Here is a 144179-nt window from a genome sequence, read left to right as displayed (position 1 = left end):
AGACGACGTGTACGACATCAAAGGCATTGTCAAACGCAGAATGCCTCAATGCTAACTGGCTAGGTCTGCATTTTTTGTTCCCGCTGCTGTTGCGTATATTTCTTCCCTCCACACCGAGTTCTGGGCCTAATTATTTTAATTTCGTTGTACCCGAACTTACATTATCCATATTATCACCAACAAAAAAAAAACAAAAAAAAACAAAACGCACAGACCTAAAAGAAACATTCACTCACTTTTTTACAGAATATTACTATTTTTAAAATTTTGATAATCGACGGAAACGAACAACTTAGAGTCACACTTTCTAACCAAGATAAAGAAATCATGTGCTGATAGACTCACTTCTGTATTTTTTCTTCTAACTGACTAACATATCATAGGCAATGGAATGTTATTTCTTTTCGAGAGTATGGGGTAGCCCTGAAATTTTTTGGGAATTTGAAGCTATGGCGATCGCTTAGGTTATAAGATGGCGGCCTCCTCTGACGACAGGCTTTCTCACAGGATAAGGTCTGCTTCTTCGGAAAAGAGAAGAAGAACTCTTTGGTGTCGATACGACAATCGACAAAGCCTCTGTCAGGTTCATGCTGCTGCTGTTGCTGCTCTCTCTGCCGTTTAGGAAGTCTGTACTTCTCCATCCATTCTTCTTTCTCCTTCTTGAATTCCTCCTTGAAGAGCTCTTCTTTCAGGTCTTCAGTGACTTTCAACATTATGATATTGTCTATCTCTTCAGGTCTCGGTATCAGACTTGTCATGACCCTATGCAAATTCACATAGGCTTCGTTCAACTTGGCTAATCTTGAGCACATCTTCGTAGGAAGATAAGTTAACAATGGATGGGCAGACTGGAGACTTCCCGTTTGTATTGTCAAAGTGCGGACGTGAAGGAAAACATTGCTACACGGTTTTCGAGCCGGAACGTTCAAATAGTGTTATGGGAGGGATAGAAAGAAGTCAAACAGCATCAATTCAACATTCCTATAGCCAAACAAACCACAAAGGCATTTTTTTTCTTCAAAACACAACATTTTTTTATTCATACTAACAAACAACTCTAACATTTTTTTAACAATAATCTAACACTATAACATCAAACATTTTTTTCAAATACCAAACGTTTTTTTTAATTCACACTCTACTTTAAACAGGGCTGACAACGTTGTGAATGAAATTGTGATTTCCACTGTTGGAAATCATTAGGCCATTGATGGACACTACGTTTCCTAGCTTGAGACAAAAGATAAGCATAATGGTCACAAAACCATCGATCTACTTTCACATCGTTTCTAGCAGAAGAACGAGGATCAAAATGAGTCACTAAATGTTCTAAGGAATAGCCCAGGCTGCGATGATGCAGAAAATACACACAGTACTGTCCACACACCAAGGAATCTGTGCCTTGTAATTTCACGTTATTGAATCGGGTGGTTTGAGCATTTCTTCTCATAAAGTCGATGATATCGTCTTCCAAAGGGGGCAATCCGTACGAATCGAAATATTCCACACATCCTTCTTGAGGAAAGTAGACGGCTACCCAGTGGGTTCCTGGGAGATGACTGTCGTCCGTGTTGATCACGTAAGCTTGATGGTCTTTAGGTTTGCGATGAGGGAGTTCATCTTTAGCACAGACGACAGGATTCCAAGAAGCCGTATACGAACTGTGGTTCAAAAGGTAATAAAGTTCTCAGGTATCCATTTTTTGTTTTTTTTCTTAAGTCATCAATTCGATCCTGACTTTCTGCTTGAAAATGTCTGACAAGTAATCGTTTTCTTCGCCTTGTCTCCCAACTCTGATCCAACAGAGCTTCGATGCGATGGATCTCTTGAGTTGTTAATGGAGGACAATAATGTTCACGCAAGCCTTTATACCACTGTTGTAACACGTCTTCTTCCGAGATGAGACTCCAAGCTTCGTCCAGATATTCGTCCAATTTTTCTTCTTGACTCAGCATTAGCATTTATCGTGTTGAATTTGACTGGGATGATCGTTATGACATCCATAGCAATCTTTCTTGATCAATTCCTTAATTTTTTTCTGTCAAGACTATAACATAACAGGAAACTATATGTGATTCCTGTTCTGGCCATCTAGACTTCATCATGTTGACTTCTTCGTCTTTGTCTTGGGGTTCTCCTTCCTCAGGATCTTCACATTCCATGTCCAAAGAATCCCTACTATACAAACATTGATAAAAGTCTTCCATGACTTCTAATAGTGTAGAATGACTTCTCTCAAACTGTTGGCTTATATCGTATTGTCCAATTCAGCATACAGGAGGACGTTCACCGTATTATCTGCGCGTAGATTTTCTGCAAACTGAAATTCCACACGCATCTGGCCGGATTTTATAGGGTGAAAATGTCACTCGTCGCTGTCTTGACTTACAATTCGTTAGAGAACCGTTTTCGAAAATGGAGTTTCACTGTAACTTTCCCTTTGGAGAAGGGAATATTTTGTCCCAGATCTCCTTTTATAGCAATGTTGACAGTGTCTAAATACGACTTATTGACGGGTAAATAGTGAGGATGTACAAATTCACGGTGTACGTGATAGGTGTTTGCACCTTCCTGGTCATTGTTTGTGGTACTATCCACTTTGAAAGGAATGACACGCAGTAACGGCACAGAGGTGTGTCCCACCACGTTGTACTCCACCACATCGGAATACACAAAGATCAAATTAAGTCCTTGGTTCAGTTCTACCGGGTTTCCAAAAGCTCTGTAAAAATCCATATTACTTTTGATCTTGGGGCTCATATTGTTTGCGACCATTTCTGCATGTCCACCCAAAATTTCAAACAAACTACCATTGAACCTGAGGGACAATGTGTCCGTATCTTGAAATTTGATCACGAGACGATGAGCCACTTTATGGTACTCAATCTTCACACTTTTTTTGGCTCTGTTCAGTGCTTTGCCAAAGGCTAAGTTGAACCTGTCCGCAATAGTGTCCACCAAATGTTCACCACTAAAATAATAACCTGAAGGAATTTTCAAGGTGTAGATAATGAAGGCTGGATTGCTGGCTGCTCTTGTGTCCCCTAAAAACCCGATTTTGTTGATTTCTTCCTCCAATTGGGCATTCAGGATTTCCACCTCGAAAGTGTTTTGCTTTTCGGTGATGTTTTTGATTTGTGTTGGGTGAATGATTTCCACTAAAGCCACTTCCCAATGGGCTTCGTGATCTAACTGGATGGTCTGAGGTAATTTGACCGTGTAACAGCACAACGTGTTCTTGGGAAACACCTCCATGGAACTGTCACTGGGTAAGGTTAAGTAAAATTGGCTGTTATTGCTCATAATTCCAGAGTTTTGTGGCTCTCCGAGGCGATACTGGAAGTCAGAGGAGTGTCTCCGCCCAAAATGGAGTTGTTGGAGTGGTGGCTGGCACTGACACTGGACACAAGGTTCCCGTTGTTCCCGTTTGAGGAGAATTTCAGGGAGGGATTGGGAAGCAGGTAATCGATGTAACTGCTCAATACAATGGTCCACAATTGTTTGTCTCCTTGTTGCAAACTCAAATTGGCGATGGCTGCCCCGATGACACAATACACCACGAAGATAAGGCAGAAAAAGACGATTTGCGTTTTAGGCACACGTTCTCCACACTACACCCACAAGGGTTGTTTTTGTAAATCTTGCAGAGAAGAATTGGGTGAAGGAGTGATCGCAGTAGCTGAATCTGTGTGAAAGGGAATGATGGTCACTTCTTTTTATAGTCGATGACGTGCGAAGCGTCGATCCAAGAATGATAACTGGTCGGATATCCTTTCCAACGTACTTTGACTTCTTTGACGTCGTTTGCCCACTTTACGGTTTCTGCCAGTTAGCACTCCACCCACCTCGAGAACACAAATAACATCTAGTCAACAGCCGACTATACCTAACAAACAACCCGTCCCGGAAAGAGTGGTGGCAAAACAAAGGTCCAATTATCTTAGACAAACGGTATGGCAAACTCAAATGTAATTATCGGAGGCACTACGTTCTTTTCTCACTCCGATACTATAGGCAATCTCAGCTTAAATAACAACCACAACAACAATAACGGCGACAGACACCATAGCGGCGGATTTGAAACTATCTGAAGAATTAGTATCAGAACAAGAAAAAGAAATTGAGGCGGTTGAGGAGGAGGAGGGGGACGCTGACCCTCGTTGAAAAGTACACCGAAATGGGGCTAGATCAAGCATTGTATGACGTCAACATAGCAGGGCAGTTTATTAGAGCCATACAATACGTTGCCTACAGATCTCTAGACACCTTTAAACCAAGACCTTCTCAATGGGGATTAGGGGTCAGAGTTCTTCCCCAATTCTACAGACAAACCTACACTGGATACCCCCTCAGTCAACTGGTAGAAGCCGCTGCTTACATTACCGCCCATCATGGCTACGCATTTCCTGATATCAAGAATCATGTGACTAGGAGTGCGGGAAAGAACGTGAGAGCAAAAGAGAGACGTGTTACCTTCTAACCGAAAAAAACAGACTTTTTTTAGGGCTCCAAAAGATTGCTTTTTATTAAATAGGGAACCATATTTGGCTTGGTATCCCTCCTTGACTAAACTATTCTCGAAACAAACTTGACCCATTGGAACACTGCAACAAACTTAACTTTTTAAACCTAACAGTGACCAAACTGGTATATGTCGCTTAGACATAATAATTTAAATAAGATCTGTATGGCTATTTTTATGTACACTAAGTACTAATATTAGACAGATATGTTAGGAAATTTAACAGACTCGTTAGATTTGAACTAATTGCACAGGTGGTTAACACATTATTGGTACTTATTATTGTCGATTAGCAAAAAAACAGGACTTGATTTGAAATAAGTACGGGCTAGCGTTTTGGTGAGTACTTAACATCCATGGCTGTCTTGCTGAGCACCTTTTTTCCTCCTTTACCACGCTCGAACAGAAAAATGAGTGTGGTGAGACAATTCCCACTCATGTGTAAAGCCTTTCAGTCAGGTTGTTAAGGACTAGTTAGTCCTACACCTGAGTGGCTAAATTTAAAAATAGTCTGTGAGTACATAAAAGCCTGGGGGATGAGGCTCTCTTTCCTTCCCCAGGAGTAATTAAAAATCACGCGGTGCGTTATTAAACCAGTGATACATGCTCCATTAGAGCGAAATTCACTTTAATTCAAGTAAGCAAGCAAGCAAGTTCGGGTACCGTCTCTAGCACTCTTGATGACACCAACTGTCTGGGTTATTTTCTTTCTTGCAAGCCCCTATGTTCCACTTCTGTTTGTGATAATAACTTGTGATACTTCACATTTCCTAAAGTGGAAATCTTTACAAGCCGTACAAAATACAAAACTTATATGACTTTGGCTTTTGACACTTGCACAGACTCTTCACTTTATGAGTGTCACGAGAAAATTGTATATCCAAGTTTTTACCATTTTCAAAAACACGCACACACTTGCAGCTTGACCAGAAATATGTACATCTTGTTTTGTGGATAAGTCACAGACAAGTCCAAGCATATATAGGTGGTTATGAACGTTAGGAATATCCCCTCATTTTTTCAGAAATATCAAAGCTTGTATGTGCATTTTCCCTTTTCCACTCTATATTAGTGCTTAGATTTGTTCCAAAAAAAAAGAAAAAAGAAACGAAATAATTTTGAAGGAAAAAAAAAACAACTGAATTTTGAATTCAGGTTTCTCTCTGTTTATAATTTTTTTCAAGTTGATGGTGCATGACAGAGTACATTCGCCTACCTTTCCAAAGTGAGAGGCATTTCTTCACATGTCATTGCCTTTGTTAAATTTGGTTTCATTGGTTAGTTATCGTTAATCTTTAATTTTTTTCATGCATTTCTTTTTGATAGAAGATTTAAGGCTTTCTATTGTTGTAACGGTATTTATGTTGTTTAGTCTGTTGATGAAATTATCTATAGCAAAGTGCTTAAGATTTTTCAGCTTTTTTTTATTATTTCAAGCCCTACAAAAGGAGACCAAGTTTGTGTTCAAAGACGATTGAAACTCTAAATCACACAGGCGTGAAGGAAAAACATCGTTGTGTTTAATCTAATCATGCTTGCCGTATCTCTTTGTGTTTTAGAGGTCATATTTCTTCTTAAGTAAATACATGCATCAATAGACAGACAGATTGGGTCATCATCCTTGAGTTTCACTGTACTTTCGGTTCTTTACTTCATACAAACCCCAAATTTATTAGTTTGAAAAAAAAAGATAACATGCCCCTCAATACTGTAACACGTCTGTTCTGATTCTACCGATGTGAGTGTTTATGTCGAAATGTTTAAGTGAGATATAAAAAAATGGTCAGCTTGAAAACGCGAACCAATACTGTGACGCTCAGTATTTTGATGTGGTAAGAGGAAATGGTAGAAGACACACACACAAAGAGGGCTTGTAAGTTCACATTTCAGTGTCTGCACTGTAATGGTAACAACGCAAGAACATAGGGATTATTATGCCACACAGTCCTAGTACAAAACAATGCATCACCCGTTGTAAGCCATTTCATTGGCTATACTTATTTTCTTACCGCGTTCGCTTCGAATTGACTTGAGTAGCTATTCAGACAGTGACGAGAATGGCCATGCTTTACTGGGTCTATCCTATAGGCGATTTATACAAAAAAATATTTTTAAAAATTAAACTAATGCACGAACAATCGTACCATGGGCGATCCCATGGAAATTGTGTCCGTCTTATTGCAAAATACATCAACATTTAATTTAACCGTGCAGATCGCTAAATAAACCTCTGATCATACACATTTTGAAAAGTGTTGTGTGACACGGATCGCCATTGTCGTTTGGTGTCTGCTTTCTTCTTCGAAAAGAGATCGTTTCGTCTTGACTATAAAAATTTAATTTGACTAAGTTTTACGCACTACTTGAACTCATACATTTACGTTGTAGGTGTAAGCCGTCGTTCTCAGTTTTCTGGAAGTTCGTTTTTGCGTTTCTCAGATGTGATACTATTTTTTATGGACCGAACGAAATTTCTTTTGGCGTGAATCAGGACTCGTGGTTTTGTGGCAGAAATGGAGAGCATTGATTAAAGCCCAGTTATGTCGTCTTCGAAATCGCTGACACGGATTTGAACTAACACTTCAGGTTTTGTGTGAGGCGATACGGTACATCATTGCCTTTTACTTCCTCAATGAAATCGTTTCATCTTATTGCAAAATTACATTTGACTAGGTTTCATACGCAGCAGGTCTCTGTATATAAGGAGAGTGTCTTAGCGTCAGAGTATTCATTCCGCTTTCAAACGATCAAAGATGGAAGAGTCAGCACAGATCGACCTGCTGGTCAAATATTTGCTAAAAGTCATGCGAAAGTGGCAACAAAACTTACTCTTTTGGTCGTTGATTTGATAAGAGTCATACGAAAGTGTGTAAGTGCTAATGAAGTTTGCTATATCTGCAAAGGTAAATGGGTATTTGTCTCCAGAATACCTGCTTCGTCTAAGAAAGAGAGACAAAAGTCAAGATACCTAATATCGTTGTCAGGAGAAAGGACACTGGAATTCAGAGTGCCCTACGAGAAAAGAGAATAAACAAAAACAAGACGAAACAGAGAAGAGGGATTCAGAAGAAGAAGAAATTGAAGATGATGAAGAACTTGTGCCAGTAAAGACATGGAAATGGAAAAATTGACAATGTGAGCCGATGCGTTGGCCCTGATGTGAAATTTCATACTACCTTCTAAAAGAGAATAGACCAGAAAGAACACGTGTCTCTTGGTCTTGACATTGTATAATAAGGATGGCGTGTTTTGTTTTCTACTCACACTTTATGAAATTGTGCCCTTTCACCTATCTCTATCCCTCTGGATCATGTTTTAGTTAGAATTGAAATGGAAGGATGTTTTCCTTCACGCACGCTCTTTAGGCATGCAAGTCGGTAAACAATAGTCAGTCTATTCCTCCATTATTTTGTGTCTTGATGTTTCCTAAATCACACACTGATGCCATAAAATAACGGGTTAAATGGGTTTTGTAGTGTTGGGAGTGGGGGCTGGGGTGGGGTGGGGTGGGGTGTAGGTGTTTGGCAGAGTTGGTCATTGCAGGTGAGGGCTTAGGTGCTTTCAAAAATCTTTTACTTCTTCACTCTGTGTTGATAGTATATTTGGGGTTTGTATGCGTTCGCGTACGTTTGTGTGGATAGTTTATTTGGGGTTTGTATCATCTCCCTTCTGTGTTGATAGTATATTTGGGGTTTGTTTTTTCCTCTTCCCTCTGTATGTGTGTGTGTGTGTGTGTGTATGTGTGTATGTGTGTGTGTGTGTGTGTGTGTGTGTCTGCGCGCGTACGTTGTGTGGGTGTGTGTATTGGTCTCTGTTTGTCCGTATAAAACTCACTTTATCCCTATCAGATACACTCTACCTACCTACCTGCAGTAGCGCGTATTCAGGTCAGCCACTTGCAACACTGTTGATATTTATCCCTAGTGTTCAGTACAGTGACGTCACTGACGCTGGAAATTTCGAGACTATAAATATCGACTTGGGGATTTCCACATTTTGTAGCTATACATATATACTAGAATTCATAAACAGGAACGTCACTCAAGCTGAGGCTATAAAAAGATAGTGGGATTTTCCAAAGGAAAAACCCACAAGTTGGAGCTATAAATAGATAGTGGGATTTCATAGGAATTTCAGCTGATTATAGATACATAGGTATTTATCCACGATCGTCACAAAATGGAGCGAAAAAATTGAAAAAGAAGAAGAAAATGAGAAGAGGAAGAAAGAAGAAGAGGAGGAAGAGAAGAAAGAAGAGGAGGAGAAAAAAAAGAAGAAAAAGAGTGTAGGTGAGAAAATAAGAAGTTGGTGGAGGAAAAGAAGAAATTAGAAGCAGAAGAAGAAGAAGAAAACCCAAAGGCCCTTTTCAGGGCCCCCCCCCCCATATTTCTCGAAAAGAGATAGCCTTTCATTGCCTACCCTTTTTTATTTTGTTTTTTATTTTTTTTAAAAATAGAGACCCTCCCTGTTTCAATTTTACATAGACCCTATACAGTCCCAGGGGGATTTTGGCCATGTTAAATTTACATAGACCCTATATTGTCCCAGGGTTTTTGGCCATGTTAATTCCCATAGACCCTATATTGTCCCACGATTTTTGGCCATGTTAATTCCCATAGACCCTATATGTTCCCACGATTTTTCTCCATGTTAAATTTACATAGACCCTATATGTTCCCAAGGGTATCTTTAATGATAAGTCCCATAGACCCTATAGGATCCCCATTCACTACTATCGTCGTGGTAGTTCGAAATCACTTAACAAGTTAAAAAGGTCACACGGTTCACTAGCTAATCGATAATTAGGTCCTCCTGGTCTTTCAGAACTTCATAGTACTATTCAACCTTGAAACACACCAATTTATCAATTTAGACACTATCATGACTCGTCTTTAAATTGCAAACTACGATCATATGATATTAGTAATAAAATGTCATTAACTAATGATTTTTGCAAAATCTATTAATATAAAAATAATACACATGATATAGATCTACATAATAATTGTGCAATTGACAAAATTATATTTTAAATGAAATTACAGAAAATCAGGTACTTTAACATTAAACCAGTCGAGATGGATAAATGTCGAGCAATGGCTTTAATTCAAATGATAGCAGTCATAGCAGTATTATTTGGACTCCATCTATGACAGTTCCTCGTAAGAAGTTTCATGTGGCCTCGTTATTTGGTAACAAAGGATAAATAGCTAATGGATTGCTTGTCACTAAAACATTGATTGGAAGAAAAGTCTCGAACGTTTAAAACAATCCACAAGCTAAAACGAAAATCCTTCGAACCCTCAGAGCTGACAAGTGTTACGTACTGCCGAATATTTGAACGAGTCATTATTTTGTACAGAGTGGAGGAAAACGCATTTATCAGATGTTTATTGTATTCTTTACGTTAATATAAACCGCTCCGGTTGCTTAGTGGTTAGAGCGTCCGCCTCGGATGCGGCAGCTCGCGGGTTCAATTCCCGGCCGAGTCATACCAAAGACTTACAAAAATGGTACTAACAGCTGCCTCGCTTGGTGCTCAGCATTAAGAGGTTAGTGTTAGGACTGGTCGGCCTGGTGTCAGGATAATGTGACTGGGTGGGACATGATGCTACATGTCTGCGGCGAGATGCCCAAGTGCTAGACATCATTATTAACTGCCACACTGCCACTGCCACACTGCCACACTGCAGACATCATAGCGATATGACTGAAAGTTTTTTAAAGCTACGTTAAAAATCCAGGTCACACACGCACACGTTAATATATCCATCTCATAACTTTTATTCATGTAACCCGTGTTATAACACCTAATGACCTTTCCAATGACGTCATAAGGTCATGCAATGGAGAGTTACCATTAATATTAACATTCTATTTCATGTTTTTGATAAAGGCGATTGTAAAGTGTCGAATTTTGAATAGTATTGAACCTTAAAGTTGAATGCATTGAGCATTAAAATTTTATCATATTTAAGCCGGAAAAGTCTCTATGAAGGGTCACTTCGACCTTTAATCTCTCCACCCACCCCCATGTCAGTGTTAAACCTGAAAGACCAACATCTACGACTCATTGATATTTGACCAGGGCATCGCAACACTGTCCTGAGAAAGTAAACATTTGAGCTTCCAACGATTACCGTTTGATAGGAACCCATGTCAAATAGTCATTTTCAAAGGGAAGTTGATTGCAACGTAGTTCAGAGATTCTAGGCTGTCCAAAATCTGACGAAAGAAATGATTATCTTGAGAAAATATAAGAACCACTGCGTACGATTGGTTAGAGTAAATTAAGGCGTACACTTTGGGAGTAATATGAACTTGAAGTGACGACCTTGGTCGAAATTCTTTAGTCTAAACTTCCTGAGGTAGGAGAAGTTTTGATTCGAGAAAGCCTAAAACGAATAGTGCTTTCTTCGTTAAACACGAAAATGGGACCAGGTGGCTGTCTTGTAAGAAAGACAGATTTTAGTGCTAGGATGCACAATTTCTAAAATAGAACAGGATTAAGGTACGTAATTTTAATTTTTCACGTAATTTTCTATTTTTTATTGTTAGTTGTATGCAAATGTGTTTGATATTACTAGGATCTATATTATGTATCGTTTATTCAATTTCATGGAAATCTGTTGATGCTAGAGTTGTTGTGCAATTTATCTCTTTAATTTTACAGTGTCTAGTTCATTGATAGAATTGACGGATTGCGTGCGATCCAAATTTTCATATGTGTAGGATTTCATAGGGTTATGTGAAATAATTTCCTTTTTATGTTAGGAAGATATTGGTTATCGTGAATTAACGATAATCGCATATTTATATCTGATTTTGTACTGTTTAAATAATCTTGTAGGTTAGGGATTGCTGTAAGCTAGAATTTTGTGAATTTTATGCAGCAGTAATCGAGCATGTGGTAGCACAGGTAAAGAGATAAGTTAATGTTAGATACACTGCTCACGTGTTAATTTACGGTTGATCGCTTTAAAGCGAGAGTGATGATCTATCGAATTAGGTCAGAATTTATGTAGTATTCGGATAGCTAGTTATGTTTCTGAGTAACGCACGTGAGGGAATTTTATGTACGTACAGAAAGTGACCCGTATAGAGATTTAGGGGTAATTTTGTCCTTTAATGAAACCGCTTTCTGGGAGAGACAGGACAGTCGGAAGACGGAAGTCCGGAGAGAGATGACTTGTTCAGAATAAAAGACTAGGAAGTCCAAGAAGAGATGAAGCGTTCAGAATAGGAAGACTAAAGAATAGGAAGACGTGATACACGGATGCAATCAGTCGTGGACATGGCGCTCATTTCACCACTCGTTATAATGATGAAATATAAATAAAATTAAACACTGTTATTAAATTTTGTTGGCATATCTTAGATTAAATTGGAATTGCCGCTATTAATTATTATTGATCAAATTTCGCTATTTTTCTTGTCTAAGGGGGCTCGTATTGCATTTTTTTCCCCCAATGGTCTTGCTCAGTTCTCTGTTGATCTATCTCTCTATCCAGTCACAACGGGTTATAAAATCGAGGGAGGTCATCCCCTAGGTAACGCCAGCCAAATCCAATTAACCACCCGTTACAGCGATACAGAACTTAGGATATGTCCTAGTGGCTCCTTTGGATAACAATTTGGTCGAAATGTTAAATCTCCAAATTTTATAAAACGCTTTTTAAAATCTCTAAAAGTGTAAAATAATTTTTTCTTTTGTGCAGTTAGAAAACCAAGTTGCACAGCATGTAACATCACATTGTCCATCGTCGATTATCCACTCTTGAAACCGCCCTGCATCTCTGATGATGCTTTTAACTTCTTCTAGAAGCTAGTGTATTCTTTTTGTTGACAAGGATGTGAATTTTCTTCCAGAACAACGTAATAATGCGACAACTTCGGAGATCCAATTGCAATCCTTTGGATTTATGTTAAGGTTTATTACTCGTAATGACCACTGGTCAGGAAGCATTCATGTTTAAAGGATTATGTTGAAACGTTTTATATACATAAATTGGTAGTATAATTGTTTTAGTAACCATAACATATTCAATGCTCACTCAGTCGTACCCTGGTGCTTTACTATTTCTATCTCATTCATGGTTATCTCCTCTTTATTGAAGCATTTTAAAAACTGTTCCAGTAAAAAAAAAATCAAAGGAAGTATCAGAATCGTCAGCTTTTTCAGGTTCTCAAATGATTATACATTGTGTCTAAAGATATGGGAGTTTAATATGGGAGGGGGCATCAATTTGGTTTACGAGTCTCTTTAAGTTTTTGGTTTGTTGTACTGAGCAACGTGTGTTACTAATGGTTAGAGCGTCCGCCTCGGATGCGGGAGGTCGTGGGTTCGATCCCCAGCCGAGTCATACCAACGACTTACAAAAATGGTACAAACAGCTGCCTCGCTTGGCGCTCAGCATTAAGAGGTTAGTATTAGGACTGGTCGGCCTGGTGTCAGGAAAATGTGACTTGGCGGGACATCATGCTACATGTCTGCGGCATGATGCCCCAGTGCTAGACATCACTATAAACTGCCACATTGCAGACATCGTAGCGATATGACTGAAAAATTGTTAAAGCTACGTTAAAAATCCAAATCACATCACATCACGTCTACAATTTGCATTTCTTGATACCGAGTATACCTTTTTCGCTAAGTGGTATTTTTTTTTTCAGTTCTAAATTCTCTACCGATCTACGCCAGGTCTCTAGATTTTTCGTTGCGCGTAGCAGATTAACCTGACTTTCTAAGAAGTCCGTCTTCTGATTTCACCAACAATACTACTATACTATTTATATTTGCGCTTTGAAAGATACCGTACTTAAGCCTTATTGTATTATGTCTAAAGAAACGCAGTTAATATCATCTTTACAAATTTGGCTTTTGTCTAGGATCCACTTTCTATATATTTTATTTCACTCTACCCAGACACTAATAAGCGGTTGAAATTTTATTGAAAGTTGCAATGCATTATGTACATGTCGACAACAGGGAAATATTTAATTCATTAAAGTCATTTATAAAAGGAAAAATATTTATCGGTAATTAGAAATAATCCATTTTACATCTTGATGACACATTTACCACTGCAGCTGTCTTCACCAAGTCTTCCATTACATATATAAATATTGTTAATTTACACATTTTCAATAATTTGTTTCCAGACATTGGTTTTGAGTGGTCAAGACTGATTCGTTTAATTGGCATGTGTAAGCATTGTAGACTGTCAATATTACTTATACATGAATAAACAGTAATATGAAGTCCAAAAATATCTAACCATAAACAATGGACAATAGTACTTATACATGAATAAACAGTAATATGAAGTCCAAAAATATCTAACAAGAAACAGTGGACAATAGTACTTATACATGAATAAACAGTAATATGAAGTCCAAAAATATCTAACAAGAAACAGTGGACAATAGTACTTATACATGAATAAACAGTAATATGAAGTCCAAAAATATCTAACAAGAAACAATGGACAATAGTACTTATACATGAATAAACAGTAATATGAAGTCCAAAAATATCTAACAAGAAACAATGGACAATAGTACTTATACATGAATAAAGAGCAATCTCTAGCTCAACAATATCTATCAAGAACGAATCGACAATAAAAGCATACAAATATCATGTGCAAGCATTAACTGACCAACTAAATATACAAATCTTGTTTCATTGATCTTTACAGTCAGTTCTGATTACACATCGGATAAACTATTTGTCATCACTCTAATTTGAACACTCGGAGTAGGAATGGCTATATATACAGTACCAAACACAACATTGTCGTTTATCCAAAACATCACTTTTCTCGTCTGACACGAAGTATATGGTTTGGGTGAGTTTATAACGGTATAGTGCTTTTTGATAAGCTTTCCATTATTAGTACAGATATATCTCCAGATATTCTCCGAAACTTATTCATATTTTTGGTTATAATGTCCAGGTCAGTCAATTTCTTTACAACAGGACAAATTATATAATATTCACTAACAAAAGAAATTAATTCGGGACTACTCTAAAATAATATTCTAAGATAATACCACTTTTTTAGTCTTCTCTTCTGTACTGATATCAAACATTGGATACTATTTCAAATCTTCAAAACAATATTTGATCCCCTTTGTGGTTTTTGAGCTTGACACCAACTAGAATAGTGGACACTATCAAAATGATAGTCCATGCACTCTTGGGTATTAATTAAATAAGGTGGCAACTTTCTGTCTTCTGCGTTGCAGGAAGGACGCTTTTGGATTGGTTGTTTTGGATTGCTTATTTTGGATTGGTTATTTTGGATTGCTTATTTCGGGTTGGTTATTTTGGATTGGTTATTTCTAATTAGTTATTTTGGTGTGGTTATTTCGGACTCAATTAATATGATTACTAACTGACTTTTCTGTGACTTTAGCACCGTCTCACTAATTGACATCGAGCATAATATATATATATATATATATATATATATATATATATATATATATATATATATATATATATATATATATATATATATATATATATATATATATATATATATATAAACTGTTCTCCTTGTGGAACGACTTCAGGATGGTCGTCACTTTTCCTAATCTGGATTGTACAAAAATTAAACACTGAACATTTATTGTTTGTGCCTCCAGCATATGAGATTAGAAGCTACAAATTTCATCTTCCATATCTACGGCAATGTATGTATGTCTTTGGCTCTCTCTCCTTAGAGATGTGTGTGTGTGTGTGTGTGTGTGGGGGGGGGTGTGTGTGTGTGTACCCAATAGTGTAAGGTCGTCGCCTTTATCAATCACTGCCGTGGGGGTTCGAGCCTTTGACCCGACCAATGTGGGTATATGAGAAAGTATGTCAGTAGCTTCTCGAGGGTCAGTGGTTCTTCCCGGGCTCAGTCATATTTAGCCTATCGTGTACTGAAAAATGGCGTTAGATCCAACCCTTAGCACGCAACTGCTCTCTCTCTCTCTCTCTCTCTCTCTCTCTAATTGCATGTGCCTTCACTTTATGGCGATAATTTAGTTGTTTATAGTACTAGTATGATTATAATTGTATGAAGTTATAGTGGGCTTCATTTGTTTCTGATTTCTCTTTATTTTATGTTAACGACGTGATTGGCTGTTTAGTTTCATTTATAGATATTGCTGTTTTGTAATCAGTGCAGATTTAAGGTACACGGTGATTATATGTACGACTGACAATCGGTGTAAAAAATAATTCATGTTTTACCGTGTTTAATATCTACTAGTACAACCTCTTTATGAACTTGGGTACGAAGAATACACCCAATTCGCACTCAAGCATGTCGTGAGAGGCACCTAATGGAGGCAGAGGCATCGGCGGATCAATGGTTAGACTGTCAGGTTTGAATCCTACCATCGGATCAGCCAGGATCGTCTAACGTTGTCTATACTTGGGCAATGCGCTTTAATTCAGTTGTCTCTGTGGTAAATAAACCATAGCGTGTTGCTGTACAGTAAAACATTAATAAAAAAACAGACCAATCTTCTAGTATTTATCGATTTATCTATCTATCTAGCTATTTATATATCTCAATTCGGTCGCATTCCAAAAAAACTCATTTTTGTCATTTATCGTCTGCCTGCTTGCAAGTTTCTTGTATGGTTGAAAATTGTTCAAGCAGCCGAGATTGCTCATATGTCAAGGATGCCTTTGAAGGATTTTCGCGCGGTTCCGATAGCTCATTCATGCTATCCTTTATTAGATCTATACACATCGCCATAATTGAGAGGCCGAGAAGAACATAGAAGGGAGATGAGACTAGTAAAAACTTTGGATGAGCTGGAACAATGTCTCCAAAACCGATTGTAGTAAATGAAATAAATAGAAAATAAAATGTGTCGAAAAAGGTCCATGCTTCCCATCGTGTGTAAATGAGCGTTCCTATAAATAGATACAGGATCAGGATCAGGACAGCAACCAAGGTAATAACGACGGTGTTTGGTTTATGTTTAGTGTCTCCCATACACTTATTTCCATGTATTCTACAACACCAGCACTTCTGTAATTTCCGACATAATAAACTTTTTAGATATCCTCCAACATCCCCCATTACCAGTAGGAATAATGGGATGCCAAAAGCTGCATACAGCATGGTGATGCCACGCCCGAGTTTTGTTACTGGAACTTTATTTCCATATCCTGAAAAATATTATGATACAAATTAACTATTGTAAGGCACGGAAAAAGTATTTTTTTAGTGAATATTTAAGGTGAATATGAAGAACATTATGTATCGTTATTAATTTTCCACGTTTGTCCCCGTTGAAATCTTTTATAAGGCCATGTCATTTGGTATTTCCGTTTGTATTTCATGTCAATTTTCCACGTTTGTCACCGTTGAAATCTTTTATAAGGCCATGTCATTTGGTATTTCCGTTTGTATTTCATGTCAAGTGGCGGAAGGGAATCAAACAGAAAGTTGTAAATTCAAGTAGGACGGAAAGACAAACGTTAAATGATCAGGCATATAACCCATGTCTTATGCCCACTAGTATTACTGGGATGGCAAATAGAATCAAAACCATTTATGTGCCCTATCATGCCCACTAGTATTACTGGGATGGCAAATAGAATCAAAACTATTTATGTGCCCTATCTCATCAGTGCATGTCCAAAAACAAAAATACATGCACAAACGTCCAGTCAGCTGTCACTCGAGATTTGACCTTCGTTTTATTCTTGCGCACGTTATTGGGCGTTATACATACTTTTAGTAAACAGATACATGAACCTTGTTTTGGTGAACTCTCGAGGAAAGTTAGGACGATTTTGAAATTTTAGAACTACCCCCACGCTAACATTTAACCTGATCAGGCCCTGCAGTTGTATGAATATACACTATTACTTTTGTCTGTCTGTCGATAAGTATGTATGGACAGACGTCCGTTAATCTTGGCTAGCTATTGCATTAAGATCAGTCTTCAGACACTGTTGTATGGAATTAGTGTTCATCAACACATTTCTTGTTTATTTTTTTTTATTTTTGGGGGGTGGGTTGACAGCACTGAGGTACAGTTTCTATCACGTCAAATAACATAAAGGAACATCATACATAGAAATAAGTTCCTTCGTACAGGGCAGAGAGGCAACCAAATTTAAATAAACGCATAATGCGCATGTACATTATCTGCACATTCTAATATAGTTGATATTATGTTTGAATAAATGATTTGAATTCAAGTAAAAAAATTTAACTGGAATTGTGGAAATTTTTCAGTTAAACTTCAGTGGAGAAAAGAAAGGGTCGTAAATTCAAAATGGATAAACATATATTGTTTTGAATTACTTTTGCTATTTTTCGTAAAACAAGATCTCCTCGGTTTTGATTTGTAGCTTACATATGCAAAACGTTGACATAAAATTGCAAAGAAGCAATTATGACGTTTGCAATATTTCCAGATTCTTGAATCTTACCAATTGTTGTGAACACTGTCGTGGCGAAAAACAAACTCTTCCAGAAATCCCATCCATCGTTATTACCAACAATATGGTTCTCTATAACTGCTGAGTCATACTTCTGGAGAACTGCGTCAACAGTTGACATATTGGACGCACTTCCATTTGAGGAAATGGTTAATAACAGTTCAGCCCGTATTTCAGTCATGTTGGCCTTACTCTTGTTCTCGTGTCGGCCGCCTTCGATGGTCATGAAGATGCCAGCTCCCATAACAGAATAAACGATGAGCAGGGCACATCTAATAATACCAAAACATCTGCTTTTCGGACATGCGTTGCACTTGAATTTTATTTGAACCACAGAAGAGGATGAACGGCCACCTTTCTCAACATCTTGAATGATAATAATGATAAAATGATCAATCGATGCTTCATTTGCATAGATTAGTCTAGCTTACCAGTAAATAGTAAAAACTGAAAGGAGAAAACAAACAAGAAAAAGAATGTACGGTAAATCATCCTCTCCCTCTTCCCCACTCATCATCATTTAAATTGTAGACGTTTTCGCCCATACGGGCATATATGCCTGGTTAATGTCCATAAGAGGAATATTTAATTGATCCCGGGGGAAGGAATTAGAGCTTCATCCCCCAGGCATTACTGTGCATAAAAGGCACTATTTAAATGAGCCATCATGTCTTGGGTCAATATGACTGGCTTCATAGACCCTAGCGACCTGAATGTAAGGCTATACTAGAGTGTGGATAGACCCAGCACACACTCGAGTTAAAGGTAGCAATTCAGTCTGCATTAGCTGCGCTAGGTGTCAACCAAGCAGTATGTGACGCCAGTAGCAATTGGTCGCCACTATGACGTCACATCGGGACATCTGGGTTTTTATTCCCATGTGTAGGGTTAATTAATTGTTCATGCAGGGAGGAAAAAGTGCCTATCCCTTAATGTATTTAATATGTGCTATGCACGCTTGTTAATTTAATGTCCGGCGGTGGCGACGAAGAAGGTTCGGTCAGGGAGGAGCCTGCTCACCAGGAAGGCACCTTGGTTTATCCAGGGGATACATTTTTTGACTCCCTTGCCAAAAGGTTAATGAATTGTCGTCTTGACGGATTTTTGGAGATATATTCTGTGCCGTGTTTTTTTTTTTAAGAGATAGTACCGCACCAGTGACTGCTTAGTGATAGTCTGTAGGGTTATTTAAACTTTATCTACTGAGTCTGATTTGGGTGGGGTGGTTCTTTGTTTGGGTTCACCCTTTCGTGTATGGTTATTTAAACTTTCCTAGGCTTAAGGGTACGCCGCTTTGTGCAGCTGGGCCTGATGGTCCTTGGGGTTTGGATCACCTGATATATTCCGAAGTTTAGGGTCCTAACTAGCTTCGCTAGGTATTTGGTTGCCGCATTGTGCAACGGGCCTTTTTGGGTCTGGACCACCTTATAGGTATGAATATTGGGCTTATAGTAAGTTTTCCTATCTTGATAGACTTTGCCGCCTTGTGCAACGGGGCCTGATGGTCTTGGGCTTTTTAGACCACCTTATATATTCTAGTTTTTGGGGTCTTATCTAGGTGTTCTAATTGTTTTATTGCCTCGAGGAGAGGCTGTGCCTTATTATAGTTGCGTTTGTTGTACTACATATAATCTGCGGCGACCTTGCGGTAGGAAAAGGTGTTAGTGTCCTTAATTTCATGTAGGATTGTGGTGAGCTAGAAAAATAATCAATTAATTTTTTTTAAAGAAAGAAAAAAATACAAGAAAAGAATATTTTTAAAAAAAATTTAGATTAAGGGTTATTGCAGTTTATTTGTTTCTATATGTGTGGGTTTTGGGTTGGGCTAAGTACTTGTTAATCTATATTTATGTATGATTTATTTTCCAAGTATTTTGGATGAAGCTATTAGTATGTTGTTATTTTATTTTCAGGCTAAGTCTATTTAATTAAGACAGATATCTTTGCCGAATACTCGGGTTGCTAAGACATGTCAAAGACATCTGATCTTATTTATTCTCTAATTTGAAGTTTATTAGCCTACTAGTTATGATAATGGTTCCTATTTTGTTTTATTTATGTGATGTTATTTTACTTTCAGGCTAAATCTCTTTTGATAAGACATATATCTTTGCAGAATACTTGAGTCGCTGAGACTTGTCAAAGACATCTGTTCTTATATATTCCCTAATTTTAAGGTGTTACCCTGTCTACTAGTTTTTGGTAGGTTTGGACTTATTTTGTTTTGATTAGTATCCTAGCCTGTGGATAGAGTTATTTATGTGATGTTATTTTCAGGCTAAATCTATTTTGATAAGACATATATCTTTGCCGAATACTCGGGTGGCTAAGACATGTCAACATGTCAAAGACATCTGGTCTTCTTGTTCCTTACATTTAGTTTGTTAGCCTGTCCCCTAGTTATAATTAATTGAATGGTATTTATTTATTGTTTAGCGGGTCATACACTTTTGTTTAAACCCCCCTTTATTCCCGATGTCGGCGAGGATGTTTATAATATTTTTATAAGTAATGTCCTTATTTAAGTTTTGTTCTTTGAGGAAATCTGGATAGGTCGGTGTGGACCCTATTTTATGTTGTTTAGTCCTAAACCTAGTTCTTTGGGTTTCATACTTATGGCGGGTGTTTAAAACATGTTCTAAATCTTCTTGGAGTGGACAGTGTGGGCATTTTCCATTTGAGTTTATGTTGATTGTCAAATATTTCCAAAAGCTGCTGGTTAATTAAGTTTTGCCTATTAGTATCCTACTGATAAATTTTTCATCCTGACTTCTAACGAGTTGTGGTGGGTTGGTAAGTCTTGCGACCTTATTTAGTATGGAGTATAGCTTGCGTCCCTTTTTGCTGCTATACCATTGTTGTTGCCACTTATTGTCGATTTTAATTCTGATGATGCTATACAATTCTTGGACGCTGTATTATACTGCAATGGGTCAGGTTCATGGAGATATTGTTTAGCTACTTGGTCTGCTTTATCGTTACCTGCTAGTTCGATATGGGAGGGCACCCACATGAACTCTATTATATGTTTGTTATTTAGCAGTTGTTTAATTAAGTGGTTGGTTTCTTTCAGGAAGTTGCTTCTTGTGATAGAGTGGATTGATTTAATCGAGTTGATAACGCTAAGGGAGTCGCTAATGATAACTGCTTGTCTAGTGTTAGTTGGATCCATTCATTTTAGAGCTTCAATAATGGCCCAGAATTCGGCTGTGTAAATGGAGCAGGTGTCGGGTAATCTAGCTCCGAATTCTGTGCTGGTTTCAGGGATTACTATTGCCGCATGAGTTTGGACGGTTTTGTAATTGTTGAGCCATCGGTGTATATCTTGGTGTAACCTATGTATTTTTCTTCTAGCTCGGCTAATATTTGTGTCCTTATATCATGTACCTGATCTTGTTTTGTTGCCATAAGTAAGGGCTATTGTGTTACAATCAGGGTTACCTGCCGTCCATGTTGTTGGGCCGGGGTAACTGCATTGATCAGCTTGTAGAGTGGGTAGGATAAGATCTTTAGTTAGTTCATGAATTTTATTTTGCACCGGGTGGTTGTGGTTTCAGTTTTTTTAATGAAAGGGATATTACTTTGTTGGACAACTTTCCTTGTGGGGTGGCTTGTTTTGTGGATCGAAACTCGTACGGCATATCTTAATATGCTTTTGTTTCTTCTTAGCTGCAGTGGTAGTTCTCCTGTTAGTTTTTGGGGCTCTTTAAGGGAGGTTGAGTTTAGTGCTCCAGTGCAAATGATTAGTGCCTTATGTTGTATGGAATCTAGTTTACTAAGTGATGTTTGGTTAGCTGATGCATAGACTTGGCATCCATAATCTATTTTTGCTCTTATAAGTGCCTTTTATATTGTTAAAAGCGTTTCTCGGTTTGTCCCCATGTAGTTCCCTTGAGGTTTCTTACTAGACTTAGATCAGCTTTACATTTTTGGGTGAGCTCTTTAATGTGGTGTTTCCATGTTAGGTTTTCATCAAGGAACATTCGTAGGAATTTGGCTATTTTGACAAATTTTATTATTTTCCCTTGTATGTGTAGTTTAGGGTATTCTATCGTATTTCTATTGTGTGGCGAGAACATAATGGCTTCTGTTTTAGTGTTGGTATTTTAGTCTGTCATGAATCATTGTTTCCATTATTCTGCATATAACACTGGACAACAAATTTTTACAAAAGTCATGTTACTGAAATAAAATTAGTCAATTCTTATCAATTTTTATGTGCTGAACACGAATATGACAGTCAAATTGCAAAATTGGCTCTAGTTTTTTTGTAATCTGCAAGAAATTAATGTTTACATAACGAAATGCATTCCAATAGTAAAAGGTCAACTGTAATAGCCTACCTATAAAAACTCAAGTCATTGACTACATCTTAGATTTCTTCGCCTGTCTCTTGTACAGCTGTTCGGGAGCATCTCTGAGGAGTGTCCAGCAGTAGTCAGCCAGCATTGTAGTGGACCATTTTCCCTGGTATCTTTGTTCCATTGTTGCGATATCTTGATGAAAACGTTCGCCGTGTTCATCACTAACAATACCACAGTTGCTAGGAAAGAAATCCAAATGGGAATGAAGGAAGTGAATCTTTAGAGACATATTGCAGCCAAGTTTCTTATACTTCATCAACATGTCTTCTACTAGTTCCTTATAGTTTTCTGCCCTAACATTTCCGAGGAAGTTTGTAGAAACTAGGCGAAAAGCATTCCATGCTTGTTTCGCGTCACCTTCCAGCAAGTCGTTGAACCGGTCATCTTTGAAAAGCTCTCGAATCTGAGGACCCACAAAAACTCCCTCTTTAATCTTTGCTTCGCTGAGTCGAGGGAATTTTTCATGCAGGTATCGGAATGCTGGCAAAGTCCGGTCAATGGCTTTCACGAAGTTCTTCATCAAACCTAGTTTGATGTGAAGGGGTGGTAGCAAGATTTTCTGAGCCTCAACCAGAGCTGGGTGTTGGATATTCTTCTCTCCAATGGCTACATTCTGCCTGTGAGTCCATTCCTTCCTCATGTAGTGCATTTCCCTTGCTCGGCTATCCCACTCGCATAAGAAACACATGTATTTTGTATATCCTTGCTGCAGTCCCATTAAAAGGGCAACTACCTTCAAATCACCACAGAGGTGCCAGCTGTACTTGTTATACTCAATGGAATTCAGTAGCTGCCTTAAGTTATCGTATGTCTCTTTCATGTGGACAGCATACGCTACTGGAATAGATGGAAGAATGTTTCCATTGTGCAAAAGCACAGCCTTGAGACTCAGTTTCGAAGAGTCCACAAATAGTCTCCATTCTTGTGGGTCATGAGTGATTTTTAAAGCATTCATGAGGCCCTCAATATCGGAACAGAATATCAGATTACTTTCCTTTCTGAAGAAAGGCTCCAATTGCTGGTGGCGCTTTCGATATGCAGTAATTGTGACATCTTCTTCTAGAAGATTCCATTGTTGGAGTCTTGATCCTAGCAATTCTGCCTTGTTCTTTGATAAGTCCAAATCACGAATCAGGTCATTTAGTTCTTCCTGTGTTATTCTGTGTGGGGTTGATGATGCACCACAGTGAAAATCTGGATCACTGCATGCTGATGGACCAGGAGAAGAACAGGTCGACTCACCTTTGTCTTCGTCAGATGAATCAAGAGAATATTCTGCTGGAGGTTCTGGAATAGGAAGTCCCTCACCATGTGGAACTGGTCTCAATGCAGACGGAATGTTTGGGTAGACTATTCTCGACTTCTTTCGCTTCGTTATTCCGCCGGAAAGAGGAGGAACCAAGCAGAAGTAACAGTCATTTAGGTGGTTGCTTGGCTCTCTCCACACCATTGGGACTGCAAACGGCATTGATGACCTTTTGCAATTCAACCACTGTGAAAGCTGTGTTGTACATGTAGCACAGCATATATGCGGAGCCCAAGGCTTGTCTTGGTCACCAACCTTGCATCCGAAGTAAAGATGATATGCCTTCTTCACTTGAGAATTGATACTTTTCTTCTGGTTGGCAAATGTCACTTCCCCACAAATATAGCAAAAATTGTCCGCGGTATTAACACACTTTCGAGGCATTACTGTTCTTTATTGTACGTAAATGGATAAAATAATAAGTTTTATGTAACAGTAGCTTGAACTGTCTCGCACAACGTCTAAAATATTTTAAATGCTGAACCTATCTGATTGGGCTTTATATAGTACACTGCTTACGTCAGCTTCAGCAGCCGCCTGGCATTAGTATAATAGGCCTACACATGTATAGTACACTGCTGACGTCAACTTACTTCAGCAGCCGCATGGCATTAGTATTGCATTGCATCAGAAAATGATGCAATCAACTGTGGATGATGTGAGCATGATGGTATTATGCAATGTTACATCATTATTCCGGATGTTGCTGCAGTCCTACTAGAGAAATTTACACAGTGAAACATAGAAAATGAGGTATATGAATATCTTCAAAACGAGAGCCAATACAAATTTTTCACGGTTATATTCGTGTTCGGCACACCAAAATATTACAGATTAGGGCCTTTTCAAGTCAGTAATGATTTCACTGTTGACCAGTGTTATCAGTTAGAGATATGGGTCTATATGCATTGATGTCATTTGAGTGTTTTCCAGGTTTGGGTATTGGAATGACGATAGTTTTTTCCAACTTTTGGGAAGTTGGCCCTTCCGCCAGCTATTATTAAGCAGATCTAGTATGATTTCGGGTATGTTTTCTGGGATGTGTTTGTATATTTCATAGCCAAGTTGGTCTTCTCCGGGTGAGGTTGCCTTTTTCTTCGCAAGTGCAGCTATGCATTTTGCTATTTTGAAGTCCTCATTTAATTTAGATTGTTTGGATCCTAGGTCGAAGAAGAGGTTAGGATACTTTGTTCTACATTTTGGCGGTGTTCTTGGAATTATTGGGTATGGTTGGAGTTGCTGCTCATGTTTGCAAAGCGTGATGCCAAGCAGTTTGCCTATTCTTTGTTGGTTAGATTTCCAATCAGTTTGGGAGTTGGTTGCTTGCTTTTCCTCTTTATTGTTTTTATCTTATCCCATACCTATTTTGCGTTGGTTTTTAAGTTTATATTAGAGCAGAAGGCTTGCCACGATTTTTCTTTTGCATTCTGGAGTATTGTTTTCATTTATTTTTCCATATTTTTTGTAAATCCTAAAGTCGTTGGAGTTCTCTGTGTGTTTAAATCGATTAAGGGTCTTTTTATTAAAGTTTTTTGAGCTACTTTACATTCATCGTTCCACCATGGGACAGTGGGTTTAAGTTGTTGTAATCCTATTCTGGGTATACTTATTTTAGCTGCCTCAGTTAGGGCGTTCATTACATTTAGAGTGTATTGATCGATGCTATCATTATAAAGATCTGCTAGAGTTATTGTAGAGAGGGCGATTTTAAATTTATCCCAATCGACTTTGTCACACATCCACCTTGGTATGTTGTTAGTTGGGTGTGTTTGTATCATTATATTGAGGGTGAGTAGGATAGGGAAGTGATCGCTTCCAAGGGTGCTGCTTTGATCAACTTCCCAATCTGAGATTTGGGCCAATTTAGGAGTGACTATGGTGAGGTCGATTGCTGATAGAGCACATTTGATGGGGTCTAATCTTGAACTTGCTCCATTGTTAAGGATAACTAGATTGGATTCGGTTGTCCATTTTTCAAGTAGTTTTCCCCTTAGGTTTTGTGTTATTCCTCCCCATCTTACGTTATGGACGTTACAATCTCCTCATATGATAAGATTTTCCTCTTTGTCAGTGGTCATTTTTGTATAGTGATTGATTGCTGTTTTATTATCTCCCGCCTGGGTCATATACGTTTAGCAGTTTTATAGTATGCTGGCCAGTGTTAATAATGATGGTTTGAATTTCTATTTGTTCAGGTGCGTCTTGGTTTTTGATCTAGGGTAACTTATGAGGTGTTTGGAAGTGAGTCAGTAATATAAGTTGCTAGCCCCCTTTTAATTTACCGTTTGTTCTATTTTTAGTATATACAGTTGAGTATCCTGGAATTTTGGGGGTGGTCTTAGAGGTCCGAGTTCGATGGATTTCTTGTAAGCAGATAATGTCAGGTTTAGATTTGTTTGAGTTTATTTTTTGGATTAGCTCGGGAATATTCTTAATGATCCTGCGGCAGTTCCACTGCCACAGTATCAAGCATTTACGTTAAGTGGGATACATATTGATTATTGATATTTTATACTATTTTTATGATTTGGGTATGGTTTACTATGATCTCGAGTTTGGATTGGGAAAGAATTTGTTTATTATTTTTGTTAGCACTTGATGAGTCATGTCGATTGCGACATGATCATTCTTTGTATTTCGTACAATGCTATTAGAAAATTCACTAATGAACCGGAGGACAACATTTGTAGAGTACTTATTTGATTTGGTGGCTTGATAATTCCTTTCCTCTGGTGTGCTAGTAGATTTGGGTAATTGGTTTGTTTGATATCTGGGTGCCTGGTTATTATTATAATGCATACTAGAAGATATTGTAGGGTGTGTGTTTGGTTTGGGTAGTGCTGTTTAGCTTATGTTAGTTTTCCTGGTTTCTTTATTCTCATTTTCGCTAGTGTTTGTTTTTTGTTGGGGGGGATCTGTTTTGTTTGATTGGTGGTTATGTTCAGTTCTAAATTTGTGGGTTTTTTTTTTTTTGGGGTGGGGGCGGGGTTTTCGAATTTTAAATGATATTTAGTCTTGCTTCTTTATATGATGTGTGGTTCGAATCCATATGTTGTACTATAGCAAATTCACGAGCAGCTAGGGGGCATTCATATGATTTATGGTGGTGAGGTCAAATACAGTTAGCGCATTTAATTTCTTTCCTCCTGCACCGCCCCTTATACGTGCCCCGAGAGTGGTCGCATTTTGAATTGTTTTTGCAAGAGCTAGTTCCCACAAAAGCGTGGTTTGTTTTTGTAATTTTCCAGTTTGTATAGCTTTCCGTAGGGACCTAATCTTACCATTGGTTGGGGGGTGGGGGTGGTATTGAATTCGATTATATCAATTGGTGTTTCCCGTTTTCGGGAATTCTTGAGTTTGTATGCCCTGTTTATATAAAACCCGTAATATGTAAGGTCTTCTTCAAGGTGTTTGATTGTTCTGAGTTGTTGTTCTCTGGGCAGCTTAAGGACTTTTTTGTATATTGTTGCTGTACTGTTTTGGGTTGTGTTTTGACCTCTTCCCCAAACCATCCTGGGAGTATATATACTTCTTAATATATTGGGTACAGGTGCTGTTACTCTCGGCAAAGGATCGAATTTCTGAATTAGTTGATTATACTGGTATCAGTTTCTTCTCTCTCTCTCTCTCTCTCTCTCTCTCTCTCTCTCTCTCTCTCTCTCTGGCTAATCTCGGGGCTGAATTTAATCGATGAAGTTCTAGTCATTGATATGACCCATTTTCAAACGTTATCTTGGAACCGCGGTGTCTAAGTGGTTTTGCTTTTACACTCATGGCAACATCAGCGTGTATCAGTTTACGTCTTGTACCCTTACGCAGGGCACTTTATTTATCTCGGCACGATATAACTTTCAAAGCATTGATGTGCCGTAAAGCGTTAGATTTGTTACATGTTTTAATGCATTCGTTATGCTGTGAGAAAGAACTGTATGAATCAGACCATTTTCTGTGTGTGTGTGTGTTGGATTTTTAACGTAGCTGTAACAATTTTTCAGTCATCTAGCTACGATATCTGCATTGTGGCAGTTTATAGTGATGTCTAGCACTGGGACATCATGCCGCATAATTGACACCAAGCCGACCAGTCCTAATACTAACCACTTAACGCTGAGCGCCTAGCGAAGCAGCTGTTAGAATCATTTTTTATAAGTCTTTGGTATGACTCGGCCGGGGTTCAAAGCCGCGACCTACCACATCTTGAGCGAACGCTCTAACCACTTAGGTCACCGGTGTGGTGTAAGGATTCCTTTGATGATCAGGATAAAATAGAACTGTGCCATAATATCAAATAAAAGTTTTAGGTAAATATCTAACAATGTCGTTACCCACATCTTCATGCTTTTGAAAACCAGCGTCATTTCTCTTTTCTAAGTGTCTCTTTTCTGACATACTATTCGACTAGTGAAAATAATCCCAATAGCAATGAAACATCAGTGGAATAAGTTTGTAACATGTTAAGTTTGAACACTATATTCCCCCTCCTGTTTAAGCCCTAACCAACACAATTAATGTTCACTAACTACTGTTTACATTATTCCCGCCTCCTCTTAGGGCAATAATCAATAAAACTAACGTTGTCAAATTATTTTTGGTAATAAAATTAAATAAAAAATAATGATGTGGCTTTCAGTTTGATCAAAATATTTGTCCTAGATATTCAACTTAAAGGAATGTGATCAAACTATATATTTACTAAACATATGAACTTTCCATCACACATAAAACATAACATATTCAAGTTCAAGATAAACGGAAAGCAACAGTACGCAGTGTCACAAGAAAAACAAAATCTATTACAATGACCAGGTGCTGATCAAGGTCTTCTTTAAAAAGATTTTTTCTTGTACAAGTCCTTTGAGTAGATTAGAGAAGATATACAATTACTACTAATGATGTAATAACAGCATTTACTTTTGATACTACAGCTGAAAATAATGTTAGTTATGACTAGTAAAATGGGCAGTATTTACTCTCACTTCTATTATCGTTTTACTCCTCATCTCATCTCCTCTCCTCCTCTTCCTCCTACTACTACTACCACTACTACTAATATCACTACTACTACTACTCTTACTAGTGCTATCACTACTACCACCACTACTACTACTGCTCCTACTACTACTGCGGCTGCAACTCATGTTACCAACCAATCATAAGTACTAAAAGAAATATACTACCATCACTATTGTCAATAATGTTAATAGTGCAGTGTCCATGACAACGGTATAAACTTACCCGAGTTTCCGCCTACTGCCATGCTATTCTGTGACAAGGAAACGTTGTAAGGACCTACACATTCACCGAGCTTTCTTGAATTTCAACACGACCAGTTCTACTTAATTCTATTTGTTGCAGTTGTGATGTATTAATTAAACAATAGTTTATTAACGGAAAATGATATCATTATTAGGTAGTTTCATTTAATGTATAAATAGAAAGGGTCTTTATATAGATCTAATCGCCTTACGTAATCCTGACCGATGACCTAAATCCGCGCCTTTTAGATAAGTGCACACAATAAACATCGCCCGTATATCAACTTAATTTGGCACAAAAGAAGCGGCAACGATTCATTTTGTCAACCGAGAAGTTCAGCCCCAATGTTTTGTTTACTAAAACTAGATATCACGTTTGTCGGTGAGTAATCAATTCATGTTTGTTTTTTTTTAGGAAATTACATCCAATTAATTTTGTTATATAAAGCCGCTTTAAGCAATCAACGAGCAAATTATAATCTATACAGGTAAAATAGTTTTATTTATCTTATGTCGGTTAATTAAAAGTGCGAAAGTATTCCGTTGAGCATTGCATAATAGAAGCCCTCAATTTGCCCTGAAATACGGCAATTATTTTAGTTTACAACCTATAATTCAAAGTTGTTAATAATATATTGAATTATTACAGTATCTATGGCAAATAAAAGAAATCAGATATTTTAAATGTATGCCCAGAATTATGCACCACAGCATGTTCTAAGTCCGAACGATGTGGTCTGTGGTCAACCATTTTTGACATTATTGACGTGGACACCATCGTGTAATGAACTATCGTCTAAGTTCAGGCTGACGTCTTGTCAGTAATATCCGACTTTTCGTTGATGGTACATACTGAGATTTATTGCAAGCCTTGGTGGTAAATGTTTTGTTGTTCAATACAATGTTAGAAGGTGAGTCTGATTTTCTAATGCACCGTATTCATTGGAATGATTTTCTGTTTTAAAGAAATAGTTTCAAGGTGTCACGTTGTAGAATATTGGTGTCAGTGGTGATTAAAGTTGTACTACTACAGTAGCGATTCAAGTGGTAGTACCACAGTAGCGATAACCTTTTTGGAACTACTTTCTTTGTCCATTCGGAAAATATCAGTTGTATCTGCCATTGGATAAGACACGTTTCCAGATTGAATCAAATTCTTTTTTTGTCTTTCAGTTTCTTTTTTTTTTTTTTGTCTTCTTCTTCTTCTTCTCTCTCTCTCTCTCTCTCTCTCTCTCTCTCTCTCTCTCTCTCTCTCAGGTTGAACGGATCATGCACATAATATGTAAACACTGCACACTTATCCAAGCAATCGCGAGGTGCCATCAAACAATGAATACAATGGCGAGAATTGTCGTTAATTGAACTTAATATGACCTGGTTTTATTCGCTATTGAGTGTCACCCATACACTAGATGACAAACGGTACAGATTTTAGGGTAATGCTTTCGATTATATGTATAATACAGAAAATTCGTTAATTATTGATTTTAGCTGTCGTCGAACTCATAACTAAGCATGAAAACAATTGAGAAAGTTTGTAGTGGGTAAGCGTTTATTGGAAACTGAAATGAAATGACTATCAGAATTAGGATGAAGCCTCTGTTTAGGGAACTAGACTGCAAACTTCTTATTTTTATTTTCGCATCGCCACTCGTAACATTACAATGATTCATCTTCACTCATTAATAGTTTCTTATATCTACTCATGAAACGTAAATAACCTCTATTTATTAAATATTTCATAATGGGATACTAAATTTAAAAGTAATGGAAAAAGCTGATATCACCACAAAGGCGATGATTTTTTTTTTTATAGCAATGTGGCGATGTATATAGACTACTTTTCTCCCAAGTAGAAAATGTATTTTCCCATAGATGCGATATATATCATAAACTTGATTAATTTTCCTCCACTTCCTCGATTCGTTCCAATAACCGGGGTCAAAGCTATTAATTTAGTGCCTGGCATGTTGACAATGCAATTACAGATTAACACTAGGCCGTAAAAATTACAAAGATTTTTTTGCATGATTTGCTCCAGAGCAGGTGCGATATTATATATTTTCGCTGAGGAAAATATTTTGTGGAGTTCATCGAGCGAAGATTGTTTGTAAAGATGTCTGAGATGGCAAAGTCTGAACTTGCAGAGCAGATTGCATTCGCCAATGAGTTTTTCGGGAAAGCCAAGGTCTTGCGCGAAGCTCAGCGAAAAAGTCAAACGAGTTAATCGGCAAATTGCTGAAAGAGGCCAGATCAGCCCGCGAGGTGGTCATAAAAAGGATAAAAGAAGAATACGAGAAAGCACCTCCCACAAAATCGCAGACGTCCTAGCAACGAAAGGAGACACAACATTTTCTATGAAAGCGTTCGGATCAGCGAACTGCCCAACGAGTCGCTCCTCGCGTCACCCTGCACACTGCCTCTTGCGGGACTGTGGCTAAACGGCAAGTTAAGCCATATGGAACGACTTCAGCAGCGGCAAAACAAAAGGAAGGAGGTGATGATGGATCGCTTTCCAGAGTTCGAGCTGGTTCGGTTCACGAAAATAGTTGAGGAGATTGGCGGCGTGAAGTTCGAACTGGTGTTGACATGAGCGCATGAAAGGGATGCACCTACAACAGGAGGTTAATCGGATATAGTGTTCACTTTCACTCTAGATCTGTGGTTCTGCTAAAGGCAGATAATGCGGAAGAAACTGTGGAGCAAACCACTGCAACAATCCTGGAAAGAATTGGAAATTTTTACGTGAGTGGGCATAGGATTGCGAGTTGTGAGATCTGTTACACTGTATTTGTGTATTTTCCACGGGAGCGGCAGGAACGTAACCGAAAACCAAAATGCATTCCTCTCCCTTCAGTTATAAATGTGCAAAACGAGGAAAAACGCAGTTTTTAATGGACCATACTGTCGGCATTGTATCTGGCCGAAGACAATGTGAACTGCACAATAAAATATAAAAAAGACGCTGGCAGGTCATCTTTGCATGGATTAGGTATCCAGTGGAAGACCATTTGGTACTACTTGCTAATTTTGGCAGACGATTTGAGTCCTTCACCGAGATGGTGATGGGACGCTATGACATATAACTATGCGTTGGGCATGATCTGGGATGCGCGGCTAAAAATTACAAAGGAAAGACTATGTCTATTGACCGACGTAGATATTTACCTTTTCATAGAAAGGCGGAATATTGGGTGGCGTTTCCATAGTCAGCCGCAGGTACGCTAAGGCCAGCATTCCAAACTACAGTGAATACGACCCAAGCAAGCCTATAAGATGGATTGTGAACTTTGACGCAGATAATCTGCATGGTGGGCATTAACGCAGTTCCTGCCAGTAGGAGGGTTCTACAAGCTAAGTAAAACGGAGGTCACTTCCAAGACGCGGAAAATCGCCATACCTACAGCAAAACAGGGTACATTCTAGTGACGGTTATCGAGTGCCCACCAGAGCTGTACCATTTAGTCAATGACTATCCTTTGACCCCGGACACAAAATAAGGTGAGAGCAAATGATTTTAGCGACTACCAATGCGCACTGGTAAGCATAAAATGGGGGCTGAGAGGCGGAAAGTGCATAGTGCAGAGTGCGTAAAGATAGTCTGTAACGCTATCAAAAAGAGAAAACTATGCGAATGGTTATAGAAACCCGTATTTTTCCTTTAAAATATTTACGAAGGTTGTAACGGTAAACAAAGTCCCATAATTTAGCCAAAGGTTGACCATAGCAGCGTACGTTAAAGCAAAATACTGGGGGCAGCCTATATCGCCCTATCAGGCCTCATAACCTATCAGGCCTCATAAGCCTCTCAGTTCCTTCTTGAGCGCCTGGACAAGGTCAGACAGACATTTGGCCCACTGTCTGTTACGGTCATCCCCTGCAGACTGCGATTAAAGTGCTCAACAATGAATTGCAAGCGATAAACGTATTTCTGCCCACGGTGAACATGCACGTCATATTCGTTACATCGCCCATGAATTCACGGCCAGGATAAAATCGGATGAGCTTTGGTCACTGTCAAGTTCAGCGTTTCTATATTCTATAACCCTGGCGACGCTTAAAGAGTCATTTGCGTTTAGTGGCTTTGCATCATTGTCCTTGTTAGCGACGTCTGCCACCTTAACCGCGTACTTTTACAGAGCATTATTTGATCTTGCAACGTAATAGTGTTGAAAATATAGTATGTCGGCCTGATACACTTCATTAGATGTACTTCGGCTAAACGAAGATCTTGGAATAACACGCAGCGATTCCAGGTTTATACGACTTATAGCCTACCATTTTAGCGATACCAAAGCAACGTTCTGTGCAACCTCTGATAGAAAACGAATAATTCATAGGTATTTCCAGTGGCCCCGCGGGCTAAAAAAAATAAATGGCAGGTGAACCTCAAGGTGCCATCTTCTAACCCGTTGTGCGACGGCTGCCGTGGCGTGCAATAAGCTATAGATATTTATAAGCGAGCGGCATATGAACAACAGTTTGCATTATTGGTTTATTTTTGGACGAGGGTGAATAAAACTCTGAAGGCTTCGGTTCGGCCTCACGGCCATCAGCTGTCCCTGCCGTCTCAGCTGCGGAAAGATGCTTGCCGTCCCGGCTGATTTGCTTGTTTTAAGAAAATGTACTCTCGGGCTGCCTCAACATTGAACTGAGGCATTTTTTTTTCTCAGCGAGACCTTCGAAAACACCTTCCGATTAGCAGTAAGGAAGGTGAATAGTGAATAGTGAATGAACTTTTTTCCAGAGAAAAAGATGATTCTAAATTGGCAAAAGGGGCAAAGGCTTGAATGATCTTTATTTGCCAATTGGCAGTTAGTAAGTACATACGTAAACGTTTTAGTGTGTTACAAACATTGATGGTGGCACTCTTGATACGCACACAATGAAACAAACATTTGCATGCACAAACATTCAATTAATGCTACCTACATGTACATTCATGCATACATATATACATGCACATTTCAAGGATATTGCGCGCGTGCGTGTTTGCGTCTGATATCTTGTTAATGACCCCCCCCCCTTTAAAAATGGTTTTTATTTCTTATCTAATATTGGATTTATTGTTTTAAAAACCAGCCACGATTTATATAGTCCTTGTTATAAAGCTGCCCCGTACGACATTTGTGACTATCGTTTTGTTGTAGCTTGGATATATATATATATATATATATATATATATATATATATATATATATATATATATATATATATATATATATATATATATATATATATATATATGTATATATATATATATGTATGCATAAGCAATATTGTAAACTGGAAATTCAAACGCGTCCAAACTATACATAATTCTCCTCCAATTAATGCATGACCACAGTATAACAACTACACATTTACATCACAACTTCACAATTGCCTGTCAACCTCACAACTGCATGGTTTGTCCTTAATACATTTCCGTATGGTAGCGCCAGTATTTCACGTCGTGACACTTATGTGGCTCTAGTCTGAACTCATGCCATGCCATCATGAAATCTCATCAACATTGTACTCTGTGACGTTTGCGTCTGGTAATTGGCTAATTATTCGTGCTGATGACTATTTCTCCAACACGGATTACCCAAAATAAAACAAATAATCACAAAATCTAAGAAATCCTTTAAATGGAGAGCTATATAAAAATACTCCAAATTTATTACAATATAATATGGACCTCGTATTTCCGGTTCCTTCAGGCTATTCTTTATTTTTTAAATTTAATTTTTCCCTCTTATTCCTGTTTTACGTATAAATTCCAGGGTGTTATAATGTCCTCCCTATGCTGTTGTTTCATGCTTCTAGTAACTCCGGTAATGTGCTGCCTTCTCCTATGTTTTCCTGCTTGGTTTGTAAATCTGGTTTTTCTTGATCGTTGTAGGGTCGTATGTTTAGCACATCTTTGTGACTGTTTCTGGAACTGGGCAGTATGGGAAGTTTGTACTTTTTATCCTTTTGTATATCTTCCCGAACATGCTGCTAAGAGGGTTATATTCATTCATATCCTATTTATTACAGTTAATCGTATGGATTTTTGAAGGCCGAATACTTAATTTTCATTTTCTCCTTTCTATAGTTGTCTTTTTGATGTGGACTTAACCCACTGTTCTTGCCATTTTGCTTTAAGTTTGTTCTGGATGATGCTATTTATTTCTGTGATGCGGTAGTCGATGTTTTTTGTTCTTGTTCTTTTTCTAGCATGGATTAATTGAGATTGAGTCTAGCATCTCCATCCATTTTTTGGTTTCCCGTAATTTGTATGTGAGAGTGGATCCATACGAATTCTACTCTTTTTTTGTCGGTTTGCCCTGTATAGCTGAGTAGACATCTTGCGTGATTTATCATGTTAGGTCTACTCTTTGACTGGTCAGATGTAAAGGATTTAGGCACACTGTGAGTCGTGCAGAATTACTTCTTAAGTCATTGGACTGGTTTTGATGTAATTTTGCGCTGCTAATATTGCCATGATTTTATAGCGTAGATTGCGTGCTCGTCCTGTAGTCTTTTTTCCAAACTACTGCTGCTTTTTTGTGGGATATTTTGTTTGGTGTTATTTTCTACCCTTCTGTGTATATTTGGATATAGGTTTCGTAATTGTTAGTCATGTAAGTTAAGATCGTGGTCCTTGACCTATTGGGTCTTCTTGTTTGTTCCGTAATTATCTGAGGTTAAAGTTAGTTTGTGGCGTGGAGCATATCCACGGGGTGGGGGTCAGAGTACTATCATATCTTATGTAGGTTAATATCTGGGATCTGTAAGTCTTTTATTGGATCTGCCATTATATTCCTTCTGGGTATTTTAGTTTTCATTCTCTTTCAGAAGGGTTTATCACTTATTTGAGGGCTTTGGTTGTAATGTGATTAGTGCCGTGTATTGATTATACTCGAGTAAGGTATCGGAGCATTATTTCCTTACGCAGTAGTTTTATTGGGAGTTCTCCTATTAGTATTAGGGTTCCTGGTGCTGGTGTGCTTTTCCGTACTATGACGCTCCGACGCACGTCGTATCGCTTTTGATTTGACTAGATCTCAGAGTAATGCGACGCTCGCTGATCCAAAGAAAGTCACATGACCTTTCTGACTTCTAAAAAAAAGACGTTATTGCTTTTGATACACATATTTTTATCGCGAGGTGAGTGATATAACTGACCCTTCCACTATTCAGTGGATGGGGTTGTTTTTAAAGGAGTTGGTAGGGGTTCATAATTCTCTGTAGAAATGGGGGTTATTTTGCTACGTTACACTGACATGAGCGAACAGACCGAAAGGACGAAATCCAGATAGCCCCGCTTCATTTGCATAATGAACATTCAAACGTAGAACCTTTGCAATGCCATTGTGAATGAAGACTATGACAGTTTCAGCCAATCAAAATATGTTCTCTAACATATGTCATAAATCTGATAGAAAGTTGTATTGTTTTTTTTTGTTTTTGCGTGGAGTACAATGTGAGGATTGTACTAAATATTACATAATAGAACATCCTGGAATTCCAGGGCATGCAAACATCTGCGAAATGATTGGAATGCTGTGTCACGAATACTATTAAGGCATCATCATTTAGAGATTTATTGCATAATATGTTGCTTGGAGTTTTTCATAGCATCGTTGGTGTTGACTATTGTGTTTTTCCCGATATAGTAATTAAAGGACTGTCCATATCTAACGATTTCATACCTTCAAAAGTATGAGAGCCCATGTTTTCGTCAACAGGAAACATAGACCAAGCACAGTATGTAAATAAAAATTCATTGACGTTGCTTAAAAATAGTTACACAGAATTGATTACTGAATACGTATAACACTGTGAACATGCAAACAAAACAGTGCCGAAAACTTGCATCAACTGCACACTAACCACGTGAGCACGTGATTATGTAGCAGAAAATGAGCGTTAATTGCACATGCAGGAAAGCTGTTTACGTCTTGTCAGATCAATGTTAGTTTACATAATATTGTAACAAACCGGGGGGCCCCGAGTGGCCGAGTGGTCTAAAGCGCTTTCCGTTACAGATCACTGCCATCTCACCTCTGTCTGCGTGGGTTCGAGTCTCGGATTCAGCCTATGTGGGTATGTGAGAAAGCTTGCCAGTAGCTTCTCGTGGGTCGGTGGTTCTTTCTGGGGTTTTCCCGGGTTCTTCCTCCACCATTAATACTGGCCGCCATGTATAGCCTATCGTGTGCTGAAAAATGGCGTTAAACCCTAAAACAACAACAACAACAAAAGTAACAAACCGGGGGCATGTGCGATATATATTATGTCTCTCTAGATTTCTTAGATTTTAGTGATTATTTGTTTTATGACGGGAAATTGGTATTCAGAAGATATTTAAAAAAAAAAACAAGTAATTAACTACATACTAGGAATAGGTGTTGTAAAAATATGTTATTGACTGAGTATTGAAAAAATTAGTCCCGTGTGCATGTGGACGCAACAAGAAAGAGGGCCAAATATTTTTCAATACTCTGTCAGTAACCTTTTTAGTATGCAATTGCTGATAGGCATATTAATCGTTCTGATATATAAAAGGAATAATGCAATTGAAACAATACAATTATTTTGTTTTATTTCATGTTATTACATATTGTTCAATTTATAAATGAAATCTTAGTACTGCACACTGATATACACTTACTTACTACTATGAAAGCGGGCGTCAGCAGTGAACAAAACTTAACTTGCTAAAGATAATGGAATGTTATAAAGCCAAGAAAAACAAATGAAACACTGATACGAGAAATAGTTGATGAAATAATTTTGTATCCTGTGATTTGCATGCTTTTATTTGGTGACACGCCGGGTTTTAGAGTATTGTAACTGTTGTTTACTTGTCAGAGTGATTCGTGATTCTACTTTGGAGACCCGCATTTTCAGCAGCAAACTTCATCAACGTTCCCAGGATATTATGTCCAATTGGTCTTGCACACTACCTTAACAGAAGGATTGATATTAATTTTAAGGTCACTGTATGTCAGGAGGTTGGAAGATGTGTGATCTCCTTATCGAGTAAACAGTAAAATAAAAATATGAAATTTACAGATGAAATAATAAGAGACCTGAGTAGAGATATGGAATAGAAGAACACGAACCCCCGTATGTAAAATACAACAATTTAATAAATTACATAAGAAACGAAATCGAACATGACATGTGAAAAATTCACTTTCTCTCAGAAACAGAGTTTCGAAATTATCCGAAATTTAATAAGCCGCTCTGTTACGCTGATAGAAAAAATTTCATCAAATGATCGGGTGACTGGTCGAACTCACATTGCTGGCATGACAGCATCACCTAGTGCTTCTGGTCTTTTCCAAAACACTGCTGGTGATCGGTCGGTGTATCCGTATTTCTTTCCTTCATCCTCTCTATCTACCTCTTGTATCCAACCTCTTTTTCCCACTGTTGAATTTTATGGAGCTATCTCCTTTAAAGCACACAAAAATACCCAACCTAAATGTATGCTAGGTTACATTTTGCACCTAATACAAAACAACCTATTATCGTATCTCTACGTTTTATTTTATTACTTTGCTAACTGGCGATTCAATGACATACATTTCCAGACATAGGAAAATCAATTCCCAGTAAACCTTTCACAAAGCAAGAAATCTTTATGATACAAGTCCGTCAAGACAGATAATTTACTCCTTATAATTTGTCAGAAGAAATGCATGAAATCTTACACAACATGATTTCTGTTACATACAAACAACTAAATCCGAACACATTCTTATGAATGAAATATTGTATAATACCCATACAATACAGGAATCGTATAACATACACGATTATTTCTGTACTCAACGAAAACTGAAGGATGAATTTAAAAATGAATAAATTCAGCAACAAGTTCAAACTTACATCAATGCATGCAATTGAAACTAACCTTTTTGTACTATTCCATCTCTCTCTCTCGCTTATCGTCAAAGAATTCCATATGTCCTTTACTAGATACGAATCTCTGAAAGTTCCAGAACCATATGCAATTTGTTTAACGAAAGAAATTACTTATTAATTTTCTTGGAGTACGGGATAAAACAATATAATTCCGAGTTAATGAAATTGCACCGTTTACTTGAAACAGAACATGATGATTGATACATTATGTCTAAGGTTCGTACTCTCTCTCTCTCTCTCTCTCTCTCTCTCTCTCTCTCTCTCTCCTTGCAATTTCAAATCTTTGGATGGTACTCTGGTACTCTCTCTCTCTCTCATCTTGCAATTTTAAGTCTTTGGATGGTACTCTCTCTCTCTCTCTCTCTCTCTCTCTTTCATCTTGCAATTTCAAATCTTTGGATGGTACTCTGGTACTCTCTCTCTCTCTCTCTCTCTCTCTCATCTTGCAATTTTAAGTCTTTGGATGGTACTCTCTCTCTCTCTCTCTCTCTCTCTCTCTCTCTCTCTCTCTCTCTCTCTCTCTCTCTATCTCTCTCTCTCTCTCTCTCATCTTGCAATTTTAAGTCTTTGGAAGGAGACTTTTTTATACATTTCCTTTATTTAATTTGGTGGTGGCTCAATACAGTATTTTTTTAAAAATTTCATATTGGCTGACAGCTATATCAGGCTGTCACATCTAAGTATAGAAACAAAACATTTACAACGATAGTCATTCAATAGATGCAGGTGGATGTTTGATATTGTCCAAGCCTCTCTCTTCACATCGCATAACTATTGCTTTTCACTATCGCTGAAATGTATTTTTTTTTTAGATCTCGTTGCGTCGCCGCTGTGATATTATACTTTTTTTCTGATTTTCTATGAAATTTTCCACTTCACCTGAACTCATGTGTATATCTCTAGCCTCCACCTTTACGTCGTCTGCAAATGGTTGAAAAAACAACTCTGTCTCTTCTGGACTCATCTCGATAAAGTTTGGAAGGTCAGCGTCCGTTGTCATTTTTATTTCGACGTAGACAAAAGTATTTCTTCGAACGTGGGCACGTAATTACCAAATAAGAAAGAAGCGAATATTTTTATTTAACTCCAGTCAAGACCACTTGGTATTGACCCGTACCAACAATGTTGAACTAATGGGACTATTGATCAAGTATATACTAATGTATATTAGCCACGAGACTTTATGATAGCATGTATTATTTACGAAAAATATACGCTGTTTAATTTTTCAACACATATTTCTCGAGATATTCTCTGGTATAAGTGTTTGTTTGTTTGGTATAGGACTAATTTTTATTAATTGACCCTTGTAGTACGTGACATGAAATATCGATCAGTTTTTTTTTTTAAAGCGTTAGTTGATTAAATGAAAATTATTTGTGATATCAATGCGGTTAGGAACCTTTCAGCTGTAAGCTGTTATTTTACGGTCTTCGGAAATACGGTAAGCATCGACCTAAAGCAAGCCTCCAGCAGGTGTTGCGTGTTTCGCCCAGTAGTGAGTTGATTTTTGATTCCCTTGACTCTCTTGACTCCCTTGAGTATTAGAATATTTGTGATTCAGCAGAACATGTATATATCCACAGAAATGCACAACTATAAAGGGAAATAAATAGGTTTATGACAGCATAACCTTCCTCCATCATGCTGTGCACGATACTGAATATCTAGTTTCAAGCAATCAATGAAAAGAGATGACATTTTCCTCTCAGTGATCAAATGGAAATTACTCGTATATATATATATATATATATATATATATATATATATATATATATATATATATATATATATATATATATATATATATATATATATATATATATATATATATATATATATATATGGATGTATGTATGAAGGAAAAAAAAATACAACCCTCCGAAACAAGACTTGACAATGGAAGTGCTTCAAGGAGCATGGGCGATTTTATGTTTTTGAAAATAAGCAAGCATTTGTTTAACTCAATTGCCCATACAGGAAGTCGAAACACATATTATATGCCCACCAAGGTTGACAGTAAAAATGGATTGTACGGATTTTCTTCACAATAATGATGGGTAAATGCACTGTTCCATCCAGGAAGGCTTAAAAGTAAACGACGACAGTTATTATAACTAATAACTTTTCTTTCATACATTCACTTACGTTTGTACACTGCGGAGCGCATTGCATTGTGCAGAAATAATATTTGAATAATATGATTTTGGTAAACAAAACAATTTTTAAAATTACGTAAAAGCATGTTCACTAGAGTCTAACGCCGTACAAACACATACTACCATGGTCTAAAGAATAGTTGTTAATTTTTTGTAAAGGAATAGAAGCGTACGTCTGTCTGCTGAATGTGTTTTTAAAAAAGAATCCAAACTCATTATCAAAATTGTGACTTCGCATATGCATAGTACAATACATTCAACTATTTCCCAATATATTAAAAAATTGTCATAAGAGCTTTAAGTCTATAATTATATTTGTAAGTCCAAGTAACACATTTCACTTTTCAGTAGAAGGATAAATTTAATTTTTGTGAAACTAACTGGAACATAGTTATGTACAAACGTGCAAATAAATAAAGCAATTAAAGAAGAAAGAGTCTACAATATGAAATTGAAAATTGTTCTACATATAAAAAAAAATCTGATCCTTGACATTTACCCTCCTTTTGTTTGGGTATATAATATAATATAATATAATATAATACAATACAATGTAATGTAATGTAATATAATATAATATAATATAATATAATATAATATAATATAATATAATATAATATAATATAATATAATATAATATAATATAAAACTCCTTATTCCATTCGTTTTTAACACTGTTGAGTAAAACTTCAAAATGATTGACTACATGTTGTGTATGTTATGTTGGTTATGGTTCCCGTCAATTAAAGTCGGTAGCCACTAAAGTTTATAGTATTATTTTGTCCAAATTTCACGCTGGTCTAAAAAATTAATAAAATTGCAAACGAGTCTGCTCTGTGTTGAAAGTTTGCATTCTTTCATAGAGAAGGGGCATTGTTAAATTGAATTCTGGTTTGGCGCATTTGGTTAGAAAGAAACCCGTGACAAAACTTACCTTTATCGCGACACATAAGGTAAGCATTTATTGCATAGTAGTGCATTTTTATTTTGTATTTTTTGACACAGTCCTTCTAGCCTGCTATAACCAGAGTCATTAGGTAGGGATTTTCTCGCTAAATATTTACCGTTTCATATGCACACGATTACTACCGCCATAATTATTACAGAGCGCTGCACAATAAGGAACCGCTTAAAAAGACAGACGAGGTTTAAGTATACTTCAGGGTGGTTTTTTTTTTTTTTTTTTTGTCGGGAGTTTGGTCTGATTAGTTTATGTTGTATTTTCAATTTTATGGGGCAAGAATCAAAGCCAGGAAGTAGGTCAGTATTGATATTCATTAAAATTGGACGATGGTCCGACTTTGTTAAGGTAGGACTTTTTGGGATATCACGTATAATATTATTCTATTTTATAAGAATATGTGACAGATTATGACATGTCTGTATATTTACTAATAAATTTTTAATGTATTTGCATATGATTAGGATTCAGTAGTTAGTAGATTTTGTATTAGCAGTAGTGTTCAGTTTTCGATTGTTTTATGCTTTACAGCTTGTGGATTGGCACTGTCAATACACTAGTCCATCTTTACGAACATAAGATGTTACAACAATTATTGTTAGTTTGATCATTCAATGATTTGGGGTAAATGAAGAAACAGAGGACAAAAATGATTTCACAGAAGATAAAAGAGAGGACAATGAAGGTTCGACTTCAGGGAAATTTAAGAGACAGATGTGCATCATTCACTGTCCATCATTCACATTTGTATCCCTAATACAGATTCGGATAACAGACTGAGGAAATTAAAAGGTGTATGTAAACGAAAACGCTGGTTCTGACTGTAGTCTCTGGACACTTTTGAACAAGTGCCCAACGAATGTACCAATGAACACGGACACCATTCTGACTTTTACCGACGGTTTAAAATGAATTTTCCCCTGATAGAAATAATCACGTCTTGTCAAAACTTACAAGATGTACATCTCGAACTACCAGTCAATCTTCTGATGAATCAGAAGAGATTCTTGCAAGCCTGACTGCATATGTTGCAACAAAGAAGGATGAAAGAAAATTAAACAGAAGGGAGTATTGATAGCAGAAGAAACTTCGAAGTTTGAATGTGATGGATGGAAATCAAGAAAATGCAGAGAGAATAGTGGATAAGAGGTTGTGACCTGTTTGTTTCAGAGGCACAGCTCCAATATCATAAGAAGTGTGTTCAAGATCCAGTCTACAGATGGAAGAGCTTGAGTAGGCACGTGGAAAGACTTTTAGCAAAGTTTGCCAAGTGATCGACATATAAATGTGATACGTACATTTGAGATCCAAAGTTTTTTATGAACATTCCATTCTTTTGGACTCGAATATAATATTTTAGGAATATTTTTTGACTCAATTCATAATACTAAGTTCCTCTTAAATGTTCATTTTATAACTTTGCAAATTAAAGTATTTGTTACGTTTTACATAAGATAAGATAAGATACGAATTCTTTATTTCAGACTACAAAGTCCATACCTCTAAAATAAAATATAAATTAAAACTTTGTAAACATAAAAGAACATATATATCATACCTACAATTATACAGATACATCTACAACTATTAACTGCGCCATGTACTGTTAAGAATGAAATTAAATGACACAATTAAATAGTAATTTGTACATAATTTACTGGTTCTGCTTGTTTCTGTTACTTAGTGTATGACTACAGAGTTGTAACATATGGTCGAGTTAAAAAGTCACTAAAGCGTCAAGTTAGTCACAATGACATGCTTCCACGCGTTTCCACAAAATGAGCCATGTTTTATCGTCTCTTAATATCTGAACGACCAAGTGAAATGCCATATACCTTCTGCAATTCATCGGTGAGGGAGTAGTTAATTCCTGTGAGTTTTATTTCTGAAAGCTCATGGTTACACCTGACATCATTATATGGCTTGTCGAGATTTACTGAGATGTTACGATTGTAATTAAAACGCACACACTTGCAGATTCTTGAATCTCAAATTTATGCAGCTCCCGTTGTGACATTTTTTTTTCTCTGTCAGTTTTGTTGCAGGTAGAAGTTATGAATGAGGCATCTTTGTATTGACAAGAGGGATAGCTTTTAAAAGTCTTAGGTAAATATAGACCGTATATCTTCTCCCTAGTATCCGTTAGGTATACAGGATAAATGCTGTCTTTATGTGGTTTGCGTGCTTGCATCTCTCGGGGATAGTTTTAATAGGTTCTTGCGGAAAAGATCGATAATCATTTTTACAACTAAATCAATACACATGGACATGATGGCAAGGCCGATAAGAATGTAAAATGGAGATGTTAACAGGAAGAATTTAGGATGTTCGGGCGTGATGTCTCCAAAACCAATAGTGGTAAATGAAATGAACAGAAAGTAAAATGCCTCGAAATAGTTCCAATTTTCCCACCGTGTGTAAATCAGAACTCCAGTTAGCATATACAAAATGAGAACGAGAATGGCAATAATGACATTCCGGATCATTTTCCTTGGGTTATTAATTCCTGTTATCTTTCTTCTCAAAATACAATACCAGGCTCGGCTCACTATAATCGGGATATATCTACCAACGCTCGCTATCACTACAAGGAACAACGGGATACCAAATGTGGCGTACAATATAGTGGCGATACGTCCTGGGTTTGTGACTGGAGCTATGTTTCCATATCCTGGAAAATAACAATAAGCGTTTTAACATTTGAGACGGGAAATATGTATAAAATGAAATATAAAATTTAGGGTTTCAAAATATAATGTATAAACGAAGGAAATATACGGTGAAAGCAAAGATGAATTTCTCAAAAGTTAATAATGATGATGATGATGATGATGATGATGATGAAAAGTGCAAGTTTAATGACTAATTGAGCAACAAAGGCTTGCAGTTATGATGTTTGGAACTATTATTTGTCTTTCTTTTCTTGACAGCAGCTTTATGAGCTAATGTAAAGTCAAGGAATAATATACACCGTCAAATGGGCCAACATTTAGACGTGAGTTCAGCTGTGACTATTTTTGAGTTTTCCGCACACAAATGTCTATGAAATGTATACCAACTCATCACCCAATCCACCTTTTGTTTCTCCATGCTTTCAAAGTTAAGAAAGGTGTGCAGTCGGGTCCACCAGAAAGCACGCGCAAATACTCATTTATCTTCTCTATGGCCACCCAATGGATGGGAAAAAATGGCTACTGTAAGGAGGTAGGTGATAAATACATTTAAAGTCAGAATTATACGCGGGAAAAACCACAGTGGCTAGACACAAGAGGCAGGCGCTGATGGTTTGTGACGTTTATGGGTTGTTGTACTGATGTACTGATGTGTGTCACGTGTTAATAATTGGGAGTTATCGTAGCCATACAAGGTTCCTCCTACCGCTATGTTGTAAAAGGAAACAAAAATCAGTGAGTTAAATTTGGGAACAATCAATAAATACGAGAATAGAAATTATGAAAATAAAATTTCTAGGAGCAGTGAAGCTACTTCAAGAACATACACTTCAATAAGGATTTAAAATTAAACGAGACAAACAAAGTTTATAACTTTTCGTATATCTAATGACACTTTTGAAGATAAAAGACCTGACACAACATCCACGAGCTTTTACCTATTGTTGTATATACTGTTGTGGCGAAGAATAAACTTTCCCAAAAGTTCCAAACATGCGAATCTCGTCTGCAGTTGGTCTTATTAGCGTCTGACTCGTACCTCCGGAGTAGCCCCTCCACTTTTGAAACGTTGCACGTACCCTCAATTGAAGAAAGAGCTGATAACAAATCGATCCATATTTCTGTCACATTGGTCCTGATCTGGTCGCTTGTTTGGCCTCCTTCGACAACCATGAAAATGGCAGCCCCAAGGAAGGAGTACAGAATGAGCAGTACACACCCAGCGAGCGTCAGGACACCACGGCTTTTTAACATTGAACAGCACAGAGATTTGATGTCTCTGGTCACAAAATGATGGGAACTTGCATCTCTCTCCAAATCTTTAAAGACAGAGGTGAACAAGTTTAAAATTATATTTCTAGGACTAAAATAATTACTACTAATAAAACCAGTAAACAATTGGAACAAATTTCTTTCCTTATTAAAAATTTTACTCACAAAAGGTCTGTGAATTTCTATCTTTCAGCAAGCAAATTAGGAATTAAAAGATACGCTAGATCCAAATGTGAAACGAAAACCAAAAGGATTCAAGAGTTTTTCTGTTAAATGTAGGTTCAGGTGACAACAATTTTGCCCTGACCTGCTGTCCATATACACCTGTTTATGCTTCTACTTCGTGATAGTAATATACCATGCATTACAATATACTAAGAGCTTCAATTAGAAACTTAATTCCCTTCGATAAATGTCAACGTATCTCACGCGAAAAAGATATAATTGGACTTTCATTTAGTATACACCGCAGAATATATATATATATATATATATATATATATATATATATATATATATATATATATATATATATATATATATATATATATATATATATATATATATGCGTGTGTGTGTGTGTGTGTGTGTGTGTGTGTGTGTGCTGAGCTAGATGGATAGACATATGTGTGTGCTTTCACAATACAGTTATATCACTCCAATCCTTATGATGGCAAATAATGGGAATCGAAGGGTGAGTTGTGAATATCTATCTAAGGATTGCAATTTCATCAGAACTACTAAAAGGCTGAAATAAGTGAGGGGATACTACCTTTTATGCGCAGTCTACAGTATTGTTACACACATTATATTTGGCGTGAATTACTTGATGCTTTTGAGAGAAATAATCTTGATATTTTCAATAAATATGTTTTCAGTGCCCATCATCAGTCATTGATGACCAATAAAGTTTGAAACTTATGAATGACGCTTATATCGTCAAGTGGTAAACACGGCTGCTTTGCTGACGTCCCCGATTCAAAGCCAACAGGGGGAAAATATTCTTCCATCATTATTTTTCTTTTTATGTGCTATTTTACGTTGAATTAGGAATAAGAATTGTATTACCACTGAAATTGTATATGCCAGTTTACAGAAAATACAGAACAACATAAACGACAAATCGCTGACATTTCCGGGCGGGATAGAGTAAGAAATCTGCTACTTCAGTATGTTATTCGTATTGCTAACCAATATGCTTGAGTGAGATTTCACACACTTTTATTAAATATATCTTTTATTCACTTGGAGCAGGCACATTATCTCGTTTAACGCCATTTTCAGCACAATATAGGCTATACATGGAGGTCAGTATAAATACCTGAGAAAACCCCAGCAACAACCATCGACCCACGAGAAGCTACTGGCAAGCTTTCCCACATACCCACATTGGCCGAACCCGAGAGTCGAACCCAGGCAGACAGAGGTGAGACGGCAATGATCTGTAACGGTGAGCGCTTTAGACCACTCTGCCACTCTGATAGATAAGTAACTAAAATCATGCGATATATTTGGAATAAAGGGGTTTCAGAACGAAACATGTTTTCTTTTTCGAATGTTTCAATGGACAAAAATAACATTTTCACCCCGCTTAACCACTCAGGGAACATCATCTTTTGGGTTTATATAAAATTTTATTTTGTAGCTGACCTTGTGCAAACTCAAGTTTATTGTCTACCTGACCATAATCATTGATCTTTTTTAATTCTGTAAACAATTAATACATAGATAATATTTTCTCTACGAGTGTGGGATTAATATTAGGATCATTATCAATAGAAGTTAATTTTTTTTTATCTTGGTCTGAGTTAAGGTCATTGTGTAAACCATGTTCTTTATTACAATTTGTAGTAATAGAATCTTATAAAAATGGAAGTTTCCATTAAGCAATAAAAAAAATTCTTGGACCCAGATCAAGCATACGGCTTTACAATCTTATTTAATTGGAAAATTATTTATTCGTGCTATAAGATCTTGAGGCAGAATCATTTGTTGTTACCAGTGTTTGATTTGGGATGAAATTATTTAATTCAAATTATTCTTCGCTGGAAATAAAAAGTGCTGTATAATATTCTTGGAAAGAGACATTAACTTGGAATTTTAGTGAATTCAAACAAGGAAACCTTTGATTATTTTACTGTGAGTCAACCTAAGACTGTTGGCACGTCAGGCTCTTTAGTACATTAGAGACTACTGACTACTACAGGCACATCAACACCTCCAGGGATACCACTAATGTTTATTCAGTATTTTTATTCATTAGGACTTGTGTTAGGAATTTTAGGATTAAATGGGATTTAAATCGCAATACCAAATGTTGTTTTTATATGTCTACTTTGTGTTCCAGGGAAATAAGTTATTTTGTTGAAATTTACATAACTTGTTGCTTCTTATTTTTTTCTATTACTTATTTTAAGACCATATAATTGCAATAGCAAATTAGGGTCTCCTGCACGAGATATGAATTTCTCTAACATATTTAAGAAAATTTAGCTTTAGAAATATAAATTTTCTAGGTCTCATGTATTATTGCACATATTAGAGAAATCAATACTGAAACCAACTAGCTTTCACAATGCCATCTAAAGTAGAGAACTGCATTTTAAATCATACCCCTAAAAATTCACAAATAATGTTGCTTTATACAAAAAAACCCTAATATAATAGTTATGAATGGAATATGTTCAATATGTTGAATATGTGCGTGGAATGTTTCTCTGTTATTACTGCAACACTGAAGATGTGCATGGAATGTTGCTGTTATTACTGCACCACCAAAGGTGTACATGGAATGTTTCTGTGTGATTACTGCACCATCAAAGATGTGCATGGAATGTTTCTGTGTTATTACTGCACCACCAAAGAATGTGCATGGCATGTTTCTGTCCAACTATTCCACCAAAAATGTGCTTTGCAATGTTTCTATGCAACTATTCCATCAAAGGATATGCTTGGAATGTTTCTATGCAACTGAACCACTAAATGATTTGCTTGGAATGTTTCTATGGAACTGAACCACTAAATGATTTGCTTGGAATGATTACATGCAATTGCACCACTAAATGATTTGCTTGGCATGTTTCTATGCAATTGCACCACTAAATGATTTACTTGAAACGTTTCTATGCAACTGCACCACTAAATGATTTACTTGGAATGCTTTTTATGCAACTGCACCACTAAATGATTTGCTTGGAATGTTTCTGTGCAACTGCACCACTAGATGAAGCTTTGATAACGATAATTCATTTGATTTGAACACTCACATGCAGGAGCTAAAGTATTAACGCCTTATACTTAATATTACGTATTAAGTAGTTGTCTTTGTGGATTTATCGATTGTTGTGAGTTGTCTGAAAATAACACAATCTCCTTTTTTTCTTCTACAGTAAGCAATAATGGGACAATAACAAAACTGCCATTAGCATTCATTCCCATTTGTATTCCTGAAAGACGGGAAGCAGAAAACGTGCTACAACTGATCTATCTATCTATCTATCTATCTATCTATCTATATATATATATATATATAATGTTTCCAAATTGTGTTACACCCTACACATTTACTTAATTCGCATTGCTGTGTCTCCGAATAATTGTATTGTTGGATGTGAAAACGTGTTTCTGTGGAGACGTTCAGGGGATCTGTTTGGTTTTCCTTTCATTTCATGCTGATGATACATGATTTTAAGTGCGTTTATTTCTACTGCATTATTTATACACATTTAAGACTTGAGGAACGAAAATGGGTTGGCGTTGGCTTGGTTGGAATAAACACACATGTAAACACACACGTTGACCTTCCAAAAAAGAGACAAGAAGGAGTTATTTTATATTTTAAATTTCGTCCTTTGGTTGATGCTGTACAAAAATTAAATATTTGTAAACAAAGATTACACACAAATAATTTAGTCGTTTTCTGAATCATCTTTCTTTCGTGTGTGTGTGTGTGTGTGTGTGTGTGTTATACCGAATAAGAGAGAGTTATGTTTTTCGCCATTGACTGTTATCAAAGCGTTGTTCGTCTTCGTTAAGTGTATGCATATTTTGCATGCAAAAGGGCGTCATTCATACTAACATGCCACAAGTCTGCCTGTCACTATGACGAATCATCGAAAAGCGCTGCATAGCATTAAATTGTTCATATATAGCTGTGCGCAGTACTCTATTCGAAACATATTGAAATTACTTGATCTATCTGTTGTTTTGTGACAGAAGCATACCTATATAGAAGAGGTGGCAACATTGAGTCTCAATGACTTCATTGTGTTTGCCTTATATGAGTCAAGAGTACACGAATGTATAGGCACAACAGTGGAGACGGGCCAGTGCCATAAGATCTGAATGCACGTGGAATCAATTCTGCTCATAAAAAAGTTAAGTTAACATTTAATATTTACCATGCTTTCGGTATTCTGGAAATTAACAATTTTATCATACATATACATGCGTTCCAGCTGTTTTGCATTTAAAATTTACCTAAGACACAAAACACGTTAATAATTGAGTGCCAGTGACATCAATCGCTTCCAAGCCAATTTTCAACCTACGTATAATAACAGTATAGTACTTTTAAATTTTTAAAAAAAAAGGGAATTGACAATCAAAACCTATAAAAGAACAAGAATGAGAACAATAAGAAGAGGACAAAGCAGGATATTCTAGTAGTAGTAGTGGTAGTAGTAGTAGTAGTAGTACTAGTAGTAGTAGTAGAAGTAGTACCGTATACTGACAATATAACAGCTTACCGGAGGGTTGTAGGCTATCCGTGTCCATCGATTGTCAAATACCCAGCATTCTCCCAAATCCGCTTGGTTTAATAATATTTAAGTAAAATTTAAAGACAATCGTCAACAATCACGAGGCGGTTAGTGATTGTTTCAACTTGAGTTCTGATTTTCTCTTCTTGCTTGCAATGCGAAATGCCACCAAATCTCGCAGTACAACTAATTAACGCTCTATAGTCCAGTTACGTATGAATTCTTAAAGAGCCTTGAAGAAGTCATTTAAAGATGTTAACGAACAAGTCTAAAAGCGTGACTGTAACGGTTGCTTGTATTTTCATGCTTGGACGAAGCTTTTTAGTCGTCACACGATGTGCTATCATAGTGCAACTTGTAATATATACATATCGATGCCATATATACGTATCGGTGGCATGTACAATAACTAGCAATGCATTAATTATTTCTGTCCCCTAGTGCACAACATTTAATATCGGTGTTTTGTAATCTGAAAATTTCCTATGCGAATTGGCTGATAAAATGAATTATATATAATTATATTTGTTTATAGTAACAACGTGTACATTTGTATGGAGACAGAGGCGTTGGTCTGCATTATTTATTAGCAAGGAAAACTTCTGTCATCCTCAATAAATGTATTGACCTAAAAATCGGTTTGGAAAATATCTGCTACATACATACATACATACATACATACATACGTACGTACGTGCGTGCGTGCGTGCGTGCTTACGTACGTACGTACGTACGTACATACATACATACATACATACGGATGCGGGAGGTCGTGGGTTCGATCCCCGGCCGAGTCATACCAAAGACTGACAACAATGGTATCAGCAGCTGCCTCGCTTGGCGCTCAGCATTAAGAGGTTAGTGTTAGGACTGGTCGGCCCGGTGTCAGGATAATGTAACTTGGTGGGACATCATGCCACATGTGTGCGGCATGATGCCTCAGTGCTAGACATCACTACAAACTGCCACACTGCAGACACCGTAGCGATATGACTGAAAAATTGTTAAAAGCTACGTTAAAAATCCAAATCTCACACACACACACACACACACACACATGTATATATGGTGCCACGTATGCTGAGTCCAGTTAGTAAGTCGTGTATACACTAAGGTATTATTAGAAGCCATGTTTGATGTCTGAATATTGCCGCAGGCTAGAGTTAATCCCTTACGCAAGGTTACCATGACCAGAGAGAAGATCCGGCATCTTGGATAGGTACAGGCGTTAGATCGAGCGACTTCTCACCTATGTGTTACAGTTTTGTCCTAAGATCAGAGGAACCCGCGAGGAACAGGGCATGTTCTAAAAATCCGTTCCCACGTGGACAGACAGCGAGAAGGACATTGTCCGCTAAGTTTGATTGGATCGGGTCAAAGCGACATCCGATCAGAATTGAGACGGATGGTGTGATAACAGTTTTGATCCTAATTGTAACTTCTAACTAGCAATCAAAAATTGAGTCTCGCCTAGGAAGATTGCTGAGCAGTATAGGGTTACTCCGAGAGAGCCACTCGTAAATTTGGCGGTAAAACTTAGAGAGGAGATTCTAAGGAAGACAAAGCTTCGTAAAGAAAGCTTTTTTGGTGGGTGGGGGCAGAACTTCTGGTTCAGATAAACCCCGAGTCTCTAAGAGGGAAGACGGAAGTGAGACTAGCAAAGCAATCAGAGTCGACAAGTCTAGTCGGTGGAGAGAGTCGATGAGGAGGAGGAAAAGGAGTCGAGGAGGAGAAAGTGGAGAAGGAAGATGAGTATAGAGAAGGAATTTGTAGAAAGTCGGGACGAAGAGGAGAAGGAAATCGAGGAATAGGAGATAAGAATACACACATGAGTATAATACAAGGACAGGTGGAAAGCTATCTCACACCACTAATCTAATGATGCAATAGACTATCACAGGGTCGAGCGGAAGGCGGCTACTTAGGAAATTTTAATCACTTGACTATTGAATTGTCATTAAATTGTTATACGACGAATTTCACTTTTTTGTATATTCAATCATTTAACCGTCGGCATTGCTGACTGGGGGCTCGGAGCTTTACATCTATCTTTCACTAATTTAACATCCAACCAGATCGAGCCTGGGTGGGACTTCTATAATAATTTAAATAAAATACTGGAAGCACCCCACCATACACCCACCACAGTGACGGCATAACAAACCCGTCACGCCACACGTACATACATTCATACATACATACATACATACATACATACATACATACATACATACATACATACATACATACATACATACATACATACATACATACGGCATTATATCTATTAAAATGTAGGCTCCCTCTTTCTTAAAATTCTAAAATACAAAACCATCGATTTGAATGGATTTGTTTCTGCATTAATGCGATTAAGGACCGCATGCAAACATCGATAAAAAGAACTTACACGATAATTTTTGGACAATGACCTTATATAAATACAGATTGTACATATAATGCTTCAGGTTTCTATTTTGTCAAATTAATGACTACGTTCATACCAAATGAAGAGACTTTCATTTTGTTAATACATTTCTTGATCGGATTGATACAGGAAGCATTGATGAGGTGGGATAGAAGAATGTTGATTAAATAGGACGTAACGGTCCAACAGACTTCTGAGAGGAATATCAGTATACAACAGATTTTAGTACTCTTGAGTTTACTTCTAAGGATTTTAGTTTCTGCAGGAGTCAAAGCGTAAAATAATTAGACAACATATTTTAATGATTGTGAGTTTACTTGCAATGATTTTGGTGCTAATTTTGGCGATTTCTGCATTCAGACCTTATTCTTTGTGTGTTGGCAGGCTCCCATTATATTTGGTAAGATACGATGAGCCCTAATTTCGATTGTCTAAATTGTTTCTATTGTATAAATTGTTTCGATCACTATTCAATGCCTGATTTTTCCATCGTTTTCATTCTAGATTACGATTGTGATGAAAGTTAAAATCACTGCATAAACAAAAGTATTAATATATGTAATCAAGTGGGTTTAAAATGTCCAGCATTTCTTGTTGAGTGTAACATGCATTCGATACTGTGTGGTTGACACAGAATATTAAATAGCAACAGGCCATATAAGTTTAGCCACTGACAGACTATATAAGTTTAGCCACTGACAGGCCATATAAGTTTAGCCACTGACAGACCATATAAGTTTAGCCACTGACAGACCATATAAGTTTAGCCACTGACAGTTTGCATGATTCACGTGGAAAGCCAATAACAAACTGTATACTTGAAGAATGCTTTTTGTTGTTCGGGGTTAAGTTTTATAGATTCTTCACGGCGCCTTTTTTGATTGATTACATAAATGTGTACTAAACGGTTGCCACATATTAAGATTTATTCATTCTGATAGGAGAGAGGGAGAGAGTGTGTGTGTGTGTGTGTGTGTGTGTGTGTGAGAGAGAGAGAGAGAGAGAGAGAGAGATACAGACAGACAGAGACAGGCATACAGACAGATAGACATACAGACAGACAAAATGAAATAGACAGGGGGAAATCAACAATTGGAAATCGTAATCTAAAAGCGTGCCCTTACGCTTCTATCCACAATAACGCCCCTGTATCTCTTTCAATCACTCACCAAACTCAATGAATATACTTATGTTACAGCATGATTTGCTTTCTCATTAAAATTGCGTCCTCTAACTTTCCAGCTGATCTAACAGATCTGTGAATCATTTTCAGTAGTTAAGGGGGATCTTATAGGGTCTATGGGATTTATCATTACAGACCCCCTTGGGAACATATAGGGTCTATGTAAATTTAACATGGAGAAAAATCGTGGGAACATATAGGGTCTATGGGAATTAACATGGACAAAAACCCTGGGACAATATAGGGTCTATGGGAATTAACATGGCCAAAAACCCTGGGACAATATAGGGTCTATGTAAATTTAACATGGCCAAAAAACCCTTGGGACTGTATAGGTCTATGTAAAATTGAAACAGGGAGGGTCTCTATTTTTTTTTAAAAAAAAAAAATAAAAAATAAAATAAAAAAGGGGTAGGCAATTCAAAGGCTATCTCTTTTCGAGAAATATGGCTGGCCCTGAAAAGGGCCTTTGGGTTTTTTTCTTCTTCTTCTTTTTAACTTCTTAACTTCTTCCACCATCCTCTTATTTTGTCCATCATTCCTTTCTTCTTTTTCTTTTCTGTTTCCGGCAGCCAGTCCGGGTGGCCCATGGCCCTGAACTTCTCTTGGATTTTCATCCAGTTTGTGTTCAGTTTTTCAAATTCATCCCTTTTTTTTCTATTTTCTTCTTCTTTTCTTTCTTTATACCATCTCTCTTTAATCTTCTTGACTTCTACCTCCATCACTTTTCTCATCAACTCCTCTCCTTTCCTCAGTCTTTCCTGGCCTCTCTCCACATAAGAGCACTCTGTCCCATGTGACATTTTTTCAAGAAAGCACCTGACTTTGCTTGCATTGTCAAGTGCTTCCTTTAGGCTTCCCACTCTGACATAGGTGGGATTTATCATACCTCTCAATCTTTTTTCCTCCTCTTCAATCATTCCTGCTATCACTTCTTTGGCTATGTTTAGACATTTAGCGTAGTCCAGGTACTCTGCTATCTTCCATTCTTTTTCCAGTCTCTCCACTACATAGATACCATCTATTATCCAGTTGTATATATGTACCAAATTGTTGAACAAGTCACTTGCAACCACCATCTTCGTTTTTATTATTCCGTAGAATGGTTCGAACGACGAACGTGGTGGGTTATTATAGTGAAAGCGCGGACGTGAAGGAAAACATCCACCTACTTTCTCATTTCATATAATATAACCCTAACTATACTCTCTACATACGCTAACAATCAATAAATAAACCCATAATCTACTATTCACACAAACTTACTTCATCATTTACAAACAAAAACACACAAACACACAAACTCATACACTCTCGCTATAAATAAAGAGTTAGTGTTTATATTCACACTACCCTACCTACACACATTGGCAAATGGATAGTTATTTCTTTTCTAGAGTATTGGGTAGCCCTTAAAAGGGCTGTTTTTTAACTCCAGATGCACATATCTAATGGTTGCACCTTCCAGGCCTGGCGCCGCACACGCATCTTTGACTCCAGTCTCTTTTTACTTTTTGTCTTGAGAGTGCAGAGGCGGGATGATTCGCTTCAGCACCCCAATCCTCTGTCTCGGGAATATTGTATGACGTCCTCTCTTCTAGTTTTTTTTCTTCCTCTTCCCTCTGTCTTCTCTCCTCTTCGTTCTTTGTTCTTGCTTCTTCTACGATAGCCTCCGCTGATAGTTCATTTACTATGCGCCTGGCATATTCCAGGTGCATCTGGAGTTCTAACAGTTTCACTATTCTGCTATTCATTCTTCTGGCTGTGTTGATCAATCAACAAGGGTAGCTGGACTGCCGAACGAGTTTCAATTTATACTGAAAGCGCGGACGTGAAGGAAAACATCCCCCTAATAACATAAAATTCATCTTACCTAGATCGTGACCAAAATCAACAACAACGCGCGGACCTAAAAGAAACACTCACTCACTTTTTATGCTACCCATCACTATTTTAAAATTTTTTTATAAATCACTTCAATAGACTATCCACATACGCAAAGCAATTCAATCTAACTCCAAATATACACCTCTAACAGCCAAACAAACATCATTTTAATCTACTATCCACACCAACTTACTTGAGCACTTACAAACACACAAACACATACACTTTCACTATCAATAAAGAGTTAGTGTTTATTTTCACACTACTCTACCTACTCACATTGGCAAATTAATAGTTATTTCTTTTCTAGAGTATTGGGTAGCCCTGAAAAGGGCTGTTTTTTTGTTTTGCTATGGCATTCTTTTTTTAGTTTCTAAGAATGCGATGTCCTCTGAGGATAGACTTTCTGGCGATAGGTCTGCTTCTTCGGAAAGAGAAGAAGAACTCTTTGGTGTCGATACGACAATCGACAAAGCCTCTGTCAGCTTCAGGTTGCTGCTGCTGTTGCTGTTGTTGCTGCTGTTGCTGCTGTCTCTGAAGTCTGTACTTCTCCGTCCATTCTTCTTTTTCCCTGTTCACTTCTTCTCTGAAGAGCTCTTCTATCAGGTCTTCAGTGATTTTTAACATTCTCACATTCTCTATTTCTTCTGGCTTCGGTATCAGACTGTGTCTGACCCTATGCAAATTCACGTAGGCTTCGTTGAGCTTAGCTAGTTTGGAACACATCTTCTTAGGAGGATGAGTCGACAATGGATGGTTAGACTGGAAACAACCCCGGTTCTTATAGTGAAAGCGCGGACGTGAAGGAAAACATCCCCCACACGGTTTTCGAGTCGCAACGTTCAGTGAGTGTCATGAGAGGGATAGTAAGAAATGAAAGAGCATCAATCCAACATTCTTATAGCTAAACAAACCACAAAGGCATTTTTTTCAAAACACAACATTTTTTATTCAAAAATCACTTAACACTAAACAGCAACTCTAACATTTTTAACAATAATCCAACACTATAACATCAAACAATTTTTTTCAAATCACAAACATTTTTTTCTCAATGGACAATCTACTTTAAACAGGGCTGACAACGTTGTGAATGAAATTGTGATTTCCACTGTTGGAAATCATTAGGCCATTGATGGACACTACGTTTCCTAGCTTGAGACAAAAGATAAGCATAATGGTCACAAAACCATCGATCTACTTTCACATCGTTTCTAGCAGAAGAACGAGGATCGAAATGAGTCACTAAATGTTCTAAGGAATAGCCCAGGCTGCGATGATGCAGAAAATACACACAGTACTGTCCACACACCAAGGAATCTGTGCCTTGTAATTTCACATTATGGAATCGGGTGGTCTGAGCATTTCTTCTCATAAAGTCGATGATATCGTCTTCCAAAGGGGGCAATCCGTACGAATCGAAATATTCCACACATCCTTCTTGAGGAAAGTAAACGGCTACCCAGTGGGTTCCTGGGAGATGACTGTCGTCCGTGTTGATCACGTAAGCTTGATGGTCTTTAGGTTTGCGATGAGGCAGTTCATCTTTAGCACAGACGACAGGATTCCAAGAAGCCGTATACGAACTGTGGTTCAAAAGGTAATAAAGTTCCCAGGTATCCATTGTTTTGTGTTTGTTTTCTTCTTCACAGGTAATAATACGTCGTCAATTCGATCCTAACTTTTTGCTTGAAAATGTCTGACGAATAAACGGTTATTCGTTCTGTTTCCTCACTCTGATTCAGGAGAGCTTCGATACGATGGATCTCTTGAGTGGTTAATGGTGGACAAGAATGTTCACGCAAGTCTTTATACCACTGGTGCAACACGTCTTTGTTCGAGATGAGACTCCAAGCTTCGTCCAGATACTCGTCCAATTTTTCTTCTTGACTCAACATCAGGCATTTATCGTGTTGAATTTGACTGGGATGATCGTTTTGACATCCATAACAATTTTTCTTGATCAATTCCGTCATTTTGTCGACCAAGTGTTTGGCAAAACAGCAGACTAAATGGGCTTCTTGTTCTGACCATCTCGACTTCATTATGATATCTTCTTCGTCTTTGTCTTGAGATTCTTCTTTTTCCACGGTCTCCTTACATTCCATCTCCAAAGTTTCTCCACTAGGTAAAGAGGGATAACAGTCTTCCATGGCTTTCTAATAATCTAGAATGACTTCTCTCAAACTGTTGATTTCTATGGTATTATCGAATTCTGCATACAGGATGACGTTCACTGTCGTTGGTAGTTTATCTGCAAACTGAAGTTCCACACGAATCTGGCCAGATTTTATAGGGTGGAAATGTCCCTCGTCGCTGCCTTGGTCTGGAGTGAAATCGAAAGCCCACAACGCATAGCCTCCGTCATAATCTTCGTACGTAATGCCGTGACTGGTGTTGGTTCCTAACTGTCCCGTGGCTTCGTACAGGGACAAGTACGACCTCAAGTAATTCATTTTTTTGGGATCAAAGTCAGGTTCGAAAGGTCGGGTACACAAGGTCTTGCCATCGCGACTGACTTCGACTTTCTTCACGTTGAAGTGTTGAAAGTTGAAAGGATTTTCAAGGAAGGCTCCGTTGAAGGCTGAATTCGAGACCATACCAAGGATTAAACGCTTGGGTAACTGTCCTTGGAACAGATGATCTTCGGTTATGGATTGAAGGTTAGCGGAAATGGTGAACGTTTTCACTTCCACGCGTCGGATGGGATACTTGGCGGTCGTTCTGCTCAACGTTTGACTGATGTCGTTAGCTACTTTAGTTAACACTTCCACGCGTCGTAGGTAGAGTCTGGCTTCTAGGATTTTGCTTTTAGGATTGCCACCAGTAGTAGCATCACCATCAGCCAACAAATGGAAAGCAGTACTGCTACGATTCAGTCTCAGGCGAATATTCACTCCGTTTAGCAAATATTTCTCTTGCAACCACATGTCCAAATGCAAACGATCCATCAGTTCTAAACTCTGTCCATTTAATATTTTCTTTCTTCGTTCTACAAATCCCTCATTGGTGGTTGCTTTTGTTTTGGGGTCAGCTTCAAGACCTGTTTGATCAAATTCGCCCGCTTCGTCAGGTTGCCACACCACACAGGCATCGAGATGAGTATCCTTGGCATCTATTCCGTACGTCAAGAGATTTTCCAGGTAGGCACGGTAAGGGTAAGTATCCATGCTGCTGCTAACCAGTTTGTTGTTCAAGTACAAGTCCACTGAGCTGAACAAGGAATGCATGAAATTGTTGATCGGAGCTACTTTCTCTTCGCCGCTTATAATATCTCCTCCTTTATCTAGAACTTGGACTTTCAAGTATAAGTAACTGCTATTCAAATCGATGTAATCTTCGGGTTGTCCTTTGATGTCAAACTCGATGGGAGCGGAATCGGTCAATGAGGAGACCGGGTGAAATTCCACCCACTGGGATTCTTGCATGGTCATCATCGTGGGGGGCATGGCAAACAGATCCAGTTCCGTCTTGGAACAGGCGCAAGACTCTCGGTGCATCATTTTTTGTTCTGTGTCTCAATAATCGAAAACGTCTAAGTCTCGAACGGTTTTTCTTTTCTTGGCCTTTCTAGCTTGAAGTCTGGTGAAAGGGTGTTTTCTTTGTCGTCGTCTCTTTCTGCCTTGTCCTTGCTGAATGCCTGATTCGGTAGCGTGCAGGGCATTTATAGGTGTGTCTCGTCGGCCTAAAATGTCTTTGCCTGTTTGCAGCAAGACATTTTTGCCTGCCCTCATGAAGGCTTCTTTAGGGTTTTGTTTGTCAATGATGACATTTTGGAGAAATTCTTTGCCTTGTGTCAGTGCCGCATCTTTCAAGGCGTGCAATCCTCGTGTCACCATCGGTTTCAACACCGGGGCCACCGAACGAAAGGCCGATTTTAACATGTCTCCTAAACCGTGTCCTCGCTGTCGAGCCACCCCTTGGTACACTGGATACATGACTTACTTACGAGTCGTGAGAGAACCGTTTTCGAAAATGGAGTTTCACCGTGACTTTTCCTTTGGTGAATGGAATATTTTGTCCCAAATCTCCTTTTATAGTAATGTTGACCGTGTCCAAATACGACTTAGTGACCGGCAAATAGTGAGGATGGACAAATTCGCGGTGGACGTGGTAAGTGTTTCCACCTTCCTCGTCAGCGTTCGTGGCAGAATCCACTTTGAAAGGAATGACACGCAGTAACGGTACGGAGGTGTGTCCCACCACGTTGTATTCCACTACATCGGAGTACACAAAGATCAAATTCAGTCCTTGGTTCAGTTCTACCGGGGTATTAAAATACTGACCAAAAGTCGTGTTGTCGTAAATGATTGGTAATTCGTTTTTTTCTTCTTTTAATTTCTTCCTCAGCTCCATGTTACCGCCCAACATGTCAAACAATTCAGGACAAAATTCAATGCCCACGATTTTACTCCGCTCAAATTTCATCAAGAAGCGACGAGCTACTTTGTGGTACTCCATGGTGACACTTTTGTTCTTGACAATGTCAAAAGCTTTCCCAAACACACCATTAAACCTGGAGGCTATGGCGCTGACCAAATGATGACCACTGAAATAATAGCCTGGGAGAATGGACAAGTGGTAGGTGGTCGTTTTAGTGATTTGATCATAGGTTTTAATGTCAGATATGGTTCTCTTATCCAACTCCTGTTGCAATTGCTCGTCATAAACTTCCACCGTGAAAAAATTTTGATTGGGAAGGACATTGAGGACTTGGGTTGGGTGAATCATTTCCACTAAAGCCACTTCCCAATGGGCTTCGTGATCTAAGGGGATGGCTTGAGGTAATTTGGCTGTGTAACAGCACAACGTGTTATTGGGAAACACTTCCATGGAACTGTCACTGGGTAAGGTTAAGTAAAATTGGTTTTGGTGACTCATAATTCCAGAGTTCTGTGGCTGTCCGAAGGGTTAGTGGATGTCATAGGCGTGTCTCCGCCCAAAATGGGGTTCTGGTTGTGGTTGTTGGAGTGGTGACTGGCACTGGCACTGGACACAACGTTCCCGTTCGAGGAGAATTTCAGGGAGGGATTGGGAAGCAGGTAACCGATGCAACTGCTCAATAAAATGGTCCACAATTGTTTGTCTCCTTGTTGCAAACTCAAATTGGCGATGGCTGCCCCGATGACACAATACACCACGAAGATTTGGCAGAAAAAGACGATTTGCGTTTTAGGCACACGTTCTCCACACCACACCCACAAGGGTTGTTTTTGTAAATCTTGCACAGAAGAACTAGGGGAAGAAGGAGTGGTCGACGTAGCTGCGTCTGCTGCTGTGTGAAAGGGCATGATGGTCACTTCTTCTTTTTATAGTCGATGACTTGCGAAGCGTCGATCCAAGAATCGAAACTGAGTGGATATCCTTTCCAACGTACTTTGACTTCTTTGACACGTCGTTTGCCCACTTTACGGGTTCTGCGTTCGAGAATGCTTTCGATGTCGTACACGTCGTCTTCTATTTTGGTGACACGTTGTAACTCGGGCAAATAAAACGTTCCTTTGAGTACTTCTCCGTTCATGTCTTCCAATTTATAGACGGCAGGATGACGGCCATGCACTCGTCCAGTGACGCGAAACAATTCGGTCGTCCAGTTAGGTAAGTAACCTTTGTCGAAAGTGCGTTTGGTTTTGCCAATGCGCACCCAATCTCCTACGGTCAACTCTCCACTTTTCTTGGGGACAGCCCTCGTCGGGGACGTACCGAACAGGCGCTCGAACACCAGCACTTCGTTGTCGGGAATCACGTCTTGCGGGGCACGTCCGATGCTTCGATGGTAAGATTGGTTGTACGCTTGCACCAGGTGCGGTAAGATGTCGATGTACTTCAGAGTGTGGTGATGCGTAAAATATTTCCACATGCGTTCTTTCAAAGTGCGTTGAAAACGTTCCACGATGCTGGCTTTGGTTTCGGGATTCTCGGTGGTAAAAAAATGAATGTCACGTTTCTTTAATTCTTTTTGGAAAGCTTGGTTCAGAAATTCGGTGCCTTTGTCCGTTTGCCATCGAAGAGGGCGACGGCCTCTTTGTTTCAACACCCGTTGCAGGGCTCGCACTAACTCGCTGCTGGATTTGGAAGTCAAGGGCACGACCCAGGCAAATTTGGAAAAGACGTCGATGACACAAAACAAATATTTGTAACCACGATTGTAGCTGGCCAAATGAGAGACATCGGCTAAATCGGCTTGCCATTGATGATCGATGCCTTCCACTCGGGTGCGACTTCTGGCAAACTTGCGTCGAATGGGTTTGTGTAAAGTGTAGGTAGCTTGTTCTTGTAACCATCGTTGCACTTGAGGTAAACGGAGACTTTTCAGTCGCGTTTTGGCAGCACGATACAATTTTTGAACTCCTGCGTAACCTGCAGGATGCGAGGGATCGTAGTAAATGCTGGCTAAGACTTTTTCCATTTTTTGTGTTGATTGGTGTCTTAATAAGGCACCCACTCTTGGAAGAGGCTACTCTTTTTCTCTTGGGGTATTTTCTTGGATTGAAAGGCTTTGCGTGTGCGGCCAGCAATAGGTGTCGAAGAGGAGGAGGATGTCTGAGCAGGGGATATCGGTTCTTGTTTCACTTCTGTCTTCACTTCTGTCTTCACTTTCTTTTTCTCTTGTGAGGAAGAAGGGGTGGCCATCATCTTTTTAATCCATCCAATTCTGGAGGTAGGTGGTGTTGTTAACTTGCGTACTTTTTCTGGTGGAGTTTGAAACCCTTCTTCTTCTTCTTCTTTTCCTTTTTCTGTCTTGGTCACGGGTACTGGTGGTACTGGTACTGGTACTGGTGATGGTGCTGGACTTTTCATCAAGGTCTTAAAATCTTTCAGAGTGGGTAGAGCTGTTTCGTCTAAAGCTTTCTGGTGAAAGAGTTGTAGTCGTTGCAAGAGTTGACCGTACTTTTGCGATTTTTCTGTTTCGGACAAATCTTGGCGATCCATCAAGGATTGCAATTCGTGTTGTAACTGGGACATCTCGCTCAAATTGGGATTGGGAGGTAAATGCGGGGTGCGTTGTTCTTGCCACCGATGGTATTCCATCCATCGTTTGTAAGGCACTAAAGCTAGTTTTCGTCCTTCCATGGGGTTGTCAGGGGTGAATTCTGAGATCTTGGGACTTCCGAAGGCCTTTTTATCTTGCTCCCATCAGTCCTCCCAACATGGTTCCCAAGACTCCTTTTAGTATGGGGCCTAACAAGAGAGGTAAAATGCCTCCACGTTGGACCAACATCTTCTTTTTTTGACGAATGGGAATTTTCTTTTGAACCATTTTCCGAAGAACGTGACGATGTTTGCCTAAGCATTGTTTCTGGTGTTTGGACAAAGGGATCGTACCTTTCAAAACGTTCAAACAACATTCGCACACGGTATCGATGACCTCTTTGGAGGCCGTTTGAATGAGTTTTTTTCGTAGGGGTGGAGAAGCTTTAGACAGGACAGATAACATGTCCCCATGTTTGGCTAAACGTGGTGGCAGTCCTTTCCTTTTTTTTCCTTGGGGTTTTCTGGAGGGTGACATTTTTGCTTGTGGGTTCCGGGACATTCACCGAACAGACACTAACGTCGATGACTTAACGCACACCCTTTTATCTTTTTTTTGGGACTATCGCTTTGTCATAAAAGTGACAATGTTTTTCCGAAAATCGCCAAGGAATCCTCCCCTTTGTTGGCGCCTCTTTTTCTTGGAACGACTGTGTCTTTTTTTAGGGTAACGTCGATGCTTGGCTAAGCGCTTTGTCGGATGACGCGTCTGCCTTTGTCTCTTTCTTTTGTGGCTTCTTGGAGGTGACATCTTTTACAAGTTCACTGATACCCCCGACTTGGTCACAGGTCTTTTTATACTGGAACGCGTCGCCACTGATTGTCTTTACGTTTTATCAGTTTGAGGACAGGCATGACACGTCGTGCAGGGGTACGTAACGGACTAAATCGAGCCAGTTCTTGTTTGGACAAATCCAGTAAACTTTGTAACATGCCCGATCTTTCTTGGACTTTGATTTTGGGAGAAGGTACTTTGTGAGCAGCAGCCACTGCCGCTAAATTGGAAGGTCCTGCCACTGGGGAAGTTCTTTTGGGGGTCATCAACGGAGAAGTTCTTGGTGTAATCAACGTCTCCAAGTACTCTTCAGTTCCTGGTGACATCAACGGAGAAGTGGACAAACGTGAGGCTGCCGGAGACGCTGTGGCAGGTCGTGGCTTGCGAGTGTAAGGTTGCGTCCTGGCCGAAGTGCCTCTCTTGCGACTAGTTTTCTTCTTCTTCTGTGGACTTTTCTTTTTCTGGGGACTTTTTCTCTGTTTCTTTTTCTGGGGGCTTCTTTTCTTTTTCCGGGGTGATGGTGGTGGTGTCTGGTAAGTGGAGGGTCCTGCCACTGGAGAAGTTATTCTTCTTGGGGACCTGGTCTTTTTCTTTTTCTTCTTGGGGCTTCGTTGGACTTTTGTCTTGGGGATAGCTTTGGGGGCATTAGGATCCCATCTTAAGAGTGAGCGAATGATGACCCCTCCTAGAGTACCGCTCCCTCCAGGTTTCAAAATGATTTGTTTTTTGGTTTGAGTGTCGATGCGGGGATCGGCCAGTTGGACCAAAGCGACTTTGTTTCGATCGAAAAAGCGTTGGGTTTGATGAGGAATCTGAATGATTCCTTGGAGTAATTGACGTGCCGTCACCGTGAACCATCGTAAGACTTCTTTGAGACTAGCTTCTAAGACACGGGCTCGTGTTTGTGGATCTTTTTCTCGACTGATGCCATACAAGGCACGAATCAATTTGACGGGAAGATGCGACTGAAGGGACGTCATGTTCACACTGTGTGAGACAGACGAAAAAGGGTCTGAGGTTTTTATAGATTTTTTTCATGGGGAGTGAAATGAAGTCGAGGACGGAGACGTGTACAGGACAGGCCCTCCGTCTTGGCACCAGTGGTGAAACAAGTGGGTACGAAATCGCAAATCCTCGGGGGTCGTAGGTTTCAAATCGACGAGTAAATAGGCGTGTGGAGTTTGAGTGGCATCGTCGTACGCCTGAGTCAGCCAAGGCGTTCCTAACTGTTTGGCTAAGACTTGCACTTGCGATTTATCTCGAGGGCTTTTAAACAAGACCACGTAATGCGCATTGAGACTGATGGTGCGATGGGCTTTACTTTGTTCAAACAAATTTTGGGTGATGTAAACGACACTGGCATTACGGTGATGCCCTTTGCGCGTGAACCACAATTTAATTTCTTCTTCGTCTTCTCCTAACATGTCGTCGAAAATGACCAAATGGGTTAGACGGGAGTCAGAGACGATGCCATCGTCTTCTTTAGGAATGCCTTCCACAAACACGATGGAATCGCCTTGACTTTCTCGCAAGAGGCTGTACGCCGATTGCCACTCTTTGTAACACCACACGATCCGTTGAGGGGGTCGATCGATCAAATGATGTTTATGTTCGATCAAACGTTTGACGAATTCGGTTTTGCCAGAACCGCTAGGTCCGGCTATGAGCATGTTAAAGGGATGGCGAAGATACAAAGCCTCCCAACTGGCACGATCTAAGTGTTCGTCGATGACTTTGACAGTAGAGGAAGAGGGAGCAGAGACAGTAGAGGTAGCCATGGTGTGAGAAATGTCACTTGTGACACGAAAACAAACAAGACAAGAGTTTATATACTTTTTTCAGAACACGTTTATTGAATGTTTTTTTTCAAACATGAATACGAAAGACAAAAATACATAAAAGCCAAAGGCTTAAGTACAAGGATAAAAGGCACATGATAACGATGAACGTGGAATAAACACAAGTGTCTGTACAACATCTTTTGGGTAATGTTCTAACCAGTTCAACAGGGGGTAAGGTCACACAAGTGTCCTCCCGAAAGGGTCTTTCAGGTCTGTCCACGACAGTCCTGTCCTGGGTGACGGGTTCTTCTGGCACCGTCACTAACACGGGTTGAAAAGTAACTTTTTTCCTTGAACAACTCTCGTGCATACTGAGCCACTTCTTGGGTCCAAGCCTCAAAATCCCATTCTTTCCAGGCACGGACATCTGTCCAATGGGGATGTAAGTCACAAGCTACACACACATCGTCATACACGTCTTGGGTAGCTAAAAGTTGACGAATCTTCATTTCCCGTAGAGGTCGAGAAGTATCCAGATGAAAACGCAAGGCTTTGAGCAAAAGGAGTTTTTCGTGACCATTTAAGGCCATGGAGGTGGTAAGTACTGATCGTAAAGAGTCCACAAAGAATCGGCTGGTAAACGAAATCCCAAAAAACAAGTCACTAAGACACACACCACTTGTCGTCCCAAATTGAATGGATACAGTTCTTGTAATAATCGATGGTAATGATCCACGGTTTGAATATGGTCATTGAGTTCCTTCCACGGAATCTGTTGGATGACATGTGACATAAGTCGTGGCATGGCAACCTGTTTTTATAGTCTCTTTGTTTCGGAAACAATACACGTACTTTCTAGCCAGAGATCTTCGTTCTCCAGTAGGGAATCTAAATCTTGCATACTGTAACCGAAACTTCAGAGTTCGTTTAGAAGTTTCCTCTTCCTCTAAGTAGATTCCACGTAAAATATGTTGATAATCCTTTAACTTGTCTTCCTCAATGTATTGCTGTAGGTGAATCTCGAAGTAACCAAAATAATGAACATTTCGATCATTCACTAACTCAAAGTGTTGAACAAGGTCTGACCACTGAAACAATTTCTGACGAATCAGTTCTCTTATACCATTCAGGTACCAGTGGTTAAAGATCTGGTGACGTAACGGATGCAATTGTTCTTTACGTTTGACTTGTATTTTCACCAGCTCTCGGTAAATGCGTTCTCTCAACTCCACAGGCAAGCCACGAATGTTCTCTAGCAAAGTATCCATGAATAGGTCATTCTAAATCCTCTTTGGTCTGACACAAGAAATGTACTGTTTGCACAAACATGGTTTCACTTCAGTGTCAAATTTAAATCGTTGAGTCACTAATCTACACATTACAATTCGTTCAAAAGTTTCCTCTTTCACTAAGTTGACATTGTGTTCAAGATGTTGGTAATTCGTTAACTCTTCCTCTGGAATTCGATGCAGTACGTTTACAATGATGTAGGTAGAATCGTCCATACCAAACCAATCCTTTTTAAAACTAGAGGATCGTTGATCAATGTCTGTCCGATGGAACACTTTCAATTGAATCAATCCTTGTATAGCCTTCAGGTACCAGTGGTTCAAACACCGGTGACGTAACGGATGCAATTGTTCTTTACGTTTCACTTGTATTTTGACCAGCTCTCGGTAAATGCGTTCTCTCAACTCCACAGGCAAAGCACGAATGTTCTCTTGTAAAGTATCCATGAACAGATTATTATGGTAAGAAGTTACTTCAATGTCTCGGTCCCACTAAGGGTAAGTAATGACAATTCGGTGACCATCGAGCATGTTCTACGTAGGCCGAATCTTGCGGTTCCCAGTGGTGAAGTGTCACATCGCAACTGAAGCACCTGACTTTATCTCCTTCGCCCAAGTAGAAAAATCCGGCTCTGGCTAATTCTTCGGGGGTCGGTCCTCCCAGATACTTTGGCCATTTTCCTTTGAACGATTGAAGACGATTTTCAAAGTCGCAGTATTCCGACAAACGCACAGGAAACGAATATTCGTTTTTCACAGGTTCGTTTCGATGAGGGTTGAGTGACATGGGTAGGAGTTTGCTCAAGGCTGGATGACATCCGTAGGGAGGTAAACGTGAAGGTCGACATTCCTCTTTAAAACGAAACCCGGTAAAATGTCTAAGAGGACGAGCGGCATCACTTTCGCATCCCTCAGGTTTGACACGCACAGCATCACTTTCCATGATAGGGGTAGGGGCACTAAAGTTCCCATGATGCTTTACGGCATCGCTCAGGTCACAACGTACAGCATCGTATCCATCGCAAGGCTCACAATCGCACTCGTCTGCAAACTCCGTTACGCAATTACAATGGTAACCACATGGACAATCGCAGTTTCCTTCTGGACATTTTCCGTCGCAATGCCTGGGTCTTATCCATCCAGTATTAGTCACACTAGAGGAAGATACAACTTTTTTACAATCCCCAAACTGGAACGATGTCTCTTTCAAAGTATTCATCTTGTTCGCTCGGTCTTGGTAGTCACAATGAACTATCGATCTTGCCTAGGGTTCCTTTTTATATACAGACCAATACCGACGTGACCGTACGGTAAGGTGAAATGATTGGGAAGTCGCACTCGCTTCTGGTACACGATTTGATAAAATTTTTCCAAAGGTCGACTGACGATGTGGTGAGTTGGTAAACGTACAATCTTGTTCGGTTGGTAAGTGGTCACTTTAAAGTTTCCATCCTCTTCCGATTGCAAGGCTTCTTTCAATACCCCAAAGTTGACCACACGACTGGTACGATGATTCAGAGTCAGTCCTTTCACTTTGCACGTCGTGTGCACTTCTCCTTGTTTGTCCCGGTATTCGTAGCCGTAAATTTTGGGACCGCCACTGACGAAACTTAGAATCTTGTCGTCGGGATGCTCGTCTGTCCAGGCTCCTAAACGGTCTCCTTCGATGTCAGGGTGATGTTGAATCGGGTGATGGATGTAAATGCAACTGTCCGTGTCAAAGTACAGGACGCGTTCTTCTAACAGTTCTAAAGCTTCGTACAATTTTAAGCGAGCATGGGCTGTCACGTAAGCCGCAATGATGACATTTCCAAAGGGGTCGTCTTGTACAAAGTCCAGATCTTCTTCGTAATTGACTAAGATCAGATCCTCGCGAACGACGTCCACGTGTTTCATGAATTTGGTTTTGTCGTGAATCATCTGAAAGTAGCGGGAAGGTTCTGTCAAATATTCCGTCTTGGGTAAACACGGGCGTTGTGCCATTTTACCCCATAAGCAATTTAACATCACTTTGGCAAACGATCGCCTGCCTTCGTTTTTCTCGATGTGGTCTAAAGTGATGCCTTCTTGTTCGTAGTATTTCTCTTTGAATTGTATTTGGTCTTCGGGAGTGTGACACCAGGAAGGATAGCCACTGGCTTCTTGCTTCAGTTTCAAAAAGGCATCCACGTAGTCGGCGAAAATGCCTTTCTGAGTAGGGTCACCCTTGCGGTATTGTTGTGTCTTGGGAAAGTGGCAAATTTCGTACACTTCTAACAGCTGGTATCCCATGTCCAGAGCTTTGAACAATTCTACGCTGACCCAGGTTCCCGTCAAGGCCCGTTCTTCCTGACTGTGATGGCAAGGTTGGTCTTGGTTGCACGTTTCGGCACAAGTACGGCACAAGGGAAACATCAATTTGCCTTGACAATGGTGAGGTAAGACGGGATGGTATAGGTTCGTGGGAGGCAAAACTTTACACTTGATCAAGCCTTCGTATTGTCGAATGTTGACCAGGTCGATGTGTTCCGTCAGCAATTGCGGGTGCCCTACAGGAAAGCGACAATATTTGCACACGTAGGAATACAGCGAACACACGTCCAAGTATTTGATTTCTTCTCCTTTCTCTTCGTCGGCTTGGTACAGCAAACAGGTGGCATTGGTCCTTCCTCCGTACAAACTATCCCTCGGGTTGAGCGGGTCCATGAACTGGTAACTTTCCACGAGGCGTTTAAACTCGGGATCGGTTTTCATACGGTGATCGTACTCGTGTTCCCACATTTCCACCACTTGGTATCCTTGCTGTTCTAACTTTAGGCGTCGCTGACAAGTGTCCTGGTACAAGTCTTCCATGGTTCGTTGTAAAAACTGATTTTTAGTGCCACGGTCAGGGTAACAGACGGGACATCCGTGAAATAAGCAACCGTTAAACTCGTACACGATCTTGGGGTTTTCTAAGTCCCAGCCATCGACCGAATACGTTCCGATGGTCTTTTCGACCCCTCCGTTGCGGGCATGCTGAATCCACTTGTCTTCCTTATCGCACAAGTAATGTAACCAACGTAGGGCTTTGACCGAGTATTGACGCTTGACATAGTGGGTCGTTTGAGGACTGATGACAGCCACGGTGTTTTCAGGCATGAATCGTTGTCGATACACTAAGGAACACGCTTTGGCAATGGTGCAAGCTTCTTTCAAAGGATCGACCCCTCCGTGTTCCATGAACAGTTCTCGAAATTTTCCACAGCAACGCCGTAAAATGTCCACGTCGGAACGACAATACTTTAACATTTCTTCCTGAAAGTCGAAAGGGTCCGAGGCGTGAGCCTGGTACCAAGCGTAGAAAGCTTCTCGTTGTTCGGTACGCATGTTGTCGGGGTCGTAATAGTGAGCCTCGGGCAAATGGGGTAGAACGGCGTGTTGATTGGCTTCCGTATTGAAAAAGTGTGGAAAGTACCCTTTAGCCATTTCTGTCATTCCAAACGTTTTAGGCATTCGACTCAAAGGCATGGCCAAATAGCTCATAGAATCTTTAAACTGCACTTGTCCCACTTGCATGAAAATGATTTTGGCTCCGTTCAAAGTGACTTTAGGACGCTCGGTGCCTTGTTCCGCATAGTACCTCAAAAGAAACTGTCCATCGTATCCGGAGAAATTGTGAGCCATCACCGTGGCATGACGATGACAATCTCCGTAAAGTTCGATGTCCTCTTGGCTCCACGTCTTGTCGATGGGGTCTAAGACCCATTGGGCAAAATCGTCTAGCGTCTTTGGTCCTCGAAAGATTTTTTCACGCCCTCCAGGAATCTTGCTGCAGTGAGGGCAATGACTGAAGATAGGTTCTTGAATGCACTTCTCGCACGCTCGATGAGCCACGCAGAAATTAGGAATGTGAATGCCAGTCTCTTGCATGCATTCGAAATCGAAAAAGATGAAATTGCCTTTCTTCTTGTGACCGTCCTCTTTCTCTGGTGGGGGTTGGTATTTTTGCACGTAACATTGGTGTTCCAAGTCCACGATGTGGTGACAAATGTGACATTTTTTCTTTCCTGAACATACGTGTGCCTTGGTATTATTGATACGTATGACTTGTTCACACGTAGGGCACAATCTCAGGAGTTGACAAGCACATTTCTTCTGTGAACCTTGCGTTTTCAGATGTTGTTGGTAACAGGTAGGGCTGACAAACGTACGCAGACAAGTGGAACAAGGCACTGGTTCTTCGCTCAGACAGGGTGAAGAGGCCAAACATCCTGAGCATTTCGATCCACAATGCTTGTGTTGCTCTCGATTATTATAACCATGGTCACATTTCTCACAGTAATAACCGTATCCCAGGAATCCGGTGATACTGGTAATGGTATCGAAATGGTCATCGTGATGATAAACGTGAATGTATTTTCCGTCCTTAAAATCTTGCCCTCGAAACAACAGAGACCCGCGCACTTCTTGAGGGTACACTTTCAAGGTGTATCGTGGAGCTAGGGCATCTTGCAATTTTTGCATCTCAGGAATGCCACAGGGTGTGTCTTTGGACAGTCCGGCTTGTTGTAACAGGAGTTCTGCTTCATTTCGTTGTTTGGCTCGATCCGATTGTCGAATGTTCTCCCAGTCTCTTTTCCATTCTACCGTGTCGTTCTTGTTGGCATAGGTTCGTCCCACAACGATGGCACGGGCTAAACACATCTGGTCATGAGGATTGTGAATTTGGACAAGGCTACGCTTAATGCTGCGAAGGTCGTTCACCAATAACATCTTTTTGCGTCCGGTCCCTTGAGGAGGAGAGACGTGGGTCATGTCCAATGTGGCTTTTCCATCGGTGATGTCAAACTGGTCATTAGATTGTTGCACGTGTTGAATCTTGTCCATGACTTTGGAAGCGGTCAATTCTGCAGGGGTGCTAAACTCGATCCAAACAGGGGATTTCAAACCGTCGTGTTGCATGGAAAGTCTCAAGCGATCGTCTTCTTTGGGTTGACATTGTCGCTTAAGTGCAGTGAGCAGAGAATCCCACACTCCGGTGATGAACCCTTCTGCTTTCTCTAACGGCACTTCAGCCTTGAAATCTTTAAACTTCACCGTGTATTTGTAAGCCGTGGTTCTAAATTTTCTAGAGGAGCGCTTTTCCGTCTCTCGAATGGAATAGTATTTTTCAGGGTTGACTAAGGGTGGTAAACTTGGTTTAGAGGTTTCAAATTCTGGTTCACTCATGTCCTCTTCAAAATCACTGGCATGAATTTGTGCCAAGATTTCAGCCCTGGTTCGAGGCGATAGATCACGTTTCTGCCTCTTACTTTCTTCTTCTTCTTCTTTCTTCTCGAATGAATGGGATCGTTTCATCTTGAAAGCAAAAAGTCAAATGACTCAAGTTCAAACACCATGAGCTACTTTATAGTCATAGCAGACCAGCGTATATAAAAGGGTGTGTGTCTTATCCTTTCACTATTCATTTCACTCTCAAGCCGAGCACAACGATGGAAGAGACTAACCAGATGGAACGTTTCGTCAGAGCTTTGCGAGGGGTCATTAGAAAATTCTCTTCAGACCAGCCTACGGACTACTCTCCTTCCTTTAGAGATAAAAGTCAAGATACTTGCTATATCTGCCAGAAGAAAGGGCATTGGTCTTCAGAGTGTCCAGACCGTCAAAAAAGAACAAAAACAGGGACTAAAAAAGACAAAAGTCAAGATACCTGTTATTATTGTAAAGAAAAAGGACATTGGTCTCCAGATTGCCCAAAAAAGAAACAAGAGGAGTCAGAAGAAAAGAAGGATTCTTCAGAAGAAGAGAGGGATTCTTCAGAAGAAGAGAGGGATTCTTCAGAGGAAGAAAGCAGACAGGTGAAGAAAAAGAAACAGGAGAAGAAAAGAAGAAGGGAAGAAAGTGAGGAGGAAGAAGAGGAAAAGAGTGTGACAGTGAAGAAGTTCAAAAAACAGAGAGACTAAACAAGGAGAAAGAAGAAGTCAATGAACTTTAAATTAAAGTGTTATGATGTGAATTGTGAATTGGATTGTAAAAAAATGGATAAAAGAATAAATGAATGATATAAGGTAAGAGTCTTTGAGTTTTGATTTTAAAATAAGAAGCTACACTCACGCACTCATACAAAGACACGTACTATAAGGGTAAAATGGGTGGGGTTTTTTTGAGTTATTGGCAAATTGAAATTGTATTTCTTTTCGAGATATGTGGGTGGCCCTGAAAAGGGCCTTTTTTCTTTATGATGTAGGGGTGAGTTTAAGCAATCAACTTTAACTGCCTTATGCCTTTGCCACGGCCAAGGCCTACTTCTGGACTGCGTAATGTTGATGATGATGATAATGACTGGGTTGAAATCACTAAGGGTGGTACGGTAGGCTTAGTCACAGGGTTGACGTGTTTAGCTCGGGAAGGTCGTATTCCCTTCGGTCGTGATAAAGAAGTCTGATACATTTGTTTCAGACTTCTTAACTCCGCTAAAATGTCCAACAGTACCGTGACCGTTTGATTTTCACCCTCTTGTTTCTTTGCTGCTACTTCTTCTTGCTGTTGTTTTTTTCTTACCTCTTCTTCTTGTTGCTGTTGCTGTAAGAGAAAAGCCTGTTCCGCTTCCTTTCGTCGTTGTATAAATTTCTCCAATTCTTCTTTCTGTCTCTGTCTAAAATTCTCCACTTGCGGTAATGAAGAAGGTAACGAAGGTTCCGGAACAAATTCTTGCGAGGAGAGAAAATCCACAAAATCCCAATGTACCTCTTCTGAAAGTAAGTCCGGGTTCCCTTGGGCGGTCTCCCCTGCTGGTGCACCCCATTGGATCGTTTTCTGAGTTTCCGTCATGTTGAATCACTGTCGCATAGATTGACTGCACACAAGCGCTAGCCAATCTATATAGACTACGTGACGTCACAGACTGCTCTCTTCGGATTGGATGCGGGCTGACTGAATTCTGTAACGCGTGTTAGGATTGGTGAATGAACTCAATCCGTTTCAATCCTTTCTGTCCCTATAAATAAGCGCAGTTCACTGCATTGATTCACCTATTCTCGGAGCCTCAACATGTGGACAGACGTTGAATCTTCAACCCTTGTGTCAACAACGATGTTCAGGACGGACATGCTCATGTATGTCCGATCCAAGTGGACCGTTGTCCACAGGACCAGCAGCAGCCTGTGGATAAGAAGAGTCTATATAGAGAGACAAGGTTGCCTCAAGAGGACTCTGATGTATGGCCCTGCTGTAAGACGAAGTTTGAGGACAAGAAGATGTCGCAAATGCCCTTTATGTTAAGGGCATATTAACATAAACCAAAGGCCCTTTTCAGGGCCAGCCATATTTCTCGAAAAGAGATAGCCTTTGAATTGCCTACCCCTTTTTTTATTTTATTTTTTATTTTTTTTTTTAAAAAAAAATAGAGACCCTCCCTATTTCAATTTTACATAGACCTATACAGTCCCAAGGGTTTTTTGGCCATGTTAAATTTACATAGACCCTATATTGTCCCAGGGTTTTTGACCATGTTAATTCCCATAGACCCTATATTGTCCCAGGGTTTTTGTCCATGTTAATTCCCATAGACCCTATATGTTCCCACGATTTTTCTCCATGTTAAATTTACATAGACCCTATATGTTCCCAAGGGGGTCTGTAATGATAAATCCCATAGACCCTATAAGATCCCCCTTAACTACTATTTTCTCTCGTGAATGGGCGATAACTCGTACGAGTACTGACAGGATTTTCAGGGTAGGTAATAATAACAAGAATTAAAATTCCACGATCGTATTGCATATTTTTCATTTACAACTTTTGTACATTTTCTGCTCTTTTTATGACAAAAGATTGCATGCAAATATGAGTAAATAAATAATGTTTATCCCGTAAAACCGAAAGGTTTATGCATAACTTGTATGATAAGAATCGGTGCGTAAATATTGACTTTGCCCTTCCTGATCTTGTTTTGACTTATGATTGACTTCGAAGATGCGAATGAAAAAAAAACAAAAAACAAAAAAAAACAACAACGTAGGGTGACGCTTTACCATTTCCTATTTTGCATAGGGTTATATTTCTTTAAACAAAATGAATTTCTTGGGTTTTTCTCATTGATTATATTGACTATTTAAAAAAGAACATGAATATATTAGGAATTGTTAACATAACTTTTAACTCCCTTTATTTTAGTGTATGATTTATTGTTGTCTTATGGGTTACATAGTATACAGCTTGGCCTTACTTCAGATGTGCATCTATCAGAAAACTGCTAGCTCCGCTTGGTCATTTTCATTTCCTGGACTTCAGAGGTAGATTATTAAAAAAAGCCGATTAACTTTTTCTTTGCTTTTCATTTTATATATTTGGTAATTCATTCGTTCCTGGTATTGTCTAATTTGGCAAATGTAATTTGTCCTATTTTAATAACTGCTAATGATAGTGTCCTTAGAATAATTCAGGCTGATTTTCGAACTCATGGACGCAGTCATTTTGGTTAGCTGTGTGCTCAGATCGTGCAAAATTTTCACAAGTACAGTATCCAAAGAAATGTCAGCCCCATTACATGAATGTAACATTCTGTCCACTGTGCTTGTTGCAAATGCAAACAAGTTTCCTTTACACCTGTCATTCTCTCAGAAGTTCATAACAACTGTAGATAGCCCCTAAAAGTAATTTGCAGCCATTTGAGAACTATACTGTAAACTACATATTTTTCCACATGAAACGATATGGTTGCTTCGCGGACATATGCGTCACACTGTTGGTGCTCGTCAGTTCGCAGAAAACTAGCCTCTTCGATCTTAGTTTAAGTACTGATTTGCTGTACTGTTTTATCCAGTACGCAACGTATCCATTAGTATTGTTCTTTGCTTGCGGTTACACGATTAACTTTATCGGGAGACAAATTTTACTAATTATTGGCCTACGATATAGGCTGGCTAATTTAAGCCAGGTAGTAGTGAACATGGAGAATATGGAGACAAAGTTGTAATCGGAATATTTTTTCTGTTGCAACATATGTGGTGTGCTTATCCAGAGGCGAATCACCAATTACATCACATTTAGGCGCATTCTTACAAATACATCCTATGTTATTTCTCGACTTTACGGAAATGGTCAAGCGATGTTCTGATTTTGTTCGGAAATATTGCAATAGCCGCCATTGCATATACACGTGCCATATTTATCAAATGACGTCAAGAGCGCATCACACGCCATCATAGCGTTCCTTACAGGCGACACGATTGACATTACTTATTCTTAACAGAAACATGACCATAATTGTTTTGCTAGCATTAACTCGACATAAAACTTATTTAGGGTATTTGTGCAGATAGTTCCATCAAGGCATCATTGTGCTTTTCACATAGTTCTATTTTTTCAATAAAACTTAAGCGTGCGACCGAGTTCTCCATTTTCCAGCGTCTTCCCTAATGATCCTTATTTACGTCTATTATTATAGCAGCTATAGCTTCCGAGTTCCACAGAAATCTGTCATCGCGAATCACGTCATACTGATCAGTGTTGTTTTCCCATTCTCCAAGCGAATATATCACTAGACATCATAGAAAGTCTTTCAGACCCAATGCTGATACAACCTGCTCATGTGAAATAGATCAAGATTTGCAATGGATGTCCGAGGGACACCGTTTTCATTTAGGACCAAATGGTTCTTGGAATGAATGTGTCATTATAGTTTCATCGCAATCCTCCAAGTAACAAAAACAAACTTGTGCTAACGGACGGACAATGGGACATCCCATAAGTTCTGTTGTTATATTACCTGTAGATCTCAAAATATGTTCATTGTCATTTTGACAATAACTCATCTCATCAATATTTTTCTTTTTTGGCAAAAATTCTGCAGCTTAAAATTTAGAATTGTTCATTTTGTTCAGAACTCGGAAAGAATACAGCCTGTTGAAAGAGTACAGCCTGTTGAAAGAATACAGCCTGTTGAAAGAATACAACCTGTTGAAAGAATACAGCCTGTTGAAAGAATACAACCTGTTGAAAGAATACAGCCTGTTGAAAGAATACAGACTGTTGAATGAGAAGCAGCAATAATTGCAAGACTAATAATTTAAGGCGGGAAAAATATGTAAAACTATTGTTTTCCATTTTGTCCTTAATGCAAAATATTCCTAAACAACCCCCTACATAATGCAATACTCCGAGTACAACTGGCATAAGCGCACAGTGACACCGCCTTTGAATAAATAATTACAGAAAAAAAAAAAAGAAAGCACAAAAAAAAACCCAGAAAACTTTTGCGACCGAAATGCGAACGCAGGACCTTAAAAAAGCATGAAAATTAAACCATTGAGCTGTGTACATATTTTAAATGTAGTTCTTCAAAATACAATTCAACGGGAAATTATTCAAAAGAATACATTAACACAAATATAACAAAACGTAAATATGGATGGAAATTTGCATCAAAATTAAAAAGTTGTCAAACCATATAGAAAAATGAAGTAAAAAACTAAAGATTTGCAAAACTAGCGCAGAGGTACAAGAAATACAAACTCAAGAAAGAACTTGAGAATCTGAAAAACAAAATTCTGTATGCGCTCACAAATAAAGACTTATTTATCTTAGCGTAAAAGCGTGAACATAATCGCCCCAGAATGATTTATCATTCCATATTTCAGACTTTGCTACTCTTATATACAGTGTGATTGATAAAGATGAAGTGGTAAAATTTCTTAATGCATATAGTGACTCGGACCTCTGACAGCACGTGCTTAAAAAAGAGGGACCAACAATGCTTACGCCGGAAATATTTACTATGTCCCACGTACTGAACTAAAAGTGCTCTCAAAATCTTCAGACATTAAATCCATATGCACAACAAAAACTACGTATTTTATCAAAAATCATGACAAAAGAGGAGCATATATTCAAATAAATGATTTAGTGCAACATAACTCTTTAACAAAATTATAAATACCTTTAAAAAAGAAAACAAAACGCCTTCGTTGTAGGGTTTATTAGGCACATTGAAACAAAATCAACTGAACACTTCATTGTCACGAGGTTGTTGATGATGACAATCAATAAGATGGCAGCTAAAACGACGAGGACGAGGATTATGATGGGTTGTTGATGCTATTAGTAGTGATGGTTTGGTGGCGGTGATGATGATGATGATGATGATGATAACTACAACGCGTGCAATGAGACCATATCAAACTAGTATCCGCTGTCTTAGTGAAAGTACAGAAATCATCGTACTTTTTATCCCATGATTCAATGCGCCCGTAAGACAGGTTCTCAACCTATGACACTGACTTTCTAATTTAGACACTGCACAGCGTCTTCTTCGGCATAATTGCCTTGCAAGCCATTAAAAACACGCATCTTGCGCGTATTTTGTTCTCTTATTAAATTCACTATTCTAGCGCCAGTTAATAAAAAAGATTCTTCTTTTTGCTATTGCCATAATTTACACCAGGTTCTACTATAATTTGAATTGTGTACTTGCAGCGCTCTACATTTATCATGTACTTCTGCGATAGGAATTGGTTCAGAGGCGGCGTTAGGAGTGCGCAGGGCCTAGGGCCGACCATAACCGCGCGGGGCCAGAGTGAAAAACTGAGATCCAAGTTATCGGACAGCCGTTGCCCGTTAGTGGCGTTGAGAAATTCGCTGCATCTGCCTGCATCTGTGCTGCCACCTGTTAATTGCGTTACGAAGTTGACTAAGTTGACTTCGCAACATTGCGTGCAAAACGTGCGTCCTGTATCAGCGTTTCCAATTTACCGGAGAATATAGCTTGACAAACTCATCAGGACGACCTTAGGCCTGAAGCGCGGGGCCCTCTGAAGAGCGGGGCCTGGGGCGGTCGCCCCACTTGCCACCCCCAAACGCCGTTCATGGATCGGTTAGTCCTGCAACCTAAGACATCGACCCTGATATTTATGTTTTGGGAGTCGAGGTCTTACTGCCTACTTAACGGCGTTGTTTAGCGTGTTCCGACGCCGACTAACATCGGAACAAGGAGTTAACTTTCCTGAAATATCTCACACACTTGGCAGCCCTTATCGACATTTTTCTACAAATTAAAGTCATAATGCTTTAGTCAGACATTTACTCTTATTCCTTTTTTTCTAATAAATAAATTTTCACAAATGGACGCATTTCAAGTTCCTTTTTTGGCTTACATTTCAGTTGGTGAAATAGGATTAAGTTGAAGTATTTTCTTTTAAAAAAAAAACGAAAAAAATATATTAATACCAATATTAATGTTGTAGACAGTTAGAAAGCTTCGTTTCGTTCAAGATACTTATCATTCATGTAACCGATTTCGGCATTCCAGGCTACACCATCATGAATGTCAACAAGCACAGTGGATATAATGCTTTCTTGGGCTGTGATTGAAATTTGTTCACTTGTGGTAATTATTCAAACTATGCACTATCTAAAGCTAATAGCTGATAAAATGGCTGCTCTCGTGTGTTCGAAAGATTACTCCGAATTAATCCAAAGCACACAAACTTTAGCAGCTATTCAAATAGGGAAAACAAATTTTGCCAGCTTAGGCAAAACAAGCTTATTTAACAATTTACTTGTGAAGTAGAGGAAAAGAAATGACAATGCGGAGCTAGCAGTTTTTTTAAAAATAGTTCACATTTGAAGTAAGGTCTGGATGTATACTGTATTACACTCATCAATCATACACCAAAATAAAAGGAATTAAAAGTTATTTTAGCAATACCTAAAATAAAAAAAAACAAGATCCTTTGTTTTAAATAGCTAGGATAACAAGTAAGGAAAACACGGGAAATTTTCTTTCTTTAAAAATCAAACCATATGCAAAGAACGAAACAACAGAGCGCAACCTACAGCTTATAGTTTATGCTCGTCTTATTTGGAGTCAGATAGCTGAAATATCGACTGTAACGACTGAAGTAGGAACACAGACCTTAAATGTAGTTTTAGAAACCTTAGATAAGTTTCAGAAAAGTTAAACAAGAGTTACTTCCCTGGCTCTGTTCGGTTAAAGGGTATGTATATCTGCTTGGGAAACATGGCAACTCATTACTTTCAAGTCTAAGGATTTATATTTCGTTAAAATATAATAACATATAAAAAAAATTTGAGGGTCTAAACAAGCCTTAAAATTATCTCACTGGACCTTGTATCACTAAGCGTCCTACGAAGGAGACTAAAATTAACTTCCAAAGTGAGGACAAAGTCTTAGAAATGAAACGAGGACAAAGTCTTAGAAATGAAACGAGGACAAAGTCTTAAAAATGAAACGAGGACAAAGTGCAAGAAATAAAATAATGTTTATTGCATTGAACCATTCGTTCCTTATTATAAAAGCGTGAAAATGACCAGAGTCAAATGATTACAAAATAATGAAAAGAAACGCCATGTACACAATAACAAACAAAACATTTTACAACAAGTAGTGTCCGTGTCTTAATAATATTTCATTATATTATATACATGCTCATACCTATATTTAAAACACATACAGTACATATATGTAAACAAATACATAGATAAATGCTTGCATGCATGCATACATACATACATACATACATACATGCACGCATACACACATACATGCATACATAAATACATACATACATACATACATACATACATACATACATACGCACACACTTTACGCAAGTACTTTTTATATGAATGGTTACGAAATCATATATGCATACATACATACACGTGTACAAGCTTCGAATCTCTATAGCAATACATGTTACAATGCGTGCATTTGAAGCCACTGTCACGGGTCCTCACATCTTTATCGATCGATGCTACCATGCAACTCATCTTTTATTTGGTAAATTTCCATAATCGTTCCCCTAGTTTGCTTTAATATTAAATAATCATATATACAGATCTTTTCTGTGTATTTATATCATTTATTGCTTTTCACAATATTAAGAAGTTCTGCATTGTTGAAAGGAAAACAATAAAAATTAAGTGAAACCAATTTTATGTGTATCAAACATACCAAACAATATTTATGAAAACACATGGAGTTACTGGTAAATTGGTATATAGTATTTTAGTATTAAAATTAAATAACTTATCTATGTTACATTCCTGGAACATTTGTTAGGGAGTTTTGAAATAATTAATACTTACTGGTTTGCTTCTCATAGTAGCAAGAAGAGAAAGATAAAAAACATAATAACTTTATATTCCTCTTCAGTGCTCTTCCTTCCTTCTTTGTATATTCTGTTGCGACGCTATGGTCTTAAACTAAGTATAAAAAAAAGAGCGAAAACCATCAAATTTTGTCAAATTCAACAAAAAAATGTATCTATCTAGAATAGAAAGTAACAATTTAAAAAGAACTAAAAGTTTCATAAAAATACACATGTATAAAGTACCAATTGAGTTCCAGTGGTGTTCTAAACAGATTACATTATTTAATGTGTTCATGTGCCTACAGCTTATAATGTGCTATTGTGCCAATGACCTGGAAAGTGGCGATACGTTAACAATTTTTGATTTATCACAATAAAATATGCCCTTGATTGAATTCACAATATTTTCAGATTAATTATTTAGCTTAAGAAGTATTCATGATCACTTTGTAATTTCAGTGAATAATTTTAATAAATGAATTTACCCAAATTAAAAACTGAGCACACTAGTAAGACTGATTCCACTTCAAATGTTAAGGTAGGAATAAATAACATTTCAAGTTTAAAAAAAAACATTTATTTTAAAATCTAAGATATAATAATGGAACCATGATGTAGGTTAGTCTCCTCTCTTAAACATTCATAGTTATAAACAAGTTTATGAATTTCCAAGTGAAAAATTAATATCCTACTTTCAGATAGACGTAAACATGTTTACCTATATTAATAATGAGCTGAATATTTAAACTATAATCACAGAGAAATATTAGCTATATAGAAAGATGATTACCAAATAAATATCACTGGTCATGTAGACCTCTAACTTGATTTTGGACTAAGGACAATTACAAAACACAGATATGCACAGCATATAAACACTGAGAAAAGTCAACAAACAATACATATTTAATAGACATAGCACTTCTATTTTTTTATTTCTTAGTCCACTTTTCCATACGAAATTTGAAATAATTCTCATTCGGTTATTTACAACATTCACATTTTAATAGAAAATGATAACTTAATTTTAAAACCTTTTTTAAATATTAAGTCACTGCGTTGTTAATACTTGTACCAATTATATCCATTTATCATTGTTAACATTCTTACCGATCATACCCATTTATCGTTGTTAACACTCGTACCCATCATACCAATTTACCATTGTTAACACTCGTACCGATCATACCCATTTATCATTGTTAACACTTTTGTACCAATCATACCCATTTATAATTGTTAACATTCGTACCGATCATACCAATTTATCATTGTTAACACTCGTGCCGATCATACCAATTTATCATTGCTACAACTTGTACAGATCATAACCATTTATCGTGATAGTCCTTATTTCTATGACTGAAATGGACGAGGACAGTTCTTCAGTTTCATACTATTATGTATAATTAATTGATATTGTGTGTTGGCTTTTGTCCATGATAATATGTTATGTATATTTAATTTGCGTTGTGTAATTGACTAGGAGTCGGCGCCACCGACTAAGATATATTTTTTTACAAATAATTTATTACGCGGCTAATGATTTTCTATGGTTGAAGATTATATATTAAGATTATTTTTGGGGGAGGGTAAACATGTTTATATGTCATTCTGACCTTGGAGGTTTCTAGAAGGGATCTTGTTTACGAATTTGATGGGAAATTTACCCTCATCATGGTTCTCTTATGTTGTGATATATATTTTAAGTAAAAGGCAGAAGTAAACCGAATTTTGTTATTCCATATCCTAACATCAATCATTGTGCAATTTAAGTTGTATTCATCTGAGAGGTTTTAATTTATTTATTTAAATTATTCATTGGAATTACAAAGTGCTAATTGATTTAGGGCTAAATCACTATTTTGTAATCAATGTGAATTCATTCAGAGGCACTTTGGACTTGTGCTATAACTTTTAGGACTATTTGGGATTTATTTCACAGTACTGTAAGTTCTTTTTAAATTTTCACGTTGTATTCTTGGGAAATAAAATATTTGTTGAATTTTTCAAAACTTGTTAGCTTTCGCTCTTTTCAGTTACTAAGTTTAAGACCATAGATTCGTACAAATATTCGTCATGAAAATCACAAATTAAAACTCTTTGTGGTACAAAATTATTCCGATTGATAAAAAAGAAAGTACAAACAATTATAAACTGGCTAGTGTGCATAAAACACCCCGTTGCGTAAATTGGAAGACTTAACGATAAGATTTAAACATAAAATAAAGACGATACCACACACTTCCAGTATATGAAAATCATGAAGATGTAAATTATCATCGCTAAAGACACGACTAATAAAGTAAAATAAATATCGAAACAATATTTGACACCTTAACAACCAAAATAGAAAAGGCGTGTTGGAATGTATACTCTATACTGATTTAATGTAGACGTAGACATTCCAATCACTATATAATTTTCATATCACTATAAAATATAGAATTCTCTAATCACTATGACAATGTACGAAATCCAGAAGATTATTTAGTAAACATTAATCAGCAGAGTCAGTTTAGTTAACTCTCGGAGATGTGCACGCTGTTATCACACGTAAAAGAGTCAGTTTAGTTAACTCTCGGAGATGTGTACGTTTTTATTTTCACTTAACTGAGTCAGCCAAATTAATTATCTGATGTGTACATGCTGTTATCACACGTAAAAGAGTCAGCCAAGTTAACTATCCGATGTGTACATGTTGTTATCACACTTAACAAAGCTGGCTTAGTTAACTAAACAACGTGTACATGTTATTATCATACATAACAGTCACTGAAGTTAACTTTCGTATGTGTACATTTATCACACTTAATCGAGTTTAGTTAACTCTGAGGCGTGCATATTGTTATAACACTAACGAGAATCAGCTTAGTTAACTCTGAGGTGTGTGTATTGTTATTACACTTAACAGTCAGCATAGCTATCTCTGATATATGCATGCTATCATATTAATGATGTTGAATGCTATTGTTTTATTTACTAATCCAAGATCTCATTTCATTCACGATACCTTTCAACTCTCTTTTTATACAACGCTAGATTTATTATTGAAAGATAACGTCAAACCAAGTAATGAAATAAAATTTGCAATATTCCTAAATGTTCCGAAATATATATATAAAATAACTAGACGTGTTATTTTAAACTTAGAATAAAACTAAGAGCAAAATAATTATAAAATAAACGGAATAAACAATACTGGCTGTAACTATATGAACGTATTTTCTCTAATTTAAAATTGTTGATGTAATTAATTATTGCCATATATGTTTCTTTTGTTTGTTGACGTAGTTTTTATATATGCTCAAGCTTGTATCAAATGAATGTCATCTCTGGAACATTTTTGTGTGCTTTGGGAAACGACCTAGACGAGTCATTACCTCGTCTCCACTTCCATATTTTTTTAATAAACAACAACAAAAATGCGTTTAAAGCAAATAAACCACAAAAAATGTTAGAAACAAAACTTATATATATAATTAATTTTTTTCTTGAAGTTGGGCATTTGAACAATGTCTAACCTCCTTTAAATATCTCAAAATAAATGTTTTTAAACTAAAAGAAACAATTTAAAACACACAAAAAAATCCACAATTTCTTCAAGTACATATTGCGATAAAAGTGTCATTGACAAATTCAACGAACGAACAATGGCTAACTCTTAATTTAAAATAACAATGAACCAGCGCGTCTGAAATGTACGTGTCGGGCTAGTCATTGTCTTCAATTAAATATATAGCTTACACAAGTGTTCAACTAATATGAAATGTAATAAAAGCATTGAATAATATCGTATGTCACTGTTCGAAAAAAGCATTGAATAATATTCTGTTACTGAAAGGAGTGTCTTGATTTATTATTCAACGAGTTTAATAAATTTTATGTCGAATGAACATTGAGATTCTATTTATAACAAAATGTAAGGAGGTTGCATTAGTTAATGTAGCGTTTTCAGGTTATAAGGAACGGTGATTATCATGACGTTAATAAAGGAGAAAGACATAATAAATATAATGAACATTGTGTTCAAATCTGATTGTGGTGAACAGTGACAAAGGTTTAGCTGCACGCAGACTAAAGCATGGAACTCTAAGATCGTGAGAAAAACGTCACAAGAGAAGGAATACAAATTTTATGATTCTATTGCATTATTTATTTATTTATTTATTTATTTATTAATGTATTTATTTACTTATTTATTTATTTATTTATTTATATCATTACGTTATGTGACGGCAGATTACTGTCTCTGTTGTTTGCAGTTGGACTCGACTTGTATGCAAGAATATAAGTACAAATATGTATTTGCCAGTAGCTTCTCGTGGGTCGGTGGTTCTTTCCGGGGTTTTCCCGGGTTCTTCATCCACCATTAATACTAGCCGCCATGTATAGCCTATCTTGTGCTGAAAAATGGCGTTAAACCCCACAACAACAACAAATATGTATTATTTTCTTTCCCATAGATTTTGTTATTCTCGTGCTGGTGACGTTTCTGTAGGTTTTACACCACGATTTTCGCCCTCAGGGCGTTCACCGTCCGTGCCAGACCTCGAGGAAGTCTCACTATCGCAACTTTCGCCCTTCAGCAGTCGCGCTTTCTGTTTTAGCTTTGTCGTTTCTTTCTGAATATTCGTCTTTACACCCTCCACCTCTTTTTGAATATTAGCTTTTACACCTTCCACTTTCCTCTTTGCATCATTAACTTTCCTCTTCGCATGCAATCCTGCTTCTGTAACTTTTGCTTTTGCTTTCTCGATATCCTTTTTGGCATGCTTTATTGTTTCCTTTGCAGTTTTACTGAAAAACTCGATAGCAACATTAACACACATTGACACAAGAGATAAGCCTATGAATACATACACAGAAGAGATCACAAAGAATTTTGGATGAGCAGGAACAATGTCTCCTAAACCAATGGTGCTTAAGGAAATGAATATAAAGTAGAACGCTTCCAGAAATCCCCAGTCCTTTTCCCAAGTAGTGTACATTACACTTCCAAGAACTATGTACAAAAGTAAAATGATGACAGCAACTATTATGGGAAGATTAAATTTATCATCAATTTCGTCTGCTTTGTATATTATTTCATACTCTTGGTCTTCCTCAATAGATGACAACTTGCTGTTTTGTTGAGCCTTGCCGTTTGCAGTCGACAATGCCTTCTTTTTGACGATTGCTCTTGGGATCTTCCTGCAGTAACCTGTGTAATAATACCGCCGAAGAAAAGACCAGAAATACTTTAGAACGATGGTGAAGCGTTTACCGAGTTCAGCCAAAACAATAATAGCCAACGGTATGCCAATTGCAGCGTACAACATGGTAACACCCCGGCCAAGATCGGTAACCGTTGCGATATGTCCGTACCCTGTAAATGTTTGAAAAAAACAAATATTAATCAACGTATGCCAGGAGGTATATCGAGGTGTTTGACAAGTCTCTATAAATGCCAACGAGAAACAAGAGTTATTTAGAAATGACAGCCTCTCCATGCAGTGTTTATGTAAAGAGTCCTACTGAAAGTACCCGATGGTACATCCTTTTTAATACTACTTACGCTAGATCCCAACGGTCCATTACTCCCAATGTATATACTACTTAAGCAATGGTAGTATAAAAACAAGTGTTACATGCGGAAAATTCTAAGTACCAAAAGCCACCTCTTCACGATTTGTGTGAGATATATACCGAGTTTATCAATAGAACTTTATGGACAGACAGATAAGCATCGCGACAGCTATATCCCCTCTCAACTTACATAGAAAAGGGATAAAAAGAAGAAGAAACTCAAAGCACATAAATCGAACCTTTCATTTTATCACTCAGAAATTAAATTTGGCCGTGTAATTGAAAAGATTAAAAATATGATCCTTAGAAATGGATAACACGAGCATATGTTAAAGAAATTAAATTGTATCTTTATGTCAGCTTGTCTTCTTGGGCCTCTTACATAGACAAAAGAATTTTCGTTGTTGAAATAGCTTGTTTCATCAAAAGATAACCGCTCCAATGCCGATAGCCGAAGTGGTTAGAGCGTCTGTCTCGGATGCGGGAAGTCGCGGGTTCAAACCACAACCGACTCGTACCAAAGACTTATAACAATGAAACTAGAAGCTGCCTCGCTTGGCGCTCAGCATTAATAGGTTAGTGTTAGGACTGGTCGGCCTGGTGTCAGGATAATGTGACTGAGTAGGACATGATGCTACATGCCTGCGGCATGATGCCTTAATGCTAGACATCATTGTAAGCTGTCACACTGCAAACATCGGAGCGATATGACTGAAAAATTGTTAAAGCTACGTTAAAAATCTAAAACACACACACACACACACACACACACACCAAAAGATATACTTAAATGGTATATTAGTTGAGATGTAGGTCGATAGTCATGTCCGATATACATTTATCTGCCAATAGATATTTACATGGCGAAATCGAAACAACGTGGACATCAAGGAGATATTTGAAAATTTAAAACTGCGAGTAGAAACCTTAGTTCAGGAACACAGTAGCTATCTTAAAAAGAAGAACGCAATTTAGTAATTTTAATTTAAATAAATAATATATGTACTACCTATTGTCGTGTATATGGTACCGCAGAAAATCAAACTATTCCAGAAGTTCCAGACCGTTTTATCAGACGGACTAGTCACTCCTTGCTTGTATGCCGTCATGATGTCAGCCTCGTACTGTAGAAGAAGATCACGTGCACGAAGCGTCAAATCATCGCTGCTAGTGCCTTGACTGGTTGAGAGGTTTAAAAGAACTTCTATGAGCTCCTCTCTTGTTTCGGTAATGTTCTGTTTGTAGTGTTTTTCGTGTGGTGCTTCAATGTACATGAATATCACAGCACCCAGAAATGAGTATCCGACAAGTAATAAGATTAATACTACCGCGGGCAAATTTTGTCTCATGCAGGCTTTAAACCGATCACTCCTCGAAAGCGCTTTCTTGGAACTCTCTGAAGTCACGCTTCTCTCTAAGTCAGACGCTGGCGTTGACTCCTTCGACGGAGGATTGCTAACGGATTTTGTATGCTGGCCATTGGCCTGTATGGCAGGATCACACCCATCCGTGGAAATAGCAGTTTGCGACAGTAACAATCCATCAGTTGGTTGAGGTTCTGGTTCGGCCATCATACAGTTTTCTTTTGATTACCTCTAAATACTCAACGACCGCTTGACAAAGGTCTGCCCCTGAAATTATACAGTGTAATTGAGAGTTATTTGCCAGTTTAAAAATATGTATGCTGTATGGGTCTGTCAGCCTTTTTTCTATGTAAGTGTCTATACATCAAAATGTGTTACAATATTAAAACTACGCATGATTTAAATTCCATCAAAGATACGGTTCTATTTCTGTTCCATCTCTGACTTGCCTAGCGTGTATCGTTTGCAATATGTAATACACAAAGTTCAAGAAAACATAATTGAATTTATTATTCGGACCTTTCTGTAATGGGTTTGTGACCGACAATTATAATTTAAAATATTTTGAAACAGATTTTGAACCAGAACACTTAAGGATTGATAAATCTGTCCAGCATAAATTGTTGTGTTTCCTACATGTTAGTTTTGTAAGTAGACATACATCAATATACGTATATCAATTAACACTTCTACAGTAACTGTTATTACACACATAAAAATGATTGTCAGCTCTGATTATCAGAACAGGCCGCATGTTCTAAACAGTATTAAAGAGTATTTGTTTCGTCACAATAATTTCGTGTCCGCAAATTAACGGAATAACTGATAATTGTTTCGCTCAACGTTATACAAGTATGGGCTTTTTCGAGTGAATTATAATACAATTATGCTCCTTTATCGAATACAATACATTGTTTTATCGAGCTGTGAAATACTGTTAAACGCATGGCGTCTCTCTACCAAGCGAATCAAACACCTGTGTAAGTTTGGGCTCGAAGTACCTTGTTTTCCCCTATTTCATAGGACTTCTAGAGAACAGTCCTTGTCAGCTTGGAAGTTCTCATAAGCGCGCAAAGACTATAAATAATGTTCTTCTAATAAATCAATGACCACGTATATCACAACTTCACAATTGCATGCCTTATCCTTGTTAGGATTCCGGGTCGTAACGTCAGTACTTCTCACAATGAAAACACAAATCACAGCTCAAATATCCAAGACAGGGAAATACTTTCCAATTCCATCACCGGGTCAGCTGAAACACAATTCTGAACCATATTTCACATGTGCAGCTCCACCAAACGGTTTTCAATGCAACAATAAAAGGCATCTCCAAATAGGGGCCCCGAGTGGCCGAGTGGTCTAAAGCACTCACCGTTACGGATCATTGCCATCTCACCTCTGTCTGCGTCAATTCGAGTCTCAGACTCGGCTAACGTTGGTACGTGAGAAAGCCTGCCGAGGTTTTCCAGGGTTCTTCCTTCACTAATTATACTGGCCGCCATGTATAGCCTATCTTGTGCTGAAAAATGACGTTAAACCATACAACAACATCTCCAAATAAATGAATAACCCCATTTAAATTTTTCCATGACAAGAATATTAGTCCCTGTCACGAATATTTAACATTGAAAGGCACAATCAATCAACACCTTTACATTAAAATAGGAACTACGTGGTTCGTGTCCATTTATTCAGCTCTGGCCCAAATTCAAACAACAAAACTAATCCATGCCGTCATAAAAATCTCATGATAATGTACTTTACAATGTCTTTTCCTAGAAATTGGCTAATTACTCGGGCTGTGAAATATTTCCCAATACCGACTTCCCATCATCATACAAAGAATGACTAAAATCTGACAAAGATATAAATAGATCAGGGACGTCATTTCAACTTCTTTCAGGGGTGAGGGGCAAAACTTGCTTTTGGGGGGGGGGGTGGCAAAACTTGACGGGCTTATTAATTTTCCTACATAGGCAACATCAATTTTACGTTTTACAGCACATGCAAATTGGGGAGGGGGAAATGCCCCTGCCCCCCCCCCCCCCATATGACGTCCCTGAAATAGATATGCAAATACAAATGATTCATACCCTAGATTTTTTACAATATGATATTAGTCGACACCAAGCGGAACATTTACAAAGTTTTTCTATCAAATATATTTAAAAGACGTCACTATTATAAAATATAAAACATCACTGATCAAACTTAGTGTAACTTTATTTTCTGAGGATAATACATTTGGTTCTGAAATAATCAACCTCAGTAGCAGAATAATGAAACTATAAATGAAACGTATATGTACAACTATAACTCTGCTTAATACAATCTGACAGTCACATGTGATCATAAAGTGTGTGTGTGTATATATATATATATATATATATATATATATATATATATATATATATATATATATACGTGCATACATTAGATTGAAGCATACGTAATTTATATGTGTAGATTTGGGAGAAAGGAAGGATGTAGGAGTATCAATGTTAATTATGTTGTTTTTGAGGTTTTACGTCTATTTTCAGCACAAGATAGCTATACATGGCGGCCAGCATGGGCACCCGCACATAGGGGCGGGGGCGGGCAATTACCTCACCTCCGGCCTGGATTTCATCTCTAACATGGTTTTTGCCTTCATATGAAAAACTTAACAGATGACCACTACATGTTTGCTCTACCCTAACCCCCCCCCCCGAAAATAATTCTGCGGGCGCCCATGTCGGCCAGTATAACTAGTGGAAGTAGAACTTGCGAAAACCACCGACCCACGGATAGCTATTGGCAAGTTTTCTGACATATCAACGTTGGCCGAGCCCAATACTCGAACCCACGCGGACAGAGGTGAGATGGCAGTGATCGACAAAGGCAAACGCTTTAGACCACTCGGCCACTCGGGGCCCCTCCAAGTAAGGTATCTCAATTTGTTTGAGCTATGGCATAATCAGAAAGGATAAATTTGTGAAGCGTGTTCTTAAAATGATAGAATGTTGGTGCTTGTTTGATGTCATGTGGTCATGAGGAATTTTATTTCACAACACTCCAGCGGAATATAAAATAAATGTGTTGTACTGATTCGTTTTAAATTTAGGCAAATGAAGATTCGAGTACAAACGAGAACGCAAATGTGTGAATGGGTATTGGAAGCTAGAGTTACGAGATCACTCATATATTGTGAAGCCATGCAATGAAAAGATTCATCTCAAAATCGTTTGAAAGTAATTACTCTATATTTAGATGTTAATCACTGCAAATTAAAGAATATATGTGAAGACATATAGCCTCTTCTTATAATAAATCGAGCGGCTCAGTTTTGTAGTTTAGTCATTTGATTAAGATTATTAGCATTGCAATTCCTCCAATACGGTGCAACCATAATCAAACCAAAGCAGTATGTAGCCATTAAAAACACTTTGCATAGATTCTGGCACTGTGATACACTGTGAGAACAGGAAGACTAAACGACAAAAAATAATCAAAGAAATTAAAAATAAACACATAAGACACAAAACATTCTATATTTAGACGGAAACCGCGACAAAAAAAAACTTTTGTATCAGATTACTAATTACATAATCGACACTATGTCAGCATGTGGACAGGTAATCAAAACTGTACGTGACTAAACTGACAAGGCTCTCTACTAGGGCTAAGCAATCCCTTTACAAACCTTAAGGATAACAACATGGGTATTAGAGAGGGAAGGACAGGGTTCTATATGGAGCAAGTACGATTGATGATGTCATGGGGCTATATCATAAGGCGCCACGCGAAGTGAACAGGCCCATGGAAGAGATTGGAAAACACTCCATATAGAAATTTTATAACACGTACAAACACACACACTCACACATACACACAACAGTCTCTAAACTCCAATTATAAGGAACCTTCTTCTATCTTAAACCTCACCCTAGAGGAGTAAAAAACTTCGGAAATTTTGGCAACTAAATAAATAAGAGATAACCTGCTCGGGGTGGGAGAAATACAAATAATTAAACAAAGTACGAACCTCACCTCGAGCAGTTCTAATCTCATGATACAGAATGCGAGAACGACACATAATAGCATACACATAAACCACTAAGGTCTTATTTTTATACAAGCACACCGCTGACTCGCCAAAATTCTAAATTTTATAAATCGTCTATTGAGAACAATACTCAATAGAAAAAGTCAAGACAACTGGGTTATAATTTGATAATAATTTGCTGTCCCAACATGGAAACATATATAGCAGTCATACCATATAGCACACACACATAGCACACACGGGACATAGGTGACCCCTAGCAAAGGTCAACTATGAAAACTAGGGAAGGAATTCCGAGCAGGTGATAGAAACCGTTCTCGGATGAACAACCCTATAGAAACACTAGGACTTCTTAGAAATATCCCAACCAAATATTTCTATTAAAATAAAAATAAAATAAAATAAAAATAAAAAATAAAACAAAAAAACAAAAAAAAAATAATCTTAATTCAAAATTCTTTTTATAAAATAACACATACAACACACCTTCCGGGGATACATAAACACATAAACACTTTACTATCTTTGGTTAGGTGGGAGGGATCTGGTAGTTGGACTGAATCAAATCATACCCTGAGCGAAAACAGAAAATGTAAACAATGTTTCATTTTAGCAGACGACAATCATATCCTTATCGAATATCCGTTGTACTGTGATCTCAGGAAAAGGATATTCCAAAGTACTGCTAGATAAGTCCAAACATGTTTAAATGTGTAGATGAACATACTTATAAGTGAAGTTCAACAACAAACGGCAAAGACCCAGATCTGCCGTGGCATAATGCGACGGCAGATCTGGGTCTTTGCAATTTGTATTTAACTAGAATACATAATGTTAATCTAGCGCATCTCTAACTTGGAAAGTTTAATTTTGTATCTATAAATCTTATTTGATTAGAAATGCTCTTTAATCCAATTTATGTGTTTGAATTATGGTAAACAACAGCAAAATAACGTTTACAGTTCATGGTATATATTTAGTCGATGCCAGATTACTGTATAAATGATAGATTGTAGTTTTCTCCCTCTGGGCGATCGCTCTAGATTTGTTTTAAGCAGTTAAATGATGGAGTTTCTTATCCAGATTTTTATCATAAATGTAAAATTTTCTTCAAATGTAGAGGATAAATGGAGAATTCGTGTTAATAATGGTACATGTACACGTGCACGCCTTCCATCAATGTTGCAACGTAATTAATGTGCGTTTGCTCAAGTGCAGTCTGGTCTATTGCAGTAAAGATAATTAGAATACACTTGGTGTAACTTGTATTTGACCTCTCAGGCTGGCTAGAACAATGCAATATTCGGTCGATAAAGTTTACATAACGCATTAATTCAACTAAGGCAGTGCTGTCCAACCCGCGGCCCGCGGGCTGATTTTAATTGGCCCGCCAGAGCTCGAGCAGCTATATAGTTGTTGCTGTTCAGTTTTCTGCTGCGGCCCTCGGCTTAAAAAAAACAAACAAAGAAACAAAAAAACATTTGTCAGTGGCCCATGGTGTCAAAAAGGTTGGACAGCACTGGACTAAGGGACTCGTTTTAAAATTAAGATGATTCTAGCTTAGTGAATACTGAACGTTAATATTTAAGGATATACCAGCATCATAGTTTGTTCTTCAGCGATATCAAAGAAAACCCTGGTTATACTGCACGGCACAAGATTATTTCACGCATCTGTCCAAGTACTGAAATTTACCTGAATTATATTCCGTTTTTTAGTAGCTAGGAAAAGTAATTTTTAAAGATATAAAGCAGATTCTGAAACTGATGGAAATTTTTACATAAGATGGTGAAATACATTTTTGTGGCTTAATTAGATATTCGTTTACATACATGAACTGGCGGTTTTCAACACTGGATATTTTCACCCCTAGTCGTCTACACTAAATGTAGTATATGACTGACTATTTGGATTAACCTCGTTTTCGCCCGTTAGGGCATGTACGACGATCCATTTGCCCATGCCTTATATATTATCCCCTCCCTTCCTGACCATAAATAGAGTTATAATGTCAAATTGAGAGAGAGAGAGAGAGAGAGAGAGAAGTATCAAGCTGTACCTCTACAGTTATAGCAGGTTACACGCCTTTACTGAAGACGCCTGTACCCGTGCAGAAATGGGCGGGATGGCATGATTCCCCGCAGTTTTATTCAGTGCGTGGATATGGAAGGTTTAGTGACTTTGTATACGGCTGATTCATACTGTAAAACAAGCCATACGATCCATAGCTCGTAATAGTGTATAGCACACGGTTATAACACTCCTTACATGCATTCAAGTGTAAACCGGAGATGTGTAAGTAAACGGATAAGCACTAGTGTGGTATCGTAATAATGGGTTTCCTCATTACATGCCGAAATTATAAACGATTTCCTTTCATATGCCTCAATGAACTTTAAAGGAATCAAACCAGATTAATGTGGGGTTGAAATAAAGATGTGTGATTTAATACGTAAACAAGAATGAATTAAAACATCTCATCGAAATGACGGTTTGGGTTTGCGGAGTTTAACGTCTTTCTTCAACACATGATAGGCTATAAATGGCGGCAAGTATATTGGTGGAGGAAGAACATTGGATGACAAGGGGAATGCCTTGGCTTTGTTGGGTTTAACGCCATAACCTTAGGTTATATTTGGCTGCCAGTATATTTGGTGGAGGAAGAACTGGGAAGAACCATGGACCCATGTCAAATAGCTGACAAACTTTCTCACATACCCATATTGCTCGAGCCGAGACTCGAACTTATGCAGACATCGGTTAAATGTGTGATTGGTCAGTAAATGCGAGCGCCTTAGACCACTCAGCTGCTCTCCCCCCCCCCCCGTCCACCCCAACCGCTTTAAAATGACTATTAAATGAGATATATTCTCGGAGTTGACGACTTCCTCTGTACTGGTATCTGAAGGACATGCCACTCAGTTGGTTGTATTATTAAAGCCACGTGGTACATCGTTGTCTTTTTGTTTTCTTTTTTCCGTAAGTAGGCATCTATGATTTATGACTTTAATTCAAAGTGGAATCTGACTGTAAATCCCCGTAGATAAGACGAGAGACTGTACATAATCTACTTTGATACGCTTATATAACCATTAACCCTAAGTTAATAATAAGCAAAGTTTGATATATCGGGATCTAGTTTCGGACTAGCACGTAATAGGTTATATCAATGTAAATTCACCGTGGGATAGGCCTGGGGACCTTTTGGGGAACATAGGTTACACGTTCTTCTGCAAAATAATATAGAGTCCTCCTCTTTCCCTGGGTCAAAGCATTGACCCAAATCAAGCTAATAATATAGAGTCCTCCTCTTTCCCTGGGTCAAAGCATTAACCCAATTCAAGCTATAGAGCTTCAGAACTATGAAACCCAAAAGAATTTTCTTTCCTTCTTAAAAAACTTTAAAAAAGCATCAGCAAGCCCATGTTCTGTTCTTTGCAAAAAAGGACGTAAATCGTCACTTTGTTAACTGAAACCCTGATAGCATAGTAAATATTATCAAAGAACGTATTAAAACCCTGATAGAGTGGTACATATTATCAAAGAACGTATTAAAACCCCATAGCATATTAAAGATTATGAAAGCGCCTTCGAGCCATAACATCTACTCTCCCAGTACTAAAATATATATTTTTATACCGCGATGATCTCAAAAGCTGAAATATTTGAAAGGTTAATCTTCTGTCTAGTAGCGATTGTCCATTTGACAGAAGCAAGTATCGACTTACGATAAGCCAATATCGATTCCTGAAAAGCGAGTATCGACTTATGATAGACTTGTATCGAGTCAAGAAAAGGGAGTATCGACTTACGATAAGCCTGTATGGAGTAATGAAAAGCGAGTATCGACTTACCATTAGCCAGTGTCGAGTCAAAAAAAGCGAACATCGAGCAGAAAAACTGACTATCAATGAGAGAAATGCGATTATGGCGTCAAGAAAAACGAGCATTGATTAGAAAAAGAAGCGATCATCGCTTTTTATTCAAGGCTCAAGTTTTCTTGACTCCATACTCGCTGCTAAAAGCTAAAAGAAGAAAAAAAAACTTCAGTATCTGCGAGCTCAATCTATTGCGACGATATTTTATTGGTCACACAGTTCAACACACACATCTCAGAAAGAAAGGCTCAAATCACATCTAATTGTTTCTTCTTCACAAAAGAATTTTAGCCAATGTTTAATTTCTCTTTTAACACCTGTGCTACCTCGTTATATATGTAAATGGCAGAGATAGATAGGTACCGGTAGAGAGATAGATAGATAGATGGATGGATGGATGGATGGACAGGCAGATAGATATACAGGCACTGTCAGATAGATGAATAAATATATAGATAGGCAGATATATATACAGGCACGGACAGGTAGATGAATAAATATATAGATAGACTGGCACAGACAAATAGACAGGCACAGACAGCTAGATAGACAGGCATAGATATACAGATACATCTGGCTGTGCCTCTTTTTATACATACATGTCACAGACAGACAGATAGATAGATAGATAGATAGATAGATAGATAGATAGATAGATATATAAATAGATAGATTGGCAGTTACCAGCGAGGTATTACACTTGATGAATCTTCAACTTTCTCTTCAGCTCTTTACCTACGATCGGAATCACATTTTGACATTTACGTAAATGTACCGTCAGTATCGTAGCGAGTAAAACACCTATACGTCATGTGACAGGCTTAATGTGAGCCTTGAATTAATCAAGAGCTGAAAAGAACGTTTACATGTTGTTAACGGAAGTTAAGTTGGTGTCAAAGGTTAAAGGTTGTGACCTAAATTATTGCGCAGGCTCTGTACACATGTTAAATATGACAATAATCGTAGTTATGTTGTGTCAAACATCTTCAACACACTTGTTCCAATCACCATCCAGTTTCAATGCAAAAAATTATATTTGTTTCTGATTCTTACAAAAACAATCATTGGAACTAGCGTTTACCTGACACAACATATGTCACAGTGAGAGCTGAGTCATTTCTCTAATGAAAATAACTCAGTCTCAAGTTTCTGCATGGTGAAATAATTACATCCCAGGTAAAAGTAGGTTTTTTTTAAAATTATTTTTTGCCTGCAAGGTAGCATGAAGATGAAATTAAATCTCATTATAGTCCTGTAAAATTTGTAAACACCAAGAGTTATTAAACACTCCTCGATTTACTTCTGTCTCCTTTGCATATATCTGTATATAGACCTAAAGCTTCATGTACCACCGTATCAAAATAGCACGAAATTATCAAGCCCCCTTTTTTCATTATATATAGACCTCAACATTGAATTGCATTAACCACTAAACCGAATGAAACGAATTTATTTAAATTAGTCTGGCAAATTATAAAATAAACATTTTTTTTTAAAGCAACAAATACCATTTTTTCCCCGCACATTCGGAACATGTATTGAGTATATACGACGATGCTGAACGAAAACCTTTCTTTTCATGGAACACTGAACATCGCACTAAAAACGACCTATTGCTCATCCATATTAACATGCATTTTAAATATGCAACAAGTCACATATTTCTAAACGAACAAGTTCTATCTTGTTCTCGACATTGTAACTTTTTTTGTCTTGTCGTGCATTCGACCTTACTGTAGCGTGCATTTTAAATTACAGATCAAGTCACATATTCTAAGCGAAACAATGCATTGATCTCGACATTGCGACTGATTTCTTTCTGGTCGTGCATCAGAGCTTATCGTAACGCATCGCAGGATTAAAGAAGGTAATTTGAATCAGATTCAGACAGACCTACTAAATAATGAATAGACGTTAGGCTAGGCTTCGCTGGTACACAGACTAAATTGGCAAATAGGCCGGTAACTAGTACAAACCGTGTCTCTCGATTGACTGGTAAGTGACGTTATTTGCACAACAATAACGCCATTCCAATAAATGCGAATTTGGAAACTTACCCCTTAGCTGTAGTGAGTGGTTGATAGCATCGCATCGGTCGGGTGCATCATGGGGAAAAATGTACTGAGATTCTGTACTTTCACTAAAATGGAGGATGATAGTTATCTAGGGTCTCGCTTATACCGGAAGTGTGAATCATTTGTGAGAAATTCAGCCATTCTGTTATATTACATATTATTTTTAATCGTAACATCCAGTTTACGTAGCATAATATGATGTAATATATTTATGGTCAATAGTGTTTCAATACTGTTAAGAGTGCATCTTGTACTTTGCATAATGATGTATATTATATTCATGTACCAAGGTGGTACTTTAATAATAAATAGTGTTATGATTTACCACGCATTTGATATTCAAATGATTTTCATGTCGTAATAATTTATTTACCCCACCCACCCCAACTAAATGCACCAGTTCCCTTGTATTTGACGGAGTTGCTAAGCGTTTTCGGCCAATGAATACAAAAATTACCGATCTTGTGTTATAATTTAATCTGGGATCATAGCGAGTTATCTTCCCTATAGTTGGCGCCACAGAAACAAAGCCGGTCCTGATATTTGGTTCGCATTGGATATTATCGTTCGCCAGAACAAATTTAGATCTCGTGTTATCCCTAAAAAATCACAATTCATAATACACGTATCAATCAGGGCCGCGGACAGGATTAGTGGGCCCTATGAAAAATTCTACAGTAGGGCCTTATGAATTACAATTTCTGACGGCGGTGGGCCCCCTGGCCGTTGTGGGCCCCGAACTTTAGTCCTAGTTGTCTTACCCTGTCAGCGGTCCTGGTATCAATGAAAGCAAAATGTCTTTTGTTTTATTTTGGGGCGAATCAATATATATGCTACGTTATAAGTAGAAGACACTAAAATAACCATTTGCTTCTTTCTTATAAGTTAATAAAAACATTACATCTTAATAACGTTTGACTCCTTCTATTCAAACTGTTTAATGCTGTTTATATTAAAGATAGGGAAGCTCATAATTTATCCTTATCGTTTCTCTGGGAAACTGTTCTATATAGCCTGGGATGTGTTGATGGTCCATTAAACCAAATCAAACAAATTCAATCAGTGTATGTGCTTAACATCGAATCGATACATCCATTATAAACAAGAAGACATGGTCTTCATATTGAAAATAATACAACTCTATAGTCCTAATGCAAAATTATTTTAAAAATTTCAGCGGAAGTTGTGTCTCCTGTAACAATATAAAATTCGATGATCAGTAAGTAAAAAAAATCATCGCACAGAAATAGACATATTTTACCTAAGTCCTGATGAAATATTTATTCTTATGTCAAATTAATTTAAATACCGTTTCTTTATCTCAGTATAAAATAAATTATATTTGAACAGGAAATAAAGTTATTTGGCTCTGAAATAAACATTAAAAGCAACAACATCAAATCAGACAATGTGCCAATTTTATTTCTTGTGAATATGTATTTCATTAAAAATTATCTTTACATCAAAACTAGCCATTTATAACAATTTTGCAGTTGGTCTAGTAGTCTAAAATGTGAATGTCTGTCTTTCTACACAAAGTATATTTAGGCAATAATGACTTTTTCATTAGAATATATAGTGAATAGCAAACAATCACTTTTATCCATGTTTAGAGACAAAGAAACTGTAAAATAGCAATAAAACAGACTTTAAAAACTGAATAGTTTCATATTTTAAAAAGAAACGTTTCAAAACTAAATTACCCCACCCATTAAATATCTCAAGAATTCTTCACAACAAGTCATTGAATGGCACCTTGATTATAGTTTTAGGGCCATGCATTGGACAAAAATAATATACAATAAAAGAAGCACAAAGATAATTATGTGAAAATATCGCGTATTCCATTTTGTATGCATATATCAGAATATGTGATTTTCAATTTTCGACATTGATTATCCGTAACATTTGCTTAAAGCGATCGATTAACTCCTTCTTTCGCACATATAACATTGCCTCTCGGTTTTAATTACATGATCTATAAGAATGAGAAATTGTCAGGCAACATGAAGATGATATCGATTCATTGCTTGTACAGCAGGAAGTAAACCGGAAGTAATGTTGGACCACTTTATTCCTTGCTACAACCTAGCAAATAAAGGAACGCTGCCGATTACGATCCCTCATTATAAGTAGAACGTTTATGTACTTATTATATGCTCATTTAGCATTCACGTGCATAAAGGAACTACTTTGTACTTTCTATTGTAAACAAACAATGGACGCAGACGCCAGCACTTTTGACTTGTAAACAAATCATGTACGCTTGCGTAAGAGGCGCTTTACGTTGTGGTTGTTTAAATTTGTTTCTGAATGAACTAAAACAGATATTTCGTGGACTGCCACATACCAGCTACTTTGGCATATTCCGCGTTGATACAATGTTACGGATTTAAGCTAGCTACATTATATAAAAGACGGAAGATTATGTCCTTACAAATAACATACAACTGACAAGGCATATACTGTCTTCTTTAGCTGGTGATAAGAATGGCAAAAAAATATACTTACAGTTTTACATCCTGAATTTCATCAAAATGTGCTTTCTTAGATCTGCAAATCCGAATTACATGAGCCATGTCATAGGTTCTCAATCTTGATTACACATTTCGAAATTGTACTGTAATTTCGATGATAAGTACAATTACATCCTCCTTACTGCACTCAAAATTAAATAAGCATTAAATTCCATAGCGTCTTTTTGATAATTGCAATTGAAAGACTTCATATTTTTCACACATTATGATTTCAAACATTCAGTGACAGAAACAGAAACACATTTGCAGATGTCAACACGCTTCTCCCTAGCTTCTTCAATCCCATGTATTTCATGTGGAATTGTCACATACAAATCCAGTCCATAATCACGAAATTTCGTAGAAAAAAAACAAAAACAAAAACAAAATCTATTCATTCCAGATCAAATGGAAAAGTTGTAGCAATGCACATTCGTTCACAATATGACTCCAAATTTCAATTTTAACTAGACACGCTATTTTCTTTCGAAAGTTATATTGAGCGCGCGACTAAGTTCAAATTTATCTGGGCGGAGTTATGTGCGCAGTAATAATGTTGTTGTGCAATGATGAATATGCGCTCGTGTATTTAGTTTGGAATACGACATACATTCATTTACGTTGTTTCTTGTAGTGTATTTTGTTTAAATAATTAAGCCTTAGGTAGAATAAGAAAATGAGCATATAATAAAAAGGTTACTGTATCTGTATGGGAAAATATGAACTCGTTTTGTCAGATGGATATACTGCACTCCCAAGGTCGTGCAGTATTCCATCCCAAAAAACTCGTTTATATTTTCCAGTACAAATGCAGTAACATATAAATACTATTAGGTTGCATGTAAAGTAAAATGTTTTTGGAGACAAATTTACCTGGCTCTTTCGTTATTAAAATAAAAATTGAATTTTGCGGCAGCGAAGTCTTAAAGTTTTAGATAGTATATTTTTGTGGATTTGCTGAAAATTTAGATTATGGGGTAACATTTTGTGGTGACAGTGCGCAAACACTGACCTGGGTGTTTTATTAATTAGTTAGCGAATTAGTTTCTAAGGAGGAAGGGAATATCTGCCTGACATGAAAATATTACCCGTGGTCCCGTCTTCTTAAACACTCGGTTAGAATGGTGATTTTGATTTAACTTCTCAAATTTAAGGTTCAGGTTATGGAGATGTATAATCTTATAACCTCTTGGGGTTTATTTTCTCATCCTAAATAAATTTTTAAAAAATTCTCTCTCTCTCTCTCTCTCTCTCTCTCTCTCTCTCGTTCTCTGTTTTTAAGTATTTTGTCTGCTGGGATATCCAAATTTGTATCTTGCATTCAAAATCATTTGCAAACATTGAAACAACAGTTCAGAAAGAAAAGAAGCAAATAAGTGGTGATTAACACATTGACAGCATTGCAGGCATTTCGTTGATTTTTTTTAAAAATTAACTTTTCACAAAGCATTACTGGAGACAGTTTCTACCGATAAGCCAGAATAAATGTAGCATAAATATTAGAGGCATTATTTCATTATCTCCATTCTGTATATTGTATGCACCATATTTGTCTCTGCAGAAACCCACAAACACGTCCGCGCGTAAATAATATGACTTTGGTTCCGAATACTATCAAGCAGATGGTGAATCCTGGTTCATCCTTTTGGTATCCTCCATTTGTTCAACGGATATATTCGCTAAATAGTCTTAGTTTTCGAAACATAAAGGAATTAGGTCACAATTAATACTTCCAGTTCAGTACCCACGAATGTAGTTCTAGTCTATTTTTAGAACATTTTTTCCTTTCTCATTTTGGTGGTGATAAAAGAGTTTTATTTATGCATTTTTGGTAGGGATTTAAAGGTAACTGTTTATTCTTGATAATATCAGCTCAGGGTGTTGTTGTCTGTGTGTATTTCGGCGACAGTGCACAGTGAGTAATAAGGCCTTGGTGATGATCGGAAGTGAAATCTGTGTTCTGTTTACATGCTGCTATGTTGACAGTCCAGCATCTAAAAAAAAAGCAGGTCAACATTTGACAAGAACTTCACCGTGAAGTCATCTTTGAAGGTATTTTAGATTAACATATGATTTGCATTGATTGTCACACAGTGGAAAGGTCAGTACTGAGAAACAAATGTAGAAAACATATATTAAAATTAATTGTGTTCTATGTCCAGCAGCGGCCAAAGGCGTCAGTGCACTTAATCAACTTGTTTAATACTTTTCAAATTCTCGGTGACTAACATGATTTGTATTTACGCACAGATGTGATACTCATCGAGGTTGCTTTTAAAGCTTTCCGTGTGTGTGTATGAGCTCGACCCCGTGTACTACTTCTCACGGGAATGATATGGGATAACTGCATCATCTTGAAGATATTTCATTAGTTTTACACGCATTGTCTTGCAAATATTCATTAGTCCTGGTGTGCCGTCGTGGGATGAGTTTCGAAATCTGTTCGCGGAGTTTTTCACGACTGACTTGACTGGTGGACCGAGGAGAGGCTCCAAGTATTGCGCGAGTCTGGACGCTAATGCGTCTTAAATATTTATGAATAGGACAACACAGTAATTTAACGAACATGATAAATCAATACAATGTCAAAGTCAGGAAACTTTTCAGCGACGTTGTAGCACGCGGTAAAGACCGACGCAGCCCTTCCCCCGATGAAATGGAACTTCTGACACAGATGTTCGCGAACGTGTCAAAATTATGTTTCAACCGCGACAGGCCGCGCGGAGAGATCCCACAGCGGGTTTTTGAAGAAACGTTTGCGCCGCTGATTAAGCCCACGCGCGAAACAAGTGAAGAAGATTATGGGGATAGATACAAAATCGGATCCAAATGTCCAGAAGGTCAAACTCGTCACAAATAAAAAAAAAGAAAAAAAAAAAAGAGGGATCTGGGGAGACCATCGAATGCTTAAAAGCGCAGATTGTAGGAATCGTAGAAGATCAGGGTGTAACGAGAGGCGCAATTGAGGAGACGTAATTGCAAATTTTCCACAACAACAACCACCCGAGTACGAGTTGGAGATAACAACAGTGCCTTAATATTTACCGAAAACGCTTGCCAGCGGATTCTTGAAAATCCCATACCTACCGGTGTTTTAAGACCCTCCAACTGGAAAAAATTTGAACGAAGCATAGTTTATGCTCAGTTACCAAAGTGGGTATTTATGGAGTTTACTGGGAAGACATGAGCAGACGGGAGGAACTGGGATGCTTTCAAAGCTGCTTCCAATGAATTTTAATCCAGAAACACTGGTCGTGGCGCAAAATTGTGGAAAGATTTTAATAAGAACCGGCAAGTTCGCCCAAACATGAAAAAGGCACTGAAAAGTCCACCCTCACCCAACTCCTTTGAAATAAAAAAAAACTACGAAAAAACAGCTTAAAATGCGTAATCGGCTGAATGTCGCACACTCCAATCGCAATCTTCATTGCGTGTTTATTACAGTTAGCCTATTATTCGAAAGATGCCGTTTGGACATGAATATCTCTATCTCGTTCTCTATAAACTTTGGGCGCAACTTGGAACACTTATCTCACCCCCTTAGCTTAGCTCCACCATCTATTTTAAGATCTCCACAGCACATGGTTGACATAAGACAGTCGTCGCTGAGAACGAGTCTGGGTTGGCCAGAAGGTATTCCCGAGGGTTAACAATTTTATATGGATACAATAAAAACGCCAGACATTGTAAAAATCACATAGACGTCTCAGGTTAACCTAACCTGTGACGGCATCAGCGACATTTACAGAGCTTGTTTTACCTACCGCGGGTGACGGTCAAGGGAGAACCTTCGAGGGCTCAGTCGCGGGCTACAATCACGGATGCGCGCGTCGTGGAAGCTTAACTTTTCTTGGTCGTCATGGATTTAAGGGCTTTGTTGAAATAGCTTGTTTCATCAAAAGATAACTGCTCCGATGGCCTAAGTAGTTAAAGCGTCCGTTTCATATGCGGAGATAGCAGGTTAGAACCCCGGCCGAGTCATACCGAAGGCTTATAACAACAACAACAAAAAAAAAACAAACCTAGAAGCTGTCTTGCTTTGCGCTTGGCATTATGAGGTTAGTATTAGGACTGGTCGATCTGGTCTTAGGATAATGTGACTGGGTGGAACATGATGCTACGTGTCTACGGCATAATGCCCAGAGGTAGACATCACTATAAACTGCCACACTACAGAGACATCGTAGCGATATGTATGAAAAAATGTTAAAGCTACGTTAAAAATCCAACACACACACACACACACACACACACACACACACCCTAAAGTATTATCTATGTGTATGGGTTTAAAACCAGTATTATTATTTCAAGTTGTATTATATGTTGTGTCCAGTATTTCATTTTTGGGCTGGGAAGTATATTTCGTCAAATTATTGAATTCAAGTGATTATTTTCTCTGGAAATACATAAGTGCTCTCTTAAAATTCATGGACAGAGACATTCACTAGAATTTATAGTGAATTCAGACGTGGAACTGTGTTACTGTGATTCAACTAAAGACTGTTGATACGTCAACACTCTACAAACTACCGCAGTCACATGATCGCCTTCAATTTTTTAAAATTTATTCTGGATATATTCTTTTTGGATAAATTTTGGATTTATTCTGCACTCTACTGAATTTTATTCATTACTTTAAATTATTAGAACTTGTGTCTGTACTGCTTGGATTATTTTGGGATTTAATTCGCAATAACGTAAGTAGTTCTTTTTTTTCATTTTCACTTTGTTTCTAGGGAAATAAATTATTTTGATGAATTTTACAAAGCTTGTTGCCTTTTACTCTGTTCTGTTACTTATTTTCAAAGCATAGACTGAAAACAATATATATACATATATATATATATATATATATATATATATATATATATATATATATATATATATATATATATATATATATATATATATATATATATATATATATATATATATATATATATATATATATATATATATATATATATATATATAATACCATTATTTACTTTCCCGATATGACTATTTCTAATTAACTAAATCTCTAAGAGAATACACACAAGACCAGCAGGTTATTTGTATACGTTGTACTCATGATTCAATTATTAAGACAGAACTACGCAGCAGTGACAAGGCAAAATTGTATCGTACTGTGCCAATGTTACTGTGTTATATATAAAAACTGCTTTTAGGCAACTAAATGAGGCATGTTGTTCCATTCTCAATGCTGAAAAATATATTATCGTAATTACCTAACAATGAAAGCCTAGCTAAGATTGATAAGCAGCGTTACATTTCGACGTTGCATTTTTCCTAGGTGGAGTACATGTTCGTCATTCATTCATTAGTAACAGTTATTTTGTTTGCGAAATAGAGTTTTGTGGTGCAAGAGAATTTTATGGTGAAGGAGCGTTTCATGATGAAAGAGAGTTTTATGGTCAAAGAGTTTTATGACGGAGTTTTATTGTGAAGGAGAGTTTATGATGAAAGGGAGTTTCATGATAAAAGATAGTTTTATGGTAAAAGAGAGTGTATGGTAAAAGAGAGTGTATGGTGGAGGAGTTTTATGTCGGAGCTTTATGGTGAAGGAGAGTTTTATGGTGAAATAGAGTTTTATGATGAAAGCGAGTTTCAATGGCGAAAGGATTTTATAGTAAAAGAGGTTTACGGTGAAAGTGTTTTGTGGGGAAAGAGAGTTTTATGGTGAATCCTTGTATCGTATCGTGCATGATTCGTTCATGTGTTCAAAATGCACGCTGTGTGTACATACGATTTCGTATTTGCGTGTTTGTGGGAGGGGGAGAGGCGGTGGGAGAGAGAGAGAAAGGTTGGGAGACAGAGAAAAAGGAAGGTGGCTAATACATTTAGAATGACTTTTATACACAATAGCTTTTAAATGATTCTTACATGAAATTTGGACATCAACAACATGTATTTCAAGACATGTTTTGTTTTAATTTTTTTGTTGCGATTATCCAGACGATGAAAATATGGAATAGCACAAATATTGATAGTTATCAAACGTACCATCTATAAAAAAAGCGGGGGCTGGGGAGGAGGGTAAATAGGTCATCACTTAGTACAAAATGAATCTCTCGTTTACCTCTTGTGATTTTTATGGTTCTTATTTTGAGCGTTCTGAAGAGAATGAATTCAAAAAGGATTATTGTTTTATTTTTTCTATAAAAGATATATTTCCTATATGAAGAAGATATTCTATAAAACTAACTTTCCAGAGATCGGGTATGCGATACGTTGGAAATTCTGTCCTTGTATGATGTGCAAACATCGTTATGTGTGGTGATTCTGTCCTTTTATGATGTGCAAACATCGTTATATGCGGTGCTTTTGTCCTTGTATGATGTGCAAACCCCTTTATATACGGTGCTTTTGTCTTTATATAATATATTTTATTTGGCATGCACACGCACAAGTCATTGTATATAACCATTATATATAAAAAGTACAATACAGAATCACAGATAATGATTATGCACCCATGTATATTTCAGTAGCACAAAATATTTATTATATGGTTGGTATAGTTCTATAATTTACATTTCAACCTGTTCTCATTTCTTAGGTACTTCTGAGAACTTGGCTGGTAACATTGCTAAGGGTCTTCTTTTCTCTTCTATCCAGTTACTGACCGGCATTATTTTAGTTTTTATTTATATATGATAAACAGAATGTTACTTTGTGCTCACTTGGAAAGAAAGTTCAGAAAATGGCATAAAAATGTCTCATCTTTTCAAATTATGTGATTCATAACGTTCATTTGAAATGAGCAACCTACAGGCTTAGAATTGAAAATACATTTCTTTGTAGCCATAAGGACTTGCAGAGTGAGAAATTTACTTATCCTGCTTAACTTTCACTAGTCTTTCACACAACACACTGTCAGACAGTTAAAGATTAACAAGCCACTGAACTATTGAAATTATGTAAATCACTAGTCAGAGAGAAAATGTATCTTGGACTAGCAGACTATCATTAATTTCGAGGCTTTTTTTTTTAGGATGGCATGCTGTCTGTCCATTAGTATATTTATTATCACTACTTATATAATTGGTTGATGCAATTTTTACCAGGCTATTCCTTTTACTCTAACATCATGATTGCGTACTGCACATGTGGGTGTTGCATTCGTTATTCTTGCTTACAACGCATTTTGATCTTTCAAAAGCAAAATCGTGTCAATTTTTTAGTGAGATCCCTTGCTCGACATATGACCCTGATCTTGAATAACAGCCGGTGAAACATATATTGAAGCAAAATGCAAACATTTCTCAAGATCGGCTTGTGAAGCCTGTCATATGCTTTCTATGGCAAAAAGGGGGAAGTGTTGGATTGCAAGAATGAATATGCATTGTTTTAACTCTAATGGGCGATTTTAGTTAGGGGGTTGCACATTTTGGTCTGAAATCGCAAAGGTGGGTGGGTGGGATTTGTTATTATTATGATGTAAGACGTTATTATAGATATAGCTTCTCATAAAGTTTCCTGGTAACTGGGAATCAAAAGTAGTCCGCAAAATGTATCGATGTAGAAAATGATTTTTGATCAGTATCACGTGACCTTTTATATCCAATCAGATTGCAGAAACTTCGGTCCAGTCATAGCATATATATATATATATATATATATATATATATATATATATATATATATATATATATATATATATATATATATATATATATATATATATAATAAATAGATAGATAGACTCCGATTTGTAACAACAAAACTTCTCAATAATGGCAGAAAATTGTGCAATATTGTCGAGACTTTTTAAGTGTTTAATTAAAAGTGGTGAACCAAAAAGCTAACGCCCGATCTCAGACGAAAGCATTAGAATGGTAAAAGCGCTGAGTAATTAGTTGCGTTGGTTACAGTATGAAAAACGAGACAACTTCAAAGGTTCCACAAATCGACAGCACGCAATGGTAGCCGGAAATAAGAAGATATCATATACGGAGCAATTTGGTTTTACAATGAGCATTTATATATTAGATATCTGCCGGCAAACTGTTGATTTCTCAGAAAGCGATACAACCAGTTGTTGTTTTTTCGAGATTAGGAAACACATCAACAACATAAAAATAATAAAACGTATTTCTCCGTGAATTTTACAATCATCTGATTCAGTGTAAGAGCTAAAACATTTATATTTCCTTGATGAATTCCGTCAGTGAAATTTAAAGATGAACTACAAAACAAAATTATCGCTTACTTAGAATGAGGTTTGATGTGTTTCAGTTATAGCTAATTTAGGCAACGGCTGAAAAAAAGATTAACACGAAAACCATTAAGCTTATGAGTTACCAATCTGGCAGTTGATAAAGATTCCTCTCATTCAACAGTTTTAAAGGATGCCATTCTCCTTCTAAAATAACCTTGACTCACTGGATAGTAATTTATTACCAGACTCACTGTGCCATGGGGCATGTACTTTTCACTCCACAACTACGAAATTATATCCCTGCGTACAGGAAATTGTGTTAAAATCCATGTATTTAAAATATAGTATGTGTCATTTCTAATTTCGTCAAGATATACACACAAGGCCAAAAAAAAAAAAAAAAAAAAGAATAAAAAAAACCACATACAAAGAAATATATGTGTGTATGTGTTTGTGTTAAGCATATATTGCACAACTGCCACGTTGTAACTGATTTTCTCACAGGGGGCCAACAAAATCTGATAGAGAGAGAGAGACAAAAAAAAGAGTTTGATGCAGAGAGGCACCAACAAAATTTGATGCAGAGAGACAACAACAGAGGTTTATGACATTTTCCCAACCACAGTGTGTGACTATTTCAGCAATCGGAAGATAGAACATGTTTGCCAGGGACGTAAACGAATGGTTGTAAAATAATAACTTCCCAATATTCGCTAATTAATAATGATGCAGCTGAGCAGGATAGGTGGAAATTAATCATGTCTGAACCAAGAGTATCAGTGATGTGTGAATTTGATCAGGTAATTCGTGAAAGAGACTTGTATGTGTTTGCAGCTGGTGTTATATCATCATGTGCCTCAGGCACAATGCAAATATCGATTCTCTAAGATTCTTTAATATTGCAGAGATAAAATCTTACACATTTTCGTTTTATGGATACATAGAGTAGCAGTCTAATGCCTTTATATGACATGAAAAATCAAGGACCGAGAGACATCAAATTAAAGGAAGAATGTGATCTGTGTCATCCTCGTGTTTATTTGACTGACCAGACAAGGATATTCTTGCGCCAAAACAGCTTTTCAATGCATGATACAAAATTCAGGATAACGAAGAGCGTTGCAAAAGGTGTTTTTCTCACGTTCCAAAAACAATATAATTTAGCCAAAAAGTACACCAAACACTCACGAAGATGAAAACGTATAAAAAGCAAAACCATTCAATAACAAGAACAATTTAAAAAAAAAAAAAAAAAAGGCTGTAAGATGCCATGAAGGTTAGATGAATTCGAGAAGCCCATCATTACCAGCTTTAAACAAAGAATCAACCTTGAAAACGCAGGCATTGGAATCTACTCAGAGAAACTGCAACTGTTATTTTATGCCGAGCAAATCGTTCGTGCTTTTGCTGGTTGAGTTGATGGAGATAAGACTGAAGAGAAGTCAAAACTAAATTGCTATCCCTGAACCAGTAAGCATAACTCAGATAAGATCAACATTTCCTTTCATAACATGTATGGAGGAATCATCACTAAGCTCTCCCATCATACAACACCATTTGCTGAATTACCAACGTCGAGAAGAAACGGTCATTCTTCCCCAAACCGTTTTATACGTTGAAATAGAGATTTCGCCTACTTGGAAATAGATTGTAGACACAAGTTGTTTCTTCGTGTCGTTGGGATGTAAATTTTTTCTCTTATATGAGGAAACAAAATGTCATATTTATCCAAATAAATGTACACATCTGTTCCAAAGGGCGCTAATTTTAAGCTATGGCCAATTCATACTTCTTGCTAATTAAAGTTCTATCACCTATTTGTCCCATATCTATGCCTTTTTTAATAGTCATCGTTGCAGGTAGCCACTCGAAAGTTCTATGAAAAATATTTAGCCTGCTCAACGTGTCACATGGCAGAAAACGAATATTTCAATCGTGTTTCAAACGAATTCAGTGCATCACATGGCAGAAAACGAGTAGTTCAGTCGTGTTGCATACTAGTATATAGTACAAGTCACACATGTCATATATGCTTTGACAACCGATTATTTCAGTAATGGGTGTCATTTTATAGAATTTGATTCTACATACATTTAAGTGGCAAGCATTCACTTCATTTGGATTCTTATAAATCCACATTCCTCTGGAAGGTCATTATTTACATGTCCGATAAGTGCATAGGGCAAAATCACATTAACGTACGTAGACATTTTTGATTGAAATGAACATAAAGGTGTGATCCTTTTAAATCCGGATTGAATGTCACACGCTGTGATGTCAAAATGAACGCTAAGCATATTGATAAATAAATTCGTAGTACACTATATTGTGACGATTCCATTCGAAGTGCTCTTTTCTAGACCCAAGTTTAGTGCATGGCCACCATTGTAAAAGACCGTAAAGATCGATCACTTTCGTCCGGAAGTTTCTTGATGACAGTTACGATACAGATCATTAAAAAATCAGGATTGAATAGACTTTGTTTAAAGAAAAGTAGTGTTAGATTTTAAAAGAACTAGTTATATTTGATTCAAAATCACTAAACGTGCATACGTGACGACTGTGACTTGTACTATAATGTATCTCATAGTAGAAAACGAGTATTTCTATTGCAATGCAAACGAGTGCAATGCATCACATATTAGAAAACGAATAGTCCCATCGTGTTGCATACGAGTCTAATATATATCATGGTAGAAACGTATAGTCCCATTGTGTTGCATACGAGTCTAATGTATCTCATTTTAGAAAACTAGTATTTCTATTGTAATGCAAACGAGTCCAATGCATCACATATTAAAAAACGAATAGTCCCATCGTGTTGCATACGAGCCTAATGTATCACATATTAGAAAACGAATAGTCCCATCGTGCTGCATACGTTTATAATGTATCTCATGGTAGAAACGGGTAGTTCCATCGTGTCGGATACGAGTCTAATGTATCTGAGGTGGCAAACGGGTAGTTCCGTCGTGTTGTATACGAGTCTGATGTATTACATGGTTGAGAACGAGTAGTTCCATCGTGTTGGATACAAGGTCAATGTCAAAGTAATGTTCACCTATAAACAGCAATAGTAATTTTGTTGTCTGGAGTTAAACAACGAAAAACCCGTATTTAAATAAGGAGAATGTTTCCTCTGAGCACTGAGCATGGTGTCCAATATAAAGGTTCACAAATCTAAGTGACACTTTTAAAAGCATTTCGTTTCTCAGTCTATAATATTGACAGTCTATAATATCGACCTAGACTCTTTTCATGCTTATCTGTTAAAATGGGGAAAGTTTTCAATAGCCATAAAAAATATTAAAAAAGATAACGAAATGAAACAAAGTTTTGTGTTCTTGTTCATAATGTCGGTATTAATCCACATGTTCTTAGAAAGTTTGTAACGGAATCTAATAGTTATATTGCATTTATTATTATATATCATTATATTTATTATTATATATCATTATATTTATTATTATATATCATTATATTCATTATTATATTGTATAATACACTATATTACATTTTGTACCTCTCCGGTGACCTAGTGTATAGAGCGTCCGCCTCGCATGCTGGGGGTCGATGGTTCGAACTCCAGCCGAGCCATACCAAAGACTTATAAAAATGGTACTAACAGCTGCCTCGCTAGACTCTCATCATTAAGAGGTTAGTGTTAGAAAGGTCTGGTGTTAGGATAATGTGACTGGGTGGGACATCATGCTACATGTCTGCGGCATGATGCCCTAGTGCTAGATATCACTAACAATTGCCACACTGCAGACATCGTACCGATATGACTCAGTTTTTTTAAAGCTACGTTAGAAATCGAAATCACACACACACACACACACACACACATTAAATTTCGTTACATTTATTCAGTTTTTTGTCCAATGTCATATACAGTCACGTTCACTTATCTGTCGGAATGTTTGACCAGCCAACCCTTTCTGATTTGATCGTATTTTTGTTTCAAAAATCAAGCGTCTAGAAGCATTGATCGTTTTCTTTCAATATGTAATATGTCCATGATTTTCTATTTTGTTATGTGCCTAATATGTAGCGAGAAGCAAACATAATTTCGCGAATCGAACTTTGCAGGGTTTTTTATCTTTATCAGTTAAGACGTTGACAGTAGGAAGTATTCCAGAAACATTCTCAGCTCTTGTATATTTTCCACCCTTAGAAAACACTGACAATTTGCACAATGGCAAATTGACCGAAAGAAAACGCTATTTTATTTTTCCTATACAAAGAGTTTTGGTAAATGTTTAATTACATAATTACAAACCGATGCACAGCATTAAAGAACGACGTTGAAATAAACACTCTTAAGCGAAACAGAGGATATTTATTTCTTCAAGGCGTGATCTACGTTAACAATACTTTTGTTATATACCTATCAATTTTTAGATAAATTGATAAAATCCCAAGCTGCAACTAAAACACGAAATCCTTCATGTTTCCGTCTTACTGATACGAACCTCATTTAAAGTCATAAACATAATTTTCATATTTTAACAGGTAATATGCGCATGACTGTCATTTTTACGAAAGAAGCGCGTAACAGCACTTATTGTCACCACTATCACTTTTAATAACATGACTTATTCGACTCATGGGAGTGGGGCAGCAGACCCATATATGGGATTTACCTCTGTTGTGCAGTTCTCAAATTTTGCATCACGGAAGATTTCACCAACTGAATAACTAGGAAAGTTTCTGTCCGAGACCTGGCTGATAGCGTTTGAACTGTTTCTGTGAGAGGCTCGTGACATTAGAGCTGGGTACCACGAACAATTCCGTACCACGATATACCGCGTTATTTCTGAACATACAGCGATACGCACTACGGTATTCCGCGGTGTTTCTGAACAAACTGTGATACATACTACGGTATACCGCAATTATATCAGGAACCAACGATTTAATGTTCAGGGCCAAGGGGTATTGTCAAACAAATTTTCCGGCTCTCAGATAGCTGTAAACATATCTTGTTCTGAATCATAAGAAAATCACACCATAGTATTCCAATTACATTATTTGAAACAAATGAATTATCCTGAAATGAAAGAAAAGAAAACATCTCTGCGCGAAAGAAAATCGCCAGCCCCTATCAACGAAAATAAAATAATCAGTACTTTCTAGCAGATGAATTTGATATAGGTATGTTAATTGTTGTATCAGTTATAACTTAAAAACTGTAACTACTGTGTGATGATTAAGCTTAGACTATCGCGGACACCGTGTAAAAGACATTTTGCTAGAGCTAGAGGACTTGTTGAAAAAAAAAGTACGTGTTGACACAGGAGTATATTATAATTTACTAGCTACACTATTGAAATAATTGGTAGGGGACTTCGGGTGGAATGCAAATATCCGGGCAAGATATTTATCAGAGAATGAGAGCAAGCGTAAAATTAAATGACTGAACAAATGAGAAAACATTTGCCTAAAATTCAAAATGAAAACAACTTTATTGAAAATCTAGAATTATTCTCGATTTTACAAAGGTTTATATGTAATTATTACATTAAAATACGCTAGCAATTAATAAAACAATTATATTTATTCTCCTTATTTATTTCGACACTTTCCAGAAACGTTGGGTTTGACTCAAATATCTTTCATAACATCTCATTCGGCTTCCATATTGGCATAGGTGACACGTTTTAAACAGATGATTAAAGGTTCACAAATTATTATATTCGAAATTAATTTGTGATAAATACAGCTGTATTGAAAAAGAAATAATACATGTTGCAGCTATCTTGTTATGAAATTTGAAGACATGCTTTTAAAATTCGTAGCAAGATTCTTCGGAAATTTTCGTACATTTTATATTGACGGAAACTGCCGATTTACCGTTACAGTGAAAATGTATCGTGGTACGTACCACTGGAAACAATAACGCGGTAAACCGATATAACGCTCATACCGCGCACTTCTACTTGGCAAGGTAAAGACAACATTATTTTGACAGTTACTAAAAGCCGGATCAGACAAATTGTTGGAACTTAATGTTACAGATTTGTTAAAGGAAATGCTAGCCAAATCCATTTTTAACTAAAGTGAGACTACGACATGTTCACGCTTGTTCAGTTGTAACCTGGAAACCTCGAAGAAAGGTAGTTTCAGTCTCGTTTGAGAGTATCGTAATACGGGATCAGGAAACGAAGTATAGTTTACCTACGTTCGGGATTTGACGGTAACATTCTGGCTCAGTCTTCGCTAGATAATTGATAGGTTTGTAACAAAAAACGATGCATAGAGTTCAAGAAATATGACGAGATAATACCATTAATCGTAAAGCACTGAACATGCAGTAATGAGCGCGAAATAGAGGGTATGTTTGTCTTTGAACTGCACACACGTGCGTTTTCATTTCCTCCTTGAAAATATGAAGAAGAAAAAATCACCTCAGGTCCTGAAGAAGATATATACTTGACAAACAATCTTTACGGTGTTTTAGTACAAACAGTCCATGGTGTTTACCTTAACGTGCCCGCATTAATTACGTTCCATCGATATGTTGTGTCGTAAAAGCTGCAATTGTTTGTAAAAATGTGTGTGTGTGTGTGTGTGTGTGTGTGTGTGTGTGTGTTTTAATCAAGCATCGACTATCTAGCTTTTCATATTTGTTTTAAATTTGCATGATAGGTTTTTATTTCTTGCTGAAAGATATAGATAAAGTTATGCAAATGTATACAAAGCCTTTACTATCTCTGAATCGTGATTAGACATTGAAGGCTATAGCTGGACAGTAAGAGTTGTAATTCTACGTGAACTCAATTCACGAATTTATGGTAATGTGAACTATAGCCCTTTATCTCTTGTGTAGTGTTTTCTTTTTGTTGGGGGGTTGGGGTTGTTTTTTTGCATTCTGTATCAAATCGTTTGAAATAAATTTTTATGACTGATGCGATTTTTACTTTGCATCTATTGATCTAAACAAATCTTTCTGAGTATATACATTCGCATTATCGTTTTGCTGATTCAAGAAGAAGCTTTTGATTTAAAAAAATATAGTCCGAAATGGTATACACGGAACAGTGATTTAAACTTTATTAGATATTTATATCGTACTGGGAAAACAAGTATCGGATACATATTTATAAGCTCATTCTTTTTCACAGAAGAAGCTGGATTAATGCAAGGAGAAGCGCTGTTCTCTCAATTAATTCATTAAAGGTAAAATATTTTTAGTAGCCGAGTTTGTTAGCGATAGATGTAATACTTACTCAGTATTTAACGGTATTGTCTGTATATTTAATGTACTCTGATGGTACTGTTAGCTTTTCTCAAAGCATGATTGCACTGCAACAAAGTATTAAAAATCACTGTCATCAATGAGTTGTGGTAAATGTTAGTAACATAGTTGTATTTAGGAATAGGGTTGGTAGTTTAAAAGATTATGAAGACTATACGAATGAAAACAATGAGGATGTAAAATAATTTGTATATGCAGGTCTTTATTTAAATTTAAATGGTATGTTTAACGAAACCACAAAATGACTTGCTAATCAGGAACTGCGTGGGGTGGTGGGGTGGGGGTGGGTGAGGTGGGGGTGGGGGTGTGCTTTAGTGCACGGTCAGAGCATGATGAAGAGTTGTCTTTTTAATGTAGAGACGAAATTTATGTTGATGTTTTTTGATTTTTCAAATTGAGTGATTTTATGCTGCTAGGGATATTAAAAATTGCACACACGGTCTCGTAAATCTGCACCAGAAAAAAGAACGGACTCACATATCTAGGCTAAACAAGTGTACATTATACACTGAAAATAGCCGGTCATATTGCTAATCAAAACATAGCAACAACTCGTAAACATTTGTTGATGTCCGTTACATTTAAAAGGATAAGGACAACTGGACTTCCCTACGCTTGATCATTATCTTTACTATCAAGGCTTGTAACATCTCATATGTCCATAATTCTTGATCATTTCTGAATGCCCTCACATTGCTAGGTCGTTTTGACACGTGTTGGTTTTTATATTTCAGTGTGATTTTTATATTAAATATATATTTTCGGCTATGTAATCACCACCGGCATAAAAAAAATGATCTCTGTGCGTGTGTGTGTCTCGATGTAGATGTAAGAATTATATTCTGTGAAAATTATTTATTTATTTATTTCCACAAAATGAAGATATAGAGGATCTCAAATGGGTAACGATTTAATCTTGAATTTATGTAACGACTATACCTACTATGTGATAACAAATATAAATGCATATAAAAGCTATCTTGCTTATTATTTTATAAAATTCAGTTTATAACGAAGCATTTCTGGTACTGATGAAAATATGCGAGGTGTAGGTCCAATCTGATTAAAACAAGAGCTCCACTGTCCTGGGTTAAGATCTGACAGCGATGGCTTAGGGGTCATGTTCTGGTGACTTTTTAGTTTGCCAATGGCAATGTAGCTTTCAGCAAATTGAAAGTGAATCGAATCGTTCGGCACACACTGATGCTCTTCAGCTATATTGCTCATTCTCCTAAACGCTAAGATATAAGCCTTGATCTGATTGGCTGATAAAATTAGTAATTATGATAATAACGTAGGTTACTAAAACACGACTCCTAAGCGGTCGCTCTCAGATCTTCACGTAGGACAGCGAAGATATGATTTTAATTAGATTGGGTGTGGGTCCAACGTGGATCGTGTTTATGAAATCGAAATATTTCTTATTAATATATAAAAATATTATCCGTTAGCCACGTGTTTATTATTATTATTATTATTATTATTATAACACATGCATCCAATTATTCATCAAAATAAATTTTCTTTCTTTGTCCATTTCTAATAATATGAGTGCCTGCAACTTGCGGAAAGCAAAAAGTGCATACAGTTTTGTAATACGATGAGATATATTGTGTTCACATTATACTTGCATGTCTTTCATACAAGACCTGTTGTGTTCACGTTATGCTTTTATGTCTTGTCATACAAGCAGATCTGATTTGCTCGCATTATGCTTGTCTTGTCATACAAGATGTACTGTGTTCACATTATTATTGCATGTCTTTTCATACAAATTATACTGTGTTCACATTACTGTTGCATGTCTTGTCATACAAGGAGATCTACTGTGTTCACATTCACATTGCATGTTTTGCCATACAAGGATATCAAATGTGTTCACTTTCACATTGCATGTCTTGTCATACAAGGTCTGCGTTCACATTCTTATTGCATGTCTTGTCATACAAGGAGATTTTCTGTGTTCACATTTTCATTGCATGTCTTGCCATACAAGGATATCAAATGTGTTCACTTTCACATTACATGTCTTATCGTACAAGGAGATCTACTGTGTTCACTTTCACATTACATGTCTTGTCATACAAGGAGATCTACTGTGTTCACATTCACATTGCATGTTTTGCCATACAAGGATATCAAATGTGTTCACTTTCACATTGCATGTCTTGTCATACAAGGTTATCAAATCTGTTCACTTTCACATTGCATGTCTTGTCATACAAGAAGATCTAATGTGTTCACATTTTCATTGCATGTCTTGTCATAAAGGAGATCCACTGTAATCATATTATCACTGCATGTCTTGTCATACAAGGAGATCTATCGTGTTCCCATTCTCATTTGATGTATTGTCATGCAAGGAGATCTACTGTGTTCACATTATCGCTGCATATCGTGTGATACAAGGAGATCTATTGTGTTCCCATTTTCATTGCATGTCTTGTCATACAAGGAGATATATTGTGTTCTCATTATGATTGCGTGTATTTTCATGAGTATAATGAATCCTCAGTTTTATGTAAGCATTACCGATAAATATACAGCTAAGCAGAAGCCAATACGCCTATCATGATAATTTGATCGCTATTTACGACATAAGACGCCAAAGTTACAAACAGAATGCTATCAATATTGTCATTTACGACATAAGACGAGAATGTGGAAAACAGAATGCGATTAATGTTATTACTTACGACCTAAATGCAAAGTGACAAATATAATCCTATTAATACTGAGTTGTTGAAGATGAAAGCTTGTAATTTGTTCTGTGTTAAGCGTATTATACGAGATTGCCTCTAGACCAAAAAATAAAGATGTCTGATCATACATACATACATACATACATACATACATACATACATGTCTGAATCACTCTTGGTATGAATTATACCTTTTCTCGAACCTGTTGGACTATTTGAAAGAGGATGGGCTAGCGGCATATATTCTCTACATGATGAATTTATGTAAAGCTTTGGAATAATGTAAAAGATTTATATTAACATTTTGTTGCCCCCATATGAGTTCTTTATATTCACAAAAATTATATTCCCACTTCGAGAAACATCCGTTTTATTTTTGAAATATATGAAAGAATGGGCTCAAATAATTTCTTTCGTTGCTTTATTGTGAATGGCGTTAGCAGGAGTTTTCGTTCAGCCCTTTTTCTTTTAGATCTATGAAATCACCTAGAAAAGTCCTAAATCATTGTTTTCATTACAGTGGAAGTTTCCTTCAATTAGATTTGCTTAGTATACTTACTAGAAAACATGTTGCATATTCAAGACATTTTGCATGATAATTGATTAAGACTCCAGTCACTGTGTTTGATAATTGATTAAGACTCCAGTCACTGTGTTTGATAATTGATTAAGACTCCAGACACTGTGCTTGATAATTGATTAAGACTCCAGACACTGTGTTTGATAACTGATTAAGACTTTGGATCAAGATAATTCCACCTGAAGACGAATATTCAACAAGCATCCACAAAGAATAATACCCTGGGTTTTAGGAAGAAATACAAACAGAAGATCAGAAATCAAAAAACATTGAAGGCCTACCATATACATCAGCATAATTATCGTCAAAGACGTAATTAGCTTTCTTATTAATTAGGGCGTTTCTGACAAAAATACGACAAGCGGTGTAGTTTTACCAAGAAGCATGGGGACATAATCAGTTTGTTTGTGAGGTAATAAAATCTTCTTCAGATAATATTTATATCCTGGATTATGACGAACTTTTGAAGTGTGGTTATTGAGATTCCATCGTAGAGAGCTATTTTGCATGCATTTTTCAGTTTGTTTTGGCAGATGTGCCATCAGTTATTCTTCTGATGTTACTTCAAAAAGTGTTAAGTAATAATAAATAATCAATAGCGTATAGTCCTCCACAGAAAGCAGCGCGAAATTATAAAAAGAAGAAAATGTCACAAGTTTAAAAGAGTAACAATTAGGTACTGCGAAAATAACCCGTTCATTTATACGCTGTTGAGTACATTCAAAAAATATTCCTTACTGAGGTGCATATGATAATCTCTGATTCTTTGGGATGACCTTTTCCCAAAGGTCAAATTATTAGGTAATATGACGTGTTTTTGCAACTGATATCAACGACAGTCAGCACGTAGCAGTTCGTGATGGGACACATGAAGCAGAGGATTCAAATGATTCCAGAGGAGGTCTTAAACAAAGCTGAAATTACTTGACAGTACATTGTCATCAGCCCATTTATATGTTAATTATATGCAGGTTATATTATTACACACTTAATCACAAATTAATAATTTTTAATCATAAACCCGAGTAATGTCAATGCTAGGGATATCAATTTACTTTATTTTAAAATAACATGATTATATTTGGTTTTTAAGTTCTGCTGAAATTTTAACATACATATTATGTTCAGTTAATTTTCGTTACTTCCTTGATAACCGCTCTGGTGGCCTAAGTGGTTAGAGCGTCCGCAGGTTCGAACTCCGGCCTTGCCATACCACAGACTTATAAAAATGGTACTGGAAGTTGCCTCCCTTGACGCTTAGTGTTAAGGAAATTATTGTTAAAACTGGTCGGCTTTGTGTCACGATAATGCGGCTGGGTAGGACACGATGCCACATGTCTGCGGCATGATGTCCTTGTTCTTGACATCGCTATAAACTGCCACACTGCAGACATCGTAAACTCGAGGCGGCATTCCACGTTCTTTAAATATTGTTTTTAATATTTTATCTTCTTACTTTGTCTGAAACTCGCGCATCCCAATTTTTTAATTTGTAAAAACCTTTCGGTTATTTTTATCTTGAAAATGTACCACTCCCGTCTTAAGATGATCAATAGCTAGTTATATGATAATTTAGGACATCACGTTTTAAAAATTTTGTAAGTCTTTATCATATCAAAAAGATAATAAAAAGACTGACGATTAAATTTTGTGGGTCTCAAAAGTGTTCATTTTGACATGCGCATGTAGATTTGTTAGCAACATGAACATATTTGGGTTTGCATGCACTTTCAACAGCTTGTTCTGAATTCTATCATTGGATGTATCACACCAATTTCAATGGCGTATACAGACGATTTGGAACTGGATTTTAGCGTATACTTTTTTGTCTAGTCCTTTAATATACAATAATAACAAATGGCGATATGGGCATGAGACGATGGTAATGTTTGGTTATTTTAGAAGGATGAAGAGGATATGTTTCCAAAATAAAAGTACAAACGTTCTAGTTAAACACGTTGACGTATACCTGCGAAATAGGTATAAAAGTGTATAATATCCATATATTTATTCCACGTGTTTACCACTAAACTTGATATTGGCATAGTTGCACATGATCCAGTCAGTACGACAGCTGTTCCCTTCTGCTCTTTTATTCTTAGTGATGTCTATGAATAAACCAACCAAATATTTTTTTTCTCAATTTAATTGTAAGAATATATCTCTAATTTTAAATTGCTGCTTCTCAGCGCAAAAAAATCCCCCAGTCCTATATGGTGGAAATGGCTGCATTTTGTCATGCGACAAAATACCGACTGTACTCGGTTATAAGTCGGATACAACTGTAAACAACAGTCTCAGATCTGTCGTCGTATAAGGGCCGGCAGATCCGGATCAATGTTGTTTGTTCTACTAATTAGGACTAACAAACTGCAGAGACCCAGATCTACCGGCATATCTAGGGCTATGCAGTTTGTCGTTGGATCTGACTTATAAGCGAAGTACAAACAGTATATCCTCATTTTTCCCTGACTTTGTCTTTAACAACCCCAAAAGTGAAGAATAATCAACTTGTCAATAAAAGCTGAGATGAGTAAATATAATGATTTGTATCCTGCACTAGACAATAGTATTGAACGCGATATATTACCTTGTTTTGTTCATTTTCAATATAGCATTATTGATTTTCTAACTTCCTACGTAGCCATGGAAACACCTATGTCTTCTCGAAATACTATCACGACTTTAATTTCCATTAGACCAAATAAGGTATAATTGGTTCTTACTGTATCTTCAAGATGCCTGACATTTGATTATATAGATCTACATGTTATTGTTGTGTACACAGCAATAATAATATACCCTTTCAAGGGCTGGAGTGTGATCTGTCATCACAAAGAAATCCATGATCAAACGTCTTAACCACACCACAACATTCAATTTCGACCACACATAGTTTGAACTAGTTTAATCCACACTCACACTGGAGCAAAGGTCAGTCCATTTTTTCTGCCTATACCGCCCTCCTCGTAGTAGAAAAAAAAACAAGCTGACTGAATCTCTCTTTTTTGGAGCAGTTTCCGAATCTCCTGGAGTATGGAAATTTGATAGGTGGCAACCTGATTATTCTTGGAGATTTCAACTTTCACTTTGACAGTCCCGGAAATCCAAACACATCAAAACTCCTAGATTTTATTGTTGTTTTCAACCTCAAACAGTCAGTTAACCAACCCACCCGTAAACATGGTCACATTTTAGACTGGATTCTTCATAGACCCGATGATAACATTCTACGGTCCTCCCTGGTATCCCACGAACTTGCATCAGATCCCCTGTGCATTATATGCCATCTTGACCTATCAATCCCTAACCATCCACCTTTATCTGCTACTAAGAGAAACCTCCGCATGATAAATAGAACCAAACTAATGCATGACATCCAAGCAAACCATGCAACCTGTTTACCTCATACAGCAGAACAACTAGATAACTGCCTGCGTTCATCGCTCGACAAACATGCCTCAGCTATCAAGTGCAGCGTATCAATTCAAAAGTGTTCTCCATGGTATAGCAGTGTTAGGGACCAGCTTCGCACTGCTAAAAGAGACCACCGTAAAGCTGAGAGGCTTTGGCTTTCCACCAGACTCACTATTCATAAGCAAATCTATGAAGCCGCTAAGAAGAATGTCACAAATATAGTCCATGCAGCGAAATCAGCCCACTAAACTACTAACATCATGGAAAGTTCCAGCTGCAAAGAGCTCTTCGAGATTACTAACAAGCTAATGTCAAGGAACAAATGTACACCACTTCCAACTACCTTCTCTCCAGTCGACCTTCCGGACATGTTTGCAAATTTCTTCCGTGACAAAGTACAAACCATTAGAGATAAGCTTGACACCACAATTTCAACTGGGGCCCCGAGTGGCCGAGTGGTCTAAAGCGCTCTCTGTTACGGATCATTGCCATCTCACCTCTGTCTGCGTGGGTTCGAGTCTCCAATTCGGCCAATGTGGGTATGTGAGAAAGCTTGCCAGTAGTTTCTCGTGGGTCGGTGGTTCTTTCCGGGGTTTTCCCGGGTTCTTCCTCCACCATTAATACTGGCCACCATGTATAGCCTATCGTGTGCTGAAAAATGGCGTTAAACACTACAACAAAAACAACAATTTCAATTGACTCGTCGTCCACCATACAGCTGGGATACAGAATTTCAGCGGAAACCATTAGCAGCATTTGAACCGCTCTCTATGAATTTCGTACGTACAATCCTGATGAAGAGTGCAATAAAGTCATGTGAACTTGATCCAATTCCAACATCGCTGCTGCTTGAGTGCTTAGATCCAGTATTGCCTTCACTAACTGATGTTATTAATACCTCTCTCTCTCATCCCTGGAATTCCCATCATTTTTCAAAACTGCCATTGTTAAGCTTCTGCTGAAGAAACCAACGCTAGACCATAACGATTTAATGAACTACCGCCCAGTTTCTAATCTCCTATTCATATAAAAAATCTTAGAAAAGGTTGTTCTATCCTAGCTTGTATCTCATCTAAATTCAAACAGTCTTTTTAGCAATGTACAATCTGCATATCGATATTGCCACAGTACTGAAACTAATCTTCTAAAAGTAGTTAATGACATTCTCTCTGCTTTGGATAGCGGAAAGATTACAGTCCTCACCCTCCTTGATTTGTCTGCAGTTTTGGCACAATAGACCATGATATATTACTTCAACGTCTCCAGCACGTATTTGGCATTCATGATACAGCCTTACTTTGGTTCAAGTCCTACTTGGTCAACAGGACACAAATTGTGTCTGCAATTGGAGTACACTCCAGCCCAGTTAATCTATGTTGTGGTGTACCACAGGGGTCTGTTCTTGGACCTGTTCTCTTCATTCTATACACTCAGCCGCTCTCAAGTGTCATATATCATCATTCAGTGTCTCACCAATTGTACGCTGATGACACCCAAATATACAAATCTAGCCACCCAACTGAAGTTGATGCTACCATCCAAGGTGTGGAGAGGTGCATTTCTGATGTGAAATCATGGATGACATGTAACAAGCTGCAGATGAATGATGATAAAACTGAGGCCATTCTGATCACAACACAAAGACTTTCTCATTCACATCCTTTATCTCAAACAAAAAATATCAGCAACATCAACATTAAATTCACACAGTGTTACTCTGGACAGTACTTTCTCATTGCACCAACATGTCATGAACATATGCAAGGCTGCATATCTTGAGCTGAGACGCATCAGCTCCATTCGCAAATATCTTTCAGTTGATGCCACTAAAACACTCATGTGTTTATTAGTACTTTCAAGACTGGACTATTGTAACTCAGTTCTGTCTGGTTCATATCAAATCTACTCCAGAAACTTCAAAAAGTTCAAAACACAGCTGCTCGGATCATACTTAGAGTATCACGATCAGAGCACACCTCCCCGCTGCTCTGTACCCTACATTGGCTATCCATTCGATCCAGAATCAAACACAAAATTTGTTCTCTGTGCTACGTTTCACTGACGGACTCTAGTCCAACATACCTATCCGACCTCACCCATGTGTACACACCAGCAAGATACTTACGCTCCTCTTCTGACAATCGTATACTCATTATTCCCACTATGAAAACAAAGTCATATGGACAACGTTCTTTTGCATACCAGGGCCCAGCAACGTGGAATGAATTGCCCACTGAACTTAGACATAAAGACACAGTAATGCCATTCAAGAGTGCTCTTAAAACTCACTTATTTCGAATGCAAGAACAAACTTAAAGACCTAATAATGTTTCCTACCTTAAATATTTTCAGCATGTTTTTATGTTTTCTAATTTCATGGTGTTTGTTTTATGTAATGGTATCATTATGTATGTTTCTTATGTTATAGGTGTTGTCTAATGTTGTAAAGCGCTTAGAGCTTCTAAAGATTAGGCGCTATACAAAGTCCTCATTATAATTATTATTATTATTATTATCATTATTATGATCTGATCACGTGACATGCAAATTAAGAGCCAATATAAGTTGCCATTACAAATGGTATATACACAGTGATATTATTCTTTGATCAGACCTCATATTCGTCTTACCTCATTTGTAATTACTGCCTATCATAAATTCAAGGGGACAAAATAACATTACAGGTGGAGACCTCAGTTAATTGCACAGATAAGTTGCAGTGGCATATTAAACTTTTAGAAAAGTTTCAATGACGACTTACTTTTGTAAAGATCTCTCCTGGTTAACAATATACTCAGAATGCATTGTCTTTACATTGACCAGCGTGAATACAATGCAAAGAAAACAAAGAAGCGTGCAAAACTGTAAAATGTTTGTAAAAGTTTGGCTTTTTATATTTTTTGAACAACGATATGGAAAAAAGAGATACATTATACATGGTTGGTTGTGCTGGGGACTAAATGTACTTTATTAAAGAGGTAAAAAGTCCTGATATGAAAAAGCATCGTGTTCAGGTTTAGACCACAAGGTAGAGGAAATTTAAACATAAGATGAATCTGGTGGTGGCCGTTATAGATTCCTTGTTCCAACCAAATAAATTTACGACAGTCGAGAAGAAATTGTTTAACAGTTTCTGACATAACATGACTATTTCTTGTTCAGTTGCAAATTAATTTTGGTCTCGATTAAGCTAACTCCTGCGTATTCATCATCGAGTAATTGAGTATAGTTTTATCACCTCGATAATATTATTCATGGGCTTAGTCTAAATTTCTATTCAAATAAAATGTTAAAGATTATGTGTAAGGGTTGTCCATTAGTTCTGAGAGTGTGGTTTTAAGGCCATTATTCATCACATCACAGGCTATATATTTTGGCGAGTATATCTGGTGGAGGAGTAACCCGTGAAAATTCCAGGAAGAACCAGTGACCAATGAAAAGCTACTGGAAAGCTTTCTCACATACCCACACTGGCCGAGTCGACAGCAAGAAAACGTGCAAACAGAGGTGATATAGTGATATGTAAAGGTGAACGCCCTAGACAACTCGGCTACCCGAGCACCCTTCTAGTGAGAGCAGACTCCATTCGGTAAAATACTCTTTGGTAAAAAGAGTTTAGGTATAAGCTGCTCGATAACTGTGATAGAGTTTGATTTATCTCGAAATCGTCTGTTACTTACATGCTGGGCGATAATTAAAAACCAATGCCCTCAACTTATTTTTCCTGCGTAAATAACCCACACCTATGAATATGATAAAGTTTGTTCTAACTAGTGGTTGCAAAACCAAATACTAACCTTAAAACAAACCAAAACATTCTTTTATTTTAGGATCTTCAAAAAAAAACATTTAATAAATATTTTTTTAGGAGTCCGTTATTGACGACAGGTCCGATATTTTACCTAATATGGTCTGTAACGATGTTCCCTTTGGTAAAGAGGAGTGGTTAATTAGATTCGGCTATCGTAGCTAGAGGATGACCTCCCTATATTTTATTGCCCGATGTGAGTGGATTGATAGAACATCAACAGAGAACTGAGCCCAACTACTGAGAAGAAATAAGACAATACGAGCCCCCTTTAGACAAGAGAATAACAATTTAATCTATGACATAAACTAATAGTGTCAGATTCAGTTGAAACAAATTTACGTCACAGAATTTCAATATCAGTGTTCTATTATTGATTGATTACATCATGATAACGAGAGTGGTGAAATGAACACAATGCCCACGCCTGATCTGCATCACCTAGCATAACTTTTTGTCTTTGTCTCCTTGTATCTCACGTCTTCCCACCTTCACGTGTATACGTTTGATCGTTCTTGATCCTTCTATCCTAGCAGTTACCGCTCCGGTGGCCTAGTGGTTAGAGCGTCCGCCTCGGATGCTGGAGGTCGTGGGTTTGAACCCCGGCCAAATCATACGAAAGACTTATAAAAGTGGTACTAACAGCTGCCTCGCTTGGCGCTCAGCATTAAGAGGTTAGTGTTAGCACTGGTCGGCCTGGTGTCAGGATAATGTGACTGGGTGGGACATGATGCTACATTTCGGCGGCATGATGCCCCAGTGCTAGCCATCACTATAAACACACGCAGGCACACACACACACACACCCACACACACTATCCTAACCGCTCGATCTCTTATCCGGACTTCCGTCTCTCGGACTTTCCCAGACTGTTCCAGAGAACTGTTTCCCTGAATGGCAAGATTACCACTCAGTCTCTATTTGTATCACCTTCTCTCGCTTTCGTTACTCAGAAAGCATAAAACAGCTATCTAAACACTGCATAAATTCTGACAAAAGGTGACCTTAACGGTTAATGGTCCTTACAAATTAAGACTGTATTCTGAGTAAGGTACAATCGTTACCTCTAGTTACAAATGACCCCTGTAATGTACATCTAAGTCTGACCTAATTCGATAGGTAATCACCCTCGCTTCACAGCAACTGACCCTAAATTAACACGTGAGCGGTGCATATAACATTCCCGCATTTCTCTGCATACGCTACCACATGACTCCTTAGACATCCAACCTAGTCAGTTCCACTCAATAAGATACATGCTATCGATTACTATTGTATACGACTCACTAACTTCTAGCTCACGGCAATCCCTAACCTAAAAGATTCTTTAAGCATTAAAAATGCAATTATCGTTAACTCACAATAATCAATATCGTCCTAATAGACAATTTAAATTAATTCATATGATCCAATGAAATCCTACACACCTGAATATTTGGATCGCATGCAATCAGTCAATTCTATCAATAAACTAGTAACTGTAAAATTAAAGAAATAAATAGCATAAACAACTGTAGCATATCAACAAATTTTCATGAAATCGAATAAACAATGCGTATTATGCATCCTAAGCATATCAAACACATTTTCATAAAACAAAACAAACAAAATGGAAAATTGCATGAAAACTTAAAATACCTTAATGCTGTTCTTTCTAAGAAAATGTGCATCCTAGCACTTAAGGCCTGTTTTTGCCCACAAGACAGCCGCCTGGTCCCTTTACTTGACTTAACGAGGAAGAACTACTCTTTACTTTTCCCCGGAGTCAAGCGAGTCTCGCTCCTCTTACAGGAAAATCTCGGACTGAGGAAATTCGCCCAAAGTCGTTACTTTAAATTCAACATTTCTTTCAGGGTGTACGCCTTAAGTTAATCAGCCGTTCCTAACTGTACCCCAAGATAATTATTACTTCCGTCAGACAGCTTAGCGAATCTGAGAAATACGACACATACCAAATTCCTTTTATTAAATGATTATTCGATATGACATTCCCATTAATCGGATATGGTCGGCATCTTAATTTTTACTTTACCAGGACGGTTATGCGATGCCTGGGTCAATTCCAAATTAGCCACATATGCTGGCCTCTCCTTCTCCCACTAAATTTAACAACTGACATGGGAAAATGTCGCAGTGACCCTTCACATAAAACCTTGCTGGCATGACTGTACTAAAATTTTAATGCACAATGTATTAAATTTTAAGGTTCATTACTTATTCATAATTCGACACATTACATGGTCTTTCCTGATAGTGATCTTAACCGTACTTAGATGTTGTGGAAGGCTACCGAATCATCCGTCCCAGCCTGTTCGCCGAGGGGCAGACGATTTGAAAGCGGACACGCAGTTGGAAGTGCATTTTTTCAATGTATTCAAAAAAGAAGAAAAGTGAATACAAAATGACACTTTATAATTGGATAACCACGCTGAGACAGTTGGCAAAGGTGCATTGGGAATAAATGACGGTATGCGTGTATGCCTGCAACAACCGATATGACAATAGAACATAATAATTATCCTCCCTTAGAAGACACGAATGTTGAACGCAACATATTAATTAACGCTTTGAATATATTAAAGCAGAATGGATTTTGTAATTTTGTAAAAGTCGTTTGGGATTCATCGAGCTAGTAGATCGTCATCTCAATTTCATTTAGTTAGAGCTTCATGAAAGGTCGCTTAACTTTGCAAGGCCTGGTGTTAAGCGGCTACGTTATAATATTACAGTGTTGCTTCTGGATTTCAACATTTCAACTAGGGAACGCGATCCAACCTTCGACCGCTTCGGTGGCCTAGTGGTTGGAGCGTCCGCCTCGGATGCGGGAGGTCGTGGGTTCGAACCCCAACCAAGTCATACCAAAGACTTCTAAAAAAATGGTATTAATATCTGGCTCGCTAGGCGCTCAGCATTAAGAGCTTAGTGTTAGGACTGGTCGGACTGGTGTCAGGATAATGTGACTGGGTGGGGCATCATGCTACATGTCTGCGGCATGATGCCCCAGTGCTAGACATCACTTTAAACTGCCACACTGCAGACATCGTAGCGATATGACTGGAAAATTGTTAAAGCTACGTTAAAAATCTAAATCACACACACACACACACACACACACACACGATCCAACCTTCCACCAAATTATAACTGACCAAATGTCTAACACGTGGTAGTATCAAAGGCTAGATGATGCTGGACTGTATTATATAGGTTTGCATGATACCATCGTATAGAGGCGCATTAATTAATTAACTCTTTCCAATGGTGATGTGAAATCATATTGTATGACATGTAAGCTAAGAGCCGATTTGATGCAAATCAGCCAACAAAACGGTAAGAAGATTACGTATTAAATAACATACTTGGATATTGTATTTTTAGTTACATCTTATCGTAGCTCCAAGGGTATAAAGGGCGTGATAGGTTGATGCAGCTATTAATGCTTTTAATCCCATAATAAATATACATCGATAACTTACTACGTGACATTCAACCACTAGGAAGGGACAATTGATGTCTATTTTGTATTTACAGTTTTCTTGTCTATTTAATATTCACAGTCTATTTACTATTCACAGTCTATTCACCATTCAGTGCTTTTGTCTATTTACTATTTACGTTGCTTCTGCTTATTTACTATTCACAGTGCTTCTATCTATTTACTATTTACGGTGCTTCTATCGATTTTACTGTGTTTCTATTTACTATTTACAGTGCTTTTGTATATATACTATTCACAGTGATTTTATGCATTTACTAGTCATAGTGCTTCTATTCATATACAACTGACAGTGGTTTTGTCAATTTAATATTCACAGTGCTTTTATATATTTACTATTCACAGTGCTTTTGTTTATTTACTATTCACAGTGCTTTTTTCTATTTACTATTCATCGTGTTTCTATATATTTACTATTCACATTGCTTCTGTCTATATACTATTCACAGTTTTTGTCTATTTACTATTCACATTGCTTCTATTTATGTACTATTCACGGCGTTCTTGTCTATTTGCAATTCACACTGCTTCTATCTATTTACTATTCACGAAGTTCTTGTCTATTTACTATTCATTGTGCTTCCATCTATTTACTACTCACAGTGCTTTTGTCTATTTACTATTCACGGTGCTTTTGTCTTTTTACTATTCACAGTGCTACTATCTTTTTACTATTCACAGTGCTTCAATCTATTTACTATTCACAGTGCTTCTATCTACCATTCACGGTGCTTTTGTCTGTTTACTATACACAGTGCATTTGTCTATTTACTATTCACAGTGCTTTTGTCTATTTACTATTCACGGTGTTCTTGTCTATTTACTATTTAAAATTTATTTGTCTATTTGCTATTCAGTATTATTGAGATGATTATTTGACACGAAAGGAAGTGTGTGTTTGTGTGTGTGCTTTTTAAAAATAATAACCTTTTATATACCCTTTGCTGGCACAATGAATTCAAACAATACACACCTTGATGTTGTGTCACCTTCCTGAAGCTCCATGTTTTAACAAGCTGTGCTTTAATGGGTTTACTAGCAATAAAATGCTTCAAGTTGGAGCATACATAATGTGTGGCTGCTGATTTGCCAGCAGATGTATTTTGTCTTTGTTTGAAAATGAAAGAACGATGTACAATTATATTGGACGGTTCGATGTTTCGGGTCAGTAACTCAAGTATACTTCCCCAATTGTATGTCCCTGCAAGGAGGTTGTAAGGAGATAGGATTAACTCAAATTTCAATCGTAAAAATTGATGATTCATAGGCAATAAAATAAAAATTATAAAGCTCTTTTTTTATAGTCACTCACGTTACGAGGCTATTAAACCCATATGGCCCCAACCCCTGCACACACATACATGCACAATAAAAAAGAGCAAAATTAAGTGGGTTTTACATGTACAATGAAAAAGAGGAAAATTAAGTGGGTTTTATATGTACAATGTATGGTATGTAAATTATTGAAAATTTACAGATCTTAGGTCGCTTATACTTTAAGGTTTATTTTGAAATTCGGACGAATGCATGAAAACAATGTGTTTTGTATTTGCAAACATTGCGTATTATAAGCACTGCTAAATTTTAAATTCGTTTCTGATTAGCATACATAAGTGTGATCTTAAAAAATATATAAATTACCATCCCTAAAACTTGGTAACTGTTGCTTGTTTTACTGAAACAGTTTTCTTACCTTTAAGGATGGACGAGTTCCCTGGTAAACCGATTAACTGCTTTCATGTAAATGGATGAAGCCGGTTTCTGCTACCAACTACTTGTCCTGCGTAAAAGAAAAAAAAATGCGTTCTGTTGTTCACTATCCTTAATATGTTACGATGTTACCCCATGTCACATACACTTATATCCAAGTACTAGATAGGCTAACGTATGTATATATACACAAATTAACCTTCCCTAATGAACAACACGTGTACTGGCTTCCTTTGGAAACGCTCCTAGTACTAATAACCACGCTGTTGCTAGCTTGAGTAATGCGTACGCATTGCTAAGTTGTTCTACCACTGTTCAACATCGATATGCCATAGGTACGCCAGTTATCCTTAAGAAACTGGGAGTCGCATCTTGGCGTTAAAACTTAGTTTTTCTCCTCCACTATTGACACGTGTGATGTTTTTACTTTGAAGCTAAACAACCCTGTCTATAAATCAATTCATTGACCAGGTATAAAGGCTACGCTACACAAGTCTTTCTCTGAACTCCAAACTGAACTGGCTTACAAATAACATGTATGTTGCAGCGTTTAACAGCGCCTTAATACAATAGTGGTCATATGCTGCAAACGGTGAAGTTTGTAATTTTATATATATGAGAGAGAGAGAGAGAGAGAGAGAGAGAGAGAGAGAGAGAGAGAGAGAATTATAAATATACACCAGACAGAACGGAAAGTGCTATCCCTAGAATCTATAGAAGAATGCTTGCTAATAGTAGGCATATAATTATATATCGTAGAAATGTAAAAATCCTCTGAAATGCTTATAAACTAAAATATAAAAATATAAAGGTAAACTACATTAAACATATGGTAAGATATAACCTCCAATATTTTTTTTTGTGGGGTGACACATCAACATGTATGCAGTATAGCCGAGGTTCACTATGCAATAGGTATGCATAAAGTGTGTGTGTGTGTGTGTGTGTGTGATCAGCACAAGAACTCCTCGTCTCTGAGATTTGTTCTGTAAGAAGGACGCTACTCTCCATTAATTAACAGGTCTCATGCTTTTAAGTTTGTTTATGGAATTGTCATTGTACACATTTTGCCAAGCACGATGAACATGAAGATTTATGCAATATTTGGATGGAACCTTAAATTCGGAAACGCAAGGCAGCTCTGGCTGCTTTTTCTTCCCTTTTAATTCCTTTGATACCAATCTGAATTGTCAGACAACAGTACGTAAAGCTTTCTAAAAACGGGAAGATTCGTTCATATCTGAAAATATGGATAAATGATACTTCAAAAGCCGTCTTCGTTTTGTTTTGTTTTGTTAATCTCAGGGTGCAGAGTAAAACTTGTATGGGTCTCGTGACTATTGGACTTTGATAGGTTAGTGACACTCTGATTGGCCGACACATGTAGAGTCAGAGGTACTTTATCCAGTCGAATTTTGGTTGGAAATAGCTTAAAGTATGCACTCTAAATTTTCTCTTTGATTCAACATTACAGTTTCATATTTTCGTCCGAGGTATAAAAAGGTGAAAAGATATGATGTAACCTTTGAATCTTTTAACAGCACACAATAAAAATTTTCGGCCTCCCATGACAGCTAACACGTACTTTAAAAATTTAGCAAATTTGCAGACGTTACTGTTTACGACTTACATAACAATCTTTCAGAAAATTATATATTTGAAAATGACATCAATCCCTCAAGTTTTTTTTCCTCACGGTTTCGATGATGGCGATTCATTGGCTGGTGCAGTCACCAAGGAAACAAAAACAATTATTCATTACACGTGAGTTAGAGCATTGAGGTGTGTCAGTTGAAATGATGACTGAGTCTGATCGATAATTCAGTACATATATCTTTTTTTTATCCAAACCGAACGGTGATGATAAATAAACACAATAATATTTGTCGCCAATACATGGCTCGATATAAGTTATAAATTAGAAGCTATATCAAAGTCTGAACAGAAAAGCCATGTATAGAATCACCCACTTTCTGGGGTTTGTTTACACTTGCTTCAATGGCGTTTCATGACCAAGACAGTCACACGTATCCGATTTAGGCTGAATATGAAAAAATTTATAAAAAGTACCCGAGGACTGTAAAAAACGAAAAGTTTCATTGTGTGAGAATGTTCCGAAGCGGACCGATAAGTAAAGCAAATAAAGAAAAGAACCGAAACGTAAAGCAGTTTTCGCGAAGACGCAAACAGCAAGCAGATGGTAAAGTATGCAATTGTCACGCTAGAGTTATACTTGCAGACGATTTCCTACAAAGCATTCAACTTGTAAATTAAACTAATCCTTGGAAAGTAATCTAATCAATAAAAATAAATCTATTTATTCAGACATAGGATTTTTAAAATCTAATATTGTAAAGTTTATTGTATTAAATTCGCCTACCAACTAGAAAATACATATAATGTAATACTGCTTCATCATGACGCTATATATATATCTGAAAATAAACGAAATAAAGGTTTGATATAATGGCAATTGTCCGTGACTTTCGCTTGAGGAAACTATCACATTCATTAGTTTATTCATGCGGCATAACCAATCTTATATTTCAGACAGATTTTACAACGAATCTCTTGAAACTGTAAAGCAGAGAGAGACTTGACACTGTAAAGCAGAGACACTTTAAACTGTAAAGCAGAGTGACTTGAAATTGTAAAGCAGAGTGACTTGAAACTGTAAACCAGAGTGACTTGATATTGTAAAGCAGAGACTTGAAACTGTAAAGCAGAGAGAGAGAGACTTAAAACTGTAAAGCAGAGAGAGAGAGAGAGAGACTTGAAGCTGTAAAGCAGAGTGACTTGAAATTGTAAACCAGAGTGACTTGAAACTGTAAAGCAGAGAGACTTGAAACTAAAGCAGAGACAGACTTTAAACTGTAAAGCGGAGTGACTTTAAACTGTAAACCACAGTGACTTGAAATTGTAAAGCAGAGTGACTTGAAATTGTAAAGCAGAGTGACTTTAAAACAGAGTGACTTGAAATTGTAAAGCAGAGACTTGAAACTGTAAACCAGAGACATGAAACTGTAAAGCAGAGAGAGACTTGAAACTGTAAAGCAGAGAGAGAGAGAGAGAGAGAGACTTGAAGCTGTAAAGCAGAGTGACTTGAAACTGTAAAGCAGAGAGACTTGAAACTGTAAAGCAGAGTTACTGGAAACTGTAAACCAGAGTGACTTGAAATTGTAAAGCAGAGCCTTGAAACTGTAAACCAGAGGCATGAAGCTGTAAAGCAGAGAGAGAGACTTGAAACTGTAAACCAGAGTGACTTGAAACTGTAAACCAGAGTGACTTGAAATTGTAAAGCAGAGCCTTGAAACTGTAAACCAGAGGCATGAAGCTGTAAAGCAGAGAGAGAGACTTGAAACTGTAAAGCAGAGAGACTTGAAACTGTAAACCAGAGGCTTTGTCAGGCAATAATACACACGAAAAGAAAACTACACGATTAATCAAATGGCGAACAAGCGATATATATATATATATATATATATATATATATATATATATATATATATATATATATATATATATATATATATATATATATATATATATATATATTATTATTAAATACAAATTAAAATATATAAAATGTCACTCCTAACAAAAGCACACTATATGATGATTAAAACAATATAGCATACACGTATAACACACACAGGACTTTAGACTGATCGTTGGACAAGAAGATCACTAAAACTGAGGGACCAAGATATAAAAACCAGCCACAATACCTCGTGTCTGAGGAGGGAAGTATATAAGTATATGTCATGAAAAAATATACAGGGAGGAGAAGAAATGGATTGGCTGTACGAGTACCACCGACCGTAAGATAATAAAATGCTAGTATCAAAGAGTAACCCTTGAACAAAAATAAGAAATACGTTTTCTTCCAATTTTTTAAAAATGATTTAAAGAAAAACAAACACCTACACTGGTGGCTGGGGACACAGAAACACATAAAAACCTTTCAAAGTTCTTTTTTTGGGGGTGGGGGGTGGGCACATAAGTGGCCGAAAAATTAACATAGCTAAAAGACGGAGAAATTCCCACAAATAAAACAGTAACTATAAAGAACGTTTATAAACGGTCTAGATATTGTGAAACGTGATCTTTGGATTATCTATCGGTATTGCTAAAATACGCAATGAAAAAAAAATGGAAAGGAAAGGAAGTACAATACACAATGGAAAAATGGAAAGCTATGGAAATAAAATAATCAGGGGAAATTATTTTTGTATGGTTTGAAATTTTTTCATTAAAAATCAAAAGAAGTTTTTAATCATCAGATTCATACATATCTATTTGTATTGCAAAATAGAAGATACAATGAAGTTTCAAAACTGACGATAATAATTGTATGAAATGTGTGCATTTGAGAAAGTACAATTACCGTATGCAAATGAAAATGATCACGCATGAGATAATGTTTATTACCGAATTTTTTTTATTGTATACAGCTTTAGGGCAATTGAAACAAAGTACGCAGCGGAAATTATTTATTTTATTTTTTATTTATTTTATTTTTCAGTGATTTGTTTAATTAAGGAACGTTAACAGAAGGATTTCATCATCAGATGCATATTCTAAGCGGTGTTCATCCTATATAACATAATCATGAATGAAGGTTCATAATTGACTTAAATAAAATGCTACTTTCAACATTCAGGTTAACTTTAATTCGTTTGCTTATTTGTTTGTGTTGTCGTTGTTGTTGATTGTGTTTCACAATTTTGTTTATTTCCAAATTATCTTCTTCAATATTTTTTTAATTTCAGTAACAAATATCTGCACAGGTTATACACATACCCCTTGATATATGGCTATATCCATCGTTCCTAACAATTATATGTTCATTACTTTATTGCGCATTTATTTGGGATGTTTAATTTGGAAGTTTGCCCATGGCAAGAAATATTATTTCATTCATTTCATTTTGTGTTGCAATCGGTCGCAAATGCTTCTAGCGCAACCTCCATACACTAAAGAGTTCTGAACAAAAGGGCACAAAATGAGGTTACCGAAAAGGGTTATCCGGCATAACAGTTGCCTTGATATCAAAGTTTCACACCGTGCAAATATTTGGTATAGATTTTAATTTAGCATTGCTTTATTTGTATAAGTTTCATTATCAGCATGCATCCCACTTTATGTGTTTCACGGAGATTATAACTGCTGAACAATACTATGTGCTTGAGGTTTTCTGTTAGCTAGTTACAGTCCTTTGCTGTCAGAAAAAGTGCATGTCAGACTGAGATTTGCATGATCTCAAGGCTTGGTCATCTGACACTTATGCCATTGTAGACCAAATGTGCCATGATGCATCCTAGTGTTGTCTGTTGGTAATCAACCAGGTATTACAGTCTCAAATTACAGGACTCATGGAATTCAACCAGGTATTACAGCCTCAAATTACAGGACTCATGGAAATCAACCAGGTATAAGTCTCAAATTACAGGACTCATGGAAATCAACCAGGTATTAGTCTCACATTACAGGATTCAATGACACGCTTGCATTAATGGTATTACAGTCTCAAATTACAGGACTCATGGAATTCAACCAGGTATTACAGCCTCAAATTACAGGACTCATGGAAATCAACCAGGTATAAGTCTCAAATTACAGGACTCATGGAAATCAACCAGGTATTAGTCTCACATTACAGGATTCAATGACACGCTTGCATTAATGGTATTACAGTCTCAAATTACAGGACTCATGGAATTCAACCAGGTATTACAGCCTCAAATTACAGGACTCATGGAAATCAACCAGGTATAAGTCTCAAATTACAGGACTCATGGAAATCAACCAGGTATTAGTCTCACATTACAGGATTCGATGACACGCTTGCATTAATGGTATTACAGTCTCAAATTACAGGACTCATGGAAATCAACCAGGTATTAGTCTCACATTACAGGATTCAATGACACGCTTGCATTAATGGTATTACAGCCTCAAATTACAGACTCATGGAAATCAACCAGGTATTAGTCTCACATTACAGGATTCGATGACACGCTTGCATTAATGGTATTACAGCCTCAAATTACAGGACTCATGGAAATCAACCAGGTATTAGTCTCACATTACAGGATTCAATGACACGCTTGCATTAATGGTATTACAGCCTCAAATTACAGACTCATGGAAATCAACCAGGTATTAGTCTCACATTACAGGATTCAATGACACGCTTGCATTAATGGTATTACAGCCTCAAATTACAGGACTCATGGAAATCAACCAGGTATTAGTCTCACATTACAGGATTCAATGACACGCTTGCATTAATGGTATTACAGCCTCAAATTACAGGACTCATGGAAATCAACCAGGTAAGTAGTGAATAGGGATAGTATACGTACAATGGAAATTAGCATTACAGACCCCCTTGGGAACATATACATACAATGGAAATTTAACATGGCGAAAAATCGTGGGAACATATACGTACAAGGGGAATTTAACATGGGAATAAATCGTGGGAACATATACGTACAAGGGGAATTTAACATGGGATTTTTTTTTTTAAATTTAAAAAAAAAAACAAAACGGGTAGGCAATTGAAAGGCTATCTCTTTTCGAGAAATATGGCTGGCCCTGAAAAGGGCCTTTGGGTTTATGTTAATGTATTCATTAACATAAATGGCACCGCATTGGTCTTCTTCTTGTCCTTAGGCTGCGTCTCACTGTTGGCCCGTAAATTAGCACTCTTTTCAGGCATCCTTGCCTCTCCACGTAAATCCTACGTATCCACAGGCTGGTATTTGTCCTGTGGACAACGGTCCACTTGGATCGGACATACATGAGCAAGTCTGTCCGAAACATCATGGAAGACACAAGGGTGGATGACTCAACTGTGGTCCACATCTTGAAGCGACGAGAACAGGTGAATCAATGCACTGAACTGCGCTTATTTATAGGCAGAGGAAGGATTGAAACGGATTGAGTTCATTCACCAATCCGAACACGCGTTACAAAATTCCGAAGAGAGCAGTCTGTGACGTCAGTTGGTCTATATAGATTCGTTAGCGCTTGTGTGCAGTCAATCTATGCGACAGTGATTCAACATGACGGAAACTCAGAAAACGATCCATTGGGGTGCACCAACAGGGGAGACTGCCCAAGGGAACCCGGACTTACTTTCAGAAGAGGTGAATTGGGATTTTGTGGATTTTCTCTCCTCGCAAGAATTTGTTCCGGAACCTTCGTTACCTTCTTCATTACCGCAAGTGGAGAATTTTAGACAGAGACAGAAAGAAGAATTGGAGAAATTTATACAACGACAAAAGGAAGCGGAACAGGCTTTTCTCCTACATCAACAGCAGCAAGAAGAAGAGGTAAGAAAAAAACAACAGCAACAACAGCAAGAAGAAGTAGCAGCAAAGAAACAGGAGGGTGAAAATCAAACGGTCACGGTACTGTTGGACATTTTAGCGGAGTTAAGAAGTTTGAAACAAATGTATCAGACTTCTTTATTACGACCGAAGAGAATACGACCTTCCCGAGCTAAACACGTCAACCCTGTGACTAAGCCTACCGTACCACCCTTAGTGATTTCAACCCAATCATCATCATCATCAACGTTACGCAGTCCAGAAGTAGGCCTTGGCAGTGGCAAAGGCATAAGGCAGTTAAAGTTGATTGCTTAAACTCACCCCTACACCATAAATAAAAAAGGCCCTTTTCAGGGCCACCCACATTTCTCGAAAAGAAATACAATTTCAATTTGCCAATAACTCAAAAAAACCCCACCCATTTTACCCCTATAGTACGTGTCTGTGTATGAGTGCGTGAGTGTAGCTTCTTATTTTAAAATCAAAACTCAAAGACACTTACCTTATATCATTCATTTATTCTTTTATCCATTGTTACAATCCAATTCACAATTCTCAACACAACACTTTAATTAAAAGTTCATTGACTTCTTCTGTCTCCTTGTTTAGTCTCTCTGTTTTTTGAATTTCTTCACTGTCACACTCTTTTCCTCTTCTTCCTCCTCACTTTCTTCCCTTCTTCTTTTCTTCTCCTGTTTCTTTTTCTTCACCTGTCTGCTTTCTTCCTCTGAAGAATCCCTCTCTTCCTCTGAAGAACCCCTCTCTTCTTCTGAAGAATCCCTCTTTTCTTCTGATTCCTCTTGTTTCTTTTTTGGGCAATCTGGAGACCAATGTCCTTTTTCTTTACAATAATAACAGGTATCTTGACTTTTGTCTTTTTTAGCCCCTGTTTTTGTTCTTTTTTGACGGTCTGGACACTCTGAAGACCAATGCCCTTTCTTCTGACAGATATAGCAAGTATCTTGACTTTTATCTCGAAAGGAAGGAGAGTAGTCCGTAGGCTGGTCTGAAGAGAATTTTCTAATGACCCCTCGCAAAGCTCTGACGAAACGTTCCATCTGGTTAGTCTCTTCCATCGTTGTGCTCGGCTTGAGAGTGAAATGAATAGTGAAAGGACAAGACACACACCCTTTTATATACACTGGTCTGCTATGACTATAAAGTAGCTCATGGTGTTTGAACTTGAGTCATTTGACTTTTTGCTTTCAAGATGAAACGATCTAATTCATTTGAGAAGGAAGAAGAAGAAGAAAGTAAGAGGCAGAAACGTGATCTATCGCCTCGTACCAGAGCTGAAATCTTGGCACAAATTCATGCCAGTGATTTTGAAGAGGACATGAGTGAACCAGAATCAGAACCCTATAAAACAAGTTCACCACCCTTAGTCAACCCTGAAAAATACTATTCCATTCGAGAGACGGAAAAGCGCTCCTCTAGAAAATTTAGAACCACGGCTTACAAATACACGGTGAAGTTTAAAGATTTCAAGGCTGAAGTGCCGTTAGAGAAAGCAGAAGTGTTCATCACTGAGGTGTGGGATTCTTTGCTCACTGCACTCAAGCAACAATGTCAACCCAAAGAGGACGATCGCTTGAGACTTTCCATACAACACGACGGTTTGAAATCCCCTGTTTGGATCGAGTTTAGCACCCCTGCAGAATTGACCGCTTCCAAAGTCATGGACAAGATTCAACACGTGCAACAATCTAATGACCAGTTTGACATCACCGATGGAAAAGCCACATTGGACATGACCCACGTCTCTCCTCCTCAAGGGACTGGACGCAAAAAGATGTTATTGGTGAACGACCTTCGCAGCATTAAGCGTAGCCTTGTCCAAATTCACAATCCTCATGACCAGATGTGTTTAGCCCGTGCCATCGTGGTGGGACGAACCTATGCCAACAAGAACGACACGGTAGAATGGAAAAGAACCTGGAACACTATTCAACGTTCCTATCGAGCCAAACAACGAAACGAAGCAGAACTCCTGTTACGACAAGCCGGCCTGTCCAAAGACACACCCTGTGGTATTCCTGAGATGCAAAAATTGCAAGATGCCCTAGCTCCACGATACACCTTGAAAGTGCACCCTCAAGAAGTGCACGGGCCTCTGTTGTTTCGAGGGCAAGATTTTAAGGACGGAAAATACATTCACGTTTATCATCACGATGACCATTTCGATACCATTACCAGTATCACCGGATTCCTGGGATACGGTTATTACTGTGAGAAATGTGACCATGGTTATAATAATCGAGAGCAACACAAGCATTGTGGATTGAAATGCTCAGGATGTTTGGCCTCTTCACCCTGTCTGAGCGAAGAACCAGTGCCTTGTTCCACTTGTCTGCGCACGTTTGTCAGCCCTACCTGTTACCAACAACATCTGAAAACGCAAGGTTCACAGAAGAAATGTGCTTGTCAACTCCTGAGATTGTGCCCTACGTGTGAACAAGTCATATGTACCAATGCTGCCAAGGCACACGTATGTCGAGGAAAGAAAAAATGTCACATTTGTCACCACATTGTGGACTTGGAACACCAATGTTACGTGCAAAAATACCAACCCCCACCAGAGAAAGAGGACGGTCACAAGAAGAAAGGCAATTTCATCTTTTTCGATTTCGAATGCATGCAAGAGAACGGCATTCACATTCCTAATTTCTGCGTGGCTCATCGAGCGTGCGAGAAGTGCATTCAAGAACCTATCTTCAGTCATTACCCTCACTGCAGCAAGATTCCTGGAGGGCGTGAAAAAATCTTTCGGGGACCGAACACGCTAGCCGATTTTGCCCAATGGGTCTTAGACCCCGTCGACAAGACGTGGAGCCAAGAGGACATCGAACGTTACGGAGATTGTCATCGTCATGCCACGGTGATGGCTCACAATTTTTCCGGATACGATGGACAGTTTCTTCTCAGATACTATACGGAACAAGGCACCGAGCGTCCTAAAGTGACTTTGAACGGAGCCAAAATCATTTTCATGCAAGTGGGACAAGTGCAGTTTAAAGATTCGATGAGCTACTTGGCCATGCCTTTGAGTCGAATGCCTAAAACGTTTGGAATGACAGAAATGGCTAAAGGGTACTTTCCACACTTTTTCAATACGGAAGCCAATCAACATGCCGTTCTACCCCATTTGCCTGAGGCTCACTATTACGACCCCGACAACATGCGTACCGAACAACGAGAAGCTTTCTACGCTTGGTACCAGGCTCACGCCTCGGACCCTTTCGACTTTCAGGAAGAAATGCTAAAGTATTGTCGTTCCGACGTGGACATTTTACGACGTTGCTGTGGAAAATTTCGAGAACTGTTCATGGAACACGGAGGGGTCGATCCTTTGAAAGAAGCTTGCACCATTGCCAAAGCGTGTTCCTTAGTGTATCGACAACGATTCATGCCTGAAAACACCGTGGCTGTCATCAGCCCACAAACGACCCACTTTATCAAGCGTCAATACTCGGTCAAAGCCCTACGCTGGTTACATTACTTGTGCGACAAGGAAGACAAGTGGATTCAGCATGCCCGCAACGGAGGGGGCGAAAAGACCATCGGAACGTATTAGGTCGATGGCTGGGACTTAGAAAACCCCAAGATCGTGTACGAGTTTAACGGTTGCTTATTTCACGGATGTCCCGTCTGTTACCCTGACCGTGGCACTAAAAATCAGTTTTTGCAACGAACCATGGAAGACTTGTACCAGGACACTTGTCAGCGGCGCCTAAAGTTAGAACAGCAAGGATACCAAGTGGTGGAAATGTGGGAACACGAGTACGATCACCGTATGAAAACCGATCCCGAGTTTAAACGCCTCGTGGAAAGTTACCAGTTCATGGACCCGCTGAACCCGAGGGATAGTTTGTACGGAGGAAGGACCAATGCCACCTGTTTGCTGTACCAAGCCGACGAAGAGAAAGGAGAAGAAATCAAATACTTGGACGTGTGTTCGCTGTATCCCTACGTGTGCAAATATTGTCGCTTTCCTGTAGGGCACCCGCGATTGCTGACGGAACACATCGACCTGAAAAACATTCGACAATACGAAGGCTTGATCAAGTGTAAAGTTTTGCCTCCCACGAACCTATACCATCCCGTCTTACCTCACCATTGTCAAGGCAAACTGATGTTTCCCTTGTGCCGTACTTGTGCTGAAACGTGCAACCAAGACCAGCCTTGTAAGCACAGCCAGGAAGAACGGGCCTTGACGGGAACCTGGGTCAGCGTAGAATTGTTCAAAGCTCTGGACATGGGATACCAACTGTTAGAAGTGTACGAAATTTGCCACTTTCCCAAGACACAACAATACCGCAAGGGTGACCCTACTCAGAAAGGCATTTTCGCCGACTACGTGGATGCCTTTTTGAAACTGAAACAAGAAGCTAGCGGCTATCCTTCCTGGTGTCACACTCCCGAAGACCAAATAAAATTCAAAGAGAAATACTACGAACAAGAAGGCATCACTTTAGACCACATCGAGAAAAACGAAGGCAGGCGATCGTTTGCCAAAGTGATGTTAAATTGCTTGTGGGGTAAAATGGCACAACGACCGTGTTTACCCAAGACGGAATATTTGACAGAACCTTCCCGCTACTTCCAGATGATTCACGACAAAACCAAATACATGAAACACGTGGACGTCGTTCGAGAGAATTTGATCTTGGTCAATTACGAAGAAGATCTGGACTTTGTACAAGACGACCCTTTTGGAAATGTCATCATTGCGGCTTACGTGACAGCCCATGCTCGCTTAAAATTGTACGAAGCTTTAGAACTGTTAGAAGAACGCGTCCTGTACTTTGACACGGACAGTTGCATTTACATCCATCACCCGATTCAACATCACCCTAACATCGAAGGAGACCGTTTAGGAGCCTGGACAGACGAGCATCCCGACGACAAGATTCTAAGTTTCGTCAGTGGCGGTCCCAAAAATTACGGCTACGAATACCGGGACAAACAAGGAGAAGTGCACACGACGTGCAAAGTGAAAGGACTGACTCTGAATTATCGTACCAGTCGAGTGGTCAACTTTGGGGTATTGAAAGAAGCCTTGCAATTGGGAGAGGATGGAAACTTTAAAGTGACCACTCACCAACCGAACAAGATTGTACGTTTACCCACTCACCACATCGTCAGTCGACCCCTGGAAAAAGTCT

General features: G+C 37.7%; 2 protein-coding genes across 5 annotated transcripts; both read right to left on the bottom strand.

Annotated features, from left to right (window-relative positions):
- Window positions 1-15070: 15070 nt before the first annotated feature.
- LOC149795584 (uncharacterized) lies at window positions 15071-50972 on the bottom strand. The gene is made up of 5 exons (XM_089963821.1): window positions 50625-50972; window positions 45543-45923; window positions 44112-44603; window positions 17976-18350; window positions 15071-16700 (listed from the first exon to the last, which is right to left on the bottom strand). Exons 1-5 carry the CDS (start codon window positions 50650-50652, stop codon window positions 16126-16128), a joined length of 1851 nt encoding a protein of 616 aa, XP_089819947.1. The 5' UTR covers window positions 50653-50972; the 3' UTR covers window positions 15071-16125.
- Window positions 50973-80233: 29261 nt separating this feature from the next.
- Window positions 80234-132075, bottom strand: LOC149795583 (potassium channel subfamily K member 18-like). Of its 4 annotated transcripts, none has more exons than XM_089965420.1 (3): window positions 131658-132075; window positions 87661-88282; window positions 80234-86451 (listed from the first exon to the last, which is right to left on the bottom strand). In XM_089965420.1, the coding sequence occupies exons 2-3, from the start codon at window positions 88223-88225 to the stop codon at window positions 85556-85558; spliced, it is 1461 nt and encodes a 486-aa protein (XP_089821546.1). In that variant the 5' UTR covers window positions 88226-88282; window positions 131658-132075; the 3' UTR covers window positions 80234-85555. The 4 variants fall into 4 exon arrangements, with proteins under 4 accessions (XP_089821546.1, XP_089821545.1, XP_089821543.1 ...); XM_089965419.1 differs by lacking the exon at window positions 131658-132075 and adding an exon at window positions 97999-98107; XM_089965417.1 differs by lacking the exon at window positions 131658-132075 and adding an exon at window positions 96626-96752.
- Window positions 132076-144179: the final 12104 nt, after the last annotated feature.

Source organism: Sinohyriopsis cumingii, chromosome 7 (assembly GCF_028554795.1).
Source record: "Sinohyriopsis cumingii isolate HCF-2022 chromosome 7, ASM2855479v2, whole genome shotgun sequence".
Lineage (NCBI taxonomy): Eukaryota > Metazoa > Mollusca > Bivalvia > Unionida > Unionidae > Sinohyriopsis > Sinohyriopsis cumingii.
The sequence above is the reverse complement of the archived record's forward strand: the minus strand, read 5'-3'. Positions and strand labels throughout refer to the sequence as shown.

Bases quoted from the DNA above. Each gene is read 5' to 3' on its own strand.
- LOC149795584 (XM_089963821.1), bottom strand. From the start codon at position 50,652: ATGGACACGGATAGCCTACAACCCTCCG. The intron at 44,604-45,542 runs GTAAAAGCTCGT...GTTATTTTCCAG, and splicing joins AACAGTATATACAACAATAG to GATATGGAAACATAGCTCCA. The intron at 18,351-44,111 runs AAACCACATAAA...TTATCATTCAAG, and splicing joins CCCGAGAGATGCAAGCACGC to ATGTTGAGAAAGGTGGCCGT.
- LOC149795583 (XM_089965420.1), bottom strand. From the start codon at position 88,225: ATGATGGCCGAACCAGAACCTCAACCAACTGATGGATTGTTACTGTCG. The intron at 86,452-87,660 runs GTAGTACATATA...AAACATTTACAG, and splicing joins TACCATATACACGACAATAG to GGTACGGACATATCGCAACG.